This window comes from Ursus arctos, unplaced genomic scaffold (genome assembly GCF_023065955.2).
Source record: "Ursus arctos isolate Adak ecotype North America unplaced genomic scaffold, UrsArc2.0 scaffold_14, whole genome shotgun sequence".
NCBI classification, from domain to species: domain Eukaryota; kingdom Metazoa; phylum Chordata; class Mammalia; order Carnivora; family Ursidae; genus Ursus; species Ursus arctos.
The window spans coordinates 26,642,220-26,781,026 of NW_026622808.1; the positions used below are offsets into that span (position 1 = coordinate 26,642,220).

The following is a 138,807-nucleotide window of genomic DNA, read 5'->3' on the forward strand; positions in this document are numbered from 1 at the left end:
AGCTGGGTGACCCTGGGTGGGCGACCCTGGGCCTTAGCTTCCTCCTCTACGAATGGGAATAAATCCAGTCTTCTACCTGTTAGGATTCAGGGAGGCCGAAGCGAGGTGCTTTGAGTGGAGTGCTCAGCATGACACCAGGCACAGCACTTCACCATCTGTCCCCAGTCTTTCAATCACCACTGACGTTCTTCGAGATGCAATCATGATGGTCTGCTTGTATCCTAAGAGGAAACTGGGTCTTTGCAGCCAGGACGTGGAGAGGGGTGGGATAAGGGAGAGAGATGGAGACAGAGCTGGGGAGCGATCTGGGCTGAGTCCCTTCGATTCCTGAACATGGGGAGAAGCCAATGTCCTTGGAGCATGAGAAAGTTTCCAGAATGTTCTGTCTGCTACTGCTTGGGCTCCCATGCTGATGGGGGAGGGACAGGACTTCTCAACGTGACAAAGAAAAGGAAGCTGGCTTAAGGGGGTGTAGAGGGAAGCAGGGACTCTATATCTGGGCCTGACACCCGCGCTCCCCAGCAGTGCTGGTCACTGCCCAGTCCCTCTTTATCCCACTCCTTCTGTGGTCTTGGGCAGGAAACACGGAAGCCTCACTCCTTCTACTTCATCCCATATGAAGCTTTGATGCTGGGGCTGAGGGTCCAGGGCTCTGTCTAGGAGTCCAGGAGGGCTTTCTGGAGGAGGAGCCATCTGATCTGGACTTTAAAGGATGAAGAGAGTTTCCTAGTTGGAGAAGTCAGGGTGGGGGGCCATAGGAGCTGGTGTGTGAATGGGTGTGAGAGAGCGTGTGAATGTATAGGGGTAATTGTTCACTTTAATTAACAAGGATTCTCTGATCTTCCGGAGGCCAGGGGCTGCAGACAAGACTGAGACACAGGCCTGCCCCAAAGCAGCTCACAGTCCGAAACTGATGCCCGAATAACAGTAACAGTAGCAGGTGCCACGTTCTGAGCATGTGCTGCTGGGGCTCAGCACGAAAGGCTCTCTGTGTTCATCACGCAGAAGAATGAGTGATACACCTCCTGAAGGCTGATTGCTGGAGGACAAGGGGAAGCCTAATGGGGTGGCGGGGGTACCTGCCTGCAAAGGCCTGGAGGTGGGGAAACCACAGCCTCGCCTGGGAAACACTGTTGGGGAGAGTTGGGGAGGGAGCAGCGGGCAGGATCTGAGTGGAAGCTGAGTTAAGGCCACCTCCAGGTCCTGGGGTGCTAGGGAGCCACAGACAGATACTGAGCAGGGAAGGGAGGGTGTGCATCTCAGGGCCTGGTCTGGGCCTGCCTTGGGCCCCAAGAATTTCCAAGAGATGTTCCAGGTCAGTCTCGCCCTGGTGATGCTGGCCTGCAGGGGCAGGGGGGATGACAGAGAGACAGACATAGGAGGAGACAGACAGCAAGAAGGACAGGGCAGACCTGAAGGGATAAAGAGAGAGAGAGACAAAGAGATACAGGGAGAGTCCAAGAGAACAAGACCAAAAGAGACAGGGAGACAGGGAAATGAACACACCAACTTGGAGGTGGAAAGACAGAGACAGAGACAGAGAGATGGAGAGACCCAGAGACAGAGAGAGACCCAGAGACATTCATCAGAAAGGAGACAGAGGGAGAAGATGATGCATCTTTTGCCAGAAAGAGGGGGTAACCCAGGGAGCCCCTGGGGCAGTGAGGGTGATGGGATTGGGATCCCACCCAATACCTGGAGACAGGACCAGAGGGCAGGAGAAGGGAGGACGGATGCCTCCTCAGCCCACGTCACCCCTACTCTGCACCCACACCCAAGCCCTCCTCTGTGCTCCCCAGCACCGAGGGAAATTGAGGCCGGCCGATAGGCCACCAGGGTCCTCCTGAGCCAGTGCTGTGCTCGCACGCCCACAAGGGACCTGTGTCACCAGGTTAAAAATGGAAACGGGTCGGGCTTTTTCTTTTTTTTTTTTTTTTTCCTTTGAGAAAATCCTAGGCCCAAATAAGGCGAGGGCTGCGGGGCGGCTGGTGAGCTGGCCAAATCGTCCTGAGCAAGCGAGTGGCGGCTGGCCCGGCAGCCCGGGCTTGGGCCTCCTCCAGGTCTCGCCCGGCAGCGGGGCGGCGCGCCCGGGAGCCTATAAGGGCCTCGCCCCCGCCTGGCTGCTCACTCGGCCCGGCCCGCAGCGCAGCCCCCTCCGCAGAGTCCTCGGTGCCCGCACGCCCGCGCCCAGCATGGAGGCCATCAAGAAGAAGATGCAGATGCTGAAGCTGGACAAGGAGAACGCCATCGACCGGGCGGAGCAGGCCGAGTCAGACAAGAAAGCCGCGGAGGAGAAGTGCAAGCAGGTGAGGGGCCGGCCGCCCAGTGCCCTGTCTGGGCGGCTGCTCCTGGCGGTGAGGCCGGCCTCTGCGACCCGAGGTGGGGGTTTCAGGAAGCTCGGTACCCGAGGTCAGGGCAGGGGCAGGGCTGGTGCTGTCTGGCTGAGAGTGAGGGGACCATTGTCTTTCCAGGGTGCCTGAGCTGGGAGAGAGAGGCCACTGTACCCCAGCAGGGCTAGGGCGAGCAAAGCAAGAGAGAGAGAGAGAGAGAGGCAGGGCGCGCTCGGGCAAGGGAGGGGTGTTTGTGCGTGCGGGATAGGTGTGCAAGCTGGAGCGCGTGTAGGTGTGTGGGGATGAGAGGATGAGCGTGGGGGGTGTGTAAGAGATGGGGTGGTGGTTCGATGCCGTGTGTGAGAGTGTATTTGTGTGTCTGGGCATTTCTGTGTGTGCGCAGGTGGTGTGCGCACAGGTGGTATGTTGTGTGTGTTGTGTGTGTGTGTGTGTTGGCTGGAGAGAGCATGGGAGGGTAAAAGCGTCTGTGACAGTGAGTGTGTGCAGACCAAGGCACGAGTGTGTGGTTGTTGGAAAGTGGGGGTGAAAAGAGTCTGGCTGTGTTCGTGAGTCTGCAAGGGCGTGGGTGGTGGTATCGCTGTGGGCTTGTGCGTAGCGGGGAGAGGCTGGCTGTGTGTGCGTGTGCTCGTGCCAAAGCTGACATGACAATAATGGAATGTGTGTGTGTCAGGGTGAGCGTGTGTGTGTCAAGGTGACTGTACTTGTATTGGCGTGTGTGTGCTTGTTGGGCGATTGTTTCTGTCAGACTCTGTGTGTGTGTGTGTGTACATTAGCGTCCAGGTGAGGGTGGCAGCACCCAGCTACGTGTGTGTGCGTGTGTCTGTAGTAGTCAGGGTGGCCGTGCGGAGCTGTGTGTGAGTGTGGGCCACCCTGCCCCATGTCAGGACAGACCCAGGTGTGATTGTGCAGGAAGGGTGGCCGAGTGTGGGTGTGTGGTGGGGGCAACTGGGTGAGAGTCAGGACTGGGGTAGTTGGAGATCTGGGGGTAAACCTGAGGATCTCAGTGCATCTCTGCATATCTCAGGTGCCCCCGCCATCCCTGCGGGGAGCCCAGAGGGGAGAGGTGGTGGTGCCAGTGGCAGGCAGAGGCCTTGACCTAGAGCTCTAGAGACGAGTCTGGCAGAAGGCTCCGGAGGTAGGGCGCACCAGGGGGCTGAGCGGCTAGTGGACTGAGGCCTGGGCTGGGCAGTCCCAAGGCCATGGTCTGGAGCAGAGCAGAAGTCAGCTGTCCGGGCCTGGGCGGCTAGATCAGCCACTGGGAGGAGGGAAGGGGGTGCTGCTCTCTCCTTAGCACCCTGACCCCCACGAGGACTCATCCGCACCCTGGGGTTAACCACCCAGCCCTCAGGAGCATTGGGGTCTCAGATAAGCCCCCAGAGCCGCCCAGGACAGAGACACCACATGCCTAGCCCTGCCCAGCCCACATGCCAGGCCAGCGTGGAAGGTAAAAAGGACAGGCTCTGAGCTCAGACTGGCTCTGTTCACAGCTGGGTCACTGAGCGCCGTGGAGCAAAGGCCTTCACCGGTCTGTGCCTCAGTGGCCCCATGTTTGAGATAGGAAGGTGACAGCAGTGCTTCCCTCACGGCCGTGGAAGGATTAGAGGTGACTGCAGGTGGAGCCCTTGTCCTGGTGCCTGGCACAGAGTAAGCACTCAATAAATGCAGGATTATTTCCTGCCCCGCCTTACACCCTACTTCCCCTGTGGGCCTCCCCATCCCCCAGCATCCCGGGGCTTCCCTAAGAGCCTGTGACACATTCTTGGAGGCCAGCCCCACCCCAGCACTCCCTGCCACACTCCCTTCCTCCTTCCTCCCTGGCAAACACAGACACCCATCTTGTGCTGGCCCGGAGCTGCCCACTTCCACCCATTATTTAGCCCTTGCCACGAGAGGCTCAGCTAGGGATTCAGACAAAAGCAAGTGTATGGCTCTAATTTTCACTAAGGTGTGAGTGACTGATACAGCACATCTCCCAAGGTAGACACAAACTCAAAAGGGAAGGCTTCTCAAAGCCTTCACTTCTGCCAGCTATATAGCCAAAAAGGCAGGGAGAGGTTTTCTGGCCTCCAGCTGGATTTCCACTCTGTTCTTGTTTTTCCATGAAGCCACCCACTGAAGTGGCCTTGTGCTTGAACCAGGCTGGATCTTCTTCTAACTTTGACTCAGGACACATCGCTGCCCTTCTCTGAACCCTCAGTGTTCTTAACTGAGACATGGGGGCATGGGCTACCTTCCGATGGCCAGGCGCAGAACACAAGATTCCAGAGGCCCAAAGCAGAGGCCACACTCCCAAGGGGCCAATGGCCTGTCCCACCTGAGTATGGAGGCAGGAGGCAATGAGGGACTTGACTTAACTGGAGTGTCTTGCACTTCAGGAGGCCCAAGTGTGGGTCCTGGGGCCAGCCTGCCCCTTAGAGACCCTGCAGCAAAGTCTTGATTCTAGGCCCTGTTTGTCCAGTGTGGGAACAGGACCAGGAGGCCCAGCCCTCCCGCTTCCTGCCCGCTCCCCTCCCAGGGCAGTGACATCCGCCACAACTGGCCTTTGACCCCACATCCTGCCTCGGCCCTGTCCTAAGGCCCCATTTACAGGGACCAAGGTGTGCAGTCCATGACCTTCCCAGCCATTTTACAGGCAGGGAAGCTGAGGCCCAGAGGAGGGAGTGACTTGTCAGAGACCGTCCAGAGCCAGGGCAAGACTACCCTCCCTGGCAAGGTGCCATACACACCAGCACACACTTTGTGCTTAGAAATTGGGCAGAGGGAAGGGAACCCGCTTCATGTCAGTCTTACTGATTTTTCCTACCTGGCTCTAACCACTGAAGGGTTTGGGGTGTGTCATTGATTCATTCTGCAAACTTCCCCTGGACTTCCTTGGTGAGCACTGGGCCCAGCCCCACACTGAGTGATGCTGGGGCTCTGCTCAGAGTGACCTCAGCCCAGCCCAGCTCTGGAGGAGCCCAGGCTGGGAAAGACAGAGCTAGATGCAGAGAAAGGCTCCCTGCCTCAGCAGTCAGGGCTGGGCCAGGGGAGGGACAGGGACTGGGGGGGCCCAAGGGGGCAGTGAGGCTCTGCCCAGGACGGCAGGGCAGGCTTCCCAGGGGGAGGCGGCATTGGTGCTGGGTGTGGAAGGTCAGTGAGAAGCACAACCTAGAAGTCAAGAGAACCAGCTTTGGAATCAGTCCGATGAGGGTTCAAATCCCCTGTCTGTATGGCCTGGGGCAAGTCCCTTCCTCATGCTAGGACTCAGTTTACCCTTCTGTGACATGCAGCTTCAGTGAGACAGTACGTATCGTGTGCCTGGCACTTTCTAAATGCTTCAAAGCCCCCGACCCACATGATCCCAGTCCCCACCCCTTGTTGTGCAAACCTTGCTGGAAAATGTCATGAAAAACACAACCACCTTTACACCTGGATGAGCCCAAAGCTGCAGAACTTGCTCTCACTCTGTCATGTTAAGAGAGTGCTGTGCTGGGCACATAGTTGGCACCTAATAAATGCTGCACCCCACAGATCCTTCCAGAAGGAAGTCAGGTGAAAGCTGGGTCATACTGACTTGTCTTTAAGGAAATTGGCTCATTTTCTCCATCAAGGCAGAAGTTTCGCAGCAGCTGCTGGGGCACTCAGAGACCACAACGACAAGGCTTCCATTTTGCAGATGAGAAGACTGAGGCCAGAAAAGGGGACATACAGCTGGGATTTGGAGCCAGGCATCTAGGCTTATTGCCTGAAGGTCAAGATCAGGCCCTGTGGAGTCTGACATAGGCCTGAGCTCCTCACCCTTCTCCTCCTCTGAGCCCCTAATCCCCTCCCCATTCCCTAGCTCAGCAGTAGGACACTCAGTGGCCTTGAAGACAGGACAGGAGGCCTTTTAAGAATTTGCACAGGGGATACCTGGGTGGCACAGTCAGTTAAGCGTCAGACTCTTGGTTTTGTTCTCAGGTCTCAGACTCAGGTTGTTTTCTCAGGGTCCTGAGATCGGGCCCCACATCGGGCTCTGCGCTCAGCATGGAACCTATCTGGAATACTCTCTCTTTTTCCCCTGCCCTTGCCGCTTGTGCGTTCTCTCTTGCTGTCTCTCTCTCAAATAAATAAATAGATCTCAAAAAAGAAAAAAAAAGAATTTGCACAGGCACACAAACACACACACACACAAAGCATCTGGCACATTTTACACATCATCTCAGGGGTGAGTGTGCAACCCAGATCAGATTCAGAGCTTGACCTAGAAGCCGCATCAGCTTTTCTAACATACCTTCTTTGGGAAGTCCTAAAAAAGAGGGAAGTCAGAAAGGGACACAGGAAAGCAGGCCTGGCCTAAAGGGCCTGTTCAGAAGTGGGTTCAAATCCTGTGCTGGGTGACCTGGAGAAAGTCACTCCACCTCTCTGGGCTTCCTGCTGGGAAAAGGAAGCAGGAGGATGAAGCAGGGCCCAGGGAGGGCTGCTTGTCCACCCTGGGAGCATGGACTGGACCAGGGGGTCAAACTACCAGAGACAGAAGTCAGATCAAAGCATGAGCCGGACTGACCACCGCAGACCAGAATTCGGGGCAGGGGAGGGAGGTGCAGCCTGGAGGTGATAGAGAAGGCTTCCTGAACTGACTCTTGACTGGTGTGGTGGAGGTGATGGAGATGGAGAAGTGAAGGGGTCTGTGGTTTGTATCCCATAGATCTGAGCTTTTCAAGGTGGGAGGGCCAAGAGAGGGGCAAGCCTTCCAGGATAAACAAAGAGAACTGAAAACTTAGGGAACGTGGGGGACATTTTTATTAAAATGAACCTAAGCCAGATGTGCAGTAATTTTAAAGATTTAACCTTAGCCTTCAAAGGAAGTGGTCTTTGAGGGGGATCTCTCTTCTAGCCAAAACCCCCAAATACAGGAGTGGGGTGGGCCTGAGCCTTTCAACCTTTCCGAGTTTTTTGTTGTTTTTGAGAGCGAGAGAGAGCGCGCATGGGGCAGGGGTGGGGGCAAGGGGCAGAGGTACAGGGAGAGAGAGAATCATATTTTTTTTTATTTTTATAATGATTTTTTATTATATTATGTTAGTCACCATACAGTACATCCCCGGTTTTCGATGTAAGGCTCGATGATTCATTAGTTGTGTATAACACCCAGTGCACCATGCAATATGTGCCCTCCTTACTACCCATCACCGGTCTAGGGGAGAGAGAGAATCTTAAACAGGCTCCACACCCAGCGCCAGCCGGACTAGGGGTTCCATCTCACCATCCTGAGTTCATGACCCCGAGATCATGACCTGAGCCAAAATCAAGAATCTGAGGCTTAACCCACTGAGCCCCCCGCCAGGTGCCCCAACCTTTCAGAGTATTTTGTGGGAAAGTCGAAGAACCACTCTCTTGGTCAATGGGGAGCCATGGCAGTTCTAGGCAGAAGGAAGGCAAACATACATTTAGAAAGTTTCTCTGGGTGCCAGTGTAGGAGGCAGAACTAGAGAGGGACAGGCTGGGGCTTGGAGGATGACCTGGGCCCAGAGTATGAGACTCCTATTTCTGCTTAACTCGGGATCACCAGCAGTCCGCACCCCTGAAACTGGGATGCAAAACTGAACGAGTGTTTCTGGGAAGTGTGTCGGGAACTTGTTTCCGAAAAGCTGTAATCGATTCTGAAAGGGTATCCAGGACCCCCCAAAAGATAAGCACACACAGCTGTCCCAAGAGATGAGAAGAAGGTGAAAATCGTATTAACAGGTAGCATTTGGTGCACAGTATCGTTATCCCTGTTTTGCAGATGAGGCAACTGAGGCCCAGGGAGACAGAAGAGGGCTCTTGTGAATGTAGGAGACGCCCCTGCGCCACGGGTACGTGGCCCCCAGGCTTACACGTCCCCCCATCTGTCCCCAGGTGGAAGAGGAGCTGACGCACCTCCAGAAGAAACTGAAGGGGACGGAGGATGAGCTGGACAAATACTCCGAGAACCTGAAAGACGCCCAGGAGAAGCTGGAGCTGACAGAGAAGAAAGCCTCCGACGTACGTGCGCAGTAATGGGGGCGCCCGCGGCTGGGCCAGGCAGGAGCCCCGGGGCCGGGTGGGCGGGCAGCGCCGGAGGAAGAGGAGGAGGAGGAAGAGGAGAAGGCGGTGCCTCCCGGCGCTTTCTCCAAATAAGTCCCGAAAAGGGGCACTTTCCAGCAGCTGTGGCCAGCGGTGCCGACGTCAGGCCCTCCCCCAGCGGTGCTGACGTCGGCTGCCGGGCCTGGTGACCTCATCGCCCCGACGGCGGCCGGGCCGGGGGCGGGGAGAGGCGGGGGCGGCCCCGGCGCAGGCAAAGGCTCGGGGGCCGGGGCGCGGCTGGTGCAGCTTTCGCCAGAGCCGAGCCAAGCCTAGCCGAGCGCCCGCCGCTGCCCGCCGCCCGCTGCGTGCGCCTCCGCGCCTCCGCGCCATGGCCGGCCTCAACTCCCTGGAGGCGGTGAAACGCAAGATCCAGGCCCTGCAGCAGCAGGCGGACGAGGCGGAGGACCGCGCGCAGGGCCTGCAGCGGGAGCTGGACGGCGAGCGCGAGCGGCGCGAGAAAGTGAGAGCCCGCGCCCTGGCCCCGCGCCCCGGCATCCCCCTGCCCGGCGCGCGCTCCTTTCTCCCCTTCTCCCGGGGCCGCCCGCTTCCCGCGCTCCCCGCCCGCCCGCGGCGGCGGCTACCCGGTTCCCCCCCGCTCCCCATTAGCCCGCCTTCGCGCCCTCTGGCCTGGGGGCTCCCGGAACGCGGACCCGCACCCCCCTCCCCTGGGCGGGCTGCTGAGACCCCCTTTCTCCGCGGTCAGCCTGGGACGGGGGAGGGGGCGCCGCATCCGGATCGGGTGTGGCCGGCGGAGCGGGTAATGGGGGGAGGGACTCGAGGTGGATGCACGATCCTGGAGTGGGGAAGGGGTTGTGGGGGGGCGCCGCATTGCCATCTGACTCCGGGCTGGCGCCGGGGTCCTGGGCGGGGCTGGGGGGGGGGTTTACAGGCGACTGGACCCTGGAGCGGGAAGTGAGAGTGGAAACATTGAGCTTCCATTGTCTGGGGTTGGACTGGCCGACACGGACTCGGGGAGGGGGGGCGTCGCACTTTCTCCCCTCTTACGCGGCTTCCCGGCTCCTGCTGAACTTTCCCAGCTGTTCCCAGGGGCGCGGCGGCGACGTGTCTGCTCCTGGCGGGGGGCGGAAGTTCAGCCCGGAGCCGCCGGCCTTTCTCTCCCCAGCTGGTCCCTGCGGGAACGACCGCCGAGCGACGGCCGCGGGACCCTGCCTTTCTCCAAAAGAACTTAGGAATGTTAGCTCGGGGCCCTGGACCCAAGATGGTCTGGTGTGCCTCAGCTCCATGCTGCGGGGCCTGAGGACAGATAATGGGGCCGACGGAGGAGGGCCCTCTTAGCCTCCCTTCGTCCTCGGACTGCCCCTCGGGGCAGGACAGATGGTGGAAAACTCCTGGGGCAGCGGAGAGATCGGATTCCAATGCCATCTCATACCACTTGGTACTTAACCCCTAGGAGCGGTCTCCCCATCTGTAAAGCAGCCGCGACAATAATGCCGACCCCCTACGATAGCTGGGAGGGTCCGGGGAGTAGTGGCACATAGTAGGTGCTCAGTTCCTGGGCTGTTTTTCCTCCACTCCCTGTCACCTCAGAAGAGCTCAAAGTCTAATGGGTGTGAGGGGTACAAATAAGGGTGGATAGCATTGCAGAGGGGTTCAGTGTCCTTTCTGTTGGAGCAGGACAAGGGAGCAGCCCCCCCCCATGGGGTAGGCTTCAAAATGTGGAGCATTTATTATCATAGAATAAGAGTTTGCTGGCAGAAGAGCCCTAGGTGTGCAAGAAAGTTGGGGGAGAGGGTGGAAGTCCAGGGCCCGGGAAAGCTGGAGTGTTGAGGCTGAGGAGGGGGGACCCCAGAAGTGGAAAAGATGCCCTGGGTGTTGACAAGTCTGGAGAAGAGGCCCACACCGCCCCAGTGTTGGCCTGAGTGGAAGCATTGGGTCCTGTCAGGGTTGCTCTGGCGTGAAGAGGCCTCGGAAACCTGGTGCAAGCCTCAAACAGTAGCTGGTTTGGCCTCTTTCACACAAGGAACCGGCAGAACCCTCCCTCTGATCTCATCCCAAGTCATCTCGCTGGAGGACAATTACTTCGGCTTAAAAATGGCCCTCAGCCTCGAGCCAAGACTTAGGAATAGGACAGTCCAGTTGGGACAAAAGATGTTTTTGGAAAGTTTTGGACTTCTTCAAAAGTTTGCTTTTCAAAGCGTGCTCCTCTTGGTCAGGACGGGGAAGTCTGAAAAAAGTACTTGGGCAAAGGAACTGAGCCCAGAGGGGGCAAAAAAGCCTTTCTCAGTCTCTTGTGGAGAAAGCCAAGAGCCGGCGTGTGGCAGACTTCTGGGTCTGCCTCCCGACAGCTGGTTTCGTTTAGATTTTTGTGTGATTAACCGACATCTTCCTGTTCCTTTGCCACATGTATCTAGCAAGCCTCTTTTACCTTATAAGGGAAATCCTTTGTAGAGTGTAGAAGCTTTGATTGCAGGAAGGGGTGGAGCCCAAAAGGACTAGCAGTGACTAGCAGTTTTTCAAAAATACATATATATGTAAGCACATATATAGTCGTGTGTGTCAGCGTTCTTTCAATTCCAGGCAGTTGAAAATGTGCCAAAAGCGTGGTTATCAGGATTCCAAATTCCCCACAGAAGGAAAGGCTCACTTTCATTTTTTAAAGACAACTCATAAGAAAGCAAGCAGTTTTGTATGATCTTAAAAATCAGTACCTTGACTGCTAATGGGGATGGGGTTTCTTTGGCGGGGAGGGGGGGGTTGATGAAAATGTTCCAGAATTAGGTAGTGGTGTTGGTTATGCAGTTTTGCTAATGTACTAATAACTGTTGGGGGAAAAAAAATCAATTCTTGCCCCCGGTGCTGAAGGAGTTAAAATTCATGTTATTAAAAAGAATAAAAGGCACCCACTCGTTGGAAGGAGTGGGTGAATTTCTTAAAATAGTTCTTTGGTGGTTTTAATGTAGTCTCCAAATTGGTGTTTCAGAGGAAGTTGCGATGAAACACCTGTGGGAGTTTTCCTTCCGTCTGCTGCTAAGACCCTGGAGCTAAGCACAGTTTCCCGAGTCTCTGTGTTTTTCAGCATCTCTGGCCTCATTCTTTTATTCCTTTTTTTTTTTTTTTCCTGCTGTATAAATTCAGGGGGCAGGGGAGGGAGCAGTTTCCTACTAATTTTTATGGCCTTCCCCCCATTCAGAGATTGTCTTGATAGGAAGAAACCTGTGTAGCTTTACGCATCTTCCCTCCATTGAGTTAAATTTCACCAAGTCTTCAGTGTTTCTTGCTGAGGGCAGCCGGTCTCGAAGCCCCCACAGGACTCTCTGCGGGGTACAGATACAGCCAGAGAAAAGCCCTGGGCTGGGGTTCCTGAGGCCGTTTTCTCGCCAGTTCTGTGAGACTGAGCGGGACTAGTGCCCCGAGCTGGACCTCTCCGTTTCCCCGTTGTAAAAATACCGGAGAATTAAATGAGGTGAAATCATGGGACTTCCCACATGCCAGGTGCAGGGCCACACCCTCAGTTACAGTCTTCACGGGGCTGGGGCTGGCATGGGGAGGCTCAGAGCAGTGAAGCAGCCTGCCCAATGCCACACGGCTGCAAATTGGCAAAACAGGGATTCTGACCGAGCGCTTTTTGAGCCCGGAGTTCTGCTTTTACGTATGCCGCCGTAGGACCTTCCTTGTAGGTGCAAATACCTTGAAAGCCAGTATCACCGTTCTGACATCCCTTCCGTGCCCGTGACCAAGTTTTCTTTTCTTTTCTTACTTAGATCCTTTTGTCGCATCCTCTCTGGGCCAGACTTAGTTCAGGGTGGTGTTCTGATGGCGCTGCCCCCCTCCCCCACGTTGTGTGGCTGACATTTAACTGAGGCATCCATATTCTTGCGTTTCTTACCATTGAGGTGACTGGGAGCAGAGCTTTTTATATGCCCTGGTGAGCCAGGGCACGGGTGGCCTTACTCTCTAGCAATCCCAGAGAGGCCAGCACGGTCTTCTCCCAGCATGCGGTGCGCTTGGCACTCTTCCGTGTTGACTTGACTGCCTGTCCTCTTCTGGGATACACACCTTTGTCCTCCAGTGGTGGATGTTCCCGGGCGTTTTGGGGGGAAGATCATATGGAAAATTCATGTTCTCCAGATGAGAGCATGAATTCCTTACTGCCTGCATTCCCAGGTGGGCTTTGTCGGGTGGGGGTTGGGGGGAAGCGTGTTAACCCGGGGAAGAACGCCATGTGAGTTGGGGATGCTGGGCTGGCCTTTTACTTCTTAACCCGGCTGCACCTCTGACCTCCCCAGGCCGAGGGGGATGTGGCAGCTCTCAATCGACGCATCCAGCTTGTTGAGGAGGAGCTGGACAGGGCTCAGGAGCGACTGGCCACAGCCCTGCAGAAGCTGGAGGAGGCAGAAAAGGCGGCCGACGAGAGCGAGAGGTAAGGCTGCTTCTCAGAAGCGGGTTTGCACCAGTTTGCAGAGGGCTGCTTCGCAGATTCTCTGAGAGCCACTGTGTGTCTCACTGGTGTTCTCACAATACCAAGTTCCGGGGTGATGGGAGAGGGGACGGGAGATGAAAACTTGGAGTGGGCCATCTGCACAGACGATCGTTAAGCCTGCTGTCAGGCAGGAACCACTGTATGTCAGGGACACTCGCAGACGAGCGCCATCAGTATACTTGCGACTGCCTGCGCTCCTCACCTCGGTGGCACGCCCTCTGCATTTGGGCCTCCAGCGGGATGCGCCGTCCTCTGGAGCAGGATAATTCATGCCTTGGTGCGGGCTCTGGAGGACTGAGGGCAGATTGTGTCATTCCCAGAAGCAGCAGTCTCTGTGTGGTGGTAAATGGGCTCCTTGTGTGGTAACGGTGTGGGCCGGGCCAGTGGTCATTGTGTATCTTCCCCACGATCACACCAGGATTCTCATTTCACCCATCCACCATGGCTTCCTGGTATAAAGCCCTCCAAAGGATTAATTTCTGATTGTGCTGTTGTGACATCAAGAACCAGCCAGGGAATCTTGGAGATTGACTTTGTCGGTTGCCCATGCGGGAAATTTCTTCCCGTGCAGTGTAGGACAGCCTGTGCCAGGCGAGGGCACACAGCCCAGCAGAGGCTTCCCGGTCAGCCACCAGGGAGTGGGAAGGATCCAGTCACACGTTGCTCATGGCTGTGCCGGGGGCCTGGATTAGCTGCTGCCCATGTTCCCGGCCATATGTCTCACTTCCAGGACCTCACCAAACCCAGAGAGCCTGGGAAGGCCCCTCACTTCTCTGTGTCGTATCACCAGAGGCCTTTGGTGACGCCCTTGGTGAAAGACTGCTAGTTTTCGTAGAAAGGATTCTCTACTTGGGAACTGAAGGATCTAGATTGAAGTCTGTACACTTCACGTTGGGCAAGTCACTTGGATCTCTCCAGTGCTCAAAGGTTTCCTTGGCTTGCTCGTGGGCTGAGGTTAAGGCTTTGCACAGATGTGAAGGTGTCTTGACAGTGAGCTAGCAAAGCCAGTGACATATTTATTAAACAACAAGGCATGTATGGTCCTCCGCTCCGGGCAGGCATGACATGCATCAGTACGCCATCCTGGGTTGGCCTCTTTGGAGGTATCTGGGCTTACCTGGTGCATTCCGAGCAGTGCAGGCCAGAGGGAGCCAGCTGCGTTGTAGCTATCCAGCCGTCCCCCGGGCACTGTCCTTTCCAAACTGGACGTATCCACTTCGGTTCGGCTCCTCCTCACCCCTCACCTTGTGGGTACCTGCCTGTTTCCTGGTCTTCCCACGGCAGTCCCTTCACCTTTCTGGTTTCCAGTCCCTCCTCTTTCTGAAACCTTCCTGTGGTTCCTCTTCTGGAAAGCCTCCCGTGACACATGCACACGTCCTCCCCCAGTGCCCTAGAGTTCATCAATCCCACAGCCGGGCCGGCCCACACCTCCATCACACTGTGGTAACTGTTAGCGTATAAGTACTTCTTGTTACTGGTTAGCAAGAGGCCGTATAGGATGGGAGCCTGGACCCTGGAGCCCGATCGCCGGGGTTTGAATCCCGACTCTGCCACTTACGAGCTACGCAACCTTGAGCAAGTTACTTGGCCTCTCTGTGCTTCCGTTTCTTCCTCTGTAAGATGGGGATGGTGCAGCTCCTGGGATAGGAGGCAAAGGGGAAGTGAATGAGAACCACTCCACAGTTTCCTCTTTGGAGCACGGTTCTTGCAGAGGAGTTTGGCTGAGCAGACGTGTGGAGGTGTACGATGGGCCATAACCCGCGTGTGGAGATCATGACGACGTTGCTCCTTGCAGAGGAATGAAGGTGATAGAAAACCGGGCCATGAAGGATGAGGAGAAGATGGAGATTCAGGAGATGCAGCTCAAAGAGGCCAAGCACATCGCTGAGGAGGCCGACCGCAAATACGAGGAGGTGAGTGGAGCTGGCAGAGGGCAGCAGCAGGAAGTGGGGAGGAAATGGCTCTGTGATAGGGAGAGCCCTGGGGCCACCTAAAGGAAGCTCTTGGTTAGTTCAGCTGGCCTTCTGCATCCACATCTGTTCTTCCAGAGACAGCCGCTTGGCTAGGAATCCGTATCTTCCACAATGCCAGCAAGTCCTGGGGAATTCTGTGACACTTGTCTAACGTAGCAGGGAGACCAGTTGATCAGATCACTTTTTGTCCCGCAGCTGGGTGTTTTGGCTAAAATTGGGCATCATGGGTCTTCAGACCACGAAAGCTCAGTTGGTCTTCTGCCGGTCTCCGTGGTCGGCTTCCCGTCCCGTCTGCCTCATTCCTGGGGCCCACGTCCTCGCAGATGGTCTGGGCGACACCTTGCCATCCACAAAGGTGGTGGGGAGGCATCCTACTAGACGTGGTTGTTGGGGTCTTAATCGATCTTCTCCGTCTGCAGGTGGCTCGTAAATTGGTCATCCTGGAGGGCGAGCTGGAGAGGGCAGAGGAGCGCGCCGAGGTGTCTGAGCTGTGAGTGGCAGAGCGGGACTGAGAGGGGGGCCCAGCTCAGCCCCTGGGCAGAGCGGGGGGGGGGGGGCGTTGGTTGTGTGGACAATTGACCCTGACTCTCTGAGGCCTCTGCTCGAGTGGATGGGCATCTGGGACTCCTAGCTCAGCCCTCCCTCCTTGCCTCCGTGGCTGACAGAATGTCTTTTTGTTCTGACTGCCCTGGGAAGCACTGCCTGCGTGTTCCAAGGTATTGGAACAATACAGAGGTATTGGGAAATAGAAGTGAGACGGGCAATAGCAGAGAAGCCCGGAAGTCCCATTTTCCTGGAGAGGAAATCTCGGGAGGCTGAGCCTTCTCAAGAGAATGCTTACCTGGGGAAGGCAGGCTTCCCTGTCAGCGTTTCTGCTCTGTTCTTGATGGCATTGTCTGCCCGTGGCACATTCCTGGGTTTGGAGCGGGGGGAGGGGGAGGTGAGATGCTTGACCACAGCTCCGAGCTCTGAACAAACAAAAAGCCTCTCCCCTTGGCCTCGGGTGAGGAATCCAGCTCCAAGGAGCATCCGGTGGTGCTGAGAGAGAGGATTTAGTTTCGCAGATCCATTCAGAGCTTGCCTCCTGGAGTGTCCGGTGCACACTGATTGCCGTCTCCCAACCTCCCGCGCTCCATTTCATTCTTACACCTTCCGGAGGCAGCCTCATCCATCCTAGATTTCACAAGTCCCTGTTGCCTCACCCTTGGCGGGAGCTCAGGAGTGCTTTACAAACCTTCCAAATACTGCTCGGCCTGCGGCACCTTTGCCAGGCGCGATAGGGTTTGGATAAGTGCACAGCGCTGCAGCTCAGAGAGAAGCCATTAACATTTTTCCCCCGCATTCCTTCCAGGGGCCCTAGGCAGCGTGGATTCCTCTTTTTGAAAGCTTTCAGGGGAATTGCCTGCTCTAAGGGGGGATAGGACATAAAATTCCTTTGTCTTTGCACAGAAAATGTGGTGACCTAGAAGAAGAACTCAAGAATGTCACTAACAATCTGAAGTCACTCGAGGCTGCATCTGAAAAGGTTGGTGGTTGGCTTGCGCTGGTGGTTTGCTGGGCTTTCTTTTCTCCCTCCACGGTGCACGGGAATATATGCCAGGGTATTCGGGATCTGAGCTGTATTGGCTACCCGTGGGTTTGGTGCCCAGCAGCAAGGTTTTTCCGCCACAAAAAGAGATGTCTGGTGGCTAGATTTCCTTCTTGCGTGGGGTCTTTGCACCGTCTTTTATCTCCACCTTCGATGAGAGTGGAGAGGGAATAAGAGATTCGTACCTGGTCAGGCTCCTCTTAGGGAGATCTGAGCATAACTGTCTACAGAGCCTCACGCTCAGGAATCCCCTGGATCCTCCAGAAACACACTCTAGAAGGTCGAGCAGCAGATAGGAGAGGCGCAGTTGGGCTTTTTAGGTTGAGATAGCACCCGAAGCAGTCATTACCGGAGAGAACCACATAGGAACAACGTACACACTCTCCCGTGGCCTGCCCTGTGAATTCGCCATCCTGCTCGCTTCCTCACTCTCCCTGCCGCCTCCTGCCTTCCAGCTGCATTGAACATCTAGGTTAGGGGTTTCTCGGCTTTATAGCCCCATGTGCTGCTTTTCCTATCCTGATGGTGGATCACATTTGCCATAATTAATGACACGCCTTCCTTGCTAGATTGTAAGTTTTAAGGACAGGGTCTGCATCTGTCTTGTTTAGAGCTATGTCATTAGTATTAACAGGGATACAAGGATATTTTGAAGAGCAAACGTAGCTCCTGTGTGCACGCCAAGTTAGCTCCCGTGGGCCAGGCCAGATGCTGTCCTGGGCCTTGGGGGTACATGTTACAGTGATAATATGGCTTCTGCTCTGCAAGAGCTCAGGGTGTAGTTGAGTAGAAGAGACTGACCCGATAATAAAGTGCTTCGAGACTTTCAACAGAGGAACCTTGGAAAGTTGGGGAATGAGGAGGTTGTCATGAGGAGGTGATGTTGAAAAGGGCTGTAAGCGCAGGGAAGGCCAGGAGCTCGAATTCCAGAGTCAGGTTCCAGTCAGTCATGGTGTGGTCGCTTCATGGCCGTGTGACCCTAGACAAATTCCGTAACCTCTCTGTGACTCTTCTACTCACCTGTAAAATGGGACTGAGGCTATCTGGCAACCTAGCGGGCAGCTGTAGGGGTTAGCGGATACCAATCTGAGTTGAACCTTGCAAGACAAAAATCCTTTCTGACGGGTAGTCATGGGGAAAGGAACATCATCCCATGCTGGGGGGGGTGAGGTGGGGGGCTAAGGCTGGGAGACTGGAGCGTTCCCAGAACGTGTTTGGGAAAGTCGGTGGGAAGCGGGGTTGGAAACATCTGTCGGGCCAACTCTGGAGGGCTCCCCGTGCCATGTATCTCCATGCAGCCCTCTGCTCCGTCCTCTTCACAGTTCCATCTCTAGCTATCCCACCCAGGCCTTCAGCTCAGTCGCACCCCAGAGGGCCCTTCTACACATTCCCCTGAGTTGTGTGCACATTGCCTCTGCCTGGAAAGGTGCTGTCTCCACTTGGCGTCTTGGGCATGTTCGTGGTGCTTCAAGCACATGCTTTTCTCCAAGGAACGGAGAACCCACGTTCTTCTGTGCTTTTTTTTTTTTTTTTAAGTACTGTTTTGGTTTCTCCCACAGTATTCTGAAAAGGAGGATAAATATGAAGAAGAAATCAAACTTCTGTCCGACAAACTGAAAGAGGTGAGCGTGATCACAGCCAGCTCGTTCAGGTTTCTCTCGCGGCTGGTGTCGAAGCAATCATAGTGACTCCTTTCTTTTCTTCTAGGCTGAGACCCGTGCTGAATTTGCAGAGAGAACGGTTGCAAAACTGGAAAAGACAATTGATGACCTGGAAGGTACGAAACTACATCTGATTACGTTTGCTCTGCCTCCCCCTTGGTGACAATCTGCGGACAGGTGGGAGGAGTCTGTGGAAGGACTGAGTTGGGCTTTGTTCACCCTAGGAGAGTCAAGTGCAGAGTGAGGGCACATCTGGGGGGCTGGGGCCCTGAAACAGGACAGTGCAAGTCCCATGCAGACCTGGGTTGCCATTTTTCAAGAAGTAAAAGCTCTCTGCTTAATTGGCTGCACATGTGAATACAGAGACCCAAATATGGCTGATTTTGTTTTAAAAGTCTTTAGAATTTCCTTCAATTTGCTCATTCCTGAGAGACGCCTTGCGTTTTTAAAATGCCTTACATTTTTACAGAAGCTCTCTCCCAGAGAGCTCAGAGCTTATCACAATATGAGAAAATGGAAATACAGAGAATGCAGAGACTGAATAAAGACTCCAGTCTGCAAGTCTGGTGCCCACATATCCCAGAATCTCTTGAAGAGTTCCAACTTGGAAAGAAAAGAAAAAAAAAAAAGAATTCTGTCCCATGTTCTTCATAAAGTAACCGGGAAATTCTAGCATCTCGGGACTCAAACAAAATCTAAAACTATCTCACCCAGAAAGGGCGCCAAACTTGTTCCTCAGACCGTGTGTCCCAGTGTTTGGTTTGGGAGGTGAGGTTTCCATATAAGGGAAAATACCCCATTCCAGAGTATAACCTTTGGACTGGGTGACATCACTGAAAGTCAGAAATAGCTGGGGCGGGAGACTGAGGGTAGAAGCTGTGTTCCATTTCTGGTCCCCCTTCTTTTAAAGGTTCCTTATGGCTGACCCCCACAGAGTTTCGAGCCACTGGGAAACCATTCCATTGATCTTTTGCTTCCTCATTTATTTTACATAGGACTCAACTTTCTTCTAGTTCGTGCTTTGTTTTCTCACTTTTTTTTTTCTTCCTCTCATTGTTCATCTGTGGCACTCCATTCCGACCCTCACGTTCTGTTCCCTGTACCTCTTCTCCTGAACTCTCTCCCTGGGGACCTCCGCCCTCTAGACGAGCTCTACGCTCAGAAGCTCAAGTACAAAGCTATCAGCGAGGAATTGGACCATGCTCTCAACGACATGACCTCTCTCTAAGAGGGAGCTGGGGTGCCGCCCTCTGTCCTAGCAATACCGAAGTTGGCCTTCTCACTGTGGTGCCTACACTTCCCGTGGGCTTCTAGAAGCTCGTTTCCTGCCTCCTGGTTTGGTCTTTCAAGCCTTCCTCTGCTGTGTCTGTGGCTGTGTGACCGAAATAAAGACAGGCGCTCCTCGTGCCCAGGCCCTCATTTTCGTTTCCTTCACTTGCCGCTTTTGAGCCGTAGCTGTTGATGCCCTTGCCTGTGGCTACAACAGAAAGTGGGTGGTTCAGATGAAGAGCTCATTTCAAAAGGAAAATGATGCCCACATGATTCTTTCTGCCTATATGAAAACAAAAGCCAGTTTGGCATGAGCTCTCAAATATGTGCGAGCTAACTATATCTGCATGCCGATAGCAGTTTTTCCTTAAATAGAAATTGTTTTTGAATGGAGACTCATCCAGCCTCATAAGCAGCTTGTGAGAGTCAGCAGAACTTGCAAAAACTGGCAGGCTTGTGCCTAAAAAGAGGCTCTTCTTGAATGGGGTTTGACCTACGGATTCAAAAAGCGGCAGTGGCATTCTGGTCTCCTTATGCTTCCTTTTCGCGTTTGTTTTCTCTGTGTTACACTCTGAGAGTGGTGTCCGGGGTTCCCTGTGTCTTCACTGTTCACGGAACATCTGCCCAGCCCTCAGTCCCGGGAGGAAGCTTGCCAGTGAGCCTCACTCTATCCCCTGCCCTTAGAAAACAACTACACAAGGGATGAAAGCGTATCGCATCAGCACGGAAAGGGGGTGGGAGTTGCTGGAAAGCCAGACAGAGAGAGATGATTCATTCCCGAGTTCCAAAGTTGCCTGAGACACTAACCTCTATCTCCTCATACTTGATTTAACTCGAATCAGGAACCTTGCTTTGGTGAGAACTCTTAAAGTTAGCCTGTGGGCATTAAGAGGTCATATAGTGACCAAAACCTCATAGATTTTTCCACAAGAATCCAAATTTTAAATATTCTATCCACTTCTCCCCTGCACCCCACCACCACCACCATAAATTATCCCAGAACCACTGCCCTGTTGATGTCCGCGCGTGTCTTCTAGACTGCCCCTTGAACCTGGGAGTAGCAGGAAGATCTCCAGTTAGAGCCACCATTTTTCGTCACCATAGCTTATTATTCCTCATCCTATAATTTTATTCAGGTGGGAACCTCTGTCCCAGTTCTTTATATTCATTCCTCCAAAATCCACCTCCCTTAAACTATTCACACCGTTTCACCCTCTCCCTGGTTTTCTATCATCCACCCCGAACTTTTGCAGAAACCTCTCCCCTCACACACCTCTATACTGAATGACCGTGGAAAGGTTAGACTATGAAGGGGTGGGTGGTTTTTTTTGTTTGCTCACTCTATATATTTGTTCCTGGGATTTTTCCAGATGTAGGTGGCCTCCACCCTTTGAAATAACTGCAGCCCTGCTTATTCAGTCATTCTACTTAACTAAGCACCTAAGTGGAACTTCCTTTCCAGAGGTTTGGGCTATGGACATCTCCTACCACCTGTTGACGGTCTGTGGGCCTGTCACACTTCTCGAGGGCAATTGATACTTTAGGGAAAGGTATTTGATCTCAGATCTAATACAAAGTAGATGCCAGGGAATCCAAGTGGCAAGGTGAATGAGGTCAGGATTTATGGTGGGGAGACCTGGGTTTGAATCTCAGCCCTGCCATTTTTTTTTAGCTGTGGGCGCTTGAACAAGCTGCTTAGCTTTTCTGCAAAACAAAAGTGGTTGCTCCGTGAGTGAGGATTAGGTGAGACCACGGAGAAACTGGCTCACACGGAGTGGGCACTGTCCATCCACATTAGTCAGGCCCAGGTCACTCACTGTTCTTTTCTCTGACCGAATCCACCCCGCTCATAGCAACTTGATGTTTTTAAGTGCCTCATGAGATGAAAGGTTCAGCAGTTCTAGTTGAAAGACTGCCGTCTTTGCAGTCATTTTTTTTTTCTTTCTGAAAATTTCCAAGCTGATCCTATCACAGTTTATGAGGCATTTTGCTTTCCTCCAGTATTTTAATGATTCTTGGCCTAGTGTCTTATCAGCCATCACTCATTGCAAACCAGTTCTGTCTTGATCGCTGTTGTGCCGAGCTCTAAATGGCATCTTACTTTTTCAGTTTTTGAAAATTTATTTTATCAGCTTGGGCACTTAGTAACTCACCTGTAGTCTGACTTAGATTTTCAGTTATGCTGCATTTATCTGGAGTTTGACTACGTGGCTATGGACACACAGACACAGTAACACAATTATGCCTGAAATTTCAATGGCCGTTCCCAAAACCTCCAAAGGAAAAACGGGTTTCAGGATTATAATTTCCTACCAAAGGCTAATTAACTGGCACTAGGGGGGAAGTGTACTGTTTCCCATACCTTGGACTGAAGTCTTATGTTTGTGCAGCACTTCCTAAGTTCTGAAGCCCCTCTCGTTTCCCCATGCCCCATATTGCTAGTGTTATCCTTGACAGATGGGGAAACAGAATTTAGCAAGGTTAAATGGTGTATTTCAGTGGCACAACTGGGGCTTAAGTCCAGGTGTTCTAACTCTATAGATTGCCAGATTTAACAGATGAAAACATAGGACACTGAGTTAAATTTGAATTTCAGATAGGCAATGAAAAATTTTTTGGCAAAAGTACATCTCATGCAACATTTGGGAAATACCTGTCCTTAAAAAAGTATTTGTTGTTTACTTGGAATTCAAATTTAATTTAAGACTGTATTTTATCTTGCAACCCTGCCTCCCATATTTGATACTTGAGCTCTCTTATTCCATGGTATTCTGCTGTAATTAAAATGTAAAGTACTTTCTCTGCTATGACTTTCACTATGATAGTTTATGGAGTTGAAAACTTTTTTTCCTGAACAAAGATGCTTATTAATTTATTTTTCCCCCACTCTTAATCCTCACCAGAAAAACTTGCCCAGGCCAAAGAAGAGAATGTGGGCTTACATCAGACACTGGATCAGACGCTAAACGAACTTAACTGTATATAACCAAAACAGAAGAGTCTTGTTCCAACAGAAACTCCAGAGCTCCATGTCTTTCTCTTGTAAGAAGTTTCTTTTGCTATTGAATCTTCGCTTTGCTGGAAATGTCAAGCGAATTATGAATATATGACCAAATATTTTGTATCAGAGAAGCTTTGAGCACCAGTTAAATCTAATTCCTTCCTTTTTTCAAATGGCACCAGCTTTTTCAGCTCTATTTTTTATCCTTAAGTTGCATTTATTCATAAGGTAGGCAGGGTATTTCATATTGAGCATACTCTCTTAAGACTGAGGGCGTTTGGTTCCTGGGAGAATAGACAACCCTACATTTTTTTAAAACAACTCCAGTATCTAGTCATGGGTCAACTTAAAAGTCCAAAGAATATATAACCTTCTGGGCCACTGTTGGTCACATGACAGGTAACCAGGTTAAAATATGGGTAGGGATTTTCCATGTAGAGCAAAAAAATAAAAAATAAAGCCAGGGGGACGGGGCTGACTTTGTGGGAAGTCGTAAACCATAGACAGATTAACCTAATCATCTTGGCTGTTTCCCACACTCCGCCATGCAGAACAAACCATCCTCTGGGCAGTCAGCATGAGAATGCTTGGGAAATAATAATAATAATTACCCCAATATTTTCTGGGTAGATTCTTGATGTTAGGCTCTTCTACATGTTCCTTTCATTCTAAAGTTGTTCTCTGAGGAGCAGATAGCTTATTCCAATAATGACCCATGCTTGTCTGCTCTGATCTGAGACCATCTCCTCAGCAGGAATGAATGTGGTAGAATTCAGTCTTATTCAGAGAAGTCCTATCAAGAAGACCACTAGCCATCAATAACTGAGCAGTTGTTAGCAAATATTGAGCAGAAGGGGCCTTTGACAGCAAAATAGAGATAAAGTAATTGGCCTGTAGCTTCATCTCCTTTATACTTCAGGGAATGGCAGACTGAAGACTTACTTATGTAGGACTTTCATTCCTTCTTCAGGACCAAGTTAATAAAAGACCAAGAAACTCCTGATTAAACTGGATATGGAGTATTTTGTAGGCAGGGCTGCACATTTTGGCTTTGTTATATTTCTGCTTTCTTGGTTAACATCTCAGAGCTGAAACATTCCACATTCCCCAGCAATGTGGGGGCCAACTCAAGTTTACAATTCTGACAAAATCACCCTGCTTCTAGCTTATCCAAATCCTCTGCCCCTCACTCCTATTTATTAAGCATCACACTACCCGGAAAGTACACTAGCAAATTGTGCAATTGAATAAAACCCACACTTTTCATTTAGATTCTTGCAACTGTATCATATGTAATAGTATCACTTTTTCTACATTTTGGTCAAATAAATTTTTACATAAACTGTAATTTGTGTGAACCTCAGAATGTGTTTGGGGGGATACTGAAGGTACTCTGGTTCAATGAACGCTGATGGGATGGGAGGGAAAGATAACCGTGCCAAGATCATTAACAAATGTTACTTGCATTATACCATGACTTCATATAAGGATTATGATCTCTATTCAAGTGAGAGCACTTTGCCTCAGTAATTCAAAAGCTCCTGTCCTTTGTTAAACCCCGTCCTTCCTGAGCCAGGCTGTGAAGAATAACTAGAATTTTAATCAATGAGACAGGAGCAGGGAAAATGGTCTCTGTTGCTTGAGTCAGGAAAGCACAAGGCTTGCCTGCGTAAGGCTTCTGTGTGTTGCATATATAAAAGAAGGAAGTAGGAAAGCTGGACGGTAAGCTGGGTCCATACTGATGAGAGCCTGAACTTAATTTGGTCAGGAACGGAGAGTCGCTGAAGACTAATCAACAAAGAAACACATTAGGAAAATCCACTTATTTTCAGGAAGGGCCAGACTAGAGGCAGAAAGGCTAGTTACGAGGATGTTGCATTAATCCCAGGTAGTGCTTGCCATGGAATGAAAAGGAAGAAGTAATCTGGAGGAAGTAGTCTTAAGACAGCTGACCACCTGGCAGGTACTTAAAGAAGAAAGTCAAAGATGACTGCAGTTTCACTACCTGAATTGCTCTGTTATCTGCCTCAAGATCTGATCTTGGGGAAGTGGGGTAGGGAATCAAAAAGAGAAATGAAAGCCTTTAAAACATTAATGTGGTATGCAAACAATTTTTTGTCACCAAGTATAATTAAAAACATTTCCTTCATATGATTTCAACATTTAGCTGATGCTGTGAGCTTGTTTAGATGGTAGATGCAGGGAATATCAATGACTAAAGCATAATTGCTTTCTCTAAGGGCTCTACCATTACTAGACTGAAGTTCCTTCTCTCCCTCCTGCCTACCCCCTTGGGCTATAATCTAATCTCAGGATACTGTAACAGTCAATCTCATGCCTCAGCACTTAACAGAAGTGTTCAATGTTTGTTAAACTGATCTCCCATCTCCGGGAGTTCCCAATCCCATGACGTGTATGTGGAACACAGGGTGAGCTTAGGGCCAGATGGTGAAAGCCTGATCCTGACAGACCCTGGATGGGTACTGGATAAGTGTTTTAGAATGAACACACTGCAGAGTGCAATCAGAATTAAAGAACAGAATAATCAGGGAGACCACTGGAGAGAAGAGCAAGGGTCAACAACTATCTAGAGCTAAGATGTGCGGGGATGAAAGGGCGGTATCGAGGATGACTTCGGTTTCACTCAGGAGGGAATTCGGGCCAGGCTAGTTTGAGTAGAAGTTGCCACGTTCAGTTGCGGACATGTTGAAGTACCTCTGCCAGATCCAGAAAGTGGCTGGAGACAAGGATGGCCGGGCTGTGGATTTCCTGAAAGAATCACCCGTTCAGAGATACTAGCCGCAGGAGCGAACGAGCTCCCCCAGAGTGCGAGCAGACCTGGGACCACGGGGAACTCTTAAAGGACCCCAAGACTGCAACGCAATCTGAGAAGCAGCACCCAGAGAAGGGGAGGTGTGGGCGACGGAAGAAAAAAGCAAGTAGAATGGGGAGCGTCCCAGGAAGGTAGCCAGTGGCACGGACGACATCCGCGGCGGCTCCACTTGAAACCCTCTCCCCCCGGCGTCAGATTCGCGGTGGGCTGAGGAGGGGCGGCCACGGCCGCGAGTGTAGACGCCTCTCCGACGCCCAAGCGACTGCATGGCCCACTTCTGACCCGCAGGAAACCCTGGTGATCTCCGGCCTCCGAAGCCTGCGCGTCCGAGCTGGGACCCAACCTCCCATCCTGGAGCCTGGGGAAATCACTGAAGCTCTGGCCTCGGTTTTCCCACCATAAAAAGGCAGGAAACCCAATACAGACCCCAGTTTAGGGTGGGGATTAACTACTTTCTGTGTATTTTTTTAATAGCGGACAACACCTGCAGGCAAAGAACAACGCTCGAAACGATCACCTAGGATCCTCACAACCCTAGCTCCCTCGGCGGCTGACTGGGTTGGGGCGGCCAAGGCTCTGGGGGATAGCTGAAGGCAGACAGTGGTCTGGACAATCTCTAATCAGGTCCGAGGGCGCGTCGCGAGGAATCCCCGCGGGCCTCGGCGCAGCTGGTGGTGGTGAACCCGCTCAGGTGGCGGAGGACTGGGTAACACTAAGTAGTCCCCTGGCCAGCGCTGAGATTCCGGAGGACGTCTCGAGGGGTCCTCGCTTCGACTATGACGGGCGTCACCACTGTCCTTTCCTCCTCGGTTCCCTCTGGCCTGACGCAGTGGCCTCCAGACAACACAGCCACCACCGCTGTCCCTTCCCGCGTTCTTCCCGGCGCCTACGGAGGATGCGCAGGCCGTGAGGGCGGGAGCCGAAGACCCCGCCGCGCGTGCGCCCTCTGCTGGCGCCTAACGGTCTCCCTGGCCCGCGTACGCCCGCGCCCTGAGCTCCGCCCCCGAGCTGCGGGAGCGCGGAGCCGTTGGCGGCGCTCCCCGTCCTCTCCCCCTCCCACCGGGGGGCGGGGCCGCCTCAGAGTCGCTGGAAGAAGGCGGGGACCCGGGATACCACGCCCCCGCTGGTCTTCATTTGAAGCCCCTCGACTCTTCACTGTTGGCCAATTGGAGCCCTCTCTGTCCCCAGCGCCGACCAATTAGCGGCGCGCCCGGGCCGCTTCCGGCACCGCGCCTTGCTCGCCCCTTCCCCACGTCTCCCGGCGACGGGCGGGGCGCGGGAGCGGGCGACGGCCGCGGTGACGCGCGGCGGGCCGCGAGCCAATAGGGGGCGGGCTCGGCGCTGATGGACGGGACTAGCAGCCAGTGGCGAGGCGCTGGCCGCACTTCCCGTCGGGGAGAGAGTGTAATATGGCGAAGACCTACGATTACCTGTTCAAGCTGCTGCTGATCGGGGACTCGGGGGTGGGGAAGACCTGTGTCCTGTTCCGCTTCTCCGAGGACGCCTTCAACTCAACTTTCATCTCCACCATAGGTAGCGGGGCCGGGGAGCGGCCGGGGACGCCGGAGGCCCGGGCCGGGCGCGCCCCTGAAGGGCTGGGGCTGAGGGAGCGGCTGGGCCGGACGGATCCAGGGATCTGAGAGGGTCGAGGGGACCGGAGGGGAGAAGAGCAGCCGCCGTCGCCGCCTTTCGGAGGTTCCTGGGCTTTGGGGGGGGAGAGAACTAAGTGCCCATTTTGCAGATAGGGAGACTGAGGCTCCAACCCTTAGCCTGCTCGTCAGGAAGTGTGTGTCTTGGGCTGGGGTCCTGGCGCCGGTCATCTCGTTCTGTCCACACAGCAGCCCTCGGAGCTGTTCTTTTGGAGTCCCCGCCTTGCAGAAGTGAAACAGGCTTGGGGAGTGGGCCATAGGAAGAGGCCTATGACATCTGACCTTCTTAAGCATTTACTGTGTGCTAGGCGCTTTATGTGCATTATCACACTCTTCAGTTTGCAGTGTTAGGTGCCCTTATGAGCCCGTCTCACAAATGAGGAATTTGAGGCTTGGGGAGGGACAAGACTCACCCAAGGTCACAGTCTGCAGGTGGCAAAGATGGACTTTGAATCCATGTGGGTCTAACCCCAAAACTCAAGGCTCAACCATCCCAGAGAGGTGTGAGCACACCCCCAGCAAGCACAGCTGGTCCATCTGAGAGCCAGAATTCTAAATCAGCTCTCTCCTGCTCTTTTCCTCTGGAATGTTCAGGGGTTAAGCCCCTCTCCCTGACCTTGTTTCCCCCACGGGCGAGTTTCCTCTAGAAGGAATGGTGAGAAGGAGTCTGGAGGCTTTCTCTGCCCAACCTTCCATCACTTGAGGGTGACAGCAATGGCGAGTGACAGCTGCCTGTCCTAGGACTTGTCATCACCAAGGAGATGCCAGATAAAAACTTCAGTGAGAAACCAGAATCAGCCGCTGCCACAGACAGCCCTGACTTCCCTATCTTGAGGCCCAGGACACCGGTTGTCACTTTGCAGAACGGCCTTTCCCGCAGAGCCAGCCCACATTGTGGTTGAACAGAATTGGCTTGTTGCTTCTCAGTTCTGATAATCCACAAAAGTGGAGCTGACTTCTCCCCATGCCACAAAAACAGCCATTGCCCATGTGAAAACATTTGACCTGAAAGTAACACTCATCAAGTGGAGTGGCGTGTGAGCTATGCAGCCTTGCTCCAGACTGGTCACCATGCCCAGGAGTTAATTCTGAATGGGGAAAACCTGGGGACCAGGTTTTGCTTTACCACGGTGTGACTTGAACCCTGTCACCTATCTCCCTGAACCCCATGAGGAGCTGCTCTTTCCAGCTGTGCCCTCCTCCAGGAGCTGCACTTTTATGTGCCGGATGCAGAGTAGAGAGAATTGGACTGGAAATGGCCATGCCTGCTTTCCAGCTGCTGTTTGCCCTTGAACAAGCACTTAGTCTCTGTGAGCCCTGTTTCTTCAGTTTAGGAGTAATGCTTTCTGCCTTGACCAGTGCCCTAGATGATTGAGGATCAGAAAGGTACAGTGAGGAAGGGGTTGTCATCATGGCCAGAGGCGGCCTGGAGGAAGCATAATGGCTCCTATAGTGACAGCAGCCCATCCTTGGACACAGATGTTTCTTATTCCTCCCCCTCTACCACCCCAAGGTCAAACTTCGGGATAACCTTTGTGTCTCCACCAATCAGGAAGTGATGTTAACTCCTGGCAGACTGTGGCTGGCTGGCAACCCAGACCTCAGTTTCCCAGCATCAGAAGCTTCCTGTTCAGCACAAGCACTAGTGAGATCAATTCAGGGATTGGGCTTTTTTGTTTGGTTCCTAATTCTTGACCCAGGCTAGCACTTTAGGGCTCTGAGGAGACTGGCCTCCACTTCCAGACAAAGACATGACTTGGGCAAGGTCACCTGGGGAGGTAGAGGTGGCCCTTGAACCCAGAATCCCTCCCTCCCACCTTGGTATTCTCATTACATTTGTAGTTTTCCTGCAGGCCTCTGTCTTCTAAGAAAATTAAATTCATCCTGACCTTGAAGTAATGGCCTCATAATTCTTAGCCTTGTAAAATTTACACTTCTAATTAAATTTGGTATATTAATGAAACCCAAGAAGAGGAGAGGACAGAGTGATGCTGTGGGACTTTGCTGATGAAATGGTGCTTCTTGATTTTCTATATCCCTGTGCATCTGTGACAGGAGGTGGGTGGTATTTTAGGCAGGAACAGCACTGGGCCTCTTAGTCCTGAAATACAACTGAATGCATAAAGGTGATTCTCTGTTGGCACTAAGTGTACTTCTGGGTTTTCTTTATAGATCAGGGATTAAGTGGCTGTTTGTTTCCTACCAAAGCCTATTCTCATAAGCTCCATCGATCATTTGTGGTGTGAACTTGGCCCCGTGGCTCCTGGAATTGGTTCTTCGCAGCCTGGCTCTGCTTCCACCGTCTCCTCAGGGCCCCATTCACTCATTCCTTCAGGGAGACAGATGGCGTAGCATCAAAGTGCTTTGTAAACCACGCAGCACCACGTAGACCCCGTTGCTCTTAGTTCTGTTGTCCTGCCATCTTTCCTGGACACCTGCCGTGTGCCAGCAGGGCTGCAGGGGCTGCAGAGATGACTCGGATGAATCAGAAGGAAACAGAAATGTAGCAAGGACTGTGGTCAAGGTGTGTGTGCAGGACTGGGCGATCAGCTTCTAACAAATACGTAGTTGGCCTCTGCCATGCTGAGTTACTGGAAACAGCCATGAGTGAGAATCCGTGCCCTGTTGGAGTTTATGTTCTAGTGGGCAAATTTCAAGTGCAGGCTAATATTCCCTGTGGCCCCTGGACAGTTCCTGAGGTTGGCAGGGATGCAATTAGCATCCCTATCATCAGTTCTGAGGGGTCAAGGCTTTATGGGTGGAGATTTGGGCTGTTTGCCCTCCATGCAGGCCATTCAGGTGGGCAAGTTCTATCCCAAGGTCCATGGAGCATATAAACAAATAGACAATGTCAGGGATAAGCGCATGAAGAAGAAAAAGAAGTGGGAGGAGAGAGAGTGAAGATGGTCAGGAAGGCTCCCAGGTGGAGGGAGCCAGGTAGCTGTGGAAGGAAACAACATTGCAAGAACCGGGAAGAGCAGGCATGAGAGCCCTGAGACTGGATCGTACTTGGGATATTTAGGAAACAGTCACATGAGCCGCGGGTACGGAGAGGTGGCTAGGCTAGGCAGGACCTGGGAGCACACACGCAACTCTTCTCACTTTACTCTGGGGCCAACGGGGTGGTAGGAAGCCAGTGGAAAGTGGTTTTTTTGTTTGTTTGTTTTTTAACAGTTTTATTGAGGTATAATTCGTGAACCATAGCGTTTACCCATTTAAAGCATACAAGCCAGCGGCTTTTAGTATATTCACAGAGTTGTACAACCATCACCGCAGCCAATTCTAGAACATTTTTGTTATGAGAAAAAGAAACCCCATTCCCCTTAGTCAAGCCCCTGAATTTCCCTTTCCCCCTGTAACCCATGGCGACCACCGATCTCCTTTCTGTTCGTCTGGATTTGCCTCGTCCCAGAGAGTTCATAAGAATGGGGTCCTATGCTCTGTTACCTTTCATGCCCGGCGACTTTCACTCGGTGTGATGTTCTCAAGGTTCATCCATGTTGCAGCATGTGTCAGGGCTTTGTTCTTTTTCGTGGCTGAGTAGTAGTATGGATGGACCCCATGTTGTTCATCCATCCGTTGGTGGACACACTGGAAGGTCTGGAACAGAGGTTAGCTTTGTGACATGGTTGAATGTGGTTTGGAAAGCCTGGGAGGGGACTGAGGGGGGAGTAGGAACCTGGAGAACAGTTGAAGAGGCTGAGAGGTCACCCTGGTCTTGGGGAAAGGGGACAAGGGGGCAAGGCCAGGAAAGCTTCTTGGAAGGTAACCTTCCAGCATGTCCTAAAGGAGAAAGTTTGTTGGGCTGACAGGCGGCCGGGGTGGGGACCACCCACAGAGAAGGGACAGCAGGTGGGGGAGCTGGAGGCCTGGAGGCTGTGGGAGTGACATTGTGGGGTGTCATGGGGCTCCATGCCCTGTGTGCTGGGTGGCGAGAAGCATGGGGCTCTGGCCTGCAAAGTGTTCTATGGAGGCCCACTCCGAGAGGTGGCCCAGTGGGGAGAGGGGGTAGAACAGGGCTTTGGCACCTGAAGTACCTGGTTTGCCCTCCAGCTGTGCCACTTGCGGCTTCACTCTGGGCAGCTGTGTCTGCCCTCTGAACCTCAGCCTCCCCTTGCACGAGAAGAGAAAGCTCTCCAGGTGCCCCCAGATTTGTTGTGGGAGATTCCGAGATCCCCTGTGCCTGGTGCAGACAGGTGCTCTATAAGCCATGGATGCTGTTACCTGCACAGGTGGGCAGTGCTTGGGAAATGGGCTGACAGTGATGTGCCTTTTTTTTTTTCTTTTCTTTCAGGAATTGACTTTAAAATTCGGACCATAGAGCTCGATGGCAAGAGAATTAAGCTACAGATATGGTAAGAGTCGTTGCCACCATCAGCCGCTTCACCCTTGAGCTCTTAGAGCCAGAAGCCGTGGTGCCTCTTTCCCCTTCCCTGTGACCGTGGCCTCCATCTCTTTGTGCCTAGGTGTACACGTCAGGCTTTCTTCAGAAACCCCAGAGACTGTGCTCTGCTGGTTACTGGGGCCTGGAGTCTGTGTCAGCACCTTCTGGGGACATAGCTGCCAGTCCTGGTTAGCTCAGCATTCCGATGTGGGCACAGCTGGGTCTGGGCTTCCCGGTGGCCTACTTCCATTGAACTTGGAGAGCGCCCTCTGTGCCTGGGCAGTGGTGAAGGCTGCGGGGCAGCGAAATTCCCCAGCCCAGTATTTCCTCTTTGAGCCTATCAGCTCGCTGAAAGAGGCCAGACATCATTTCCTCTTTTCTGTCCTGGGGAAGCCCAGGCCTTACTTCTCTAACATGCAGACCCGAAACCCCAGAACCAAAAATAAACTGAAGCCTGGGCCCAATGGTGAGACCCATTTCTGTTCTACTTATCTGGGGCTGATTTCTTGTGATACATAAAATTAGAGATGTTGTGAGTCCCTGTCACTGACGCTGACTGTGGTCTGTAGCCCATGACACCGGGAAGGCTGAGCACAGATGGTCAGATGGAGGGGAGTCCCTCCTTATAGCCACGTCACTGAAAGGGAATATGCGTCCTGAGCAAAGTTCAAGAGAAGTCCTGTTTGAGAGGTTGGTACAGTGTCCTGGTCCCAGCAAGCACCTGTGATGAGATGGGGTGCTCTGAGATGGGCCACAGAGCCACCTTCCCTGCAGCCTGTCTCCCTCACCCCAGCGTCAGAGCGCAAGCATTGCCCTGCTTGCCGAGTGCATCCCCTCGGTTTCCGTGGCATTCACCTCTTGACTCGAACTCCGGAGTCCAAATCTGGATGAGGCCTAACACCTTGTCTGTTGGTAATCAGGCAGTTTCTGACTGCCTCTAGAAGTACCTGCACCTACCACACGTGGCTCCCAGCAGCCTCGGTGCCCGAAGTCCAAAGTGACACTGTGGTAGCAGGCAGAAGTTTTGCTTTCCTCTTCCCCTCTCTTCCTTCTTCTGCTCTTAGCAGTCTACACGGGGTTAGTGACTTTCATAACACTTTTCTAGACAAGGGCCATGGTTGGGAATAAAATGTTCATAACCACTAACGTCACCTGCTGTTGGCGTCAGAAAGTCAGCAGAGCCCCAAGTGAGGCGCTTCTGTGGGGTCCAGACAGGCAGAGCCCTCGGCTGGGGAGGAAGGGGGTACAGGGTTGTGAAAGGAACCCTGGGTCCAGAGACAAAAGACTTGGGTCTTGCCTTGGCCCTGCCACCAATCAGTGAAGTCCCCTTTATCCCAAACACTGAATGCTCTCCATGCCAGGAGCTAGGCTGGGCACGGCGTGTCTCACCCTGGTGTCACCCCTGCAGCAATGAGAAAGGGCTTTCTCCCTGGCCTCCACCAAAGCAGCAAGTCCAGAAGTGCTTCCGGGGCCCCACCGAGATTGCCCAGCTCGGCCCACTCGCCATGTAACCAGCTCTTTCCAGCCCTATGTGGCCCTGGACTTTCACAGATAGTATCTGACCTTGGCTCTTTGGTGACCCAGAAGCTCTGGGCAGAATCCCCAGGAAACAGAGGAATCACGGGGGGAGATGGGACATGACTTTATTCCCAGTGGGTTGGGTCCTTAACACCTCTGGAGTCACCATTGCCTTCTCAGTAAGAATGGGGAGGATGGGGGTGGTGCCGCACGGCAGGACGATGAATCAGGAAATAACCTGTGAGAAAGTGGGTGTCCATCCTGGGTAAATGTCCACTGTTCCCACTGTAATGATTATTCATGGTTGCTGTCACTAGTATCCCTTCTTCTGCTTTAGGGACACAGCTGGTCAGGAACGGTTTCGGACGATCACAACAGCCTACTACAGGGGTGCAATGGTATGGATTGGTTTTTGTTTCTTTTTTTGTTTGTTTTTTTTAAAGTCAAAATGAACATCGCCATCTTGAATACCAAAGCCTGGGTGTTTCTGGGGAGTCCATGCTTGGGCTTCTCAGGGGTCCTCAGTCCCAGGTTAGTTTCAGAAGACTGTGTACCCTGCCCCTGCCCCCACATACATCCCCTTCTGCTTTAGAGACAATGCAGGATTTAAGGAAACCTAATTCTTTGGGAATGAGGGAAGACCCAGGAAGCCGGTTCTTCCAGGTGAGGTCAGTGAAATTGGAGATGGCATGCCCCAACACTTAGGAGTATTCACGTGGCCCACGTAGTCTCTATGGAATCTGCTACTGAAAACTTGAAGATCATCCAGGAGCTGACTTGCTCTGGGCTGTTGGCCGTTATATTTTTCACCTGGGCCAGAGGCAGGGTGATGTGATAGGAAGACTCGTTCCTCATCGCTCGAGTACTTTTACCGAGCCCTTCTGTAGGCCAGGCCTGAGCTCGATGTAGAGGAGGACCTGGAATGGGCTGAGTTCCTGCCCTCGAGGGCTTTGAGCAGGTCGTCTACCTGTGAGGTGGGTACAGAGCCAAGCGCTTGGGCCAGAGGGAGAGGGAGGCAGACACCTGCAATCTGGCTCAGCGCCTTGGGTCACCCTCTGAGCTCCGTCTCCTGACTTGGAAAGTGGAACAGAGAACAGACTGTGTTCCAGGATAGATGGCCAGCTCCCCCTTTCCAGCTCCCACTGTACCCTGCCCTTCCCAGCGTACACCCCATCCTATAACTGTATAGATGCCTGTTGCCTCCATTAGACCGTAAGCTCTGTGAGGGCAGGGCCACGTCTTGGTCACTGCTTCATTTTCTGTGCCCAGGACCATGCTGGGTATGTGGTGGGTGTTCAGGAAATACTGGCAGACAGCAGAAATGAATGGAGCCATTAAGTATTTAGAGTATCCCACACAGCTTCTGAAACATAATAGAAATTCAGTCATGTGGGTTGCAACCTTAGTGCTCCTCATTAAAATTTATTTACTCATTTTCCTCTCACCTTGCTGTGCTGTAGTGGGGCAGGGGCCTTGGGGATCTGGGGTCCTGGGGGAGCTTCTACTGTGTGGCCTTAGGTGGGCCCCGTCCCTGTCTGGTTTGAAAGAGCCCCAACTTGGGATGTACTGTATGGTGACTAACATAACAATAAAAAAATTTTACAATTAAAAAAAAAAAAGAAAGAGCCCCCCACTGCCCCATTCACTGAGCCCCTTCCTGGGCCAGCTACAGGGCCCAGGTCTTGGCCATTAACCCCTGAGCATGGGTGCCATGGTTATCCCCATTTTACAGATGGGGGACCTGAGGCTCAGCACAGTTTTGTGCCCTGCTTAAGTTCAGGCAGAGGGTGGATGGCTGGGCCAGTACTGATTGGCTGTCTCCAGTGCCCACATCCTCAGTCAGCCCCTGGTGACACTAGGCTGAGCCATTTGTGTGGCCTTGTCCAGCCCCAAGGTGTTTGTGGTTTCCAGTCCTAGATCTGTGCTAACCTATATAGAAGCCAGCAACCACAGGTGGCTCTTTGAGTTTAAATTGATTAAGAAATCCAGCCCCTCGGTAATACCAGCTGCATTTTAGCTACCCCCAGAGCCATGTGTGGCCAGTGGTAACCTCATGGGACAGCTCAGAGAACATTGCCACCATGTAAGCCATCATCCTCTCCCTGCATAGTACTAGACTCTTGGGTTCCAAATTTGGGCAACACTTGATGTCTGTTGTCCCATCATGAGCTTACAACCCGATACGGGGAGCTGTGCACAACGGGGGCTGGGAATTTGCAGCTCCAAGGAGAGTTTCTGGGAAAACCTGGAATAGGGTGATCCCGTGTTTTCTAGGGACTTCTCTTTCCTGATAGAGATCTACCCACTGCTTGTACCTCTTGGTACATATCTGGGACCTTGGAATCTTGAGCCTGTAGTATCAGCTTGGTGGTGGCCAGAGTTTTGGGCCACCAGAGGGGCCAGTCCCTGGATAAACAAGTGGAAAGGCCTCAGGACCCTGTGGCATTTCTTGCCCCTGATGGCCAGAGGGCAGCTGCTTCTGCTCAGGCTGGCCTTGGCTGGGGTGTGGTAGACAGCGTGGCTGCTAAAATCTCCCTCAAGTTATCCCTCAAGTGGCCTCTGTTCAGTCTCCCCAAGAGAGCCCTGAGAAAGGGCCCCCACATGGCATTTTTGAGGGGTCCTGGCCATGGCCGTAGCTGTGGAAGGCTACGAGGCCGCTGTGCATCCCCTCAGGTTCATGGCCAGGATTCGGGATTGTGGTGGCTGTCTCACCCCGTCTTTGAGGTTTTGTCACACATCCTCCCCATGATCCCCCCACCCCCCACAGCCCATGTTCTCACTCTGCAGACTCAGGCAGCCTCAGAGATTTCTTAGCCAGCGCCAGAGGTCATGGGTGCAGGGCTGGGCCCTTGGAGGGTAGGCTGAGGGACTAGAGTAAGCCAGGCCAGGGCAGGACAGCAGGGGCCATTGGCCTCAAAGGTGGCCCTCAGCATTGCTGATGAGGGCCCAGGGACGTTCCTAATGGGAGCTGGTGTGATCAGCTTCTTCAGAGTTAGCCTTACCTGGGCTTCCATCTTAAAGGTCACTTCTGTGTGCCTCAGTTTCCCTTGTATCAAACAAGGATATTTGCCCTGCTCAGTGACAGCAAGATCATGAGCCCAGGTGGAGGTGGGTTCACTCTGCAGGTCTTTCAGGACCCCTGGGTGCTCATGCATTGGTTATGGAACCTTAGGGGCCTCAGTGCTGCCCAGCCCCATGCTCCAAGCTGGCCCCCACTTAGGTGGAGTCACTGGAATGCACAAGGGTGTCAGGATCAGGCCATCCAGGGTTTAGGCCCCAGTTGTGCCCTTTACTCTCTCATGGGATGGGAGACGGGCCTGGGCATACCCCCACCTCAAGGTCCTCATCTGCAGAGTGGCACCCATCTGATCAGGACCTGTGTGGGTTCAGGGAGACCCTACTGCAGTACCTGGCACATAGTAGGTGCCAGAGGAGAGGTCATGCTGGAGCACCCAGAGGAGACTCGGGCAGAGTGGGGTGAGGGAGGGTGTGGAGGAGGCTGAGCATGCAGAGGGTGGACGTGAGGGGGAGCCTAGTGGTCACTGGGGCCGTGAAACACAGCATGCAGGGCAGGGAGCTGTGGGACATGAGGCTGGGAGGTCGGCAGGACCTTGAGGGCTGCCAGGGTGTGGGCCATACTTACCCTGCTGGCACTGGGGAGCCTGCAGAGCTCGTTTGTAAGCATGGGTGTGATGGGATCTGGTCTGCAGGGTGAAGGGTCACCTTGGTGGCCGGGTAGAAAGGACTAGAGCCTGGGAGACCAGAGAGGAGCTGGTGCTGCAGTCCAGCAGAAGGAAGAGCCCCAGGGGTGGAGTGGAGGGAGTTAGTGGGAAGGGTGTCCTGTTCGGGTTGGTCCTGGCCACCCCACCTTGCTGGGGGCCACCCCTTCAGCTCACGGCTTGTCCAGCGTGCATGTCTTGTCTCCCTCCACTCAGGGCATCATGCTGGTCTATGACATCACCAACGAGAAATCCTTTGACAACATCCGGAACTGGATTCGGAACATTGAGGAGGTAAGGCTTGCAACTGCTTACATGCACAGGAACTGCATACATGTCCTCTCCTCAGTCCCCACCCCAGAGCTGCCTGGTTCACAGATGAGATCACTGAGGCGCAGAGACCCCTGGAAGTCACTTGCCAAGAGCCCTGTAGCTAAGGACATACCAGGAATGGGGACTGGAAGCCAGGCGGCTGACCCTGGAGACCACACATGGGCCTGGCCTCTTCATAGGGTGGCCCTGAGAGCCCATTCCTCAGAGGGACTGTTGGGTTTGGGCAGTGTTCTCAGTCACAAGAGAAGAGGTATCCAAGCTCTCGATTACCATGAGCATTGGGTGCTTTCCAGAAAAGGAAGGTTCTAGAATAGACATGACCCTTGTGTTTGGTGGACATGGTGGTAAGGCATTTCAGATTGTACTGAGTTTCAGCGGAGCAGGGTGGGAGCTGGCTTAAGCTACCCGTGTTCAGGCCAGTGGCTCTTCAACTGCAGCTGGCTGAGAAGGAAAGCTCAGAACCAAGGAGCGAAAAGAAGGCAGCTAGCCCCACCTCCCTGTCCCAAAGCTGGTGTCCTCACCTTCTGGCTCCCCATAGAGCTTGCTGTCACCCACAAAGCCTTGGATGATGGCACTTGAGGCTCCTGATGACTCATCAGGTGGGTCTTCGGGTCTGAGGTGCAGCCAGAGGACTTTAGCCATCCATAAAGCCACGGCCGAAGGTCATGCTGCCGCTGGCGTCTATGAGCAGGGGCACCAGGCCGCCTTCCTGACAGCCCCATGTTGGCTGGCGGGGGGCTGGGCCCTGGCTGAGGACAAGGAACTGCTCATGTTGGTCTTTGTGGAAACTCACTGTTTCTGGCCAGTGGGCCATAGGGGGTCTTGCAGTTAGCAGGACGTTAGGCAGGGAGCAGTGCAGCGTGTCTCACCAAGACCAGATCTGAGCTACACAAAAAAGGTCCTTTTCCATACCCTGGTCCTTCAGGAAGCACAGACCCCTCCACTGGGGCCTGGGAAAAGGTTGGAGAAGGAACCCTGTTCAGGCATGGGGGGGCATTCATGGGAGTGCCAGGGGATGGGGAAGTACCCAGGGCTGGCCCCGGTTGGGGGGGGCACCCCAAACAGGCATCACCCACTTCCAGAGCCCAAACAGAGTGAGCTAGAGTGGGGCAGAAGGTCCCAGGACAGCAACTGGGACCTCCGGCAGAGGAGCCAGAAAAGGAGGGAGGCGAGCAGGGGGTAAATAGCCCAGCCTTGCTTGCCTCCTATAGACCAGACCCTGCCAGGAGCCCAAGGATGGCCTCGGAGCTTGGGTGACACAGCCCAAGGAGGAGCTGTCCCCAGGAGCCAGAATGTGTGTGCTTGGTCAGAGTGTTAGAACCTGGACTCTGCTCTTGTATTGGCTGTGTGACATGGGACAGGCCACTCAGCCTCCGAGCTTCAGCTTGTCACCTGTACAAGGGTGTGCTAGCAGTCTTGGCCCACCACACTGATTTTGGGACACACCATGTATTGGCCTGTAGTCCCATCTGACCTCTCACCTCCCCTGTCTACCTCTCCCCCCAGCATGCTTCTGCAGATGTCGAAAAGATGATACTTGGGAACAAGTGTGATGTGAACGACAAGAGACAAGTTTCCAAGGAACGGGGAAAAAAGGTGGGCGCGGCAACCGGCGTGGGCCTGGCGCCTTGTGGCAGAGGGACCTCGGGGTTTTAGGGTTCTCTGCATGGAGGCCTGTTCTGCCCCAAGGGGTCCCCGATTGCTCGCTGATGGAGTGAGCTTTGGGGGAGATTCCTTCACAGTCTTTGTGAGCATACAGTGACCTGCCATCCTGGCTTGTACAAAACTGAGGGGGTCTGAGACTCAGGACTTTGCCAGGCAAACCGGGACATGTTGGTTGTCCCGGTATGGTGCTTAGTTTGGGAAGAGAGAATGGAAAGCACTCACCCAGTTGGGCTTCAGTCTAAAGGCTGCAAGCGCAAGGGCTTCTGGGGTGTGCTCTGCGTGCTCCCATACAGCGTCAGATGGGAGCCTGTGGAGACCGCAGGGAGCAGAGGGCAGAGCCGTGGTTTGAGCCAGGCCCCCTCCATCTTCCTACCAGAGACATTCACCCTTTTACCACCTGCTCTCCATGGGGTCTTGAGGGAGCAGCCCAGGAGGTCACATCCACGCGCTGAGAGCCCCCCACCCCAACTTCCTTGCTCCCCACTCAGGGTGGTTTGTGGGGTTCAGGGGCACCTGGTGGCTGAGGTGCACGTGTGTGTCTGCCTTCCTCACAGCTGGCCCTGGACTACGGAATCAAGTTCATGGAGACCAGTGCAAAGGCCAACATCAATGTGGAGAACGTGAGTCCTGGGCCCACAGCACAGACCCCTCTGGGCTGAGAGACAGGCTGCACCCTCTGGGGAGGCTCTACCAGAGGGACTGACCTCAGGCTCTGGGCTACGTTATCAGCCAGCTGGGCGGGAGGCACTTTCTGGGCAGTGCCATGTGCCAGGTCCTTTGGGGGAACCGCTGCCATGTTGTGACATCAGCAGGTGCAGGCCCCGGCTGGCCCCCTAGGGTATTACCTCAGTGGCTCTTGGGCAGCCCTGGGGAGCAGGCACAGTTTTGCAGACAGAGAAACTGAGCCTCGGACCGACCCAGCTGCCTGGTGCCCAGGCCTGGCTCCAAGATTATGCTCTTGGCCGTGCCACCCTCACAGATAGTCCCCAGTCACAGCCCAGATGGAGTAGGGGGCCCTGGCTGAGCCTTGGCCCAGGCTACCCTGTCTTCTCCACGGGGATGCCAGCCTCACAGCTAACCTGCCGACGTCCATGCCACCGCCCCAGTGATCTTTCTAAAGTGGATCTTCCCTGTCACTCCTGAGCTCAACCCAATACACCTGGCGCAGAGGCACTCCCATACCAGCCCCCGCCCGTGTGCACCACCCACAGCTTGGGCCTCGCTCACCACTCTCCATCCCAGGCCTGTGCAGCACCCTCCTCATATCCCCTTTTCCCTCAGGGCCCTGCCCAAGTGAGCCTTCCCTAGGGAAGCCTCTTGTCTCCCAGACCCATAGGCCCCCTGCTTTGGACTTCCCTAGCACCCCAAGTCACCTTCCACAACAGAACTTTACACATCGTGTGGCCCCCAAGAGAGGCCAGGTCGAGTCTTCATCAAGCATGGGGAGACAAACCTTTCACCTGGTACTGGCCCTTCCAGGCCTCCCTGCTGGCAGGGACCCCAGATGAAGCTTGTTTGACTAAGAACAGCTTGTCTTTCTTTCTGCCCTGCCCCTGACCATCAGAAGCAGGGACAAAAGTGGACAGGACACAGGAGTTGGGGATGGAAAGCTAGGTCCTCCTCCTGGATTCTTCCAGCTCTTGTCAGTTAGGTACTGGGTGCCTTCAGACAACTCACTGACCCCTTTGAACCTGAGTTTCCTCTCTACGCAGTCAAGGGTGTGACCACATCCCAGGGGCTCAGGGAAGGTGGCGGTCCAGGTTGGCAGGAGTAGCCCAGCAGTGGCAGGAGATGGGGCTGGACAGGGGACACCCACACCCAGCGAGCTGACCTAACACTGCCCCCCCTGCCCACCCCACGGTCCCACCACATCTAAACAGCGGTGGCCCGGAACCAACAAGCCCCTGTCTGCTCCCTGCTCCAGGGCACTAACGACATGCTTATTCCACAGGCATTTTTCACTCTCGCCAGAGACATCAAAGCAAAAATGGACAAAAAATTGGTGAGTGTATGTCCTCTTTGAATCCTTGCACGGGTCCCTGTTGGAGCCAGCCATCCTCGGTGCTGTGATGCAGCCCAGGGCAGATCCTGCTCGTCGGGGCGCAGCCAGCCCCAGTAGGGCATCTCCGGGAGAGTGGCGAGCATCAGCAGGAGAGGTTTGGGCGTCCGCACCCGAATGCACTGCTCTGCTCCATCCTTCCTCCGCGGCTCGGAGCTGCTCCGTGCCAGGTTCTGCCTGCTGTGCACATGGGCTAGCAGGGGACACAGGGCCCTTTCCATCTGCCTGGGAGACCGCATGCGTGAGGACAGAGCGCCTCTAGCAAAAGAGCCCCAGGCAGGCCCAGAGCCACAGCGCACCCCATATGAGGCCACCTGCAGGGCTGTGTCTGACAGTCATTGGCTCCCGTCTTGATGAGTCCATCCCTAATTCTGTAGGTCGGAACAGCTCTGTGACCTTCAGTGGGTCCCAGGGCCCTGGGCCCTGCTTGGATCCCTCCCCCCCAATCCACCTTTTTGTTTGTTTTCTGGCTTTTTTGTTATATAGTCCGAGGCACTCAGCATTTCTAGTGCTGCCTTTGGTCTTATCTACGCACTCGACTATACTTTGGGCGTGTTTAGCACCTAAATGCTGCTGGGAGTCTTGCCCCAGAGCCTCCAGCCCAGCGGCCCCTCTCTCCCAGCCCTTTCCCACCGCTCGCTGTCTGATACAAGAGCATAAAGCCATCCATGTGTCGCTTGGGTTCCATCTGGTCACGCAAGAGGGCACGTGTGACGAAAAACACCACTCAGGTAGTTCACATCTGATTTAAAACGTGCCTCCGTAATTCTGAGGTGCTGTGAACGGAATCATAAGGGATATGATCGATTTAGTAGCAGCCTTTTAGCCATAACAGAAAGCAGTCCACATACACAAACACACTGACCAACAACAGCGTGTCATTTTCCTATCCTTTCTTTCCTCTTCAATATGACAGTAAAATCGTGATTCTTGGTGATCCTCTGACACTTGACCCCTGGCAGGTACGCTAAGCGTCCTGGCGACACTCTGCTTTCCTCAGCCTGTGGATCACCTCCGTCCACGACATAGAGCATGAGGCCCTGATTGAGCCGTAGTCCTTGCATTTCCTCTTTTTCTGAACTGAATTGCAAATCACAGACAGTTAAATTCCTACTCATTTCCTGACACCTTTGTTTATATTCAGAGTTGCAGCCCGGGACCACTTCCTCTCTGCCTTTTCTTTTTAATTGAAATGTAATTGACACGTAACATCGAGCAAGTTTGAGGTGTACGATACGTTGGTTTTCGTACGTTGATATTTTGAAATATCATTGCAGTAGCGTGAGCTAACACCTTTATTACCTCCCATAATTATCATTCCTTCTTTGTGTTGAGAACAATTAAGATCGAGTCTCTTAGCAACTCTGAAGTTTATAACACGGTGTAAGAGAGTCAACACAGTGCTGTTGGCTATAATCTCTATGCTGCGCATTAGCTCTCCAGAAGTACGTATCTCCTAGTTGCAAGTTCGTATCTGTCTTGCAGCACTGATGGGGCCAGCTCTGCTCACCCGTCTTCTCTCTCGGGAGCGTCATAGAAAGCCAGGCTCCACCAGTGCCCACCCTACTCCCAGACCTCTGGCGCTCTCCCGCTCTGCTCAGCCCAGCGCTCCTCGCTGCGCCAAGAGCACACTCCATGCTGCCCCGGCAGCTGCCGCCCTCTCCACCTTGTCACCCTGTCGCTTCCCTGTCGTCCGCTGCAGCCACACTGGCCCTTTCCTTTTCCTTGGACCCCCAAGTTCCTTCGGACTGTCCCCTCCACCTGCAGTGCTCCCCTCTTGCATCAGCGTCCTGGGGCTACCGCAACAAATTCCCGTAACAATCTTAGCAGCTTCCGCAACACACGCATGTCAAAGTTCTGCAGGTCGCAAATCGGAAACGGGTCTCACCAGGCTAAGACCGAGGTGTCAGCAGGGGCGCCCTCGTCCCCAGAGGCCCCAGGGGAGAACCTGTTTCCTTGCCTTGTCCACCTTCTGGAGGCCATTCCTTGCCTTGTGAGCCCTCCCTCCATCTTCTGAGCCAGCCACTCAGCATCTCTATGACCCTGCTTCTTCGTCCCTACTCTCCACCACAGTTGGGAAGTTGCTCTGCTTTTGAGGCGTCACAGGGTTCGATGGGGCCCACCTGGATGATCCAGGCCACCCCCCCCCAATCTCAGCTCAATCACATGTGCTAAGTCCCTCCTGCAGGTCAGGTTGCCTTCTGCACAGGTTCCAGGGATGAGGGCGTGGACATCTGGGGGTGCACTTTTTCCACTGACCACAACCCCTGGCCTGTCCCAGGCCTCACTTCACGACACCTCTGTTCACACATCACCATCAAAACTCTTCTCCACCCTCTGTTCTGTCTCTCATTACTTGCCGCTACAGGAAATCACTGCTTATTTGTTGACCCACGTGGTTTGTCTGCCCTGTACGGTGTGAGCTCCCCAAGGCAGGACCACTTGCCCACCACCACATGCCCAGTGCCCACACAAGAGCCTAGCACAGCATAGGCATTCAATGGTTACTTGAATAAATTCAGGTGTGACTTAAGAGCAGAAAGAGGAGATGGAATTAGTCAAAGATAAGGGGACCAAACCATGCAAAGAGGGTGGAATGGGAGAAAATAGGATCTGAGTTCCCAGGGTAGGCAGGGGCCAGATCACAGGCAAAGGCTTCAAATGCTGGGTGATCGATTTAGGGCATTCCCCCTGAAAATGGGGGAGTATGGGTGGGTTTCAGTATGGATTGAGTGGACCAGATTAGAGTTTAGGGCCTACAATACCAGCTGTGGGGCAGAAGGTAGACAAGGGGAGAGGTGGTGAGTCAGAGCCTTGGCACAGGGACATGGAGACCAGCCAGGTGTGAGTGGCATTGTGACCTTGAAACCCAACCCCCCTCTCCGGCCCCCCAATCCCAGAGGACAGTCTTTCTGCTGCCCCTAGGCTGCCTCACTTTAAGGGACTCAGCACAGTTGGGTAGATGGATGGAGAGAAGGAAATAGGAGAAGGAGGTTGAGATGGATGAAGTGAGTGAAGATGTTGAAGGGGTGAATGGAAGAGGAGGGGTGGGCAGGCGAGTACGAGATTGAAGGAATGGATGGTTGGAAAGAGGAGCTAGGTAGCAGTTGTGTGGGTCTGAGAAAAGTCAGTTGGAAAGGACAGCTGGATGGTTGGCTGGTTGGAAGGTGACAGAGGTTTGACAAATGGGAGGGGACAGAGGGGTGGATGGACTGGCGGACAGGTGGTTGGTTGGTTCATTGGTTGGTTGGCTGATTGGTTAAGAGACATAGAGCTGATGCTCAGCCATGACCCCAGAAAACCTTTTGCCATTTCAGGAAGGCAACAGTCCCCAAGGGAGCAACCAGGGAGTCAAAATCACACCAGACCAGCAGAAGAGGAGCAGCTTTTTCCGATGTGTTCTTCTGTGAGGAACACTGCCTTACTCTGAGCCTCGCTCAGCTGAGCTGACTGTGCCTGTCCTGAGTGAGCCCCTCACTCAGCCGGGGCCCTCCCCCTCCAACACTCCCTGCCGTGCCGCGGCCACTGAGCCCATGGCCACCAGACACAATTGAGAAATTGTTTATTTTAGTAACTGTCTGATCTTTTTCAACTTTGGAGATGGAATAAGTTAAGAATTTGCTATTTTTCCCTCAATGTCTGCTGAACGGGCCCTCTCGTCGTGTAACCAGAGAGAAAGATGGAGTTGAGGTGTGGCCGTCGACATCAGCCAGTGTGGTGGGCCTCCGTCTCCAGGCCTTTAATCCTCATCTTACTGCAACACAACTAAAGCCCCACCGGAAAGCCCGTTCACATCCCCATCACAGAAGCCAGGCCCCCAGAGGCCAGTGAGGGTTCCAGGAGTTCCGGGCTCCTCACCCTGAGCGGGGCGACGCATGCCGGGCCCACGAAGCATCCACCCAGCACATCTGACGCCTACTTTCTCCTCTTCTGTCAGTTTTGGACAAGTGACAAAAACCATTCTTTTTCTTCCCTCTCTCTTCTTCTCAACTGTCAAACCAAACCAAAGGGAAGCACAAATTACGGAAATCCTGAGGAAAGAAGCATGGGGCGGCCCTTCCTGTTCACAGCCAGGTGCTGGTCTGCAGTCCAGCGAGGCCTCGGGCATGGTCAGCGGGCCTCTTGGTAGCACCGAGGGGACGCCACGTGGGCCAGAGGTGACCCTGAACACACAACCACACATGGTCCACCTGCGCTTGGGGCATCTGCCTCTTGGCCCCCCAAACAGCCCCCCCACGCCTCTTCCCTCCCGCTGTCTCCAAATCGGACGTCCTTTCTAGCTGAGATTTTTATTTTTCCAGATCTGTAGTGTCCATGAAGTGATTTCGTCTTTGATTTCCAGTGGCAGACCCAGGCGACTGGGAGTTCGTGCACACCTCTGGCTGGACGGGCCGGAAGCGTGAGGCAGTGCTTGGCGCGGGCCAAGGCCCAGGCGACGGACTGACCGCAGAGCAGTCTGAGTTGGTTTTTAACTGCTGTCACCTGGTTCTGTTGGGACAGCTCTGCCCTCCTGTAGAGACTGTGCAACTGGGGCTAGGTGACCTGGTCGGAGGGGCGTCACCCGGGAGCCTTTCTTTCTCTTTTTCTCCCCCCTCTTCGCCCCCCCCCCCAAGCTGCTGTCAGTCCAAGCCATTGGCGTTGTAGTTTTTTCTTTTGTGAATTAAAACCAACATACCAGCAATAGTCTGCTCTCCCCTGAAATCTCTTAACATGCTCTGTTTACATCGATAAATGCACTTAAGGAAAACAAATTAAAGCTCATTTTAAAGTTAACGGATTTTTTTTTTACAGCTTACCTTATTTCTTGGTTTTAATTTCATCTGTAAAATTAGAGATTGGACTAGATTAAAGTTCATGGATTTTTATGTCCCCATGTTCCCTGTAGGTACACGGGTATGGCCAAGTGTTGGGTCGAGGGTCCTCAGGAGGCCTGTTACTTAATAGCACAGGCCCGGCCAGTGGGGCCTCTGGACCCGTTCCACTTTGGCGTGCCTTGGCTCTCATCTACTCCTCAAGTGTGCCAGGTTTGTCCCTACCCTAGTTGTAGACAGGAGCAAAGCAGAGGAGGTCAGTTACCCCAAGCTCTTGAGGAGATGAGACTGTGACCAAGACCGGCTTGGAAGAAGCTTCCCAACCCCCAGCTCTGCCCTCCCCCCTCCCCAGGAGAGCAGAGGTGTATGCACCCACAGCACCACTGTGGGACACCACGTTCGCTGCTGAACCTGCCCGGTCAACATTAGACCCCATCGTAACCCCTCCGTTCTCTCGTCTGTCGAGTGCTGGGTTCCAAGCCCCTGTCCTCACCCCAGCGTAGCCGTGGGCTGAGCCTCACTCCCCTGGTCTGTAAACTAGGCACAAGCCAGCAAGACGGCGCATCTCGGACTGGGAGAGCTGCCTAGGAAGCCCTAAGAGGTGAGCTGCCATCGACATCATGGTCCTCATCCTCACTATTAGCATCACTATTTGTCTTGTGCCCCAAGAGGAAAACTCACTCCTCTCTTCACATCTTGTCTCTTTACAGGGCACAAGTCATAGAACTATCTCTCAGCTCTGAGCTGGAAGTAGTTGCCCCATGATGCCCCAATTTTGCCCCCATTGTTCCCGACCAGGTCGGGCTGGGGTCTTTGAACTCCACACTCCCCGCCTTAGACCCAGCCTTTTCCTCAGAGAGTCACTAGGACTTCGATGCCGTGGCACGCAGGGGAGTGGCTCCTTAGCTCTTGTCCCCTTGTACTGGGAGAGATGACACCTCGACTTTTTTTTTATAACGTCTTTATTGAGATGTAATTCACACACGGAACAATCCCCCCACCAAAGTGCAATTAAGCGGTCTTCAGTGTATTCGTAGAGTTGTGCGACTGTCACCACAGTCTGTTCTAGAGTGTTTTCATCACCCCGTCCCCACGAGCGGTCACTCCTCATGCCCCCCACCCAGCCCCCTGCAACCATTAGTCTTTTGTCTCTGCATTCTCCTGTTCTGGACATTTCATGTAAAAGAGAGACACTCTGGCCTTTTGCAGTGGGACTCTTCCACTCCGCATGGTTCTCTAGGTCCATTATGTAGCGTGTGTCAGGGCTGCCTTCCTTTTTATGGCTGAGTAACATTCTATTGTGTGCACGGACCATGTTTTCTCAATCTGTTCATCCACTGGGTCGTTCAGTTATTTCCACCTTCTGGACGCCTGAGCCGTCTGTTCCTCAAGCTTGCCAGGTGTATTCCTACACCAAGTCTTTGCCTTGCCGTTCCCTCTTACACAAGCCTTTCCCGTGTGGGGACTTGGGCGGTAACCAAGTCCCCGGGGACTGCAGGCTCCAGTCGGGCAGGGACAGTGCTCGTCTTGTCTGCTCCATCCCCAGCACCTAGCACGGTGCCCACAGGTGGGGCTCAGCCAATGTTTGTGGAGTGAATGAATTCATAAGTAGAACGAAAGCCTTGTAGGACGACAGGATGGTTGAAAACACGTAAAGCTCAGCATTGGCAGAGCCTGACTGCCCCACCCCTGCATGTCTGCAGGGCTGAGATGGCACTGTGGTCCCTACCCCGAGAGCCACCCCACGTGGGGCCTTGAAAGTTCTACTCGCCAGCTGAGGCCTCCCGTGAAAAGTCCAGAGCTGACACTGGAGCGGGAGGGGCCTTGGAGTCCCAGCCCCATATCCCCCTGCTGGTCCTTTTCCAAAAGTTCCTCTGGCGGCCATCTGTCTGCTCACAGTTTTGAGGACTCTGGTCACCGAGGGGTGGGGGATGATTCTGTTGTGACATTCTCAGGGGAGGACTTCAGTTCGTGTAAGACCACATCCCCCAAGTGGGTCAGGCTTAACAGGGTGGAGCCCTCCGTGGTAGGGGCTAAGGGGGCGGGGCCAGAAGTGGCCTGAGACACCCCATGTTTCTGGAGACTGCACTGCATGCAAATGAGACCAGGTTTTCTAAGGGAGGAGGGTCTCTTGGGCAGGTGCGAGCCCCTCCCCAACTGCCTTGCTCCTTATCATTCGTGCTGGTAGCTGACTCACTGGGCTGTGGAGGGCACGGAGGTCACGCAAGTGGCCCAAGGCGGCCCAGCCTGTGCAGTCTGCAGCCCGAGCTTGCGTCTCCCCAGCCAGGCACAAGAGCAGCAGATTAAGTCACGGTGAAGAGTCCTGATTTTAGTCTTAGCTGAGCCCCACGTGCCGCATGCTTGATGGTGGTCACACCTGCCATCATCACATGATTAAGGAGGGCTGTTATCACGCCCACTTCACAGTTAAGGAAACCGAGGCCCAGAGAGGTTGAGCAAGTCACCCCAGGCTACCCAGTGGGGTGACTACGTAGCAGGTTCCACGTGTCTCCTGCTTGGGCCTCGTGGACCCTCAGACTCCAGACAAGGCCACCCCCCTCCACCCCCCGGAGCAGGGGGCGGTGAGGTCGCCGACCTTGAGCCTGCAATGGGGGCTATCTAGACTGACTGGCCCAGGGTGATAGGCCCCGGCGGGAGGCCCCCAGCTCAGCCACGAGGATCTGGGCTATTTCTGCCTGAAAGGGGAGAAGGAAGTGGTTTTGCCCCTGTGCTAGGGAAGGCGGTGCAGCCTGCACACATCCGGGGCTGCCTGGTCCGTTAGACACAAGTTCCTACACTCACAGCCTACAGTGTGTGTTGGGCTCCCCTAGAGTGTTGGAGTTTTTTTTAAATCAGAAGAAAAAAATGAATACAATAATAATGAATATATAATAATCCAGCCCAGACTATATCGGTCTAGATGCCAACGAAATCATAAAATATCATCTTAAATGTGGTTTTTTTGGTGTGTTTTGTTTTGTTACAGGGGAAGTCATGATGTGGCCTGTGTACATAATGAGACCCCAGCTTGTCCAGGCTTGACCCTGCCTTAGGGCCTTTGCCTGTGCTCTTCCCTCCACCGATAGCCCTCTCTTTTTGCACCCCACGATCAAGTTCACTCCTACCTGCCCCCACGTGCCTCTTCCTCCAGTGGTTTAGCCCCCTCTAGGGGTTCTTGCAACTCCAGACCCTCCTTCCTGACAGGCTGTCTGCTTTGAAGCATTAATCATTTTCTGACTCTTCTTCATTACTTGCTAGGTTATAGATGCCAGGAGGGTGGGGCTTGCACCTCTTGGGGTCCCCTCTCTGTCCCCTGAGGATCTGGCACACAGTAGGTGCTCAATAAAGGCTTGTCGTGGGTGAAGCAAGGGTGTCCCTCCACCTGCTGCTCAGCAGCGTTGTTGGACCACAGACAGAGGGCAACCAGGGTTGTCCCGGTCCCGCCCCTGGGGCTCACCTGCTTAAGGAAACAGGAACAGCCTGGGGGCAGCAGCCCCACCCCGCTGACGTGCAGACCCTGAATCGAAACCAAGGCTCCTGCAGGCTCTGAGAACAGCAGTGAGAGAGCCTCGGCAGCGCAAGGGTCTCCCAGGTACGTGCCCGGGTGGCAGTCCCTCAGCCAGCCACACACCCACTTCTGTGCCTGCCCCATGCTGGGTGAAGCCGGGGCTCCAAGAGCCTCGGCTCCATCCCAGATTTCTAGAAGACAGAGCCTGGGAGCCAGGCTGGGCCAGAAGGAGGGACAGGGCGGTAGAGACCAGAAAAGCAGGAGGAATTTTCAGTGGGAGCTGACCATTGAAAACTGGAGCTGGGACTGAGGGAAGGGCGTGCCTGGCAGGGAAACAGCATGGGCAAAGGTGTGGAGGGAAAGAGAGCTTGGTCAGTTTGGAGTGGAGCAAGGATGTCCTGAGGGCTAGAGTGCGGGGGGCAAGGAGATGGGGGAGGCCCCAATGTCAGGGTCAGGAGGCTGAAACCTAGTACGGATTCATTTATCCCTGGATAGTTATTCATCAGCAGACAGCCCTGCACCCTCGTCTGTGCCTGCCCAGCATCAGGTAGTGCTGGGGACCCAGAAAAATCCAAAAGGACCTTGCCCTGGGCCCGGTCTCTAGGAGCCCTTTGCATGGGGGAGACAGGGCCAGACACAGTGCTTTCTGATAGTAAATGCCTGGGGGCACTCACCCAGGCCTGTGAGCTTCCCACAGCCATCTCCCCTTGCCAAACCAATGTGACAACAGGACTGACCCCTGTGGTTCTTATGATTGCAAGCTGCCCATCAGCCATAACCATCTGGAAACTTTGAAGAACAATCTCTTACTTACCAGCCCTCGTGTGCACGCCAGGGGCACACAACCAGGTTGCCGAGAGAGAAAAAGCCAGCGCACATGGCCCCGGGGTTCTGCTTTTATTAGCGTTGAGGATGGGGGGCTAGGGTTTTGGGGCTTACTCCTTATTGGTGAATATAAAACATAAGAGCAGGAATTTAAAGCGTGGGAAGAGAGAAAAAGAAAGGAAAGAAAAGAAAAGAAAAAAGAAAGAAGGGGGAAAAGTGATCCAGATGGCCAGTTATCTAAATCAACCAGGATGTCTAAAACACAGGAGTCTCATGGTGGGGGAGTGGGGGCGGGGAGGGGGGACGTGCATGGAGAGCATCCTGGCTCTTTATCTAGTGGCGTGGCTGGCAATGTGTTTATTCACGATAGACTTCATTGAGTTAAAGCAGATGACTTGGCAGTCAAAGCTTAATTCAGGCACTTGCATTAGGGAAAGAAAAAGCCAGCTGTCAGGGCTCGCACTACACACAGACACTTGAGCTCCACGAGGCAAAGCTAGGCAAAACTTAGTCAAGAATAGAGGGGAAAATGGGAGATAGAGAAGGGGGCCAAGGCTTTGTCTACGGGAAGAAACAGGAAAGCTGCCTGGAGGAGAGGATGTTTTTGCTGGGTTTTGAAGGATAAATAGGAGTTCTCCCAGGTAGAAAAAAGAACAACCCTGTATACATTACCCCAGGCTAGGACATTACTGGACTCATGAATATTTATTATCTACACAGAGTGTGTAGTTCTGAACCAACTGTACCTTCCCAGGTAAATATCATCATATCCCCAAACTACAGATGAAACCAAAGGCACAGAGATATTAAGTGACTTACCCAAGGTCACACAGCAGCTACGTGGGGGAGCTGGGGCTGGAACCCAGGCTATCTGGCTCTGATTCCAGGTTCTTGATTGTTTTGTCACCCTGCTTTATTATATATTTCTTAAGCGATCTCTTTAATTTTACTCGTCCCAGAATGCCTTTGGGCCTCTCCCCAGGGGGCGTGCTCAGCATCTGCCTTCTGGCAGAAGAAAGTCAATATTGACCAGGTTAGTCAATATGTCCCCACCCTCTGGAAACAGCACAGTAACAGTGACCTTCTGCAATATCGAAACATCAGATAGGGCCAGTGTAGGGGGTGGGCCAGGTTAGGGACAGAATTAAGAGTGACCGTGAAGGGTCATGAGCCGACCACCCAGCAGGGCATGAGCCTTTTGCTGGTTTTGCATTGATTTGAGACTCTTATAAATCAGTACTATTATTTTTCTTCAGCTCCTTGTCATTGGCTCACAAAATCCAGTGTTACCTTGAGCTTAAAAGTATCAAAACTCATATGAATTAATGATGATGCACCTGGCAGGTTACAGGTGCCCCTTCAGTGGCCACCAGACATGACCATGTTGGGAGCAAAGGGTGTTACTTGGAGCCACATCTCTCTAGTGTTTCTTCACTTACCATTTTGCCATGTCCACATCCCTCCTGGGACATTGATATTTATTTAAATAAAGTCAGTTCTTAAAAATATATATATTTATTTGAGAGAGAGAGCATGTCCACGAGCAGGAAGGGCAGAGGGACAGGGAGAGAGACTCTCAAGCCGACTCCATGCTGAGCTCGGACCCCAGGGCAGAGCTTGATCTCAGGACCCTGAAATCGCAACCTGAGCCAAAACCAAGAGTCGGACGCTTGACCGACTGTGCCACCCAGGCACCCCTCAGTAAAGTCAGTTTTTAAGCTTAAATGCACATACTTATAGAAGGGAGCTTTCTAACACTTGCAGTGATGGTATAACAAGAATAAAAGGACAGGGAGAAATTCCTGGGGGATTTTTAGAAGGAGCCAATGAATGAATGCATAGTAGGTGCTCAAGAAACACAAGCCAGATTCAAGCCCTTCGCTCTGGCCAGCCTGGAGGACTTATCCAAGGAGGAGGCACCATGAGCTGTAAGAACAGAGCAAAGTATAGGAGATGGACCAGGCTTGACTCTCTCTCCTCCCTCCATCTGCCAGGTAACCGGTCCCCAGGAAGCCATGACAGAAGTGGGAAGGCTGCCCCCTCCATTGCCCCCACGACTGGACTGGTTCGTGCAGACACAGGTGGCTCAGCTCGCCCAAGAAGGGGTCCCTGCATGGTTCCACGGTGCCATCTCGAGAGAGTAAGGACACACACACAAACACACACCTTCCACCCTGACCTCCACCCTCTTTCCTTGTCTGCCCCCACCCTGGGCAGATTTTCTGTAGAATTCTGGGCTCAGCTTGGCTTGGTGAAAAGAGCTCTGAAGTCCCAGACAGAAGAGGACTCATTGCGCGCCCAGGGCCAGTTACTTCCCATCCCTGGACCTCAGCTTTCTCTATACAAATAGCCACCAGACCAGCACTGCCAGGGACCCGTCTCCCAAGGCCAGGCATCCGCAATCAATGATGACAGGATGCAGCCTCTGAATCCTTAACACAGTGTCCCCAACGGCTGCTCTCAGTCCTTCAGGGGCATGACCTACATGCACGTTCTACCCCGGACTGAGTTCAGAGCACATGAACAAACTCGCCTCCTTAGTCACTCTCTTGGTTCTCAATGAATGAAGAGAAGACTGTCTATGGCCACGGTTAGCATGTAGGGACATTGAGAGAACGTTGTAAAACCCACAGAGACGGTGAATCGGCCGCTGTCTCTGAGTTCTGGGAGGCGCCCCTAAGAACAGAGTGTGAGTCACACGTTGCAATTTTAAAGTTTTTAGTAGCTGTGTTAAAAGAAGTAAAAAGAAACAGGCGGAATTAATTTTAATCCTCTTTTCTTCAACCCAGTGTATCCAGGATATTATCACTTCAACATGAGTACTAAAATCTCATTCATGGGACAGTGTACGTTCATTTATTTTGTAGTAAGTCTTCAAAATCTGGCATCGTACACCAAAAGCACATCTTGATTCTGACCAGCCACATGTTAAGTGCTCAGTAGCCACACGTGGTCAGTGGTTCTGGAGTAGACAACTCGGGTCCAAAGTCTCCCCATCTTGTCCCATGGAAGGCCACCTTCCTCTCTGTGATCCCATGATAATAGCAGTAATGATGATAGTGAATACTGGTAATAATTTGGTGAGCAGTACGAGGGTATTTCAGGCATGAGGAAGGCAGGAAGGGGCTGAGGGGGAGAGGAGAAGGTTTGTCCTGGGGTCAAGGTCATCAGAGGCCTTTTGCCACTGACGGGAACACCCCTGTATCTGAACATCCCAAGGTCTGAAACAGCAGCAACAACGAAGGGTTTTAGGTTTGTTCAGTCCTGGGATGACGGGGGCACCAGGAGTCCGGCCAGTATGCCGGGCCACTGGACCGCAGCCATCTCCCTCCTGTGTGTGTCCTTCCAGGGATGCTGAGAATTTGCTGCAGTTACGGCCACCGGGATCCTTTCTCATTAGAGTGAGTCACAGCCACGTGGGCTACACACTGTCCTACAAGTAAGGCCCGGGCTAGGGGCCAGGGAAGGGGCAGGAGGGCTCCAGGGCTTCCTGGGAAGGGGCAAGGAGTGCTTCATACCACAACTGCTCAGAGAGCAACTGGTGTACAATTCTGGCCAGATCTGGCTGCAGTGAGCCGCTGCAGGTCCAGCTGTAACCAGCAGATGGGGGCTTGGTGGTAACAGCCTGTGTGTCTGAGAACAGGGGCTACTGGGAGCCCAAGAGTGGCTGCTGCCCTCCCCTAACCACCCCTCCCCTTTCAACCATCTCCTTGGCAACTCTCTGACTCCACCTGGAGGGACAGAGGGACGTGTTAGGGAAACTCAGGGCAGTCCAGCTCCTTAAGGCCTCAAAACCTGGTCGGGCATCTCACAGCATTCAGCAACACAAACTAATTTTCAAAAGCATTCCAGGCCAAAGGAATAAAAAAAAAAAAATCCGATGGCTCCACTGCAGTTATCCACCGTGAGAAAAGCTTAGGCCCTGAGTCACACAGGCAAAGGCTTGGCTCTGCCACTTACATGGTGTGTGACCGTGCACAAGTTACTCAACCTATCTGTGCCTCCCCCAAAATCCTCATCTCTAATAGAAAAATGCTAAAATTAATTCAGACTCTTGTTGTGAAAATTAAATAAGATATCCTAAGCACATACTGGGCCATTAATAAATGCATCCATTCATGCACAGAGCGTTTATTGAGGACCTGCTGTGTGCTAGGTGCACAGACTTAGCCTGGGGCCTGACTCAAGTTTTACACTCTCATCACTTCTATTGATCATTTGACCCTAGCTAGGCACGAGCTAAGCTTTGATCTGCACTAGCTTATTTCATTTTCATGAGAATCCCGAGGTCAGCCTTAGTAGCCCCACGTTATTGATGGGGAAACTGAGGCACAGCGTCGTTAGTCGCCCACCAAGTGTCACATGGCTAAAAAGCGCAGAAGGCTATTGGGATCTGAACAGTGGGGCTGCAGCCTTGATGCCGCCAGCTCGAGGGCAGGGGGATGGGGCCAGACTGAGGAGGAATAGGATTTCCTAGCCCCGCAGTGTCGCCACAGAGCCCAAAGCTGCTGCCGCCACTTCATGGTGAAGCTTTTGGATGACGGGAGCTTCGTGATCCCAGGGGAGGAGAAGGCCCATGCCTCGCTGGACGCCCTGGTCACCTTCCACCAGCAGCAGCCTGTGCGGCCACACGGGGACCTGCTGACTCAGCCCTGCGGGCAGGTGAGCGTGGGGACCCCGGTGGGCCGTAGCCGTCCTCGCGGGGGCCAAGCCCCCAGACTCATTTTGTTCCCACGCTCCCCATTCAGCCTCTTGGGATTCTGTCACTGTTGTGGTCCCTGCCCTCCCCCGGCCCCACCCCTCCTGGTCTTCCTTCCCTGCCTTACCCCAGCCCCCCAGGCTAATTTTTTACAAGGGTTCATTTGTGGGGGTATAACCTTGGCTGATCTATAGGAATAGAGTATTTCCTTATAAGGCTCGTGGCAGCTGGGGGGGCAGGGAGGAGGGGAGAGACACCCCCCCCCGGGGAAGGAGGGAGGGGGGTCCTAGCCCTCAGAAGCTACTATGGGAGGGGCATGTTTCCATACAAGGTGTGTGGGCCAGGCAGCTCCTGAACCCCACCTTTTAGGGCTTGTCTGGGACCTTGGGGTCCTCCTCCTCCTCCTCCTCCTCGGGGCTGAGATATAGGTTCCCTCTGCCCCACAGAAGGATCCAGCGAACTCAGATTATGAGGATCTCTTCCTTTACTCCAGTGCATTGACTGAGGAAGTCGCCAGCCCCGCCTACATCCCCAAGGGACATCAGAATCCTTCCTACTATCCCAGGGCGGCCCCCGAGGAGGTACGTGATGGAAAGCTGGCACCTCCAATACAGGGGGGAGGAGCAGAGGTGGCCAACAGCTGCCAGAGGAGACTCTCTAGAGTGAAAATCAGATCCTATAGCTCCAGGTATAAAACCTTCCCGTGATTTTTGAAGATACTGCTATTAAAATCCCAACCGTGACCTCAGCTACTCCTTGTGCTCAGCACCGGTCCAGCTCCAGCCCCTCTGCTATCCTTGTCCTTGTTCAGATATATCAAGCTAACTTCAGGACCTTTGCATGTGCTGGTCCCACCTCAAGAACTTTGCACGTGTTGGTGCCACCCACCTCAGGGCCTTTGCACATGCTGTGTGTGCTGTGTCCCCAGATTTCCTATGCCTGGCTTCTTTCTTTAATTCTTCAAGTGTCTCCCTCCCCAGACTCCAGACTGAAAGTAGTCCCCTCTGCATTCTCCATCACCTCATCCTGTTTATTCACTGCAGAGCACTCCTCACAATTTAAAGAGTCTTTTTGTGGGTTAAAAGTTTATTTGTGGGTTTTCATGTTTCCTGTCTGCCTCCCCTATCAGACTGTGAGCTCCGAGAGACCTGGGAATCTGTCTGGCTTGTTCACCCTATCTTGTTCTTCTGTCTTCCTCTCCTCCCCTCAGAGAAGGCCTGGCACAGAGCAAGTACTCAACTAATGAATCTGTGAAGTAGATGAATGAATAAATTAACGAATCCCACCTTCTCAGGGCTGATTAGACCCTCAGGAATCTCTAGGCTAAGTGTCCTTCATGCCCCCCACATGGCAGGGACGTTCTGACAATAGTGGCAATGAAACAGGCTGGTAGGATGAACATCAGTGGGTGTGGGGCTAAGGGGTGAAGGGAACAGTCGGGGAAGACCTCCGGAGGAGGTGGCAAAGACCTAGGACATGTAGGATAAGGAGGGGTCAGCCACATACAGAGATGCAGGGAGGGTGTTTCAGGCAGAGAAAAGAGCACATGCAAAGGCCCTGAGGCTCAGTGTATTTCGAAAACAAAAGAACAACAAAGCCAATGTGTGGATGGAGTGGGGTGAGTGAAAGGGAGGACACCGGGAGGTAAGGGGCCAGAATCAGCAGGAGCCAATCATGCGGGGCCTTGGGCCTGGGTGTGATCTGGCATTCTATTCCAGGTGTGCAGGGGGAGTCACCGTGAGAGAGCCTGTGGCTGCCAGCGCAGAAGGGGCTGCCTGGCAGCAGTGGTGGAGGTGGCAGGACTGTCCCAGTGGGAGGGACCAGAAAAGGATCTCTGGGTGTGGAGCAAGAAGCTATTTGGGACATTTTAGAAGGGAGCCTGCTGATGGGTTGGAGGGGGAGGGGGAGGGGAAGTGAGATGTTGTTATGGTTTGAGTCCCTGGGCCCTCCATTATTTGGGAGGTGATCCCAGGATGTGCCCCTGGGGGAGCAGGGAAGTGGGATGGGAGAGGGCAGCCCATGGAGGGTGTGTTAGGGAGCAAGCTCCCCTATGGGCAGCCAGGGCTTGGTCTCCCTCAGGGAGGCCGGGACTCTACATGGGACATGCGCTTCAGTTATCCCACCTTAGGGGTGAGGAGTTGGGCTATCGATCCTCCATCTTCCATTAGCCCTTGGTCAAGTGCCATTCCTGGGAGATTTTAATTCTCTGGCGCTTCTGGCCTGCCATGGGGCCAAAGAAGGACCCCAAGCAGAGTCCCCACTGCTGGCATGTGGAAGTGGAGCTGGGGGCACTGAGTGCTCAGGGCAAAGGGATATGGATGGGGCATTGTCAGCATCCGCCACAATTGTCACCTGAACAACCAAGTAGATTGGGGCCCGAGGGGCATCTGGCCTGCTTCCGTATGGCCCATGAGCTAAGCATGGCTTTTACGTTTTTGAGCGGTTGAAAAAAATAAAAGTAGTATTTCACGACAAATTTCCACGTCCATAAAGTTTTATTGGAATGCAGGCACACCTACTCGCTGATGTACGATCTCTGTTGCCCTTTATGAAAAGAGTTTGCCAATCCCTGGGGGAGATAGTGAAGCTGTTTATGGGGATGGGAATGACGGGGCATGGGATTGAGTTTGGGGGCTCACCTGGGGTCCTTCTCACCCCCCAGATGTCTGAGTGGGACCCATGTCCCAACATCCAGGGCATTCAGAGTTTTGGTGGGCAGGATGGCCCCAGGTCTCACCTGCTCTTGGTTTCAGACCTCAGCGAGCCTGAAGGGAAGGAAGCCAAAAGGAGAGATGGACAGAGCTTCCACGGAGGAAGCCACTTCCTCCTGGCCCCCAAAAACTCCTCTTGAGAAGGCCTGCCGGAAACTCTGGAGGAACCTCAAGGCATTCCCTCAGACGGGCAAGAGGGTCCAGCAGCAGCTGACATCCCACCTGACATCTACGAACTTGTCATCACTCTGGAATGCTGGGCCACCAGTAGTGACACACAGCCCGGGAGCCAGGCCAGGTGACACACACCGGGAAGATAATGTTGACACAGACAGCTCTGTGGCCACGTCCCTTGCAAGCCCCTCGCAGCCCCAGGATCTGAGAGACAGAGCTGACCCCTCCATGAAGGTCTCAAGATTGGCCAGCTGGAGCGAGGCGACCCCGAGGGTCAAGGATTGGCCCCAGGTGGTAGTGAGGGCCCTGTCCTCAAAAGTGTCCAAACCAGAGACAAAGGATTTGGCAGAACCCCAGAAGGACTGGCTCCCCGAGGAGTACCGCCCACCGCCACCCTTTGCCCCTGGGTACTGCTAGAGAAGAGCTTTGCCCTGGCTCTGGGGCTCTCACACTGGACTCCTCGTTGTCTACCCACTGGCCCTCAAGAACCTGAGAAACGTAATAAAAGACATTGCTTGGGTCTGGTCCTGCAGTTGCCAATGGTGTGACTTGGTTGTTTGAATAATAATAATTATCAGTGACAGCAAGGGTCTAGGGCACCTACTGTGTGCCAGGCCCCATGCCAAAGCCTCCAAGTTCATTATTTCTGTTACACCTCTGAGCAGGCCCAGCAGGTAGGCTCATGCTGCATATTTTAAAGAAGAGACTAAGGGTCAGAGAGGAGGAGAGGCATGGCCAAGGTCACCCAGCTACAGGGGGTCAGTGCGAGAATTTGAAACCTGGTCAGTTGGAGCCCTTTCCCCACATCCTCTGCACCTGGCTCAATGCCAAGTACATCCTCGCCTATAAACAGCTGTTCACACCTTCCTCCTGGGGTTCTCGTGCAGATGAAGGAGGTCAGAGTTGGAGAGGGTTTGGCACACAGTACACACTCCCACCACCAACGTCAGCTTTAGAAGAAGCACATGAGCCCCTTTCCTTTAAAGAAGGAGACAGACAGCCCAGGATCATGGTTAGCAGTGGGCTCTGGAGGAAATCCCAGGTCACAGGGCTGTGTGACCTCAGGCGAGTCACTAGACGTCTCTGGGCTTGTTTCCTCACCTGGAAAATGGGGAGAAGTGCAGTCCCTCTTTCTCAGGATGAACCAACAGGATGCACATAAAACCTAAGGCTTTGGCTCACAGTAGGCGCTTAATAAGTGGAGGTTAGGGTGGGAGTGGCGCCCTAGAAGTGACACACAGTGGAGGTGTCTGGGAAGGTGCCGGGGGGCTAGTCGCAATTACAGGAATGACCACACCCTGGACTGACTGGGGCTATAGATGTGCCCCAGGACGACCGCAGATGGAGTGGGTGTGGGGCTTCTCAAATCCAAAGGTGTCAATGTCTGGGATCTGGAGAGAGGTAGGCCTGGGTTCAGGGCAGCCTTTGCAGATGACTTGAGGTGTGGCCTTGGGCAAAGCACTCTGTTCCCTCTGAACGAAATGTGATTGCTTCTCAGTCGACCCTGCTGGGATGCCATAGGCAGCTAATGCAATGGCTGAGAGACAGGTGCTTTGTAAACTGTAAAGTACAGTGCCAGCCTCAGCAAATGATAGTGCTGCCACCTCCGTCAGAGGCCTCCTGTGGCTGTTCTAATGAGTGAGCAAGGAGCTAAAGCTTTGGTCTCCTTGAGGAGCTCCAGGATTGGGGGGAAAGAGGGGACTTGAGAGGTTGGGGGTAGGGTTCAGCCTTGGGAGGCCCGGGGGTGAGATCACAGGGGCCTGATCTCAGCATCTGGTCTCTGCCCACCAAAACTCACAGCCACAAGGCACTTCCAGCCCTCATGGTGGACAGAGATCTCGAAGTCAGCGACTTCCTTGTACAAATGGGGAGATCACGGCTCACAGAGGGCGCAGCCACACCCAGGGTCACACAGTGAGGGCAGAGGTGAGATCCCAGGCTTCCTCTCTCCCATCCGGCAGGTTTAAGGTGAAACACGTGTCCTCCAAGCAGATGTGACTCAGTGACGTGTGTTTATTCCCAGAACCCAGGGAGACCGGATTCCACAGTGGAGTGAGGGGTCACCCTGTCTTCCTCTGACCCGGCTTCTCCTCCGTGGGGCACTCAGATGCGAATGTGGAAGGTGCTGTGCAGAGAGAAATGGAGTCAGTCATCAGGCAGAGAGGGTGGCCCTCCTTCGTTCCCCGCCCCCCGAACTCTCCCCCAAGGAGTCCCTGAGACAGGCAAGGAACCATAGGGGGAGATGGATCCCCTCGAGAACCCCAGACCATGGCCCCCCCTGACTCCCACAGGGGTGGAAAGCACACCTCTCTGGATTGGAGTTGACATTCCAGCTCTGCCCCAGACTTGCCGTGGGACTCTGAGTGGCTACCCCTTCCTGGGCTTCAGTTTACTCTTCCGTAAAATGGGGATAATAGCCATCCCTCCTGCATGGGGCTGATATGAGGGCTAAGGGGGCAAATGCGCAGAGGGCTGTCACACAGAGGTGCTGTCCTCAGTAGGGTTCATTCAGTTGTCATTGTTTGTGTCTCTGTCTGCTAGGAGACCAGCTGTGCTTCTCCAGGTAGAGGAGGGGGGCCCTCTGTGCATATCAGGACGCCACCCAAAATAATAGCCACGACAGAAACGCCGGCACACACATACTGAGCACCTACTTTGTGCCAGGCACTGCTCTAAAGCTTTTCCGTGTGCTGACTCAGGGGTCAGCCCACTTCTCCGTGAAGAGCCAACCAAATGGTTGATATTTCCAACCTTGGGCAAGGACTCAGCAGTCGTGGCCAATACATACACAAGCAGGCCTGGCTGTGTGCCAATAAAACCATTGATGGACACGGAAATTTGAATTTCATAACCATTTCATGTGTCATGGAGTATTATTAGTCTTTAATCTTTCCCCACCATTTAAGAAATGTAAATACCATTCTTAGCTCGCAGGAGGTACAAAAACAGGTGGCTGGTCACCCCGTGTATTAATTTGCTATCAGCCCTACTGTGGGGGCTCTGCTTCTCCCCAGGACTGCCAAGTACAGTTGTACACTCTGTTCACTGCAAAATGTTTGGACAAGAGAGGGCTGAAGACCAGCCATGTTCCATTCACCCAAAGAGCTGCATTCACCCACAGGGGATCCCCAATTATCCCCATTTTAAAGATGCAGGGACTGAAGCCAGGGAGGCTGGGAAAATTCTCTAAGGTCACGAATGAATGGAGGAACTTCCACAAATGGAGTCTGCGAACTAGTTCCGTAGCAGCCCCTCTCGGACGAGGACATGGATTGTGCAAAGTGGCGAGGAGTGGCACACCTGAGGAAGTCGGGTGCCCGCAGGATCATGTTCTGGAAGTCTTCCAGGGAGAGCCGCCCATCATGGTCGCCATCGGCCTCATCTAGCACCTTCTCGCACACCAGGCTCACCTCCTCAGCGCTCAGCTCCCCCCGTGTCAGCTTGGTCACTGTCTGCTCCAGGTCCCACGCACAGATGTAGCCGTCATTGTTAAAGTCTGTGCGGCGGCATGGAGGGGATGTGGGGTAGGGGCACAGCTGGGGGCAGGTGGGCTGGGCCTCTTGCCCCCATGTTACAGAGGAGGAAACTGAGGCACTGGAGAGAACCCAAGACCCTGGGGTAAGAGCTGGGTCCTGCTTCGGAATTGGGCAGAGTCCCACTGGGAGCTCATTCATTCACTTGACAAGTATTTATTGAGCACCTACTATGTGCCAGGCACATGTGACTCTTTTTCATCTACTCAACAAGGATTTAGGGAGTGTCTACTATGTTCTAGGTACTGTGATAAGGTTTCATTCATTTGACAAGTTTTTAGTGAGCACCTACTGTGTGCTAGGCACTGTGATATACTTTCATTCATTCATTCATTCATTCAATCAACAAGTATTTATTGAGCACCTCCTTTTTGCCAAGCATGGGAGACAGATGGGGAAGAAAACAGATACTGTTGCTGCCCTTGGGTCTCATCAGAAATAAATCAGTAAGAAATGAGCAAGTTCTGAACAGAAATTAAGCAGCACTGCTCCAAGCTGGGAGAGAACTAGGATGTGGGGTGGAGAGTGATTGAGGGTGGAAGATGCTTTCGACCTAGACTTCAAGGTGAGCAGGAGTCACGGGAACAGTATTCCAGGCGGAGGAACAGCAGACACAAAGGCCTGGAGGAGGAAGAGTTTGGCGTGCTGGAGGAAGAGGGAGGCCAGTGTGGCTGGAAAGGAGTAAGTACTGGGATGAGGTCAGCAAGTACCAAGGTGGGGTGCAGGACAGGGTCAAGCAGGGCCTCGAAGCCCCCAGGGAGACATCTGTGACGGCAGGGCAGCCCCTGGCCCCAGGCCTGGTCTCGTTCCCTCTCCCCATCCCACCCCCGAGCCCTGCACGCACCATAAATTTTAAAAGCATAGTAGGCTTTGAGATCGCGGGGAGCCATTTCGCTCATCACGGAAAACATGTCCAGAAAGTTGTCCAAGGTCATGTGCCCATCCCCGTCCTCAGAGAACACCTGGGCAATCCTCTGGCGGAACGGGTTGTCCTGGGGACAGGAAGCAGGGAGGCCACCCCTGACCCGGAACTCAGGGCTCCATATGGAATCGCTCTCAGCACCCACCTTCCTGAAACCTCCAAGTACTCCCCACCTTAAAATTTCCTCCCACCCACGATCGCCGGGACAGGACTTCAGGCAACTCCTCTCTCTGCCCCTGTGGTCTGGGCAGCCTTGACCCCACTTCGGGCTCCAGATGCACCCACGTGACCTGGTTGAGACCAATCAGAGATCCTATGCTCGGCAACCATGATTGGCTCTGGGGTAGGCAGGGTGACTCACACTGGCCAATCAGGGGCTGCACTGAAAGATGTCGCTGGAGGGACCTGCTTTCTGCTAGTTGCAGAGCTGGCAGGAGGAATTTGGGACCGCTGGGGCTTCTCTTCACTAACTCAAGCGGACAGGCTGCCTGAGACTGAAGCCCCTTTCCTGGAGGAGCTGAGAGATGGAGGGTGACTCCGAATACATCCACAGAAACCCTGGTTCCAGCTGTACCTGGCGCTAGCTCCGCCCCTGGAGTTTTTCCTCCTGTGTTCCAATACATTTTGTCCCTCTCCAATGAGGTTTCTGTCCCTTGTGATAAAATGATCTTTTCTCAGTCACTCACCTCACAAGTCCCCTTAGGCAACACAAACTATGTGACAAACATCCAGACGAGAAGAACTTGCTTTTTTAGTGGCTCCCGCTATGAAAAGCAGAACTCGCATTCCCTGAGTACTTGCCATGCAGTAGGCCCCGCGCCAAGCCCTTTACCTCCATTACCCCCATCCCGTCATTCCAACAACCCCGAGTTTGAATCCTGTCTCTGTCACATCCTAGCTGTGTGACCATGACCAAGTGTCTTAACCTCTCTGAACCTGACTTCTTTCATCTGTAAAATGCATCCACTTCATAGGAATGCAGCTGGGGACCTCCCTACTATTTTTTCCCTGCTGCCCCTGCCCCATGCCCCATGTATACCTTCAGCTCAGGCATGCTGCCGATGAGCTCGTAGGGCACCTTCACATCAGGACAGCTGGTATAGTCGAGGGGGACAAGCTGGGGAGCCAAGTCCTGGTAGCGATAGAAGAGCCTGGTGTGGGGAGGGAAATACCGGGAAGGGCTGGGAGATGGGATGGGGAGGACTTGTCCCCTTTCTCTCATTCTTGCAGCTGCTCCTACACACAGAAGGATCGTGGGTCCCCAAGAGTCATCAGCTCTGGGCTCAGTCCTCAAGCATATAGAGCCAAACACAGGCACGTCTACCCCCTGGGGACTGGGCCAAAGTGGTGAGAGGGCCCCAGAGCTAGGGGAGACTCAAGTAGGAACACTGGTACTGGGCTTTGAAGAATGAGTAGGAGCTGACCAGGCAGGTGGGGACGGCGAAAGGGAGCGTGCTTAAGGTGAGATCATGTCACGTCAAACATTCAGAGAATCTGAGTGAATCTATGAATCTCTGGATATCATCCCATTGTTGACCTCTGACTCTAAAGACCCCCCATTCTCACATTTTCCTTCTCTTGCCCCATAATAAAAGCATTCCCTAAATTGGGCGGGGCAGAGACAAAAGGCCAATATTCAGGGTTTTTTAAATGCATGCAAGGTATTTTGCAAAACACCAAATTCCACCGACACTACCTAAATGGTGAGGCCACCTCTCCACTCCCATGTCCTCACCCGCTGACGCCCTATCTTCACTGGGGGCATGAGAAGCAGCAGCCTTGTAAAGAGCATCCTTGGTGAGTCAGAGGTCCCCAAGCAGCTAGGGGCTGTTTCTGAAGGAGACGGGAGCCCCTGGGTCATATGATGGCTAGGAACTCAAGGAGGGGGTATCTGGAATTTCAGTCCTGACCTCACAGGTCCCTGATCAGGCCTCCTCGGGGAACAGCTTGGGTTTGAGCTTCTGTGTGGACTTGAGCATATCCCTCTTCCCCTCTGAGCTTCTGTTATTCTGCTAACAAACAAGAGGCTCAGGGTGAACGAAATGTCAGCCCTCAAACTCCTTGGAGCTCTGCCCATCTGCAGAGCCCGGGTCAGCCTCCCCTATCCAAGCCTCAGTTTCCCCATCAGTAATCTGATCGTGATGGCCAGGGTGACCCTACGAGCTGTCCTCACCCAGACAATGGGGCTCACTGGTGAAAGGTGTGCCCATCAATAATGGATATCCCGTGCCCACACAATTGGGGCCTTGGCCCCTATCACTCTGTATCTGAACCCCTGCCAGCTTGGGTTTCACAGCTCCAAGTTCATGGGTCGGGGCCTCTGGACAATGGCTCCACGGGCTGAGGAGCAACGTGGGATACCCATCTATGCCTCTCTCAATCATGCCAGCGACCTGCAGCGGCCTCAGCCTGCCTTCCCGCACCCTTACCTTGATGCTACCCCCGCAACCCAGGGCTGACTCTAGCCTCTGCCCCCAGGTGCCCAGCCTCCAGTCCCAGCCTCTTCACACTGGCTTCAGGGGGATCTTTCTAACATGCTGATCTGTCCCTCCCCCTACCCCTGCTCACATCCTCTCCATGGCTCCGCACAACCTTTGGGAGAAAGCCCAAGTTAATCAACCTAGAGACTGTGACAATATGACAAGATGTGTCTTCTCAGCGTCCCCGTCTCTGCCTCCATCCACTGACCATGCCCGTAATCCTTCCCTTTGTGTTTTAACCACCGTGAGGCACTTAGACCTGTCCCATTACAAATACCCTCCAGCAACGGATAGAAGGTTGTTCCCAGGTCTCCCTCCCTTTCTCCCCAGACTGACCTCATGATTTCCTTTCTTGTGAAGAAGGTGCAGTCCTGCGGAGAGAGAGGTTGGCTTGGCCCAGAGCCTGCCTCAGGGGCCCCCTTCCTCTCCCTCCCACTGCACACCCATCCCTGCCTGATGCTGCACACAGAGCTGCACCAGGAACCCTTGCTGACTGCACTCCCGAGACAAATGATGCTGCCCCCACTTCCCAGGCCAGGAAACCAAGGCTGCCGAACCTCCTGTGGGCCCAGCCCATCACCCCTACCTGATATGCTTCCAGCTGCTCATGAGTGAAGACTGTCTGCTTGTTGCCCATGGTGAAGACCACTGCCAGGACTCTGGAACTAGCTCCCAAAGCCCCAAGTCTCTTCCGGACCACACAGGTTGCCAGGCTGCTGCACACCAGCGTCTGGGCAAATCTCCCTGCCCTGGCTGTCACCTGCCCACCCGCCCTATCACCCCCAGCCTGGTGAGATCAAGTTACAGCCAAGCTCTCTGGGCAACAGCCTGAGTATGTCCATGGCCACCAGGACAAGAAGGACTGCCGGAAGTCATGTAACAGCAGACCACATCTGCCACAACTGGGTGAGGCTGGGGGTATGGGGCCCCTTCCAGAGACAGGCAGGGTGATGGAGAGACTGCAAGCATATCCCAGCTCAAATACTAGCTCTCCACCTACTAGCTATGTGCCTTAGACAAGTCACCTGACCTCTCTAAGCCTCATTTGTAGGATGGAAGTTATATTAGTACCTAACTCTTTGAGTCATCCTGAAGATCTAATGAGATCATTAATGCAACCAAAAAAATTTTTTGACAATTGGGCATAAATTTTAGACGCTGGGAATATAATAACTGGGTGAACAAACTAAATGAGGTTCCCCAGATATCCACTCCCCAGAGATGATGATGATGATGGTGATGGTGATGTTATGGCTTAAGAAAAGTGATCCAAGGTGTAAGTTAGAGAAACAGTTGGTTAAATAATACCAAACAGAATTCTTTATTGCAAGACTTGTCAGAGCCTTTAGCATGCTAATGTTCACCTTGCAGCCTCAATGGGTAGATACAACGTAGCAGCTGCCAACCTTATTAAGACCTAGAATCCTTTTGCGCAGAACAACTGGGAGTCAAAAGTCCTTAACCTGGTGCTCCATGCTTTTCTTGCTCTGTGTCTTTCCTGTCTCTCCCTTTCTTCTCCTGCTCAGCCTTTTCCACTGTCACACCCCAGCCCCCCTGAACTGCTCTTGGATCATCCCCTTCCCTCTTCCCCACTCTCTGGACTATTACAGTTCCTCCAAGTCTCATCAACTCTCCTCTGGCCCAGGGTGTGAAACCATCTTATAGCATATGACTGTGATCAGGCTTTAAAGACCCCCGTAGGATGATTAAACAGACAAACAAACAAACAAACAAACAAACCCCAAAACCTGACAATATTGAGTGTTGGAGAGGATGTGGGGCAACGAACTCTTATTAATTGCTGGTGGTGATGCAAGATAGATCGGCCACTCTGGAAAACGGATCAGAACTTCCCTGTAGTTAAAGATGCACTTAACCTGTGACTCAGCCATCCTGAGTAGTTACCCAAGGGAGATGAAACGATCTATGGGCACACGAAAACCTGTACATGCCCACAGCATGGAGAATATACTTGCAAATCATATATCTGATAAGGTACTAATCTCCAGAATATATTCAAGAACTCTAATGAGACTACAATAAAAAGATAAATTACCCAAATTTTTAAAAATGGGCAAAGATTTGGGGGAGGGGATGAATAGATGGAACACAGAATTTTTATGGCAGCATTTTTCTTTTTAAGTTGGCTCCACACCCAGCATGGAGCCCAATGCAAGTCTTGAACTCATGACCCTGAGATCAAGGCCTGAGATGAGATCAAGAGTTAGATGCTTAGCCAACAGAGCCACCCAGGAGCCCCTATGGCAGTGAATCTATTCTGTATGATACTGTAATGTGGTTACATGTCATTATACGTTTGTCCAAAACCATAGAAAGCACAACACCAAGAGTGAACCCTACTGTAAACTTTGGATAATATGATGTGTCAATGTAAGGTCGTCACTCATAACAAATGCACCAATCTGGTGGGGGATGTTGGTAGTAGGGGAGGCTGTGGGTGTGTGGGGGCAGGGAGCACGTGGGAAATCTCTGTATCTCCTGCTCCATTTTGTTGTGAACCTAAAACTGATCTAAAAACAAAGTCTATTAAAACAAAACAGAACAGGTAAAGGAATTGAGTAGACATATCTCCAAAGAAGGTATACAAATGGCAAATACGCATATGAAAAGATGTTTAACCTCATTAGTCATTAGGGAAATGCAAATTAAAACCATAATGAGATACCACTGCATACCCATCAGGATGCCTATAACAAAAAAGACAGATAATAGCAAGTGTTGGCCAGGATGTGAAGATACCGGAACCCTCATACACTGCTGGTGGGAATGTAAAATGGTGCAGCTGCTTTGGAAAATGGTTTGGCAGTTCTTTAAAAAGTTAAACATAGAGTTACCATATGACATAGCAATTGTCACTCTGAGGGGGAGAGAATTGATGTCCACATAAACACTTGTATGTGAATGCTCATAGCAGCATTATTCACGATAGCCCCCAAGTAGAAACAACCCGAATGTTCATCAATGGGTGAATGGATAAAGACATTGTGGTCCATTCGTACAACGGAATATTCTTCAGTCATAAAAAAGGAATGAAGCACAGATAAATGCCACAATGTGGATGAGCCTTGAAAACACCATGCTGAGTGAAAGAAGACACAAAGGCCACATAGCGTGTGATTCCATGTATATGAAACATCTAGAAGACGCAAATCCATAGAGACAGAAAGTGGTGGTTGCCGAGGGTTTGGGGGAGGGGGATGGGAATTGACTGCTCAAGGGGGTGGGGTTTCCTTCTGGAGTGATAAAAATGTTCTGGAACTAGATAGTGGTGATGGTTGCACAACTCTGTGAAGGTGATAAATCGCACCGAACTGTGCACTCTAAAAGGTGACTCTTATGGTATGGGAATTATATCTCCGTTTTAAAAAATATTTGTACATGAACAGTGATAGCGATTTTGTGCATAAAATCTAAAACCTGTAAATAACATAAATGTTCTTCACCTGGAAAATGGTTAAACAATCTGGGGTCCGTCCATACAATAGACTACTACTCAGCCATAAAACGAAATGAACTATTGATAGACACAAAATGAATGAACCTCAAATGCGTTATGCTAACTAAAAGAAGCCAGACTTAAGAGGCTACCTACTGGATGATTCCATTTATATGACGTACTCAAAAGGACAAAACTATAGGGACAGAAAACAGATCAATGGTTTCCAGGGGCTGCAGATGGGGGAACAGGGGAATCTTAGGGGTGATGAAAACTGTTCTATATTTCTATTGTAGTGTTGGTTATATGACTGTATTCATTTATCAAAACTCATAGAACTATACACCAAAAAGAGTGAGCTTCTTGCATGTAAATACATTAAAAAAAATGAAGACAATAAGAAAACTAATTAGCAAAGATCTCCTTACTCCCCAGTGCCTCATGGTTGAAATCCAGATTCCTACGCCTGACCCCATCAGGCGCTCTGTGATTTGGTTGTGCCCCCACTACCCATCGACAATTAGTTATTGGGCACCTACTGTGTGCCAGGCACTATCCTAGGTCCTGATAATACAAAAGCAGTGCTCTCATGGAGCTCACATTCCAGTGGGCAAGCAATCAATAAACACATAATTAGGAGTGCTTCCAGGAGGAAAAATAAAACAGGGCAGGGATAGAGGGAGAAGAGGTTGAGCTAAATAGATTGGGAAGGGAAAGCCCCCTGATGAAGTGATATTTGAGTAGTGACAGGAGGGAAGTGAAGGAATAGCGAATGGAAGAGAGTCCTTGCCAGTGAGAAGAGCAAGTGCAAAGGCCCTGAGGCTGGAGTAAGGTTGACACAGTTGGAGGAGGGCAAGCTGGCGGTGCTGTGTTGGAGCTCAGCAAGCACTAATTACAATTAGTAAGCTGCTGCTCATGTCAGTCAGCCACCAGAGGCTGCCTCGCTGACACTCAACTCCAATAATGGGATTTTTTTCTTTTTTGCATTTCCAAGAAATGATTTTTCATGGTATAAATAAATTAATTTTATCTCTCTATGGATAAATTCCAGCTTTATTATGATAAATAATATGCAACTATATCCTCTTATAATATAGGATAGAGAACATAGAATCATAATGACAATACAGTGTTTCAATAATCATCAGGGGAAAACAAATCAAAACAACAGTGAGATATCACTGTCAGGATGGCTATTATCAAAAAAACCCCGAAAGGCAACAAGTGTTGGTGAGGATGTAGAGGAATGGCAGCCCTGTACACTGTGGGTGGGAATGCAAAATGGTGCATCCACTATGGAAACCAGTATGGAGGTGCCTCGAAAAATTAAAAACAGATCTCCCATAGGATCCAGTATACATCCAAAAGAATTGAAATCAAGGTCTCAAGAGAGATATTAATACCCCTGTGTTCATTGCAGCATTATTCACAATAACCATGATATGGAAACAACCTAAATGTCCATGGATGGATGAAAGGATAAAGAAAATAGGGCATATACACGTGATGGAAAAAAGAAGGAAGTTGTGCAATGTGTAACAACATGGATGACCTTTGAGTGCATTTGCTCAGTGAAATAAGCCAGTCGCAGAAAGACAAACACTGTAGGATTCCACTTAGATGAGCAGAAAGTAGAATGGTGGTTCACAGGGGCTGGGTGGGGGCGGGGGGGGGAGGGAGAATGGGGCTTACTAGCCAACAGGTGCAGAGCAAGATTCATCAAGCAAGCTGAGTGAGCTCTAGAGGTCTACTGGACATTGTATCTATAGCCAACGATAATGCACTATACACTTAAAAATTTGTGAAGAGGTTAGATCTCATGTTGAGTGCTCTTACTACAATAAAATACAATAAAAACCAAAAACGTAACCACCAAATGACCCAGCACTTGCCCTCTCGGGCAATCCCAGAGAAATGAAAACTTACGTTCACATAAAAACCTGTAACGGATGTTTTATTCATAAGATCCGCAAACAGGAAACAACTCTTGTATCTTTCAACAGATGAATGGTGAAATGAACTGGTCCAACCATATCGTGGAACGCTACTCAGCAGTAAAAGGGATACACCTGACAACTTGGATAAATCTCTGGGGAATTATGCTGAGTGTGTGTGTGTTGGGGGGTTGGGGAAGCCAATCTTAAAATGTTACATACCGTGTGATTCCACTTACATAGTGTTCTTAAAATGACAAAATTATAGGAGTGAGAACAGGTTGCTGGCTGCCAGTGTGCAGGGATGGGGTGGGGGGAGGTGGGTGTGAATCAAATGCATCAAGAGGGATCTTGGTGATAATGGACAGCTCTGCATCTTTCCTGCAGCAATGCCAATACCCTGGTTGTGATAGCGCACTAGAGTTTGATAAGATGTTACCATTGAGGGAAACTGGAAAAAGGGTACAAGGGATCTCTCCGTGTCATTTCCCTGTTGTTTTAAAATGTTTTATTGTGGTAAAAATAACACGTAAGGTTTGCCATTTTGACCATTTTTAAGTGCACAGCCCAGTGGAATGAAATACATTTCACACTGTTGTGCAGCCATCACCATCTGTCCCCAGACCTCTTTTCATCGTGTAGAACTGAAACTGTCCCCGTGAAACAGCTCCCCATTCTCTCCTCCCCCAGTTCCTGGAACTCACCATCCCACTTTCTGTTTCTGTGAATTTGCCTATTCTGGAAACCTCATGTAAATGGACTCATATGGTCTTTGTCCTTTTCTGTCTGGCTTCTTGCACTCAGCGTGTCTTCCGGGTTCGTCCACATTGTAGCGGGTCTCAGAATTTCTTTCCTTTTGAAGACTAATATTCCTTTCTATGGCTAGATCCCATTTTGCTTATCCATTCATCCATCAATGAACATTTGGTGTCTTTCCACCTTTTGGTTATTGTGAACAACTCTGCTGTGAACATGGGTATATACTATCATGTCCTTTTTTTCTGTGTCAGGATCCCACATTGCACTTAGTATCTTAGGCTCCTAATCTTCAGTCTGTTTTGTTTTATTTGTTTTTGATTTTTCAGTCTTTTTTTCTCATGACCTTGATAGTCCTGAAGAGTACCAGTCAGGTACTTTATAGAATGTCCCTCGTTTTTATTTGTCTGGTATTTTCTCATGATTGGAGTAGATTTATGGGTTTTGAGGGGGAAGACCTCAGAAGTGAGGTGTCCTCCTCATCACATCATACCTGGGGTTACTTGATAACTACATGACATCACCGACAATGTTGACCTTGAGCTCTTGGGTAAGGCGACGTTTGCCATTATTTTCCACCCTCGGATAACTGCTTTCCCTTTCAATATTCTATTCTTTGGGAACAATGCAGACTGTCTTAAAGAACTGTGCCTTATCAGGGTCCTTGATGGCACAGAGGGCAACGCTGTGTGATAAAACACCAGTTTGGACACTTACAGCTGGACAGTGATTTCGGTGAGTTGTAACTCTGTGTATGAAGACATTTAGAAAACCTTAGCTGATTTATTGTATTTTCTTTGTATGTATATGCAAGAATAGCATATAATAAAAATCTCTGTGTATTTAAATCTTATGACTCTTTAAGTGGATATAAAATTAAAAAATTTAAGTGAGCAAAAACACAGGAATTTGGCACAAATCCTCTCTTAGAACATAAATTATCAGTGGGGGCAATATTGCTCCTAAAGTGGTGAAAATTGGTTCCAGGAGGAGGGGATGAAAAAACCCTAGATATTTCAATGGTTTGTTGCCCTCCAAAGCTCAATCCGTGACAAAAACTGAATCATTGGAATTTAACTTCTCTCATTAAATTAAATTGAATTAAATTCTCTTTAGGGGCTATTCTCTTTAGGGGATGATAATGGAAAAAAAAGGTTGAGAAATGCTTGTCATAGAGGTTTATAAAATAGTGACACATCTTACAATGGATGGCCTCATGCTATGGTGACAAAAGCAAAAATGGAAAGACTGGAACACACAGCATAGATTGGATTACAGTTTGTGCCTCAGTTTCCCTACCTGTAAAATCAGGATGGTTTGTGTGACAGGGTGGCTGTGGGAGTAAATGAGTTGATCCATGTAAATCCATAAAAAGTATTAGCTATTATTATCAGCAGCAGCAGCCCCATTTTATAAAAGAAGAAAGAGAAGGTCAGAGAGATCAAGCCACTTCAGGCAGGGCACACAGCCTTGGAGGTGCCAGAGAGGAGCTTCAAACCTACCAGGTTGGCTGGGGGAAAACAGATTTCCCCAGCTGAGTCTGTCCTATTCCCCCCTGAGGAGGTGATTCTGTCAAGAATCGCCCCACCAGCAAGCCTGGACCGGCTGGCAGCACCAGGAAGCCCATTCTCTCTGGACGCTGCTCTCTTCCAATTCCTGAGCACTAAAGGGCGAGCTTACAGCTGGAGAATTGGGCAGTCGCTTGCTGCCCCCTGCAGGTAGAAGTGGAAATATCAGGCCCGAGCCCTCCTTTGGCCTGATTCTGGGATGCTTGCTTCTCCCTCCTCCGCACTGCCTCAAAAGTCTTTGGCACAGTTCGAGCAATAGCAGTTTAAATTAAAATGCACAAATGTACATAATCTTGGATTATGTCTATGTAATATACATAATACTATAGTAGTATATAATACTACGGATTCGGGCCATTGCAAAAGTGAGCTGAGATTAGTGGGCATGTAGATGGGCGTTGGTTAGGGTGGGCCTCACTAAACTTTGAGGAAGGTGAGGGGAAGTAACTGGGTCCTTGGAAAGAGCTTCAAGACATTTTGATAATGTCAGAGCCTACACTGGGTTCTGGGCTTGGCGTGGAGTCTGCTTGAGCAGGCTCCCTTTGCCCCTCCCCCCACTCACACGTGAGCTCTCTCTAAAATAAATTTTAAAAATCTTTAAAGAAAAAGACATTTTGCTAAATGAAAAGCTGAGGACAGAAACAGAAGAACATTGCACAGATATACAGATGTTGGCATACGCACATTTGTGCTGAAAAGTATAAAAATGAAATTGCTAATCATTTTGGAAAGAGGTGGGAAGAGAAGTTTTTATTTTTTTGTTTTCCTTTTTCTTTTAATCTTTTTCATACTGTGTGGTTTTCTCACACAGGGCATATGCCTCTCTCTATATTTTTAATCCTCAGCAGAGGATTATGGGAGATCTGTTGGTGTCTCTTCTCTGCTTTCCTCAGTATTAACATACAAAAGCAGTCACAACATTCTGTTGGGGAGAAGGTCAAAAATAAAGCAAAGATAGAATAAAATCCCATTTTATTTATTTATTTATTTATTTATTTATTTATTTATTTTGAGAGAGAGAGAGGAGGGGCAGAGGGAGAGGGAGAGAGAGAATCCCAAGCAGACTCCATGGTCAGTGCAGAGCCGGCTCCATCCCACCACCCTGTCAGGCAGATTACCTACCTAGTGCTGATCAGAGAATTCCTGATTGACTGGTTTAACATTTCATTTCCTTTTTTTTTAAGGTTCTTTTTAAAAAGATTTTATTTATTTGACAGAGAAAGAGAGAGCACAAGCTGGGGGAGTGGCAGGGAGAGGGAGAAGCAGGTTCCCGCTGAGCAGAGATCCCAACATGGGGCTCAGTCCCAGGACCCCTGGATCATGACCCCAGCTGAAGGCAGACACTTAACTGACTGAGCCATCGAAGTGCCCCAAGATTTCATTTCTGAATAAAAACTGTAATGAAGTTAAGTCTCTGTTTGGTGATGTGGAGATTAGCATAAGGCATTTTGGTCCTGTTGCCTTATTTTTTATTAAGTGTGTATGTCCCAGCCAAGGAAAAGGGAGACTATTCTTTCCAAATCAAGACATTCTACATATTGAATTGAGAACTACGTGCTACTTAAAATGGCAATAGTACTGTAGATCCCATAAAAAGTGAGAGAAAAGCTATAAGTCCTGACAGCATTTTCATCCAGGGCCAGAGGAAGATGACCCACACTAAGAAATATGCTTAAAAGGATGGAAGGAAAGAAAAATAGGAATGTTTCGGTTATGACAATAGTTCTGCTTGTTTAATAAGCAAATTACTTGTGATATCAGGGAATTAAAAAACCCCACTCATTGGCACCCCAGGTGTTACCGCATAAGTAGGTCAGGGCTTTCGGTACATCCTATGCAACTCTTTCTCTTATCAAACTCTCAAAACAGAGTGGCTGAGACTCAATATTTTATAATGAGAAAAACCAAACCGTGCTACTATTCTGCTTCAAGTAATGAAAGCATCAGGAGCGAGCCCAAGAGAGATGAAACTTACATCCATACAAAGACTTATATACTGATGTTCACAGCAGCTCCATTCATTAGGGCTCCAAACTGGAAACAACCCAGGTGTCCGTCTATAGGTGGGTGAGTGGATTAAAAAAAAAATCAAATATATGTATACAATGGAATAACACTCAGCAATACAAATGGAGTACTTTTGTAACTAACAAGAGGGGAGCGCCTAGGTGGCTCAGTCAGCTAAGTGTCTGCCTTTGGCTCAGGTCATGATCCCAGAGTCCTGGGATCAGGCCCTGTATCTCTTTCTCTCTCTCTCTCTAGTGTGCTCTCTCTCAAATACATAAAATCTTAAAAAAACAACAACAAGAGGAAGAATTTCAAACACTTTATGCACATTGAAAGAACTCTAGCTCAAAACAATGTGTATAGTATAATTCCATGTATATGAAACTTTTACAAAAGACAAATCTAATCTACAGTGAGAGAAAACAGGTTTGGAGTTGCCTGGGGAGAACAGTGAGGAGGGTTAATTGGGAAGGGGAATGAGGGAGTTTGTGACACGGAATGTTCTAGATCTTGTGGCGGTGATTGCACAGGTGTGTAAACATGACAATACTCATCAAAATGTACAATTAAAATGAGTGCATTTTACTGTTTATAAATTATACCTCAATAGAATATATTAAAAAAAAATTTTTCAAATGCAATTGACACGTATTTCACGTAATACCATTAGTCACCAAAACCTGGAAAAAGTACTGATTAGGTTTACAAATTTAGGTTATCTGTTCAACTCTCAGGGGTGCCTGGCTGCCTCAGTCAGTGGAACATATGACTCCTATCTTGGGGTTGGGAGTGCAAGCCCTAAGGTGGGTGTAGAGATTACTTAAAAATAAAACCTTAAAAACAAAACAATTCTCAAAATACAGCAATAAAAGACAACAGAACATTCAAGTGCACACAAACACTCAAGAGAACACTGCGTTTTAGGAAATGGGGATTTTGGGGCACCTGGGTGGCTCAGTCGGTTGCACATCCGACTCTCAATTCCAACTCAGGTCACGATCTTGGGGTCTTCATGGAGCCCCACCTTGGGCTCCCCGCTAAGTGTGAAGTCAGCTTGAGACTCTCTCTCCCTCTGCCCCTTCCTCCACTAGCCATTAGCATGTGCTATCGCTCTCTCAAATAAATAAATCGAAAGAAGAAAAGAAAAAAGAGAGAGAAAAGAGAGAAGAGGAAGGGAGGGAGGGAAGATATGGTGGAATCTCTCAAAGGAGCTTCGCTGATCCATGGAGCCCAAGCCTGGAGAAACCCAAAGTGGGCGTCAAGCCGGAAGTGCGGCAGGAGACTGGATGCAAAAGAGGAGTTCCAGTCCGACGCTCCAGGCACCACCTATAACCGGAAAGGGTGGTCCAGAGCCAGATGCCGAGAGCGCAGGCGCAGCTCCTAGCTCAACCAATCAAGACGAAGTGAGGCGGGCATTCCGACGTAACTGATGTACTCAAACAGGAAGTGTGGCAGTTTACCTACCGAACTGCAAGGGGCATCATGGCTGCCTACGAGCAGGTTCAAAAGGGGCCCCTGAAATTAAAAGGCGTTGCAGAGCTCGGCGTCACCAAGCGGTGAGTCCCCGAAAGCACCGCAAAGGCTTGTCTTCTGCCCCCTTAAGCCTCTTCTAGAGTCCCCGAACTCTTGCTCCCTGATGCTCCCTCACCTTCTCTCCCCGCTTCTCCCCTCCCAGGAAGAAGAAAAAGAAGGACAAAGACAAGGCGAAACTCCTGGAAGCGATGGGAACGAGCAAAAAGAACGAGGAGGAGAAGCGGCGCGGCCTGGACAAGCGAACCCCGGCCCAGGCGGCCTTCGAAAAGATGCAGGAGAAGCGGGTAAGGCAGATGGGGAAGCTGGGGATACCCCGCGCAGCAGGTCTGGGTCTCCGGAAGTGGATGGAGAGGCAGGGCCGGGCGACTTGAAATTGGGGTCAGCCCCGGGTCTCTCGGAGGGATGGTGAGCGGTCAGAGAGATCTCGATTCCGGGATGATGCTACGTGGGTGAGGAAGAGTCCACGGTTGGGGGAGATCCGAGGACAGGAAGCTCCTCTGGCCAGAGTGGATGGCAGAGGAGAAAGCCTGGGCTGGCGTTGAAAGGCCAGAGCTGGGGACCGGATTTGGATTCCAGCGCAGTTTCTCGGTTGCCCAGTGACAACGGGGCTAATGACTTATCTTCTTTCTGCCTCAGTTTACTTATCTCTAGGGATCAGGATAGTGCTTTCTTCTAAAAGGGATGGGAACTTTAGATAAAGTCATGCAGATAAAGCATTTGGCACTCGGTCTGGCATAAAGTCAGTGCTCAATTGATGTTAGTTCTTGATATTAAATGGTCATGCACCCGGCTATAAGTTTCCATAGTCTGTTTCCATGATGACTTTGTTTAGCAGATTCAAATAAGTTGTATCTGTATCCTACATCCATTCCCAAGAAGACATTTGGCAGTGGTTAAGGACATTTCTGTTAGTTAAAACTTCAGGGTGTGCTGGTGGGGGTGGGGAGTAGTGCTACTGACATCTAATGGGATCAGGCCAGGGATGTTGCTCAACATTCTACAGTAATCAAGACAGCACCCCCCCCCCCCCCCGGCAAATGATCTGGCCCAAAATGTCAAGTGTCTAGGCTGAGAAACTCTAACCCTGATCTGGGTGATTTGTCCAGTAACATCAGGAAGAGTTAACTCATCACTCTCAAGCTTAATTGAGTCATTAAAAAAAAAAAAAAAAAAAAAAAGGTGAGACTTACTGGCTTCAACAAGACCATCCAGGGTTCCATTCTGTCTCTACCGCATCTTGGTGGTGGTGTAACTCTGGGCAGGTTGGTTAACCTCCCTTGCCTCTTTCTTCGCCTGTAGAGTGGGGCTGAAGTCCCTACCTAACAGATTTGTGGTGAGAATTTAACAAGTGAATGCACGTAAGTTCCTTCTCTGAGGTTATAGTCCCAGGCTGCGCTGGGATGTTACTCCTGGAGTGGAAGTGGGATAGGGGAGAGTACCCATCAGGCGACTAATAACAGTGGCTCAGAATAGGACAGTGATAGTGGAAGCAATGGAAGGTATCAGGGTTGGGATTGATTTTGGAGCAAGAACAGCAGGATTAGTTGATGAATTGGGTGTGGACTGGGAAATGAGGAATGACCAAGATTTTTGGTGGGAGATGCTGGGTAAATGAAGATGCTATTTACTGCAGTAGGAAGGACAGCAGATAGAGCAGACTTCTAAAGCGGGGCGTCAAGACCTTGGCTTTAGAGAACGCTTGAATGTTTGAATGGCTATTAGAAGTTCAAATGGAGAATTTTTGTGAATAGTTTGGTATCTGAATCCACAGTTTGGAGGAGAGGTCTGGGCCTCTCCTGCAAACGTTCTGGGATTGCTGTGGGACTGGATGAGAGCCTCTGATGAGGCACAGTGATAGAGATGAGGTCTAGGATCTGAAATTGCAAAGGGAAGGATCACAGGAAGGAGGACAACCAGGAAAGTGTGCCCTTAGGAGCTGAGTGGAGAAAGCGTTTTAAGAAGGAAGAAGTGATCGACAGTGTCATGCTGCCAAGGGGTCTTGTGGGGTGAGTACCAAGAGCCCTTAATTGGCTTTTGGAATGAGGGGGAAGAGAGGCTGATTAGAGGGGATCCAAGGGAGGACAAGGAAAAGCAGAGGTGGAGACAAGATGCAGAAATCACTTTTGGGAGATCTATCGAGAGGAACAGAAATGAACCTGTAGCTGGAGGGTGGTGGAAGGTCAAGGGGGTTTTTTTTGTTGTTGCTATTGAAAACTGGAAGTACTGCTGTGGGTTTTGTTTTGAACCAGGAGAGACACGGGGGAAAGTGTGGGCAAAGGTAGGCGGAATTGGGAAATATGGATTCCCTTGTGGAAGGGTGTTTGATTGAGCACAGAGAGCACGAAGGCTGGACAGTTCTTAGAAGAAGGGCCCATGGAGCAGGGACCCAGCCTGAAGGGTTAGGGCTTGGCATCTCCAGCCCCATCACCCACTCTGCAGGCTGGTCCTCATTTTTGTTTGTGAAGTGGGGGTGGTGACAGCACCCAAGACACCCTGTGAACTTGATACATGGAGGGGGGAGAGGGGAGGCAGAGCCCTACCAAGTGCTTGGCATTGGTGGCAGCTGGTCAAGTCAGTGTGGCCTCTTGTGAGGAGGCACAGGCCTCCCAGGGGCTCACAGCAGCAGGAAGAGAGGCAGGGATGGGAAGGCAGGGTCAGCCGGGTGGGAGCCAGCTGGAGGCAGAGGAAGATAGAGCAGCAAATGAGATGAGGGACAGCGAGGAGCAGCCAGGTGGTGGCTGACAGATGGGCTAACCCACCTGTGGGTTGACTTGGCTTACCTGGATAGTTCTCCTGTTTGCCTCACTTGGAGTCTGTGCAGTCAGATGGCAGCTGGGGTTGGAGGCCCAACTGAGCTAGGACGTCCAAGACAGCTTCACCATCACATGTCTGATGCCTTCTTGCTCCTCCCCGTGGCCTCTCTCCCCAAGTGTCATCTCATTCTCCAGGTCCTTTCTTTCCAGTAAGGTCATCAGACTTCCTGCATAGTTCTAGCTTCCAAGAACACAAAGCCAAAGGCTGCCGGGTCTTATGGCTTCAGCCCAACACTGGCACTGCATTCTGTTAAGTAAACTGAGTCACAGGGCTAGCCCAGAGTCATTGTGGCAGAGAACTGCACTAGGGCACCAATACCAGGCAGCATGGGTCATGGCGGGGAGGGGGCGTCAAGGTCTGCCATAGTCACCCAGTCAGTAAACGTAGAGCCGAGTGCAGCCCCAGGTTCGTCTGGCTCTGCGTCCTGTGCTCTTAGCTTACTAGGTCCCGTCCGGTGTTGGGAATGAAGAGTGGGGCACGTCATGGTGGGGCAGGATACACATGCCACAGTCGCACTCATCAGGGTGATGTGGATCTCGGAGCCCTCGTGGCACTGGGTCACCAGCACCTACTCCCTTGAGCTCCTACGATGTGTTGGGCCCTTTGCCTTCTTCATTTTTCATCCTTCTTCAAACCCCATCTGAAATTTCTTCTGCAAAATGGGGATGCAGTCTGTTGCCCAGGGATGCAGGAAGCACACATACAGCTCCCAGCAGTCTACTCACGTCAGGCCTAGTACATTCCTTGCCACTCTGACCGAAGGGCAGCTGGCCTGCGGTCCTGGTGGGACATGTTGTGGCCAGGCGTCCCTGTCGGACCAGCCTGAGTAGAGTTAAGGGGGGACAAGATATATACCCTGAGACCTCCAGCCGTGCTGGGTGTAAGAGCAAGCTGGTGGGGGCTTCTGTCTTCCACCCCATGCTGGCCTGGGCTGTGTCAAGTGTGTGAACTCACCTCCATTTCTCTCCTCTCTTCAGCAAATGGAAAGGATCCTGAAGAAAGCATCCAAAACCCACAAGCAGAGAGTGGAGGTAACTTACATGCCCAGTGGGGAAGACCAGGCTATGTCGGGCCCCAGCTGGGCCCAGAGGCTAGGAGCCTGGCAGAGGGAGCCCCTGGAGTGTTGGGGTGGGGAGTGGGGTACCCAACAGAAGTGATACCTCCCCAGGGTCATTTAAAGATAAGCCCAGGGTTCAGGGCCGGGTGGCTTTGAGAGGAGGGGGCCCATGGAGGAGAGGCAAGATGTGGAGAAGTGGGAGTGGGCAGTGCCACACAATCCTGGTGCCCTGTCTGAGACTGTGCTGATGTGGGTTTTCTTCTCGGCTTTCCCAGGACTTCAACAGACACCTGGACACCCTCACGGAGCACTACGACATTCCCAAAGTCAGCTGGACGAAGTAGCCTCCCCATCCAGGGTACGGAGTGGCATCAAGAAGTGGAAGGCAAAGTTGGGGCTCTGTTTGGTGCCTTTGGTATTTTCTAGAAACATTCTTTTACACATACTTTTGCATCTTCTGCTGAGACAAGTGCTTTCCAAAGCAGTGTGCCCTCTTTCTGGAACTGGATTAAAGTAAGACTGTCCTTTTACTCTATTTTGGTTGGTCAGTAGCGTAGAAGATAAACCTTTTAAGTCTGGGCTGGACATTTTTGCAAGTTTATCCAGAGATTAAGGATCTCTGTGTGTCACAGAAAAGTGTCTTTACCCCCAAGTTGCATCTAACTCTGATAGTCCACCAGCTCTCTTGCCCTGGATAAAACAAGATAAGGAGCTAATGCCGGCACGGCCTGCAACTTGCAGACCCCACAGGGCCCTGCGTGAGCTGTCCTCCCAGGTTCCCTCTAGCTTGGGGCGTAGGCTGTTCCTTCCAGAGCCTAGGGAAGCCACTTTACCTTCATGGACTTCAGAAGGCCTCCCTAGCCACCTGGTGTGAGACAATGCAGCCTGGAAAGCGGATGGAATGCCCTCCTGGTCCCTGTCTGAGCCTGTGGCCAGCATGCAGCCTCTTCCTCTAGTGTCTCCATTCCAGACATGTCAAGAGGGTGTTGCCGTGGCAGACGTCGCTAATCAAGCACGGCATCCCTTTCTAATGGAACCCCAACACAGCTGGCCTCACTACCCTCAACCTTAGGCTCTAAGCATCCCCTGGGTTTATTCAGAGTTGGCACATACCATGTAGCCCACTTGGTCTTTCTGGCCTAAGGACACGTCAGGGGTGACGGGACCTGGGCAGAGCCCAGCACAGACAGTGCAGTCAAAGGGGAGGACCCAGGTCTTGGTGCTGGAGAGCCGTGATCTCTGAGGACCTACGTGTACCTACCTGCTGCGGCTCAAGCTGCATGTACTACTGGGAGGAAGACTCTGTGGACCTAGGTAGGGACAGAATAGCAAAGTCAAAAGAGAAAAAGCAAGTATTGGGTTTGGGGCTGTCACCTGTGCACAAAATAAAGGAAAAAATAGTTATTAAACAGAAGTCTGAGTGTCTTCATCCGTTATAAGCGGTTTGATTATCACTAGAAACGCTGCTTTTGGATTTATTGCACATGTGGAATGTGCATACTGCAAAGTGACCATTCACCCTCAACTTGGAAGAAATTAGGTGACGTGTTTTTCCACCTGTGGCTTGCAGCCCCCCTGAGAGCCCACTCATTCATTAGTAGTGGCTCTTTGGGGCAGGTTCCCCCACTGCCTAGCGAAAAGGCCCTTGGAGGTCTTTTCCATCCATGAGCCAGCAGCTGGGGTTTGTGAGCCTGATGGGAGCTGTGAAAAGCCATCGTCGGTATGCTGGAAGTTACATACTCCATCTCTCTGCCTACCCAGTCTAAAGCCAAATGACTTAAAACAGCAGGGTTTCTCTTCTGTGGGTCGACTGCTGGGCTGGATGGTTCTATGCCATGTGGTGCAGTTCACTTGTGTAGCTGTGTTGGCTTGCCTGTGGCCAGAAAGTCTAAGGTGGCAGCTACTCCTTCAGAATCTCTGTGTGGTCTATTCCATTGGCCAACACAAGCCACGTTGCCAAACCCAGTCAGGGAGAGAACTCCACGGGCACAGACACCGGGAGATGTGGTTGATTCAGGCCATCACTGTTAAGTCTACCACAACATTTCTTGAACCCTTGTGGATGTTAGACTCTTCTGGGAGCATTAAGAACCACTGATGCTGCCTAGGGTGGGGTTCAGTCACTGAGATGTTTCAGGGCTTCTCAGGTAACCCTAATAGGCAGCAAAGTTTGAGAAACCCTGGTCTACCACAATGGGTCTGGTCTTTTCTGAGATGGTGCAGAGGTCAAATCTGGCTTGTACATTAAGTGTTAATGCCGGGGGTAGGGGGCGTCTGGGTGGCTCAGCCATTAAGCGTCTGCCTTCGGCTCAGCTCATGATCCCGGGGTCCTGGATCAAGCCCCGCATCAGGCTCCCTGCTCGGCAGGAAGCCTGCTTCTCCCTCTCACACTCCCCTTGCTTGTGTTCCCTCTCTTGCTGTCTCTGTCAAATAAATAAATAAAAATCTTAAAAAAAAAAAAAAGCCAAGTATGGTGACTTGAATCCCCCCACACACATGGAGAAAGGAGGGTACGAGTAATTTATGTAAACAGTGTTTACTGTGATGTTGCTCTTGGCACTTGGGAGTCTTGTTTCTTCAGAAGACTTTTGTCCAATCTGTTCCTCCCAGCTCTGCCCCCCATGCTGATTTTAAACATCTAAATATTGCCTAGAGCAAGCCTGAAAGGAAATGCTCCGTAATGAGAGGGGTCACTTCTTCTGGGTCGTTATTTATTTTTTTGGTCTTACACTTTTTGGCATTTCTGTAGGGTTTTTTTTTTTTAGTGAAGTGTATAATTTTGTAATTTTCAAAAGACATGTCTTCCTAAAACGTTGAAATGTTTTTGGCAAACTATGAGGCTACGTATAATAGCATACTGTACAAGACAATTGTCAAAAACTGTCTCCCAGATGTTTGTTGCTGTGTTTTTTTTTTTTTTTAAGATTTATTTATTTAACAGCACAAGCAGGGGGAGCAGTAGGCAGAAGCAGAGGCAGAGGGAGAAGCAGGCACCCCGCCAAGCAAGGAGCCCTACATGGAGCTCAATTCCAGGATCCGAGGATCATGACCTGAGCTGAAGGCAGACGCCCAACCGACTGAGCCACTTAAGTACCTCTCCAGATGTTTTGTGAAAGAATGCTTCCAGCCCAGGAGTTACTTAGTAGTCTTTAAATATTCCAGTTTTCTCCTCTGGAATTTCTTGGAATTCATCTCTATCCTAAGCAGAGGATATATTGCAAAATCCATCTTTCAAAACCCCAAAGGAAAAAGGAGGGAAGATCAAAAGTCAGAGGCAGGCAGCCTGAGTGAATGGTCCTGATGCTGCAGGGTTGGGGTCCCCAGAGCACTGTGATGGTTCACTAGGACAAAATGCAGGCATTTCTCCACAGCCTGAGTGTTCATAAAAGCAATGAGATACTCGATTGATCAGGGGTCACAATTTGCATCACCCACTGCGGTCATTAACTACAGAAATGAGAGAAGTGCTTTTCACCAAGGTTTGGTAGGGCGTGGTTTTCAGATCATTCCAGGCAATAAACAGGCACTGACGAATGTTGACACTGACAGGTGACAAGTAGTGACTTGTTGGTAAGACTTGATTGCCGTTCAGAGAGTTTGGCCTCTTTCCAAGTAACCACCACCTTCCCCTTCCCCTGCAAAGCGTATCACAATTGGTAACTATATTTGTTCTAAGGCCTCCCCACCAGACTGTGAGTTTCATGGGACTGGGCCCAAGGTGGGTTCCACCACCGGTCTATCAATCTCACTTGGCCCACGGAGGCGGGGCGGGGTTTCCAGCTGCCCTGGCCTCCTGGCCCCGCCTGGCAGCTGGAAAGTGCCCAGCTTCAGTTGGCCCCGCCCGGCCCCGCTCGGCCCCGCCCCTGCGGGCCTTACTTCCGGGATGCTTGAGGCAGGAGCGGGGAAATAAGGTCACATCGGGCGTACTGAGCCTGCGCGCACTCTGCCTCGCGCCTGCGCCTTTCTGGCAGCCCCTCCCCGACCGGACATAACGGTCCGCGCGCGGCTCCCCGGACCGGAAGTGGAGGCGAACTGTCGCGGGGCGCGCCCGGCCTTGCTCAACGCCCGGCAGTCCCTGCCGCCGCCGCCGCCCTCGGCAGCTGCCGAGGCTTCCCGCAGCCGTCATGTCAGCCAGCGCCGTCTACGTGCTGGACCTAAAGGGCAAGGTACATGTGGCTCTCCACCCTCCCAGTTGCCAGGCAACCGGTGGGGCCTCGCCCCCCTGGGGGGACCCACCTTGTTGCTAGGTAACCCGCCAATGGGACCCACCCTAGTCTTAGGCAAGGAGGCTGGTGGACCTCACCTGAGGGCCGCACCCTGTTGCTAGGTAACTGGGCGGGGGCTTCGATTCGGGAGCCCCGCCCTGTTACTAGGTAACACAGCTGCACGGCCCTCTCCCACTGTGGGTCGGGTGCTCAAGCCTCTGTGGGGACATCGGGGAACCCGAGGCAGCGGGGAGGGCGGGCCGCAGCCGGCTTCGAAGCCAGGACTGGCGCTCAGGGGCTGTGCGACCCTTGGTCAGAGGTGGTGAGGCGTGTCGGGGACAGTGTGCCCTCGGTCCAGTCCCGCCCTCTTTATCCGACGATTTCTCTTTGCAAGTCCCTGCATGAATTTCTCAACGTTCGGCGTGACACCGAGTTACAGGATTAAGTCAAATGGGTGGTGGGAGGGCCATTTTACAGAGGGAGAAACTGAGGCACAGAGAGGCGCACAACCTGCCCAAGGTCACACCAGCCACAGAACGTTATGTCTAGGAGTTAGCTAATATTTGGGGAGCACCTACTGAGTGCCCTGCGTGGTGCTTAGTCTTGGGCTGCCTTTGGTAAGCAAAATCAGAGTCCTTCTGGAGCTCAGTGTGGTGGGAGAAAGGGACACTGATCTCAGAAAGCACAAATCAATGTCAGTTGCCATGATGAAGCAGTGAGGATGTAATAGGAGACTATGCCTGGGCTGGGGGTCAGGGAGGGCTTCCGGGAGGGAGTGACAAATCTGGCTGAGACCTGAAGGGAAGATATGCATATGACTAGGACCCAGGTGCCTTTCCCAGGGGGTGCTGGGAAAACTTAAAGGAGGGATCTCAAAGCCTTTCCAGGTGGGCTGCTGCCTTCCCCCAAGTCTGTCCTGGCTAGAAGGCAAGTGAGTATTGGCCTCTAGCATGTGGAAGTAACAGGGACAGTACCAGCAATGCTAAACAGGATCACTGGAAGATAGGTGGGCCTTGGGCCAAGGGGGGCAGGCAGGAGTTAGCTCAGAAGCAGTGTTATATGCAAATAATGAATCATGGAACATTACATCAAAACTAAGGATATACTGTATGGCAACTAACATAACATAATAAAAATTATTATAATAAAAAAAGAAATGAAAGAAATGGAAACTACAAAAAAAGAAGCAGTGGGGAGTGAAGAGGTGAAGTGGCTATCCCTTCCTGCCCTCCTCCCAGAGTACCCCGCTGTAGCACTTTCCGAGAGTCCCTTGAGTGGGTCGCCTGCCCTGGGTGCCACCCAAAGTCAACAGCTAGTGAGGCCCAGTTCTGGACTCCCTTCCCCAGCCCTCAGGCAAGGGAAAACACAGGGCACACCAGGGGCTGGATGGGTGCAGTGTTCCTAGAGTCTTTGTAGCACGTATCTTTCTTCCACACTGTCCCCTGTGTCCCCAGGGTTCCCAAAGGCTGCTTTATCTCAGATCTCTCATTCCTTCAGCAGACATTTAATGAGCACCTACATGCACCAAGCCTGGTGCTGACTATCTCATCATGACTGCATTTAGGGCTAAGTTCAAAACCCATCTCTGCTGCTCAGCTGTGTGACCGCAGGCGAGTACCTTCTCCTCTCTGAGCCTTGTTTTCCTCACTGCTCACGCAGGCTCGTTATGGTGTTACTGTGCAAACTTTCTGAGCGGACGTTTGAGACAGGCTAGCACCACCCATGGCCTCGAGGTCTAGCAGGGGAAGCACAGGGAAGCTGATGGAGCCCATCTAGGTAGCTTGCAAGGGCATGGACACAGCCCCAGGTAATATAGATGCTAACCTCAGCTTTGGCTGCAGAAGGAGAAGTAGTTACAGAAGGCTTCCTGGAGGAGGGAGGTGCCAGAGCTGGAACCAAGTGACCGTCAGGTGGACAAGGAGGCATCGCAGTTGGCCTGAGGGGTCCGGGGCAGCCGGCTGGGGCTGGTGAGCTAGAAGCCCTGGGTAATGCTGGAGCCTGGAGGATGGCACCAGCACAGCCATGGGTGGTTGAGGACGTCCAGATGGGAATGAGGAACAGAGGGGACCATTGTGATCCCAAGAAGGAGAAGCCACCAGAGGCAATTGTAGCCTGGAAGGAGCATGACCAGACCTGCCCTTCAGGAAGCTCTCAGGACAGTCATGGTCTGGCCTCCTGTCCTCAGCAACCATCGTTCTGTTTATTACTCCATTCCCCATAGACCTCAGGTTTTAAAAGGACCTTTTGTGCACACTGTATTTAATAAAAAGTAAGGTAATGGCACGTTAAGAAATTCATGACCACACGTCTGTCTGCCAGCCAGAACCTCTGATCACCAAGGAAACCAGCATGGCCACATTTAGCTGCTAGAAAGCCCTCCATGGATACTTCTTTGCCCTCCATGGATACTTCTTTGCCTTTATCTATCTTTCTCTACAGCTTCTGACACCAATACCACCGTCCTCAGTGGGCTCCCATTGGCCTCTGTATTGCTGCTTCCTCTTGTTTTGCCCATTTCTGTCATCATCTTTTGGCCCCTCCCCTTGGATGTTGACTCCTCCTGCTCAGGCCTAGGCATCCCACCTGCGCTGTCCCTCTCCTTGGACAGGCTTTGATTCATGTCCTTGTGCCAGGGACTCAAGTTTGTACCACAGTGCAGAGTACTTATCTGGAGATCCATTGTTCTCTGGGACACCTCGGAGGTCCCACAGCCACCACAAACCTGGCATTTCCCAAAATGAATTTGCTGCCACCCCAGACCTGCTCTCTCTCCCCATCTCAATGAGTGACACCATCATCCATGGGACTGCCCTTATTGGAGACCTGGGCATTATCCTGGCCTCCTATCTCCTCACCCCCATGTTCACTCCACAGACATTCACTGAGCACCCACTGGGGTCAGGTTCTATTGTGGGTGCTGGGACATAGTCGTGAACAAGATGGCAGTGATCACTGTTCTCAGGGACTGTTAGACTCTGGAAGAAGGGACAGACCATAAAAAAGGATAGAAATTATAGTGCAGCAGTGTTGGGGGCAGTGAAGGAAAAGTGGAGTTAGGGTAGGGAGGGGCAGAATATGATCTCTCTGGTAGGGCAAGCAAGGAAGACTTCTTGGAGGAGGTGCCATCTGAAGTGAGGCTTGAGAAATTAGAAGAGGCCAGGGCATTCTGGGCAGAGGGAACTGCAAGTATGAAGGCCTTGAGACAGGAATAGATGTGGATGGCTCAGAGAGGGGTTAGGGGACCAGGATGGCTGGAATGGAGGGACCTAGGGGTGGGGAAGTGGGGGTGGGGACAAGATGGACAGAGAGATATTGGTGGGGCCATGAAGAGTCAGTTTGCCATGGGGTTCAACTTGCAGTTTGTTTTCAGCATGAGGGGAGACTGGGGTAGACAGCAATTTCAGCAGGGAGAATCCCAGTTTGAGCTCTGCTTAAGAAGACCCCTCTTGCTTTTTTGTGGGGAAGGACTTGTGGGGGTCAAGAACAACCTTAGGGGTAGAGGTTTTAACCTCCCTTCGATCTGTCCTGTCTCCTGCCTTTGTCCTCTCATCTGGGACCTGCAGCCCAAGCTCTGAGGCTGTCCTCACTCCACCTAACCAGTGTATCTAGGTCCCACCATGGGCTGCACCCCTGACTCTACCCCGTGGCTTCAGCCACCCTGGTCCCTTTGCGTCTATCCCCCCGTCCCCTCAGACCTCAGTTTGAAGGTCACACCGTTGGGAGGCTCTCAGTTCCTCCTAAGCAGGTGTCCTAGTGCAGGACTCTGTTTTGTCACCTCTGTGTCCCCAGGCCCAGCATGGCATATGGTAGAGGGCCACACAGCGCCTGCTTGTTGGATGAGCGGGCCTCTTTGCAGCCCTGGTGATGAAGGTGAGCAAGATAAGTTGCTCCCTGCTCTTTCCTTTGAGCATTCTGGGGGCTTTGGGACTCCCTGCCAGCAGCAGCCCCCAAAATTGTATACTAGGGGAAGAAGATGGGCCTTGGGAAGCCCAGGAAAGCAATGTTTAGGGAGTGGAAGGGGCTGTGCAGGGGGTGAGAACTGGTTAGAATCCGGACTCCCCTTTGCTGGCTGTGTGACTGCGGGCCGGTGGCGCCAGCTTTCTGGACATCACGGTGCGTCTCGGTAACAGTAACAGTCCCGCCTCGTGGTAGGGCCGGTGTATATTCCCAGCGAGGCGGGTCTGAGGGGGCGCACAGGAGTCCCTTAGCCCGGGTCTGGCCCACGTGCCCATGAGCTCACCTGCTGAGTGCTGCGTCCCTAAGGCCTTCTGGACCTCAGAACGAAGAGGGCACAGACCAGGAAAGGGACACTAGGAAAGGGGTTCTCGTCTTGACTCTCTCTTTCTCTGCTGCTCTCTCTGTCCTGGCTTGAAACAACAAAGAGAGTGAATGGTGTGGAACTAGGGGCTCTGAGGCCGGCGCCCTGCGGGGCCCGTCTCAGCGCGGCCTTGAGGCCTGCAGCTGCCATCCTCCTGGGCTTGTGGGAGCGGCCGCAGCACACGGCAAGCGATTGCTGCCCGTACGTGGCCTGGCCTGGCCTGGGGCTGCCTCTTGCACACGCTCCCAGAGCGCCCGTCTCAGCTAGAGCCTCACGCGGCCTGGCAGAACCACGGACTCCTCCTCGTCCCTTCAGCGAGGGGTAACGTACGCAGACCAGACTGCATTTGTTTGATGAGTTCCATCATTGTGTGAACCCAGGAAGCCGGATGCACACACTCCATCACCCCCATCCCCGAGGCTTCCACCCCTTGGGTCCAGCCCGTCCCCGGGCCGCCCCTGGCAAAACCACTCCTGAGGGCTCTGTGCACGTGGAATCCCATGGGACGGGCTATGCTATCCGTTGTCTGGCTGCTCACCTGGCCCGGGGGTCCTGAGAGTCCCTCGTGCGGCCGCCCGTGTCGGTGGTCATTCCTGCTCGTGGTTGAGGAGCCTTCTGGGCTGCGGGTGGGCACAGTTCTTATTTCCGCTCACCTGTTGGAGGACATTGGCACTCCCTCCAGCCGGACCTGTTGACAATAGTGCTGCAGTGAATATGGGTCTTTGTGTGGATGTACAGTTTGGTTTCTCTTGGGTAAATATCTAAAAGAGGAATGGCTGGGTCCGAAGCTAGGTTTACCTGTGTGAGAGCCTGCCAGACTTTGTGCTTGTCCCATGGTAAGTCCCGGGGAGCAGCGGACAGGGGTTCCAGATGCTGCATGTCCTAACCCACGGACTATGAAAGGGCAAGAAAGAAGAAGCCGCCCTAGGAGGGGCTCCTCCTTAGGCCCCAGGGGTGTTCTAGTGGACGTGAACTCTCAGCAGTGTCCCCTGAATGGGCACCCTGACACAGGCAGAAGAGCGGGGTGCGTTAGCATGGGAAAAGCTCTGGAAAGGTCTGCAGCAAGAGCCTACAGGGTGTTGTTTTAACCTGGCATCTCCCGGTTGACTCAGTCCTAGACCGTTGCCCCATATTCCCCTCTCCTGCAAAGCAGCCGGTTGGCCCCTGCGGAGTTCCCTTTGGGGGAATGCTCTCCTTGAGGAGTGCCCTAGGCCACAGAGATCGGCCTGGCATGGCGTCTCTGATGGACAGGGGTGTGACTAGGGCCCCTGCAGCGAGGGCGCTTGGCGTTCTCCCCTCCCCACCCCAGGCCCCTGGTCTGTGGGGCTCACAATGAAAGCGGCGCTCCTCCCCCACCCCTGCCCAGGTGCTCATCTGCCGGAATTACCGCGGTGACGTGGACATGTCGGAGGTGGAGCACTTCATGCCCATCCTGATGGAGAAGGAGGAGGAAGGGATGCTGTCGCCCATCCTGGCCCACGGGGGAGTCCGCTTCATGTGGATCAAGCACAACAATCTGTATCGTATCCCTTTGCGGGGGAGCCCCAGGGGCCTCCCGCGTGCGCGCACACACAGGCACACGCGGGCAACCTGGAGCTGCCAGTACCCAGCCTCGCCTGGCCGGGGGCTGCCTCACGCACACGCTCCCGGACCGCCCGCGGCCTGAGGAGAGGAGCAGGGAGCACACAGGAGCAAGTGCGATCGTTGCTAGGAGAGGAGAGGGTATGGCAGGGGACCTCATCTAGTCTGGGGATCCAGGAAGGCTTCCCTGAGGAGGTAACATCCAGAGACCTCAGGAAGACCAAGTGTCCACTCTCCAGAGCAGTCGTAGGCAGACACCAGAAGCGATAGGGCCCGGCAAAGGCTCTGCAGAGGGAAAGAGGCTCATTCTGGAAGCTGCAGTAGGGGTGGCTAGAGCACTGGAGAGGGGGCGTGTGGTGGGAGTGAGGTCCAGGTGGTCAGCAACACTGAGCGGTCTCCTAGGATGTCACCTGTCATGGGAAGGCCTTGGAGGATTTTAGGCAGAGGGGTGACAAAAAGTCAGATTTGCATTTTCTGAATGTTTCTGGCTGCTGAGCAGAGGCCAGACTGCGGGGAACAGGAGCGGATGTGGGGAGGGGGCGAGGAGGCTGGGGTCAGAGTCTGCATGTTAATGCGCCCATCCCTTATGCCTTGTGTGCACATTACAGCATGGGTGCTGGCCTGTGACTCTCGTCTGGCTCCCTGAGGTCCAGCTCCTGCAGCCTGTTTCTCCTTCCCCCTCTCTCTGGAGGGCCTGGGGGGCAGCTCTGCGGAGTACCACGGGTGGCCTGTAACCCAGGAGTTAGCCGTCTGTGAAGCCACCCTGGGTCTGGGCGGTGGCTGCCCAGGTGTGGAGGTGGCGGTGGTGTGAGCTCAGCAGGAGCTGTCTGACCAGTTTCCAGTTGGGCCCCGGTTTCACGTGTGGGCAGCCAGGGAGGAGACAGCAATGTCTGGGTGCTGCTGCCCAACACCCACTTCCTGCTCCCTAGTTCCAGTGTTGGGTGACAGTTCCAGCAGGGCCCAGGCTTGAGGGCCTATGGTCCCTCCTTAGAAAGCTCCTGAAGGGCATGTGGTCCCAGGCTGGAGGACAGAGGCCAGCACTCCTTTGACCGGCCCAGCATCCATTTCCTGGGCCCCCGCTCTAGGCAGGAAGTGAGATGAACAGGGGCCCTGCCATCCCTTTTGGCTGGAGCTCCCGGCTCAGCCCCAGGGGCCAGGTGGCACCGGCGTGTCATGAATGGACACGTCCAGGGCACAGCACGTGGGCCTGCAGTGGGGAACCAGCCTCCCTGAGTGGGTCGAGGCTCGTTAGGGACAGGAACAGAAAGTGTCCAGCACACGCTGGCCCCGTGAGGCAGGGACCCTCCCCTACTGGGAGGGAGAGTCTGTGCCACACACCTCACACGCATCACCTCAGTGAATCCGCTGTCAGGTCCCCATCAAATGAGTAAGAAAATGGGGATTCTATTAAAAAGATTTGCTTTAGGAGCCAAAGCTTGCAGGAAGGGCTCGAGGCAGCGTTTGCCCTGGCTGCTTCCACTGGAGCCTGGCTGGGGAGCCCTGGGCCTCAGGGGGATCACATAAGCCATTGGCTTTGGGGAAGGACCAACTGTGGTTCTACTTTCTGCTCCCAGAATGAGCCATGCTGCCTCCCTCCCCTGACCTGTTCACCCCACCCAGGTGCACCCCCACCACCACCCTGGGCTTTGGCTCTCAGCTCAGTTAATCACCTCCTCAGGGCTTCCTCTCACCCCCAACCCGGCAGCTGGGGTGGGTTCTCTGTGCCCCCTGCTGCCTCTCTGTCATGGAGGACTCCTTCGGGGCTGGGACCATGTCTGGTGACTATGTCTCAGGCCTGGCTCAGACCATAAGCTCAGTGACCCACTGAAGGCCAAGTGAAGGCTCAGGGTTGGGTTGAGGGAGGTTCTGAGCCCAGAGTGGCCTTGGGGGACCTCCCAAGACATGCAGTGAATCGGGGTCTGCAAGGCAGCAGCCCAGGCCTCTGAACACTCCTTAACTGGGGCCGCCATGCAGTGGTTGCCACGTCCAAGAAGAATGCATGTGTGTCGCTGGTGTTCTCCTTCCTTTATAAGGTGGTACAGGTGAGTTGAGCCCGTCGCCCTGGCTCTGCTGTGTGCCTCCGCCCCCACCAGCCACCCGAGGGCTGTAGCATCCCTAGGGAGTTCTGGGGCTAGCACCCCAGGAAATGGGAAGGGGGAACCCCCGTGTGTGGGATTTTATGGCCTTCGTTGACGTGGTGAGGAGGGGAAAGTGAACAAGAGGTGGAGCTCAGGATAGGTCAGTGCGCCCTGACTCCAAGAGGGACAGCCGTGCCCCACAACTGGCTGTGGAAGGGTGGCGGGTGACCAGCTGAGAGTCAGAGCTTAGGGAGGTAGGCTAGCCAGGAGGAGGGCAGAACCAAATTCTGCTCCGAGATGGGGAAGCAGTGAGAACAACACACGCAAAGGCCCTGGGGCAGGAGTGCATGTGGTGTGGTACGGTTAGGGAGCGTCAGGCTGGCCGGTGTGCTCAGGACAGTGTGGGGCTGAGGTCAGCAAGTGGGCGGGGCTGGACTGTGGGGTGGGGGGCACACAGGGTCTAGTGAGGAATTCAGATTCTGTTCCAAGCCTGATGAGAGATGGTGGGGAGCTTTAAGCGGGATACTGACGAGACCTGATGGAGTTGAGATCGGCTGGCTGGCTGCTGAGTGGAGGAAGAGCTTGAAGGCAGTGGGGAGGCCAGTCTTCCAGAGGAGACATGGAGGGGCCGGACTGGGGCCGCGGGGTTGAAGAAAGGGGGGAATCAGCTCCGGGCGGCCTGAGGTGGGCCCAGGAGAGCCGTCGTCCTGCAGGCGGTGCCACGTGCCCCTAGCTCAGGAGCCGCTTGTGCTGCACACTGGGAACGGGGCTGGTCTGGGCGGTGAGGGCATACGGGCAGGAGAGCATGTGCCCCCTGGGGAGCCTGCGTACAGGCTGAGGACTAGGCCTTCGTACGGGAGCAGTGGCACCGTCGCAGGAATGACTTCTGAGTCAAGGCCCAGTGGCTGGTCCTGGAGTGCAGAGGGGCATCAGCAGACCAGAAAGAGGGGAAGGGAGAGGGAGGAAGGCAGGTTCTCCTCCCTGCAGCGTTTGGCATTTCCTTTTTGCCTCAGTGACTTTCCTTCAGGGTTAGTGCTAATGAAACTTTTCTCCCTTCCCTTCTTTGATCCTCTTAATTTTCTGTTGAACTGGGGGAGATGTGTCCATAGCTCAGGGGAATTGGAAAAGTCTGGAAGAACCGCTTGTTCTGTCTCTGGTGGCTCTTGGCCCTCACCTGAGTCACTTGTGACTCAGAGGCAAAGGGTGACAGTTAACAGTGGGGATTAAAGAGAAGCTCAGATGGAGCCCTAAACCTGGGGGGGACTGTCGGGGAGGAGAGGAGAGGGAACCCACGGGGGTGGAGATGTAGGGCTTCTGCCCAGGCCCCCGAGGACGTCTGCACCACCCACAGCCTGCTTCCTGCCTCTCAGGCAGCCAGTGCTGTCTTCCTGCCCACGGTCTCTGCGCCTGAGGCCTTGTCTGTGGCATGTCGCCAAGCCTCGCACAGGGGCAGTTGCAGCTTGTGGGCAAGAGGGTTGTGGGCTCCGGGCTCTGGGGCATAAAGGGCGAGTGGCTTCGTGCAGGTGCTCCCCCTTCCTTGGCCCCGTCTCACCCACCTGCCGCCCCCACGGCCCCCACCACAGGTGTTTTCAGAGTACTTCAAGGAGCTGGAGGAGGAGAGCATCCGTGACAACTTTGTCATCATCTACGAGCTGCTGGACGAGCTCATGGACTTCGGCTACCCTCAGACCACCGACAGCAAGATCCTACAGGAGTGAGTGGGCAGGGCGGGGACCCAGGGCTGGCAACATCACGGCGTTATGTCAGGTGTGGAGTCAGGAGCAAGCGAATGAGCCTTCGCGTTGTGGGCCACCACCCTGTCCCTGGTGTTTGTGGGGTCTTGGGCGGTTGTAGATTCTTGGCCGCTCAGCCTTCCGGCATAGCACGGGCATGTCCCTGGCGCTAGGTGGTGCTCTAAGTGCCTTGTCGTTAGGGAGTCACCTACCTTTTTTTCACTGTCATATATGAGGCTGAAGGAAAAACACATTCTCTGCAGCCCTGCCCTTCGCACGGGGGGCAGGTGGCTCAAGTACCTCTTGTGCACAGGCCCCGTTGCCAGCTCTCGGAGTGAGGGGCGCGGCTCCCCATTTTACATGGCGCAGAGGGACCCTCGGAGAAGCCACGTAACTGGCCTGCATCTCACACCTGTTGTTCCCCAGGTGGTGTCGGGGTCACCAGCTTGCCCCCCATGGGTCAGTACCCTCTGCCCGCCCAGCAGCACAGCAGTTCGCACCCACTCCTTGTTTTCCTCACCAGTGCTGTCTCCTTGCTGCCCCCCAACCCCAAAATGAACGCTCTGCGCTCATTGTAACTTGAGTTTGTTGGGGCTTTTGGGATCTTGTAAGATATTCTTCTATTAAACAGCCCAGGTGAAACCAGAGCCTGCCTTTTCTAGAACCTGCTACAGGGAGGGGCTGTTTGCAAACTGTTGGTGCCCCAGCTCCTTAACTCTGGGTGTGGTCCCACAGGTATATCACTCAGGAAGGCCACAAGCTGGAAACGGGGGCCCCGAGGCCCCCAGCCACCGTCACCAATGCAGTGTCCTGGCGGTCCGAGGGCATCAAGTACCGGAAGAACGAGGTGTTCTTGGACGTCATCGAGTCCGTCAACCTCTTGGTAAGGCTTCCTTTCCTTTCTTTTCTTTTTTTTAGAGAAATTTTGTCTTTTCCGTGATTGAAAGAAAAGCAGCTAGACGGGTAAAGCTAGCAAGGCCCTGAGAGAGGTTTACGTTCTGTGGGATACTGACCGGCAGGATTCAGCTTGGGCGCTCACGCAGCTGCGGAGCCCGTTCTCTCCTCACTGGCTTTGGTTCCCATTGAGAATCAAGGCGGGCTCGTGGCGGTTGTTGCTGTTTAAGGCAGGGTGGAAAGTTAGGGAGCAGAGGCCTCCATACTCAGCAAGACCATCTCACTCAAGATTCATTATTATCCTAACGAGCCCCATTCTATACATGTACAAACACGTGCTGTCTTTCTGTAAAGCCGAGAGCATGAGATGTGTTCTCCTGCAACTTCTTTCATTCCTGTTGTTTGACTGTTTTGTGCACATTTGCTTTTTCCTTTGATTTTATTTTTTAAATTATCACTATATTAAACTGACCTTCTTTTCTGTTAATTTTAGCACATGTACAGATTTTTTGCCCACAGCCATGATCAGGATATGCGTGCCCTCTAAAGCCTCCCTCCTGCTGCCCGTTGCTCGTCCCGTCCATCCGCCTCTCCCCTGGCCAGCGGCCGCTCAGGTCCCCATCACTATCCAGTAGCCCCCCCGCCCCCCCACTCCATGGTTTCTCTTCCCTAGTCAGCCGTGGTCCGGAATCAGATGGTCCTCCTCCTGACTGTTGTCAGGTCAGCAGCAGCCTCGCACTGCAGCACAAGGCCCGTGTCGCTCACCTCACTTCGTGTGATCACATGGGCATTTTGTCCTCCCATCATCACAAGAAGGGTGGGTCCAGTACAGTCCGATGTGTTGAGAGAGAGAGAAACCACATTCACGTACCTTTTCTTACAGTATATTGTTCTAATTGTCCATTTTATTATTAGTTTATTGTTATCTCTCTCTATGCCTCATTTATAAATTAAACTTTATCAGAGATATATATGTATAGGAAGAAACATAGTATTTGGAGGGTTTGGCACTGTCTGTGGCTTCGGGCATCCACTGGGGGTCTTGGAACGTATCTCCTGCAGATAAGGGGGGCTACTCTAGTGTTGTCTTCTTGAGATTGTCCTATGAATGGAATCATACAGTATGTGACCTTCTGAGTCTGGCTTCTTCCACTTAGCATAATGCCTTTGGGATTCACCCAAGTTACTGTGTTTATCAAAAGTTTGTTTCTTCTTATATTTACTTCTATTTATTTTATATCCTGAACCACACCTTGCTTATCCATTCACCGATTGAAGGACTGTTGGGTTGTTTCCAGTGTTGGGCAGTTGTGAACAGCGTTGCTATAAACGTTTCACATACAAGTTTGTGTGTAGACAGAAGTTTTCATTTCTCCAGGGCAAATACCCAGGAGTGGGATTGCTGGGTCACGTGGTAAGTGTATGTTTGACTTTATAAGAAACTGCCGAAGTGGCTGCACCGTCTTTGCCTTTCCACCAGCAGTGGATGAGAGTTCTGGTTGCTCCACGTCCTTGATTGGTGTTTTGATTTTCGCCGTCCTAATTGGTGTGTCATGTTAGCTCATCATGGCTTCAGTTTGTAATTTCCCCAACGGCTAATGATAACCACCTCTTTATGTGCTGCTTTGTCATCCCTATATCGTCGTTGAAGAAGTGCCTTTTCATGTCTTTTGAGTATTTTTAAACTGGGTTGTTTGTTTTCTGATTGTTGGATTTTGGAAGTTCTTTATGTATTCTGGATACAAGTCTCTCATCAGATATGTGATTGGCAGATGTTTTTTTCCCAGTCTGCCCCTTGTCTTTTCATTCTTTCGGTGCCGTGTCTTTCACAGGACAAAAGTTTTTAATTTTGAGAAAGTCCCAATTAGCGATTTTTTGGTCTTTGTGCTTTTGGTGCCGTGTCTGAGAACTCATTGCCAAACCCAAGGTCATATAGGTTTCCTCCCAAATTTCTTCAAAAGGTTTTATAGTTTTATATTTAGATCCGTGATCAATTTTGAGTGAAGTTTTACATAAGGTGTGAGGTTTATATGCAATTTTTTTGCATCTAGAACAGTGTTTTGCAGTTGTTCCAATGTCATTTTTTGAAAAAACTGTCCCTTTTTCCATTGAATTGCTTTTGTATTTTTGTCAAAAAGCAATTGGCCATATTCATGTGAGTCTATTTTGCACCCTCTTCTGTTCCATTGATCTGTCTGTTCATTCGCCCATACCTCACTGTCTTGATAACTGTAACTTTATTAAGTCTGAAAATCAGATTATGTGATCCTGCCAACATTATTCTTTTTCAGAATTGTTTTAGCTATTTAGTTCCTTTGCATAAAATTTTAGAATCGGCTTGTCTATAGCTACAAAAAGATACTCCTGGGATTTTGATTGGTATTTTATTAAATAACTCTATTAATCAGTGTGGGAGAAAATTGATATCTTTAGTACATTAAGTCTCACGGTCCACAAATGCTGTATGTCTCTTTCCATCGTTAGGTCATCTTTGATTTCTTTCATCAACATTTGGTATTTTTTTACCACGTATATGTTTTGTTAGAGTTATACCTAAGTATTTCATATTTTTGAAGGTATTGTAAATTGTATATTTTTATTCTGTTTGCTACAATTCACCTGTGGAACTATCTGAGCTTGGAGATTTCTTTTTCAGAATTTTTTTTTTAAGAGAGAGAGAGGAGGGCCACAGGGAGAGAGAATCTTAAGCAGGCTCCACGCCCAGTGTGGAGCCTGACGCAGGGCTCGATCTCACTACCCTGAGATCATGACTTGGGCCAAAATCAAGAATCGGACCCCTAACCAACCGAGCCACCCAGGCAGCCCTTTTTCAGAATATTTTTAACTACAAATTTCAATCCTGTGATGGTTATAGGATTATTCAGATTTTCTCTTTCATCTTGGGTGAGTTTTGGTCATGTGTTGTGTTTAAGAAACTGGTCCATTTCATCGGAGTCATTGAGTTCACGTGCATAGCGTTGTTTATAGTATTCCCTTATTGTCTCTCTAATGTCTGCAGGGTCTATGCTGATGTCCCCTCTTGCATTCCAGATATTGGCCATTTATGTCATATTTCTTTTTTCTTTGTCTCTTTTGTGAGAGTTTCATCTATTTTATTGATCTTCACCAAGAATTGACTTTTGCTTTCATTGATTTTCTCTGTTGTTTTTCTGTTTTCAATTTCATTGGTTTCTGCTATTAGCACTAGTATTTTCTTCTCTGTGATTTGGGTTTATCTTGCTCTTCTTTTTCTAATTTCTTCAGTTGGACACTGAAGGTGCTGATTTGAAACCTTTCTTCTTTTCTAATATAAATATTTAATACTATTAATGTCTAAGTAATGCTTTAGCTACATCCCATAATTGGTATATTGGATTTTCATTTTTGTTCAGAATATGTTCAAATTTCCCTCGAAACTTCCTTTTTGACCCATGGATTACTTAACAAAAGTGTGTTGTTTAATTTTTAAATGTTTACAGATTTTTCTGTTATCTTATTGTCACTGATTTTTAATTTAATTGCATGATTATCTAAGAATTTTATAATGTCAATTCTTTAAGTTTGTTAAAGTTTATTTTAATGACCCAGAATATGATCTATCTTGGTGAATGTTCCATATGCATTTGAAAAAAATGTATATTTTGCTGTTGTTGGTTGGAGTGTTCTATAAATGCCAATTAAACCCTCTTGGTTGGTGATGTTCAATTCTTCTAGCTTTTTTTGTTAATTTTCTGTCTACTAGTTCTACCTATTATTGACAGAGTGTTAAAAGCTCCAGCTGTTAATTGTAAATTAATGTCTTTGCCTAGCAAATGTTGACACTGTGGTGATAGGTGCAAGCACATTCAGGATTCTTATGTTTCCTTGGTGAACTGACCCTTTCTGTTATCATTATATTATATCCCTCTTTATCCCTGGTAATTTTTTTGCTCTGAAATCTATTTTGCTATAAATATTGTCATTTTAGAGTTCTTTCGATCAGTGTTTACACATTATGTGTCTTTCTATCCTTTTACTTCTTTTCCTAATCTTTTTATTTTATATTTAAAGATTTTATTTTTTAGTAATCTCTATCCCCAATGTGGGACTCAAACTCACAACCCTGAGATCAAGAGTCCCACACTACTGACTGAGCCAGCCAGACACCCTGTCCTTTTATTTTTAACGTACCCATATCATCTATCTTGTAGACAGCATAAACTGGGTCACTTTTAAAAGGTTTTTATTTAAATTCCAGTAAGGTAACATACAGTTTAATATTAGTTTCAGGTGTACAATATAATTCAACACTTCCATACATTACCCGGTGCTCAAACTGGGTCATTTTTTAAAAAATCTATTCTGGGAGTCTCTGTCTTTTAATTGATATGTTTAGAGCATTTATATTTACAGGAACTATTACTTTGTTAGATTAAAGTCTGCCATTATATTATTTGTTTCTTTTTGTTCCTTCTATTTTTCATTCCTTTGTATTTTCCCCCCTATCCTTCTATGGTCTGTTTGAATATTTTCAGCATTCCATTTCATTTCTTCATTGTGGTCATTACTATATCTCTTTGTATAGTTTTTCTAGTTGTAGCCGTAAAATGCATACTTACCTTTTCATCATCTACTTAGAATCGATTATTTTATCACTCCAGTTGGAATCCAGAAACTTACCTACCCCTTGATGCTGGAGTTGTTCCATATATTCATCTAGATACATTGGAAACCACATCAGACAATGTTAAGATTTTTTTTTAAGATTTATTTATTTATTTATGAGAGAGAGAGAATGTGAGTGAGAGAGTGAGGGAGAGCATGAGCAGGGGGAGGGACAGAGGGAGAGGGACAAGCAGACTCCCCACTAAGCAGGGAGCCTGGGATCATGACGTGAGCCAAAGGCAGACACTTAACTGACTGAGCCACCCAGATGTCCGAGAGTTTGTTAAAATTTTTGCTTTCGATTTTCAAATATACTTGAAAGCAATCAAGAGGAGAAGAACAACAGTCTTCCACGTAACCCTGACATTTGCCACTTCTGTTGCTTTCCCTTGATTTCCTGACTTTCCAGGTTTTCTTCTGGGATCATGTCCCTCCCACCTAAAAGCTGCTTTTGGCAATTCTTTCAGAACAGGCCCACTTGGTTTTCCCTCATCTGAGAATATCTTCATTTCATCTTCATTCTGAAGGATATTTTGACTGGATATCAAATTCTGGGTTAGCAGTTTTCCTTTGGCACCTTGAAAATGTCCTGCCATCTCTCGGGGCTCCATGCTTCCTGGTGAGAAATCCAGTTACTCAAATCCGTATCCCCTGTAGGTAATGCATTGCGTTTCTCAGGATGCCTTCCAGATTTTGTCTTTGTCTTTCATTTTTAGCAGATTATATTGTGTTTGGGTATAGGTATCTTTGGGTTTCTCCTGTTTGGGATTTGTTCAGCTTCTCAAATCTGTAGGCTTATATCTTCTACCGAAATTGGGACGTTTTCAGCCAGTGTTTCCTCAAATAGGTTTGTACCATTTCACTCTTTCTCCTTTCTTTTTGGGCTCCAGGGACATGAATGTTAGACCTTTTGTCAGCGTCCCAAGGGTTTCTGAGGCTCTATTCATTTTACCCCATCTTTTTTTTTTTTCTTTTTGTTGTTTAGATTGGATGATTCCTTTTGATCTGTCTTCAAGTTCACTGAGCCTTTCCTGTTTTGTCCCCATTCTGCCATTGAGCCCATCCAGCAAATTTTATATTTCAGTCATTGTATCTATTAGCTCTAAAATTTCCATCTGATCCTTCTTCCGTCTATTTCTCTGCTAAGACTTTCTATTTTAACATTTGTTGCCAGGCTGTTTGTGATTTTTACCTAGCTGTTTAAAGTCTTTGTCAGATAATCCCAGCATCTGCGTCAGCGTTGGCACCTGTTGACTGTATTTTCCATGTGAGCTAAAGTTTTCATGGATTTTTGTACGCCGAGTATTTTTAGATTCGATCCTGGACTTTTGGTATATTATAAGATTCTAGGTACTATTTAGATTATACCAGAACTGTCAGTATTTGTGTTTCAGCTGACAGTGGCCTGGTTAGGTTCAAGCCACAAGTTGCAACCCTCAATCTGTGGGCCGTGAGTATCAGTTCAGTTTTCAAAACCTTCATGCCATTTGCTATTTGAGCTTATCAGGGGTATGCACCACCCCGTGGTCAGTCTGGGACTGTGCAGTTTGTCTCTCAAAGTCTTCGGCATACTAATTAGGATCATAGCCACTCATGCCCAGTTCTAGAGAGCTCCAGAGACATAAACAACTGCATGGGTTTGTTTTCCTGGACTTCTCATTCTTGGCTATCTTTCTGGTACTTTCCAGCTGCCTGGGGCATCCCTTTTTGCTTCTGTGACCAACTGGGGGCTCCTGATCCCCATTCTGTCATGCTTATCTGCAATGGGCCCCCATCCTGGGTTTGTTCCACCCTCTGGGAACAGCAACTAAGTTGCCTGGGGCCTGCGTGTGAGAGAACAGACAAAAGGGGGAATTAGGGGGTTTCTGTACTCACCCTAAGAGACAGGAGTTCCCCTTCTGGCCTTGAAGCCAGAGCTAGAGGCTTCCGCGAGCTCAGTCTGCACCCCAGTGCTCACTTCCACTTCCAGGTTTCCTCTGCACTTTCCCACATAAGGGAGGCGGGGAGGGCACCGCTCCTACAGCGGTTCTTCCGGGATCCACCTACTGAGCCTTTCAGCCTTCCGCGGTCGCCCGTGCACCCTCCCTGGGTTTGTTGTTGTGGTCAGTGGCAGGCAAACGGGATGCAAACTGACCCCATATCACCTGCAGCCTGCTTCGTCTTCACTTCGGAGGTTACCATGACGGAGCCAGTCCCGTCGTGCGGCTCACTGTGTGCCCATTTCCAGCTGCTGCAGACAGTGCAGAAATGAGCGAGCTTGTTCATCCTCAGACATGTGTTTGGGGCATCTCCCGTGCCTGGGTGGGATTCCTGGAAGGGTGAGTTCCTGGTCGTGGAATTGTCGAGGGTGCTTCCCCAGCAGGTTCTCCCAGTGGACTTAATGTAAGCCTATTAGCCTTTTTACTGTTTAAGTCATGGAGCAAGACAGCGGCCTCAGTAACCACATGCCCCTCCTGTCTCAGGACCTTTGAATTGTTTATTGAGCCTCAAACATGGTCGCTCTGGCTCTAGAGTGTCCTGGGGGTAGAAAAGCAAATCCCAAGGAGCAGCTTCTATATGTGAAAGCAGTAGTTCAAGGGGTGTCCAGCCACAGTGCACCCCAGCACATGTCTATGCCTGAAGGACCTCTGTTCTTCCATACATGGGGCAGCACGAGGCAGGTGTGGATATCTCAGACGTGTTGGAACACATCTTCCTAAGTCTGAGTGCAGAGCTGGCAGCTGAGTCAACAGGGGCCTCCAGATTCTGGAGATCTGGCCATAGTGGTTTACTTAAGCAGCTCAGCAAACATCTCTTCTGCGCCCACCCATCCTGGTTGCTGCCTGCAAGGGCTGCACAGCTTTTCTGCTCCCCTTCCTGAGCCTGCCTTCCCAGCGTTCATGACTTCACATGTTCAGGGACAGAGGGCTGTGCGGTCCCTGCTCCCCAAGGGGAAGCCAGCTCTCCCAATCTAGGGGCAGTCACGGTTGGGAGCATGGAGGGCCCCCTGAGTAAGGCCAGTCAGAGTGCTGGAGCCTGGCCAGCCAGCGAGGGCCCACATGGGCACGTGCTCTCCGAGGACCTTTTGCCTCCAGGCGCTGTCCTCATGCTGGTGCAGCAGTGAGCAGCCCGACACAGCCCCTCACCAGAGGGGGGACAGAGATGGGCCGGCAGACAGAGCTGGCAAGAGGCAGAGGAGGAAGAGGATTGCTGCTGTGTGCTGCGGGGTCAGGGAGCTGCCTGCCAGGTGGGGACAATGAGAGGCCACTGTGGCCGGAGTATGGTGAGCAAGGGGGGGTGTGATGGACCATGCAGAGCCTCCTGTCCTGCTGTGTGCCTTTCCTGGGGCTGACATCTACTTGGTGCCTCTGTTCTCTGCCTCCACCAGAGGCGGAGGGCTCGCATGTGTGCATGTGGTGCTTTCCAGACGCTCGAGTTAAAAGCTAGACATTCTCCTCCTCTGCAGAGAGAGGCAGCTCGGGCCCTGCACCATGTGAGTGTGGCAGTTCCCTCTGAGTGGTGGCCTGTGTGGCCCCGAGGCCCCTGCGTTTGCAGCCCTTGCTCTCACCTGTGGGTGTGGACGTGCTGATACAGGGTGGTGGCCACAGGTGTGGCCCCGGCACCTCTGCCAGCCACCGTGCGGCCTCTGCTCTGTGCCTCAGTGTCCTTGTATCTAAGATGGGAGTGTGAAGAGGTGTGGCAGCAGCCTGGCTCCCTCCGGACAGTCTCGGGGCTTGCCTGTTGGCCTGCTGTGACTTTCTCATCGCACTCGGATGCTTCCTGGTCTGCACGTGGGGCATGGGGTCGCCCGGGTTGAGGCACGCAGAGCCCCACCTGGCGCAGAAGATGGGCTCAGTCTCTTATGTCGTGACTATATTTTTAAATGTACTATCACTTTGGATCAGTGATATCAGGGCACCCCCGGGGAGCAGGGCGGGTTCAGGGCCCTGGAAGCTCTATCTTTAGGAAGTGGGGGATACAGGCTGGGTGGCCTCAGGCCCCACATGGAGAAACAGATTTCAAGAAAAGCAAGTGTGGCCTGAGGCCCTCAGGGCAAGGCCCACGTGTTGGCCTCCGTGGCCCTGGCACAAAGGCAGGTGAGGCTCACCCAGCCCAGGGGATGGTGAGAAGGGCACCGAGAATGGGGTGGCTGGTGAGCGGGGACCTCCCCTCACGCCTGCCTCGCCACCCCCCAGGTCAGTGCCAACGGCAACGTGCTGCGCAGCGAGATTGTGGGCTCCATCAAGATGCGTGTCTTCCTGTCGGGCATGCCTGAGCTGCGCCTGGGCCTCAATGACAAGGTCCTCTTCGACAACACGGGCCGTGAGTACCCTGCCAACCCCACTGCGTCCCTGTGGCCAGAGTGGGCCTTGAGCTGAGCTCAGAACAGAGCTGAGGGGATATTCAGTTGCATGAGGGAACACACGGATCTCAAGCACTTGATTCAGACACATTTTCACGTTGTGTACAAGACAACTGTGAAAACTAATAAATTGATACCTGGGCATAGAAAATACAAAAGAGTGAAGATCCCAAAGTCAGGGCCCCTCACCGCCCCACGGGCCAGAGGACACCGGCCAGTGCCTTAGATGTTAAGTTCAGGGTGGGTCACACAGCGGGTCTGTGACCCCGCCCTACACCATCTTGGAGGAAGCTGCGGGCTCAAGGTTAGGCCTTGTTCTCCCCTCCCTGCAGAGCTCCTGCCCCACGTGGGGCGCTGGGTCTGGGCTGTTGGAAGGCTGCACACAGTGCTCCCAGCTCTCCCACCTGGCCTGGATGTGGCACCACTGTGCTGGGGCAGGGGCCACAGTGACCCTGGGGGCCCAGCTTACTGAGGCTCTGGATTGACAAACTGGACCGCCCCCCGCGGGAGCAGTGGCCACGCCGTCGGACTTACCTCCACAGCAGCAGGACTGAGGGCCTATCTGGTGTTGGCCCCTCCGGGTGACTCCTCTCCTTGGCTGGGCCCGGACTGCACAGCTCCTCTGTGGGGTGCAAAACCAAGACAGGAATCCAGATCCCAAGGGATGATGATGGGGCCAGAGCACACTGGGAGCCCTGAGCCCTTGCCAGGCATCCCCCAGCCCGATCTATTAGTCATTCAGCAAACATGTCCCAAGCGGCCACCCTGGCTAGACCCGGGGCTAGCGGCTGCGGACTCAGAGTAAACCAGGCCACCCAGCCCTGCCCTCAGCATGTGCCCAATGTCAGAATGCAACAAGGCTTCCAAGGGGCTGAGGAGGGAGTGGGGAGGTTGTCTGGGAACCTGGGCCTCTTGGCCTTCATAACCCAGATGTGAAGGGCAGCCGTGCTCTGCCAGGGGTGAGCCCCAGACAATGGGAGTCTTGCTGACAGAGTGACCCAGAGGGCCTAGGGTCTGTCCTGCCCTTACCCCTGCCTCCCCTCAGGTGGCAAAAGCAAGTCCGTGGAGCTGGAGGACGTGAAGTTCCACCAGTGTGTGCGACTCTCACGCTTTGAGAATGACCGCACCATCTCCTTCATCCCTCCAGATGGCGAGTTTGAGCTCATGTCCTACCGTCTTAACACCCACGTGAGTGCGCCCACAGGCACCCGCTCCCCGGGGCGGGCTTTCACCCAGCCCGCAGTGCGCAGTGCATGGAGGCCCCAGAGAGGCTCCCCCCTCCTCCCCGGTGGGTGGGAATAGTCCCCGTCCAGGATGAGTCTCACATCCGCAAGGTGATACCCGGGGCAGGCAACAGCCCCCACCTCCTCCCCGGGCTACCCAGACTCCACAGAGCCCGTGTTCAACAGCGTGTGCCTTTGAACATTCTGAGGGGCCAGACCCCATTCTAGGCAGCTCCAGTGATGTTTTCTGCATTTTCACAGAGGCTCTTCAGTCTCTATGTCCATCCCGGTCTGGCTGTGGACTCCTTCGATAGCCCTGGGCAGTGGTGTGCTGGGCTCACGCCTGGGCAAATGGTCCCTTGCCCCGGGCCTCAGTTTCCCTTCTGTGAGATGGGCCTCTGGAAGATGACCATGTGTGAGTGCCACCTTCTCTCTCCCCAACAGGTCAAGCCCTTGATCTGGATCGAGTCCGTGATCGAGAAGCATTCTCACAGCCGCATTGAGTACATGATCAAGGTGCCAGCGCATCGCACACGTAGCGTCAGCCTGGGGACGCGGGCAGTGAGGGGGCTGGCGGCCCCGCCTGTTCAGGGCCTTTGGCACAGGGTCCTCACCAGGACGGGAGCCCCGTGGGGGACTGGGCTCCCTATCCTGGGAGATCAGTCCTGTGGCTGATGCTTGTGCTGCCTCACTGTGAGCCAGCGGGAAGGATGGGGAGCCCTGAAGGCCAAGGGGACTGGAGGGCGTAGAGGGAACCTCAGGAGGTGAGAGGGTGTGAGCTGTGCCTGGAGGACTCGGGGTCGGCTTCGTGGAGCCCCCAGGGCAGGCCAAGGGGTGTAGGGCACTGGTGGGAGCAGTCTGGGTGGGGGCTGGGCTGTCTTGCCTCTGCCTTCCACAACCTTGGCGTCACCGGCCTCATCTCCAGGCCAAGAGCCAGTTCAAGCGGCGGTCGACGGCCAACAACGTGGAGATCCACATCCCTGTGCCCAATGATGCCGACTCCCCCAAGTTCAAGACGACGGTGGGGAGTGTCAAGTGGGTCCCCGAGAACAGCGAGATCGTGTGGTCCATCAAGTCCTTCCCGGTGAGCGCCCTTCTCAATGGGATGCCCCCCTCGACTTCCACCCACACCCCATCTGCTCCCTGTGCCCATCACAGTGCAGCAGCCTCGAACAAGACACAGGCCAGGATCCCCACCGGGGGGTTCTGGGAGGCCAGTGGAGAAGAGCTGAGGGGCTGACTGAGCAAGGAGGGGAAACTGGAGCTGGCAGAGGCAGCCTGCGTGTGAACGGCCTGTCTCCAGCATCAGGGCAGCACCCCCCTTTGCCCCCTCTCTGACACTGGTTCGGAACTCAACTTCCCTCGAGGGGACAACACTGCCTTGAGGCCCAAGCAGCGTGGGTTTCGGGAATCCAGCACCAGCTCCAGGAATGTAGAGCACTTCATGCTGGCCTAGCGGCCTGGCTTGTGTTCAGGATTTTCAGTGCTGGAGTCTGGGTTTGCAGCCAGTAGTGCCCAGAGAGCCTGGAAGGTGGATGTGTGCTCCCCTCCGATTATGGCCCGTTGCTATTTTCTCATTATAAGCAAGGTGGAGCTCCTTTTCTTACGTCTGAGGGCCGTTTGCATCTCTTTCTCTGGAAACTGTAGCAGCCATCTCTTGCTCATTTTTCTGTCAGGTTTGGTCATTTTCTTCATTTCCGAGAGCTCTTTATATATGGGCAAGATGAGCGCTGTTTCTTTGATATAAGTTGCAAATGGTTTTCCCCAGTTTGATGTTTATCTTTTGGCTTGTTTTTGGTAGTTTTTGCTGTGTGACCTTTTTTGATTGCTTCTTTGTTTCATTATTATTTAATGTAGTCAGATTTCTTGGTCTTTTCCTTTTATATCATCTGAATTGTAAGTCATGCTTTGAAAGACTTCACCGTTCCCGGATGTAAAGGAATTAACCCATATTTGCTTCTAGAACCTATACAGTGGCATTTTTCACCTTAGACTTTAAGTGCTTTCAGAGCACTCTGGTAAACGGGCAGGTGTGGGTCCAGTTTCATCTTTCTCCCATGGCTCTCTGATTTTTGAACATCATTTATTAAAAGGCCCATCTTCTCCCCAGTGGTTTGAAATGCCATGTTTAATTAAATATCAGATTTTCACATGGCATTAGATCTCTTTCTGGACGTCCTGTTGTCTCTCCATCCGTCTCTCCATGCAGCAAGGCTATATTTTAATTCAGGGCTTTATTCTCTGTTTTTTTTTTTTTTAAAGATTTTTTATTTATTTATTCGACAGAGATAGAGACAGCCAGAGAGAGAGGGAACACAAGCAGGGGGAGTGGGAGAGGAAGAAGCAGGCTCATAGTGGAAGAGCCTGATGTGGGGCTCGATCCCACAACGCCAGGATCACGCCCTGAGCTGAAGGCAGACGTTTAACCGCTGTGCCACCCAGGCGCCCCTATTCTCTGTTTTAATATCTGATAAGGGCAGGCCCACCCCACCCTAACTAGCCCCCGCCCCCCATGCACATTGCGTGTTTGTTTCCTGGTGATTCTTGCTTGCTTACTTGTTTGGTGTTCCTTAGGAATTTGAGAATCCGTTTGTTTGCACTAAATTTATAAGTCGAGTAGGAAGAGCTAACACCTTTATGAGGCTTTGTGCCATTGTCACCTCCGTGCTTTGGGAGCTGTCTTCACATTGACCTTATATCCCTCATATAGCCTCTCCCTTGGTTTAAAAAGTATTTTCATTGAAGTACAACACGCAGAAAAGTAGACAGATGAAATGTGGACAGTTCGATGAATTTCTTCAGGGGGGACACATCCATGTGTCTGGAACCAGATGAAAGCTGCAGAACGCCTCCTGCCCTCAGGAGCCCCCAAGGCTCCCGCCCATGTGCACGTTTCTCGTTACGATAAACTTTAAGTCAGTGTTCTGCTGAGTGGGGTCTTGTCTTCCGCTGCATCTTCCAGCAGGTAGCTGGTGTTCGCATGGTAATTTCATGCCTGGTTCCTTACTGTGTGTCTGCTTTAGGGTAGTTTTTCTTTCAATTCCCGTGGGTCTTCAGGTACTCTTTCCAATCATTTACAGCCAGATACAGTTTTCCCTTCCCCTCTACTCCTCTTGGGCATTTAATGGCTCTGGCGCCTCCTTGCTCTGGCTGCTGTCTCCAGGGCCTGTAAATGACGGTGGACAGTGGCCTCCTGGTCCTGCCGCCACCCAGTGATGCCAGCCAGGTGTCCCCTCCAAGTGCAACGCCATGTTGGGCCATGGACTTGGTCCAGCCCTACTTGACTGTGGTTTTGGCACAAACGGGTAACACTTATCCAAGTGCCCCTTCAGAGTCTGTCAGTTCAGGTCTGTCAACGGGTGGAGCTGGACCCTCCCTGCATTCTGGTAAGCTCCACTGGTCGAGGTAGCTTTCCTTTTCAGTGCACCATTGGATTCTGTTGATAACATTGTACGTCACATTTTCACTTTGATAATCATAACTGAGGTTGATTTTTTTTGGTGCCCTCTCTGTCAGGTATTAGTGTCATACCTGCTTCGTAATGACTCTGTGTCCCATTTCCGTGCTGCAGAACAGTTTAAGTGGCCGGGACATTGTCTGGTCTTGAGAAGGTTGATAGAATTTGGCTGTGTGACCTTCTGGATCTCAACTACCTTCTCCATCTCTTCTGTGGAAATCGGGTCATTCGGAGTTTCCATTTCTTTTTTTTTTTTTTTTTTTTTTAAAGATTTTATTTATTTATTTAACAGAGATAGAGACAGCCAGTGAGAGAGGGAACACAAGCAGGGGGAGTGGGAGAGGAAGAAGCAGGCTCATAGCAGAGGAGCCTGATGTGGGGCTCGAACCCAGAACGCTGGGATCACGCCCTGAGCCGAAGGCAGACGCCCAACCGCTGTGCCACCCAGGCGCCCCTGGAGTTTCCATTTCTATTGGAGACTCTTTGGGTAAATTATATCTCCCTTCAACATTATCCATCCTAACCAGGTTTTCACGGTTGTCTGAAAAGTTGGAGAAAGTGGTCTTTTTCTTTTCTTTTTTTTTCCACTTATGACAGTTGCTTCTCCCTTATTCTTTCTTCTTGTGTGTATTTGGGCCTCTGTTTCCCTGGATAAGGCTGCATAGTGGCTTGTCTTTTTGGTTTTGTTTTTTTTTTCCACGTTTGCTTTTTAATTTTGTTGTCATATTTTTGTCTTTTATAAGTCTTTAATTTGAATTTCTTCATTCTTTCTTTGTTCTAATTTTTCACGTAGATATTTTCATTTGATGATTTATATTAATACAAGTATTTAAGCCATAGATGTTCCTCTGAGCCCTGCTTTACCTGGGTAACCCATAGATTCTGACATGTAATATTTGACTTGCTCATCCAGAAATTCTGTAACCGGATAGAGAGTTGGTTGTTGTTGTTGTTGTTTTAAGATTTATTTATTTGTTTTAGCACAAGCATGAACATGGGGGGTGGGGCAGAGGGAGAGACACTCTCAAGCAGACTCCCTGCTGAGTATGGAGCCCAGTGTGGGGCTTGATCCCAGGACCCCGAGATCATGACCTGAGCTGAAATCACGAGTCAGATGCTCAACGAACCGAGCCACCCAAGCGCCCCGGTGGTTCTTTTTACATTTCCTAGGGGACGGGCCTTCTGATTTTCATTTCTCCTCACTACCGATTTGGAGCACTGGAGCCAGAGGGCGGTATTCTTACTGTTCCTACTTCTGGGATTTCTCGAAGTGTTCTGTTTGTGCTACCAGAAGGTCAGAGTTTGTACCTACCGCAGGTGCCCTTGAGAGGCGACAAGGCTTCTGTTGTCGGGGTAGCGAGCCCACGGTCTGCTGTGACGCCGTGGCGGCCTCCGCGCGGTCAGCGCTGCCTTCCTCTGGTTCCCTGCACGTTGTGCAGCATCTGCTTAACAGAAGTTGCCGCTGTGTGAGTTGCAGCGCGTCGATGCTCGTGACTGTGATACCCTCCGTGTGGATCATGGGACTGCAGCCTCCAGGACCGTGGCCTGTCCTCCCTCCTTGCCCTGAATTCTCCCCTGTGACAGCAGCCCTGGCTCTGTTTCGTTGCCCTTTGGCTGGCGCACCCTCACCCGGTCTTCCGACAGGTGTCGCTTTTCTCCGCTTTCGCAGCACAGAGCTGGGTTTCAGTCTGTGAGCCAGCCTGTAGGTCTTTCTCATTCGTGGGAGAATGAAACCCATTGACATCAACGTGACCGACCCAGGGTAGGGGAGCAGACTTCCACCGCTCCACTGGGAGGGCCTGCCCCTCTGCCTGTGCTTGTGCTTTCAGTTTCCCTTTTGTCTTCGTAAGGCTCAGATTTGGGGTCTGGTTATTCTCTCATACACAGGCTGGTGGAGCTGATTTTATTCCTTTGCCGCCTGCTTTGTCTGCTGCTGGCGTCACATTATTCTCCCGTCATTGTCCCAGAGTCTTTACTCAGCACATGTCCCTGACTCAGGCAGAGTCCCCACTCTCGCACTGGCCCCGGTGGTGGTGAACTGAGACTGGCACCATCCCAGAGTGGGGAGCCGGGGCTCAGCGCTGCTCCACCCGAGAAGCATGAGGACAGCCCCCGGCTCAGGGTGGAGGCGGCCCTGGTCGGCAGCCACTCCTGCCAGAGGCTCGAGGGTCAAGACTACAGGGTCCTGGGTGGGGCCAGAGCCGTGCTGTCTTTGCTCCTCACTGCGGTAGGCGAGACACACCAGGCCCTTGGACAGCCAGACCGATTTGCCTTCCTCCTGTGCAGGACTGGGCTTCCAGTCCTTCCTGGCTCTGCTTCAGGTGCCATCTCTAGAGTCACTGCTCAGCCTCCCGGGCCAGAGCTGCACCCTTACTTACCCTCTGAGAGCAGGACTCCAGTCCAGCTCATCAGTCAGCCCCCGCCCTGGTCTCTTACTTTTGTTACCTCCCTCTGTTCACCATCCCTCACTTTGACCTTCCCCCCCTTGCTTGCACATGCCGCCTGGATGTTGGGCACGTGGGGGTGTTCCCTCGGACTCTGGCCTGGGCAGGGGGGCACATGTCCCACGGCAGCACCTGCACTGTCTGTGTGTCTGTATGCTCCATGCCCTCCCTTCCTGAGGCCTATCAGGCTAGGATTCCTTGAAGCAACTAGTCTTCCCTCCCTGAGAGTTTGTGAAACTCGCTTGATCCTTAGAACTCACCGATTTTCCCCAGCATGCCTCTGATCTGCCCAGCACGGCTGGCAGGGCAGTCCATGAGGCCTGGGGTAAGCGTAAGTGAGCTGAGACTCTGGGTGACCACAGCCACGCAGGAAGGGGCTCGGTGGCCAGGTCAGCAACTTGCAACTCTCTGGGGGCAGCTTTTGGCCTGACCGTCTCTACCTCGTCTGCTCCCCCAGGGGGGCAAGGAGTACCTGATGCGGGCCCACTTCGGCCTGCCCAGCGTGGAGGCAGAGGACAAGGAGGGCAAGCCCCCGATCAGCGTCAAGTTCGAGATCCCCTACTTCACTACCTCTGGCATCCAGGTACGTGCGGCCAGGGTCACCAGGGCCCCGGAGCAGACGTGGGCAGGCCCAGGTGTCCGTCCCGGCTCAGAGAGCTGCAGATGACGGCTTAGGCAAGGGTGCCGGTCCAGTCAACCTGTCCCGGGGCTACTGCGGCGCTGCCCTGCTTCTGCCTCTCTCCACACCTGTCTACTCAGACCCGACCCTGTGCTTCAGCTCCAAACTGAGATCCGTTTGACCCCCCGAACTAGAGTCCAAGCCTCTAGTGTCCACGCATTTCCCACCATGGGGCCTGTTTTCCTAGGCACCTCCATGGCGAGGGGAAGTGAACTCTGGGCCCCCTCCCCAGGAATGTGCTGGAGGGCTGTGCCTGAGACTACTGCATCCTGGCTCCCTTCCACCCCTCCCAGCAGTGACTCCCTCCTCCCACAGCATCCCACACTGCAGACAGGCACTCGCCCCTCCCCGCTCCCACCGCCCTGCCAGCCCACTCCTCATCCCAGCCTCCCCTCCGGGCCTCAGGGGGAGTGGAGGGGACCAGGAGGGACAGCGCTCAGGGCCCTGCTGCCTGTGCCCTAGGTGCGCTACCTGAAGATCATCGAGAAGAGCGGCTACCAGGCTCTGCCGTGGGTCCGCTACATCACTCAGAACGGAGGTGCGTGCGGCCCACCCGGGGGTGGGGGCGGCCCCTCTCCCATCACGTACAGAGCACGAAACCAACGCCTGCCTCCCTGATTCTAGATTACCAGCTCCGGACCCAGTGAGGGGCCGTGTGGCCAGCACCCCTGGCCCCGACGCTGGGGCTCCTGGTAGAAGCACCAGGAGGAAGCACCTGCCAAGCCCTCTGGATGGAGGAGGGCACCCCTGGCCACCACCAGCCTCCCGGCTCCTCCCGGGACCCCTCCTTTTCCAGGCACACCTGCCCTGCCGCTGCCACTCTCGTCTCTGGGTCCCTTCTCCCGGAAGAGGCTCATCTTCGAGAAGTCTTGTCTCTCTGCCCCTGAGTCAGTTTGAGGGGAAGGAAACGAAGTCTTTCCCTCTAGAGATCAAATACAGCCTTCTGCGCTGTTTAGCTCCCAGGCACCAAAAAGCTGGGGAGATGCTCACCCGGCCGCGGGCTATGCACGGCCTCTGGCCAGGCTGGCTGGCCGCTGTTCGGTTGCCGTTCTGTTCACGAGTGTTCCTAGTTCCTGTCTCGTCCGTTCATTGTTGTTTACGTGAACCTCACTGTCCGCGCCTCCCGCCCCTTGTCCTGAAGCTCTCGGGCAGCACTTAGTGAGGGCCCAGCGCCCTCCTCCTCAGCCAGGCCCACGCGATGCTGGGTTCCCTTCCGCGTCTGGCCTGACCCCGGCACGCGCCTCTGTGGCGAAGGCTCTGGCCTCACCCCGAGGCTTCAGCGGAGGTGCCTTCCCAGGGTCAGCTGTGCGTGTGATGCTGTCACGCAGCCACATCAGTGTTTGTCCCACCAGGGAAGTGGTGTCCAACGAGGACCGCTGGCCTCGGAGGGTTGGGGGCACAGGTCACCATGTCTGTGCTTGGTCACCCCACCACCACCCTGTCTGTGTTCGTGTCATGATTACATTAAATTCCATTACTTACACCCGCCGCCTGCTTTCCCTCTGATGCGGCACGTGGCAGACTCCTGGGTGAGCAGGGGCAGGTGCGGGGCTCACATCAACCCCCGCCCTGACCCGATGGCCTTCCTCAGAGTGTGGTCGTCAGAGCAGCAGTGTCAGTGTCCCCTTTGAGCTCACTCAAAACGCACATTCACAGATCTGCCCTGACCTGCCAAGGCAGAGGTAATGGGTTCCATGTGATTCGCATGTGCACTGGAGCTTGAGAACTGCTGCCTGGGCCTCAGAGGGGATCATCAGGGAGCACCTGGGCAGGAAGCACCCTGTCTTCCCACCGTGGGCACCTGCCTCACACACCCCCTCCCCTGTCTGTCACTGGCCCTGCCTGGATCACCCCCTCTTGCCTTCAAGGGCTCTGTGCTCCCCCATCCCTCTCCTGTATCATCTAGCTCCCCCTTGGAGGGCTGGTGGGCATCAGGCTGTGATGAGGAACTTGCCCTTCCACCTGCATTAAGGGACACTGCCCTGGTCCAGGGCTCGGGTCAGAGCCCTTGGAGGCACCCTTGATGCCCCATCCCTCACTACCCACACCCACATCCACAGCATGGCCTCCCTCCAGAAGACCCTGGGTCCAGCAGCATTTCCCATCCTCACTGCCATCACTGGAGGCCAAGCTGCAGCCTCCAGAGCCCTTGTGGGACAGAGAGAGAGGTCATCCGCAGTATAGAGGGGGGCCTCCGTTCCCAGCAATGCCTGGGACCAGGTTGTCTGCAAGCTCTCCTGCTATTAGTGCATAAGTATATGATATTAAATATATATAAAAGGAAGACTGAGAAAGGTGGGCTAAGCGTCCATCTCAAGAAGTCAGAAAAAAACAAAAAAAGCCTAAGAACATAGAAAGAAGGAAATAATAGACATGAAGGAAATAGAAAAACATTCAATAAAAAGGAGAACCACAAGTTGGTTCTTTTAAAAGATGAATGGAATTCAAAAGCTGCTAGGAAGTTGGATCAAGATGAAAAGGAGGCACAAGTCACTCTCACTGGGAATGAAAGACATTGCTACAGCTTTTCAGACATGAAAGAGGTTAGAGCAGGGCAGCTGCCACCTCACAGGGCATTCAGGCTGCCTTGTGCCCCCGGAGCTCCAGCCACCTGGGGGAGGGGCTGTCCTTGTCCAAGCCACCCGAAAACCCCAAAGGGGGCGAGGGATGCTGGGAGTGACTTTGAGCCAGCACACTTGAAAGTGTTAACTAACGTGGGTAAGTTCCTAGAGGACAAAAACTGACTCAAAAAGAAAGAAAAAAATCTGAGCAGTCCTATGGCTGCTAAACCAGAGCCGGAGCTCTGGGCCCAGATGGCGTTATTAGGAGAGCTCTACTCAACACTCAAGGGGAAAAAGGAGAATTGAACAAACTCCCGGGGAGTAGAAAAATAGGAAACATTTCCCGACTCATTTTGAGACCAGCATTTCCTTGACACAAAAGGAAACAATTCTAGACTAATCTCACTGATGACCATAGATGAGAAGATCCTGAATAAAATCACAGGGGAAGTGGCGATGTGTACAAAGGACATAACCTTGTGTCTAAGGTTAAATCTTAGGCAAAATTGCTTTAATGCTGGAAAATGCGTTAATTTAATCCACTGCCTTTGAAACAGTAAGGGAGGAAAACTTTTATGATCCGTCCAATAGGTGCAGGTAAAGGGTTCGATAAAATGAAACATTCATTCGTGATCAAAAAGAATGAACAACCCTTAAGCCAACCACAAACAATTGACAATAGTACCCCCCAAAAATGAAGTAGCTGGGGTTAAATTAAAAAAATACACAAGGCCTCTCGGGGAACCTTATGAAGGGTGTTCAGGGAAGACCTAAAGGAGAGGGGGATATGTCCTGATCATAGAATGGACGTCTGTATCAAAGATGCCACCATTCCCTGTGGTCAGTAAAGTAACGGCTCCCCCCCCCAGAGCTGTCTGGGTTCCCAGAACCTGTGAATATGGTAAAGTGCATGGCAAAGGGGATTAAGTTTGCAGATGGATTTAGGGTTCCACTGACCCTAATCCACTGACCATAACGGGGAGGTTACCCTGAACCATCTGGTGGGTCCAATGTAATCACAACGGTCCTTAACAGCAGAAGGGGACAGAGGAGGGAGAAGCAGAAGGCGGCAGTGTGGGAGGGACCTGGTCTGCGGTTGCTGGCTGTGAAGGTGGAGGAAGGGGCCGTGGGCCAAGGATGCAGGCTGCCTCTAGAAGCTGGAAAAGGATGAGACAAATTCTCACCAGAGTCCCCAGCAGGAACACCGCCCCGCGGACACCTTGGCTTCAGCCCCATGAGACCCTTTCAGACCTCTGACCTCCAGGATTTAAGTTAAGTGTTGTTTTACGTTTGTGGTGATTTGTGACAGCAGCAATAGGGAATGAATAGACTTCAAAACTATTTATAGGTTGAAGGCATTCCCATTCAAAATCCCAGTCGGGTTTTTGTGGAAGTTGACAAGCAAATTCTAAAATTTACATGGAAGATCAGAGCCAAGAATAATGAAGAATCTTGAAGAATGAAATGGGGCACCTGGGTGGCTGTCGGTTAAGCATCGGACTCTTGATTTCGGCTCAGGTCATGATCTCCGTGTCGTGAAATCAAGCCCTGCGTCGGGCTCTGCTCTCATTGGGGAATCCGCTCGAGATTCTCTCTCTCTCCCTCTCCCCCTACCCCTCACCCAGCTTGCACTCTTTCTCTCTCTTTCTCTCTCTCTCTCAAAAAAAAGGGATGACCTATTTGGGCATCAAGGCCTACTTCATCGATACTAATTACACAAAATCACACATACCATGTGGTCACTTCAGAAGGAAGTTCAAACCAGGCTTCAGTGAGACTGTTCTGTAAAGATGCTTCCACCGTAAGGCGCAAATCTAAAGAAGAGGAAGTCGGAATGGGTCTACCTGGGGGGGATGAGGGGAAAGCACAGGGGGCTCTGGGGTGCTGGCCGCTCGCTCTTTATTGAGCAGGCGGTGGTGACGGGGTCTGCCTCACGATTTTGTTGGCCTGTATGCTTATGTTTTATGTGTTTTACGGTATGATGTTCTTTTTTTTTTTTTTTTAAAGATTTTATTTATTTATTTGACAGAGAGAGAGACAGCCAGCAAGAGAGGGAACACAAGCAGGGGGAGTGGGAGAGGAAGAAGCAGGCTCAAAGCAGAGGAGCCTGACGTGGGGCTCGATCCCATAATGCCGGGATCACGCCCTGAGCCGAAGGCAGACGCTTAACGACTACACCACCCAGGCGCCCCTACGGTATGATGTTCTAATGATGTTTAATACATCAAAAATCAGACGAATTTCATGTCATTTAACAGTGCCTGTTATTGTTACGTAAATCAAAAAGATGGAGAGCCCCCCAATTCATTCTTTTAAGCAGCCAGCACTTGAATCCCAAAACCAGTTAAGGATGGTAGAAAAGAAACCATGGGCGAAACTTACGAATAACAAAGCAAAACTCCTTGACAAAATATTAGCAACCAGATGGAGCAGCGGGTGAATAGTATCATATGCTGTGACTAAGCGGGTTGATTCCAGGAACATGAATGGGTTCCTCAGAGGCCACTCAATCCATGTAACTCATCCCACCACCAAACCAAACCATATCCGTAAGTTTTGAGAAAGAAATGTTGCCACAACAGATGTCTCTAACAGAAACAGGCCCAGCAATAGGAGGGAGCAGCTTCCCTACTACACACGATCCCATTTCCCACCAAGCATCAGAAAGTGCCCCTCTTGGAGGCTGTGGCAGACAAGCAGGGAAGGAGGGTTTGGTTGGTGGCTTTCTCTAGCAACTCGCACAGCAGGCAGGAAGGGCCAGGACCCGGGTTCCCGAAGCCCCGGTGATGTGACAGGTGCAGCTGGGAGATGCTGAATCTCACTTAGGGGCTAGTGAAAGTGATGCTGTCATTGCCGTCCTGCCGCCCTGGCCCGAGTTCCATCACGCCCCTGCACCCCGCCTCGTACAGGCACAAATGTTCAAGAAGGCTCCCCACAGCCCTGTAAGAATGTGCAGCGGGACGTGGCCCAAACACAGCCAGGGGAAGGAGGGCGGAGCAGCTGTGTGTCCATCCAGGGGAATATTCTGCTCACTCAGTGACCAGCCAGGGCTGGGTGTGCTGACACGGCCACACCCCATAGCTATGCTCACTGGTTCCCCCCAAAGCTGAACAGTCGCCCAGCCTGAGACCCCGCAATTCCACCCCAGGGCATCTACCCAAGAGAAATGAGCATGTGAGTCTCTGAAAAGACACGGACGCAAATGCTCATGGCAGCCTGACTCACGGTAGCCCTAAACTGGAAACACAAATGGCAGGGGCCCCGCTCAACCCCATAAGACACAGCGATGAAAAGGCACAGAGGCTGCTCCCCGATACCACAGAACAGAGCCAGGGCAAGCGCAGAAGCGTCTACGCCTGAGGCAGGAGGCTGTGGACTGGAGGGAACCTTCTGGAATGGAATGATGCAAAGGTCCTACATTCTGATCCGGGTGCTGTTCCTGCTCGTGGGCATGTAGTAACACACACCGAGATGGACATCTAACACTCATGCACTTTACACATTTCGTGTGTGTGTGTGTGTGTGTGTGTGCGTGTTTGTGTGTGTTTGTGTCAGTCACACCGCAGTTCTTCAAAGCTTAAAAAATAAAAATACTAATAGTTAAAAATATAAACGATATTAATGAATCGCTGGAGGATGTTGTCCTGTTACTAATATAAAATTTAGAATCACATAAATCATGTTATGTTGCCCAACAAAGTACTAATGAAGTATAAAGCACGTGAAGGAAGGACTGACTCCGGATTCCAGACAGCGGTCAGCTCCGGGGCAGGAGAGGGGCAGTCAGAGCCACCTGCCTCCATTGCACCTGCAAGTTCATTTCTGCGGGTCAGGGGTGCATAAACAGCTATTTGTTAAATTATCTCCAGTGTTTTCCCGATGGCCCGAGATGTCTCTTAATAAAGGTCGCAATTCAGATCATGCTTCTCCTCTGCTCAAAATCCTGCCGTGGCTCCCCAGTGCCCTCAAGAATAGAACCCCTCATCCCGCAGGTTGGCCCAGCCCCTGCTCTGGCTTCCACTCACACCCCCCTTCCCTCTGCTCCTGCCGCCCCTACCTCTTTGGCCCAAGCTTGTCTCCCCCCGGAGCCCTTGTTCACGCAGTCCCCTCTCCTGGTACAGCCTTCTCTTGGCTGCCTTCTCTTGGCTACCTTCTCGACACCGGCAGTTCGACTCAAATGTCACCTTCCCCCTGCGACTCCAGCTTGTCGCTACAGCCAATTGTCCTTTGTCCCACATTTTCCTGTGTTCCCCATCTGCCTTAGAAGGTCCCCAAGCTCCGGGTCCCCTGTCTGGTTTGTTACTGCTGTGTGCCCAGGCTCCAGGGCCATCCTGGGCTGGGACAGGGCTCTGTGGACACGCCCACAGGTTCTGCCAGTCATCGCCACAAGGGGGCGCCTACAGGTCAGAAATCAAACCTAGGACTAGGTCACTGGGAGAGGGGGGCGGGACAGGCCCTCTCTGAACACAGGGGCACCCCAGAGCCCTGCTAGCCCTCCTGGGGGGCTCTCACTGCAGCCTGACTGTGACAGATGTGCCAACGGAGGCTTGGGAAGGTCACAGAAAGCTTTCAGGTTCTGAATGCTCCTTGATAGCCCAGGGGTGCCTTCTCAGACCCTCTGGAAGAAGCTAGGGAAGCTGCAGATGGCGGTCAGGGGGACTGAGAGCCCTGATCTCGGGGTGGGGCCTGTGAGCCCCTCTGGCCACTCTGTCCTGGCTAGAAGGACCAAGTCAGGGCTAGCTTGGAGTCAGGCTGACCCTCCTAAACTCAGGGAACCTCCGCTCAGGGCAGGTTGCCCAATCCCTGCTTGAGCCCTGCAGCCCCCACAATACACAGGGGAAACTGAGGCCCAAAGACAGGCCAGAGCAGTCCTCTGTGCTCAGTGCTGCCCACCCACCTGCTCCAGCTGCCCCCTGGGGTGAGAAAGGGAGCCTAGGGGGAGAGCAGGCAGGGTGACCCTCACCCGCTTCCTTCCAGCTCCTTATTCAACGAATGGAACCAGGTCTGTCCCTCGCCCAGGCTTTCCCGGGGTCCCCAGTCCAAAACTGAGCCCCGCAGACCAGCTTCCCTTGCTGTGTGACCTTGAGCAGGCTCCTTGCCCTCTCTGGGGCTGTTTCCATGTCCATGTTGGGGCTTCTGCAGGCCACTTGGTTAGAAGAGTCTCTTGAAGGAAGTTCCAGGTTGTTGTCAACCAGGTGGGAGCTCTTGGGTCGCCCTCTCTAGGGCCCACGATCCTTTCAGAAAGACCACAGCATGCCGAATTGTCGTTTTTCAATTGAGGCAAAGTTCACATGACATAGAGTTCACCATTTTAAAGTGAGCAATTCTGTGGCATTTAGGGCATTCACAATATTATGCAACCACCACCTCTACCTCATTCCAGAACATTCTATCACCCCAAGAGGAAACCTGGTCCCACAGGCAGTCGATCCCCGCCCCCTCCCCCAGCACCCTGGCAACTGTTAATCTGCTTTCCACCTCTTCACCTTTGCCTTTTCTGGACACTTCATGTAAATGGAATCATACGGTATTTGTCCTTTTGTGACTCACTTTGTCACTCAGCGTGATGTCCTTGAGGTTCATCCACGTTGTAGCGCGTGTCAGGGCTTCACTCGTTTTTGTGGCTGAGTGATATGCCGCTGTGTGGACCTGCCACGTTTGTTCATCCGCTCGCCCCCTGAGGGACACGCACGCTGTTTCTGGCCACTGTGACTAGCGCGGCCGTGAACGTGGTGTAAAAACTCTGTTTAGGTCCCCTCCTTTGGCTCTTTGGGGTATATACTTGGGAGCAGAATTGCTGATCATATGGTAATTCGGGCTTAGTTTTTGAGGGATTTCACTGATTTTTATAAGGTTGAAAGGTCATGGCACCTGGGAATACTGTGGCTGGAAATTTCTGGCAAGTTCTTTTGGATGAGCACTTTCCTCTGCGTCCACCTGCCTCTCCGCTCAGCCCCTGCTCCGCCTGACTGACCACGGCCCCTCCTCCAGTGACCCCAGCCCACCAGCCCCCGCCCGCCAAACCTCAGAGCAGCAACGACACATTGCTTCACATCCACACACCTACACACTTTCGTTTTAAGATTTTATTTATTTGAGGGGGAGAAAGAGAGAGAGAAGGCAGGGGGAGGAGCAGAGGGAGAGGGACAAGCAGACTCTGCACTGAGCACGGAGCCTGAAGTGGGGCTTGGTCCCAGGACCCTGAGATCATGACCTGAGCTGAAATCAAGAGTCTGACGCCCAGGGGCGCCTGGGTGGCACAGCGGTTAAGCGTCTGCCTTCGGCTCAGGGCGTGATCCTGGCGTTGTGGGATCGAGCCCCACATCAGGCTCTTCTGCTATGAGCCTGTTTCTTCCTCTCCCACTCCCCCTGCTTGTGTTCCCTCTCTCACTGGCTGTCTCTATCTCTGTCGAATGAATAAATAAAATCTTTAAAAAAAAAAAAAAAAGAGTCTGACGCCCAACTGACTGAGCCACCCAGGCGCCCTAACTCACACACTTTTAATGCTACTGATAGTTCACGTATTTAAAGTCTACCCAATTTTTTGTTCATTTCGTGACTATGGATATGCACTTTTGGACTGGGATGTAACAGGCAGAAAACGTGCCCAATACTCAGATCTTGTATGAAGCCTGGTGCATGTTTACCTCTGTGTGTTGAGATCAACACAGAACACCCCTCCATCCACCCCTCCCCACCCTCCCCCGCCCCATGGGCTCCCTCCCGGGGCTTCCCAGAGGGATCCACGGTGCTGGTGCGTAAGTGATCACCATTGCTTCGTCTCCCCTGTTCTTGAATTCAGACAAACACAGTCCACAGTGTGTCCAGTTTCGGATCCGGCTGCCCTTGCCCGGCTCTGTGCCTTTAAGATTTATCCACGGCCTGGGGCACCTGGGACTCACTTTGCCCCATCTCCTCACCAGCACTGAGTGTTACCAGCCTTTTTCACCGCAGCCCTGCTGGGGGTGCTGGGATTCAAGCACGTTCCAACCACACACGGTAATCCGGACCGCTGGCCCTCAGGCTCCAGTGGGGTGAATCCAGTGGGGTGCTGACCACACCCCCCTGTGGAGCCGCCCCCTCAGCCCTTGGCTTCTGAGCCACCCCCTCCTCCTACGTTTTTCTCCCACCGCTCGGGCTCCACCCCTCAGATGGATCCTTTCTCCACTTGCCCTTGAAACGAGGATGTCTTCCGGTCCTCCAGCCTCCCAGGAAAGACCACAGGGTAGACGGGTCCCCGGAAGAACTCGGTGTCTTTCCCGACACCCCACTCCTCCTCCTTACTCTGAGGGCCTCTCCTGCTTCCGTGAGCACAGGCCGGGCTATTCCATGGCACAAACAGGAAGTTGAGGCTCGCCTTCCCCCATAGCATCAGCGACGTTCCCACTCTTTCACCTCCCGAGTTGCACCTGCCCACCCATTGCCCTGCTTCTCGCCTCCCCTCCCACCTCTCCTAGCCTGAGCCCCTGCACCGGCTGAGCCCAGCTCCAACAGCTTCCCTCACCCCCCGGTTGGCACTTACCCCTTCGTCCAGCCCACCAAAGGGACGTTCCTTAGACCATGAGGGGCCCGGCTCATGGTGTTTCACCACCTCCCCAGCGTTTGTCCCCTGACCAGGCCCCGACCCACAGGCCAGTCCTCATCCCATCTAGCTCCTCTTTCGTCTCCAGCCCCTCCCTCACCCTCACTCATTCAGGGATTTAGTGAGAGCCTGCTGTGTACTGGGTCTTGTTCTCAATGCAGGGAGGCAACCAGATTGGACCAAACCCCTCCGTGGGGGGCAGTGGGGTGGGGGTGACAGCCCTCTCCATACTCGTGGCATGTGCGGGCTGATGGGGGCACAGCAGGCCCGGCCCTGGCATGAACTCCATGTGGAGCGTGAGGCTGGGAGCCCGGGGCTGGAGCCATAGAGGGTGTTAGGTTTTCACACTTCCGCTGACAGCAGATGGGAGAGAAGAGAGCTCAGGCAGGAGGGAAGTCGGGGACCAGGGGCCAAGGCCGATGGAGAGGAGAGGTCAGATTTGGGGTGTGGCCAGAGAGCCGAGAAGGCTTGCAGACCGTGGGGCTACAGGGCAGTGTGGGGGGCCCTCCCACACCCTTGGGGCAGCAAACACATCCGACCAGGGGATTCGGTTCCTCAAAATTGCCACATAGGCACGTGGGCACACATGGGAGCCCTGCACACTCCGAGATGCACACACGACAGGCAGACACACGCACGGCACTCAGCACACACACCAACACAGCTACACGGCAACACACGCAGCACGCCTGCGCACGAGCCCACAGAATGTGCACGCACACAACACACAAACACACAAAGAAACACGTAACAGAGACACGGATACAATGCGCAGACACACGCGCTCGCTTTCGAAGCTGTGAAAGGACAGTCCTTTCTGCCCGTCCTGCTTCTCCCCGCAGGGCCCCTAGCTCCCCACTGAGGGCCAGGCCAGGTTCAAGTGTCGCTGAGTTAGTCGAATGTCCCCCTCTGCCCCTCGGGCCCTGCCCAGTCCTGGCCACACGATGCACATCCTGTTCCATCCGGCGCGCCGGGGTCTCCTTGGGCCACACAGCAGGGGTGGGCAGGGGAGTCAACAATGCCTATTGAGTGAAGGGGTCTTGGTCCCCTAAGCGTCCCTTCCCTTGCTGCTGCCCTATTGTCCTACCTTCAAAGCAGGGCTCCCCACTCCCCAACCCCTCACCCCAGCCTAGCCTCACTCCTTGACAGAGATGGACAGACACGCCAGGTCCAAGGGGTCAGGGATGAGCCAGAGGAAGGGCCGGGGGGCCCAGGGGCCGAGCTAGACTTGACCCAGGAGATCAGGGAGGGCTGCCTGGAGGGGGAGGCATGAGTACCAGGTTTTTGCAGGTTGAGCTAGAGCATGCCAGGGGTCTGGGGAATCCTCTAGTCAGAGGGACACCCCAGCAACTTCCTCTAGTGCAGTCCGAGCCCACAGCAGCTCCAGCGGGAAGGATCATCAGTCTGGTTCCTCTTTTTTTCAATTGTGGTAAAATACACAACCTACGATTCACCATCTTTAAGCGCAGACTCCAGGGCGTGAAGTACCATGCCCGTCGCTGTGGGTCCATCACCACCACCCAGCTCTAGGACTTGTTTATCGTCCCAAACTGAAACGTGTGCCCATGAAACACTAAGTCCCCACCCCCTCCCCCAGCCCCTGGTGCCCACCGTCAACTGTCTCTGAATCTGACGACTCCAGGGACCTCCAGGAAGTGGGGTCACACAGTATTTGTCCTTTCGTGACATGATTTCATGCAGCACAAGTCCTCCAGGTTCATCCACATTGCAGCCTGTGTCAGAACGTCCATCCTTTTTAAGGCTGCATAGTATCCCATTGCGTGCACGCACCACGTCTTGTTCACCCATTCATCTGCTACAATTCTATTTTTAATTTTTGAGGAACTGCCGTAGGATCGGCTGTTTGCTTTAAAACCAGTGTTTCTCAGTCTTCTCATCCAAGACCCACACGGCCCCCTCTGTCCCTGCCTCTGGCAGAAAAGTGGGGGTTCCCCTCTGCTGAGCCCCTCACTTGTTTCATTCATCCCTCAGATCTACTCTGAGAGGCAGTGACTGCTAGATGGCCCATTTCACAGAAGAGATCTGAGGTCAGAGAGCAGAAGGGACATGCCCAGCGTCACTCAGCAGGGACTGGCATGTCCCAGCTCCTGAGACCCAGAACCTGGGAGCTCCCTCTCCCCACCAAAGCCCAGAATACTCCCAGCCTCTTAGCCGTTCCTGCACAGCCTGGCCCCCTGCTCTGCCTGCGCTCGGACGCTGACAGCATTTCCCATCCCACTCCTGGCTCTGTTCCCTTCCAAGAGAAACAGGTTGCAGCTGGCACTGCGTCCCAGAAGGCCCCGGGCGGCAGGAGCCTGGCCACGTGAGTGGGTGTGTGTGGAGGCATGTGATCACGTTGCAGCCCCCACCACACCACCGCTCGGGAAGGGAGGGTCTGTGGGCTCCAGACGCAACAGAGGGGGCCCCGGGACGCATGGAGCCCACCGGACCTGAGTGCGACCTGGGCTTTCGGGCCTCAGTCCATCATGTGGGAAATGGGCTCACAGTGGCCCATGCTTCTGCGAGGGGATTTGGGGGACATTGCAGGAAGGGCCCCAGCGGGCTGTGAGAGCTGAAGTACTCCGAGGCACTAGTGTTGACATGGCCATTATTACAGCAGGGCTGGGACCCCACCCAGCTCCGCAACTGGTCTTCCTATCAAGCGCTGATTGAGTATAAAGGGGGAGCCCACCCTACCCGCAGCCAAAAAAATCAGAAAACAGAACGTGCAAAGGTTCACCATGTAAAATTTCTAAAAACACCCAGAAACTACCCCTGAGAAATGGCCACACGTTTTTTTTCAATCTTTTTGTTTTTTTTTAATTCAGGTGAAATTCACATAATATGAAATGAACCATTTTAAAGTGGACAATTCAGTGGCATTTTGTGCTTTCACAAGGCTGGGCAGCTACCACCGAGATCTGATTCTAGAACGCTTCCATTGTCCTGAAAGGAGACCCCGCCCCCGCCAGCAGTCGCTCCCCACCCCGCGCCGCCAGCCCCTGCCAAACCCCCGTCTGCTTTCTCCATGGATTTGTTTCCCACACGTGGGATCATGCCCCACGTGGCCTTCTGCGTCTGGCTTCTCTCAGCACGATGTTTTTGGGGTTCAACCACGTTGTAGCCTGCGTCCGGGCTTCCTCCCTTTCTATGGCTGAGTACCATTCCACTGTCCGGCCGGGCTGCCCTTCTGTCATCCATCCCCCCGACGACGGACACTTGGGCGATTTCCGCTTTTTGACGGCTGTGAATCGTGCTGCTGTGAATATTCACGTACACGTGTACTCGTACGCGTCCCTCTGACACACGGTTTTGTGTCCCCGCACCAGGAGGGAGCTCGGGCCCCACGGAGGCAGTGCTGACTTACTGAACAAAGTTGCACTGGTTGCTTACGTCTCTTGAAAAACATTAAAGAGACCCAGACCGAAGGAGCCCTCACCTCCTTCCCCACAGACCCTTCCTGTGCTGTGCACAAAAGCCCCAGACCTGAGCCAGCGAGGGAAGGACGGGGTGAGCGCGTGGGGGCTGGGGCCTCTGGGGTGAACGGTCCTGGGCGCCTTGGCCTCTCCGAAGGCCGCGAGGGTGTGGACGGCCTCCCTGAAGCCACAGGGCAAGACAGATGCAGGGCCAGAGACCCTTTCTCCGACCCCGGCCGGTACCTGGGGACTCACCTTTGACGCCAGCCCCTTCCTTCTGGGTGGCTCCGGTCAGAGCCCCAGCCCCAGCCACCAGGACCTTGAGGCCCTCTCCGGCCACCGCAGCGAAGCTGATGTCACAGAGGTGAATCAGAGGGTGCATGAAAAGAGTAACATTTAATTTTGGCAAATCGGTTCATAAAGCAGGGCAGGTGTGGCGAATTAGGACACAGAAGGGTGGGAAAGTGTGCCACGCTTACACCGAATTAAGCATGTGGGGTTATTACTGTAGGACACTGTAAGCTACAATAAAATCGATTTCAAAATCTAAAAAATCCCTGAGGTCCCAGGATCCCATCTGAGAGGGGACATGTCTCCCCCCAGGAGCTCAGGTCTTGGGCAGCGGGTGTGAGAGGAAGAGTCGGGTTTCAGAAACACAGCATCGTTTCCTCTGGGAATCTCGGTTTCCTCCTCTGTGAACTGGGGAGCGTGGCACTCTGACTTCAAGCATTCGCTCACACTGTTCCCTCAGCCTGGTTGTCCCTTCCACGAGTTCTGCCTGGGGAGCTCCTACATATCCGTTAAAGCCCGGCTGTGACTCCCCTCCTCCAGGCAGTCATCCCAGATGGACACCCGGATCCCTCCAGCCAAGCCTGGATGCTGCAAGGCTGGGGGTGTCTGTGTCGAGCTCTGTCTTCCCCAGACACGGGGGTCCTTGAGGGGCCAGGCTGGGGGGTTGGGAGTGGGGTGGGGAGTGTTGCAAGAAACTGGAGACACCACCATCCCCACTTAATGGATGAGAGTAATTTTGAGAGGGGCCCAACTGCCCAGGGTCACACAGCCATTTAACCCCAGATTCACGACTCAACTCTGGAGCAGTTGGGCTCCAAGTACAGTGCTCCTTCCCAAAACTTGTGTGTTGGCCAAACAACCTGCCACCTGCCAGGGGCTGCTCGCCCTGACCTCCTCCTGGGTCCCTGCAGCTCCTGTTTGGGCCAGAACAGCCTGTCCTCTGTGTGTGTGGGGGGGGCTGTCCTTCCAGTGGCCCCGGGGTCAGAGATAAGGCCACTGGGCTCCGCTATCGGCAGGAAACATCTTGGCAGGACAGGAAGCCACGGCATTGGCCAGCCGCGCCCTCGCCTGCCTCGGCCTATCCGCGGCCAGATATTTTGGGAGCCACTATATAAACCCCGACTCAGCTCCGAGCTGTTCCCGGGGGAAGCCCGAGCCTTCACGTTCTTCGGCAGCCCCTGCCACCGGCGAGGCTGCAGGGACACGGGCACGCGGGGGCCCAGAGCGGCGGGGGCAAGTGCCAGCCGAGTGCCACTGCCCGCTGGAGGCCCCCCGCTCTGGAGCCAGAAGACCCCTATTCGGTCCTGGGGCAGCCGCTTGCTTGCTGAGTGACCCTGGGCAAGTGTTTTCACCTCTCTGAACCTCAGGTGCCCCTCTTCACAGCCTTCCCTTGGTCCTGTCCCAGGAAACACGGACGAGGGTCCTGAAGCTTCTGGGCCCAACGTGGCACCGGCTCACAGCTACCTGGCAGGGCCCAAGAATCTGCATTTTAAACTGGCCTCAGACGGAGATCCTCATGCAAGCTCAAGTTGCCCAAACTCAAGGACAGAGGACTGGTCCAGCCCCTCCACTCCCCCAGGCTTCTCCTCACCTTCCCCGGCCCAGTACCCAGCTAGACCCTGCACAAGTGGGGGATCAGAGAGACCACATTATGAGGATGTGGCTGTAGACATCCTCCTTTTACGGAGGAGAGAATTGAGGCCCAGAGAGGGGAAGGGATTTGCCTGAGGCCACACAGCCGAGCGGAAGCAGGGCTGCATCAGAACCCAGGCCCAGGGTCCCCTCCTGCAGCCCATTCCCCTCACAGGAGGCTCAAGGGGGGCCGAGGGCAGCTCCGGGGGTCACAGGCCAGCCAGGGGCAGGCTTGGGATTCCAGCCCGGGCCCACCTGCTGCCCACCCCCAGCCCCGGTAGGCCCAGGACAGAGCCATCCCAGGCCCAGTTGCTACTGCTCGGGGGGCTGACAAACATGCACACTTCACCTGGGACAGTAAAAGTGAAACGCAGAAGTGAAATAAAATACTCAAAGAGCTCAGTGGGGCTCGGAGCCGGCTCCTGCTCTCAGACCCTCAGCCTTTTCCTGGTGAGAGCTGAGGGGGTGGGACAGCAAGCCAGGCGGGGGAGACCAAGCGTGGTTATGTAAATGGCCAGCCCAGCACCTGCGGGCCACCAGCCAGTGCGAGTGGCGGAGCATGCCCAGCCGTCCCCACCCGGGGCAGCTGCAGCCGGCGAGAGGGAACGGCCGTGCCAGATATAACCCGACCTGAACTCCACCCAAAGCCAGAGCTCCAAGCCAGGCCTGTGCTTGGACAGCTGGTTTTGGCTAGATGACCCGGGCAGGTCGTCCCAGTTCGGGGCTTCATCTGCCCCCAAGAAAGGTCTCCGTGTGGCTGCATGTCCCCTGCCTACCTCTCTGCAAGGCCTGGTGGGGGGCAAAGGGCAACGCCCCCGTCTTGGTCAGCCTGGGTTCTGAGCTCCTGCTCAGTTTGCAGCCCAGGGGGCGCTGGGCTGGCATCTCTCTGCTGACAGGGTGCTCACTACCACTCGAAGCAGCCTGCTTTATAGCCCAGAAACTGGCTGATGAGAGTTGGCGGCTCCCTCGAGTGGACCCCCACCTCACCCTGCTCTGTCATTGAGCCACCTGGAGAAGGTGACAGGGACCTCATCTGTCCTTGTCTAGTTAAACACCTTGAACCTCTAGTGCCCTCCCCCAGGGCACCACTCAGAGGCCTACACGCGCACACACCCCGTGGTGGTTGGTGGTCTTCCCTGAACCCTCTGCTGTATGTCTACCCCCTTCCGAAGTGGCAGGGCCAGCTGCCTGCCTGCTCTGTCCAGCCCGGCATGAGGAAGAAAATCACCTCCCTCCTTCTGGAGTCTATACTCTATTAATGCAACCCATGAACACAGCAGCTTAATGAGCAGCTATGTCACAGACAGAGGGCCCCTCATGTAATCATTAATCATCAATTCAAGAGGGAGCTTTATCTGAAGAGGGCGAGGCTGGGAGTGTTCTGTTTCTGATCTAGGTGCTAGTTACACGGGTGTGTTCACTTTGTGAAAATTTATTAAGCTGTGTATGTAGGATCAGGCTTTTTTTTTTTTTTTTTTTTGGTCTCTATGTCATTCTTGGATAAAATGCTTAAAAAGAAGGGAAGGAAAGAAGGCAATCTGACATCAGGCCGAAACTGGCGGGCAAGCAGGCCATAAGTAGATCATTTGGGGGCATAGGTGGACGCAGGAAGAGCATCCCAGGCGACAGGCACAGCAGGTGCGAAGGCCTGGGGTCCTGAGGGAGCCAGATGTGTTTGGGGATCTGGCGGGGGCCCGTGTGGCCCAGGTGGAGGGCAGAGACTGGCCAGCATGGGACGCTACTCCAAGATCAATTCGATGCCACTAAGACGTTGCAGTGGAGGCTGACAATGTGGGGTGGACACATGTAAAGGCCACCAAAATCACAAAAAGGAGCAAATGAGGGGTGCTCAGCCCATTGGCCATAGGGGGAAACTGAGGCCCAGTGAAGCCAGGCCGCTCAGCTCCATGTCAAGTGGATCCTGGCCTGGCTCTCCCACGGCCTCTTTCTTTCCAGTCCAACACCCCCATGCGACTGAACCCCCCTGGATTTGAGTCCCCATCTGAGCCCCCTGGCCCTGGTGTCCTCCTCTGGGAAATGGGGGTCTGGGAGGGCGAAGGGAGGTCATCTCCAGCCCCTCTGCAGGGGGCACGTGGTAGGCAGTGTGTCCAGGGGGCCCGAGGGCGCCCGGCCAGCCCAGGGAGCAGCTCAGAGCAGTGGTGGCGATGGTAGTGGCACCCTTCAACCTGGCCCGAGCGCGATTCTGCACAGCGGGGAGAAGATAGGAGTTTTAAAAAGAAGACATGTCCCAGTGATGCAAATTCGGGCCTATGGGAGTAAAATCGAAGTGGAGAAGAGAGACTGACGGAAGAGACTCGAGTCAGGGACGCCCACCCAGCACCATGCTGCCACGACCCTGCCTCCCTCGCCGGGCCCCTCGCTGGGACTCCGTGACCCCGCCGCCACCCCGTCACCCTCCCTGTGCTCTCTGCAGTCACCTTGTTGATTTGGCTTCGTCTGTCCCCCGGCCATCGGCCCTTGGTTATCGGGAGGATAAGACCCCCTTGGCAGGCTCCCCATCCAACTTCCGGCTCCCAGCCTGGACCCTGGCACCAGGAGGTGCTCAGTAAATATTTGTTGGCTGAATAAATGGTGGCAGGTCAGCGCCCCATCTTATCTCAAGGTGGGGGCTTTATCAGCCCGGGCTCAGCACGGCAGCAGCAGCCCAGAGCCCAGCCTGGCCTCAAAAGTCTGGCCATCGGATTTCTGAGTCCCAGTGCTCTCAGCTAAACTCCAGGTCTGGGGTGACATGTCTTATGGGGGTTCCAGGAGATCACACAGCAAGCTAGGGATACAGGAAGTGCTCCATAAACGGTCACTGTCATCCCCCCTCGAGGCCCACCTCGCATCCCTGCTGACCCCAGGATAGAGCTGCTGTCCATCCCCTTCCCGCCGCCCCCCCCCCCCCCGCCCCGAGAGAGAAAGAAGGCAGAGGCAGCTCCCAGGACTTGCTGGGGGCTGGCAGGTTCCCCCACCTCAGGCTCTTTCTAAGAAGCCAGTGGTGATAACATTCCCCCCAAACAGGAACCGATGTGTTGGGCCCGGTGTGGCAGAAGCTCCAGCAAGGCTGACCCCACAAGCCGGCTTCAGGGCCCACTGGGCACAGCTTGGAAAGAGTTTTATGTAAAAGTGGCCAATGCAAATCCAGGGGCCCAGCGACCTCGAAAGGCCCCACTTCCCCCTTTACCACCTTAGCCCGGCGGCAGCCACCTGGGTGTGGTGGGCGGGGGGCTGATGGACAGCAGGCTGCCCCCACCAGTCGGCTGCCAGCGCCCACCCGGCTCCGAACTGCTCTGAGGGTCGGGGACCCCAAATCTGCCCTGGGGGCCGGGCCAGAGGGAGGGGGAGGGGACAGAAGTGTGGGCCCCCCAGGCTCCCTGTTGAGGGGTGATCACAGAGGCTAGCTCTGATTTTTATTTTATGTTTATTTAAGTTCTTGTTTTAATTTGATTTTTTTAATTGAGATAAAATTCGTATAACATAAAATTAATCATTTCAACGATTTCAAAGTGCACAATTCAGTGGCTTTCAGCACATTCACTATGTTGTGCAACCATCACATCTATCAAATTCCAGAGCATTTCTATCACTCCGAAAGGAGACCCCGTCCCCAAGAACAGTCTCCTTCCTCCGCCTCCCCCAGCCCCCGGCAGCCACCTCTGTCTCCATGGTTTGGCCTGTTCCGCACATGTCGCAGAAACGGGACCCTACAACAGGTGGCCTCTTGTGTCTGTCTTCTTTCACTTGGCACGACGTTCGCAAGGTTCATCCACGTTGCAGCGTGTGTCCGGGCTTCGTTCTTTGCGCGGCCGAGCACCGGTCTGCTGTGTAGATGGACCACACTGCTTCTACTCTCAACCTTTGATGGACATTCGGTTGTTTCCACTTTCTGGCGATTGTCAGTAGCGCTGCTAGGACATGTGGATGCCTCTTTTCACCTCTTGGGTCTACGCCGAGGCGTGAAGTTCTGGGTCAACTTCTGAGGGACCGGGAAATTCTTTTGCGCAGGATAGAATCATTCTACCTGCCATGTGGGCGGCTTCCGGCTTCTCCACGTCCTCACCAACATCTGCTCACATCTGTCTTTTTGATAATAGCATTTTAGTGAGTGTGGGGTGGAATCCCCTGTCTTTCAGCAGGGACACTGAGGCTCAGAGAGGCAACCCACTTGCCTGGCATGAAAACTCAGCTCCCCAGACTTGAAGACCGAGAGGGAGGCGGGCGGATCCCCGGGAGAATGGGTAGATGGGCTCCGGACAACTCTCCAGAGAAATGAATGGGCTGGAGGCTGTCCCATCCAACAGACCGGAGGCCCAGTGGAGCCTCCTCCAGGAACCCAGACAGAGCCTCCATACATGCTCCCATGATGGGGTACTCACTATCTACAAGGCGGCATCCTGGGACCCTCGCCCCACAGAGCTCCCAGGAACAGGAGAGTCTTTCTCAGGTGGAGCCTTAATTCTTTCCTGGCCCCCACCTGCCTGCCCCCGACCTTGGGGACCTCCTGCTCAGGGGTAGCCTCACTGAGGTCCACGACACCACCCAGCCCCCACTCAAGCACCCTCCAGCTATCACCGCTGGGTCTCCAATACGTAAAACCCTTTATTTTAAAAACAGCTGAGCAACGAAATGCAATGTGGGATCCTGGAACAGAAAAAGACCACCAGCAGAAAAGCTGGTGACGTTCAAATAAAATCCTGCATTTCATTAATAGTAACATGAATGCCGCCACATTGATTCCTTCTATTTGACCAAGGTACCATGATGATGTCGAACGTTGATGGAGAAAGTTGAAAGGAGCGCACATAGGCCTCCCTAGACTGCCTGCGTGACCGGTCTGGAAGCCTAAAATGATTCCAAGATAAAAAGTTTGAGGAGTTAGCTGGACATGAACACACAGTAATACCCAGAATCCCGTAGCAGGGAGCAGAAAACCAGAATCTCGGAATACGCAATCCTGGCGACCCCCTCACCTTGCAGTTCCCAACGGCCCTGCCCCGGCCTGGACCACACCTGCCCTGACTTCCCCTCAAGTGAACTCTTCAAGCCCCCCACTGAGCTCTCCCAGCCCCAATCAGCCCCCTCTGCTCCCCACACCTCCGCTGGACTTTATACATCAATTCACAACTATTTACTATGCAGCTGTGGGGGTGGGAGGTGTAGAGCAGTGAGCAAGACAGACAGGATTCCTGCCAATGGGGAGAGAGACAATAGACGTACAAACACGCCAATCACATCAGATAAAGCCCTCGTGATTCAGAAAAATGAATCAGAAGAAAGGAGATAGGTGGGACTAGGAGGGTTATTTTAGCCAGGAAAGTCAAGAAGGCCTCCTTGTCTGAGCTCAGACCTGCAGGAGGTGAGGGAATGAGCCCATGGAATCGCATTCGCAGCAGAAGGAACAGCAAGTGCAAAGGCCCTGAGGCCTGAGGCAGGACTGTTGCCTGCTGTGATCATGGAAAAAGAGGGGAGCTGTTGTGTTGGGAATGGAAGAAGATGGAGTCAGAGGGTGGCCAGGCCCAGACCACAGTACCTTGTGGGCCTCAGCAAGGGGTTTGGATCTTATTCCGAGCATGCCTGTGGACATACCCAGGATGGGGCCCAGCACACTACAGTTGCTCTGCTGACCCAGCCCTCCCTTTGGAGCTTCAGACCCTTCCTACCAGCTCTAGGAAGCCCCTGGGCACAGAGAATTCAGCCTTCCTGAGGAAGCTGGAACAGTGTGAAACTGTGTGGAACAGCATGGATGATTTCTGGAAACAAGGGTGTCTCCGGCCGGGCAGAGCTGAGACGGCCTCTCCAGGACCTGAGTCCTGAGCCAAGAACTGACAGCCTCAAGTCTGAACCCAGGAAGACTTCACTGCCTCCTTCACAGACACTTGGCTTTGTCTTTGACTGGCACCATGCAGGACAGAGGGAACTGGCACTTCCTGCCAGCCTCACACATCTCCCCTGGACAGTCTCAGGCCTGATGGGGGCTCATTCAAACCACTCCTGAACCCCATCTATGAAGCAATGGGCATTAGAGACCCAATTGGCCAAGCCAGCCCCAGGAAAGGGGCATGAGGACCGACAGGACGCCAGTTTCCCCCATCTGCGAAATGGACGGAAAAAGCCCCAGTGTGCATGATACCGACCCAACGCTACTGTCGAGCCCTGGGGGCCCCTGCCTCACCCTGGCGTCCCCGAGCACCCCACGCGCTCCCCTCCACTCCTGACCATGGCCGGGCCCAGATACTGTTTTGATCTCACTCTGTTCGGTCGACCTGGCACCACAAGTTTGATCTCTGTGAAAACCACAGTTCAGGGGCTGTTATCTGCTATCGGTGGCGGGGTGAGGGTGGTTTTGGGGCCTCGCAGTATGTGTGCTTCTCAGAAGAGCCGGCCCGTGTCATCATAGAGTAGCTGGCACAAAACAGCCGGGTTATCAGCCCTCCTCATCGCGATGCTGGCCGATTAGAGCGTTTAACGCACCCAGTGACTTGTTTACAGGACTTATTTTTAAGATTTTCGGCCGGATGCCTCCTGGTCTCAGAGCCAAGGGGTCAGAGCCGAGGAGAGGGGAAGCAGGCTTGTGCCGGGGGGCTTCCGGAAGGCTTCCTGGAGGAAGGGACACTGGAAGGGGTCTCGGGGGGGAGTGAGTGAGGGTTCGTTACAGAAAGTGGGGTGGAGGGACCCACACGGTCAAAGGCTTGGAGGGGAGGACCGTCTGTCAAGTTCAAGTTCAACAGCTGGAGCTCATCTCAGGGGCAGTGGGGATTTTGCAGTTTAAGCCGGGGAGGGGGAGGCTGAGAGCGAGATCCCGGTCCTGCCCCCGGCCCTGTGAAGGGACATCAGCTTGCATCCTGAGCCTTGGGTTTCCCATCTGTGAAATGGGGATGGTGGGAGCACTGATCCCACAGGGGTGCTACAGGGTAAAGTGGGACCTCTTGGGATGGGCGGGAGGGAGAAGCCCCCAGCAGGGGGCCGGAATGGCAAGAGTATCGAGAAACGGGAACTCCATGGGGTTAGAAGGTAGATTAGTGGGTGGTTTGGGCTGGGGGCGGGGGGACTAGGGAGGTCATAGCTAAAGGTTTGCTTGCTTCCTGAGGTGATAGAGATGTTCTAAAGTGGACTGTGGAAATGCTCGCACAGCCCCGTGCATATGCTAAAAACCGTTGAACTGACACTTGAAATGGGTGAATTATATGGTATGTGCATTTATATGTCAGTAAAACTTAAAACAAAGGAGGCCCTTCCTCTTCAGAGCCAGAAAGTGCAGGAGGCCTCTCTCACCTCCGGGCAGAGCTCTGAACCTCCCCCCCCAAAGGGGTGCTTTGTGGGGAGGTGCTGAAGGAGGGAGGTAGTGAGCTCTCTGTCACCCAAGTCAGAACCAGGTGAGCCTCCACAAGGGACTCCAACCAACCCAGCTGTTCCTCCCCCTCCTCTGGCGGGACAGGTGCCAGGAGCCACCCCTCAGATGTGGCGTCAGGCACCGGGCCCCCCGCCCACCCACGAGACCGGGCCAGCCTGGGGTTTCCGTGCACATTCACTACCTGTCTACCTACTAAGCCACTTCCTCCCCAGCCTGCCGCCTGCCTGCCTGTCTGTCTGCTCCCAGGGCACCTGGCTTCCCCCGGCTCCCGGCAAGGCCTGGCGCTCCCTTACCCAGCCCCCTCCCGGCCGGCCGCACTCCCTCGTCCTGCTTCCTAGTGAGCGTCTATGGAGGCAGGACCTCACAGGTCGGGTGGGAGGCCCAGTTCAGACCCTCCTCCTAGAAGAGGAGTCCGGAGTCAGAGCCAGCCTTGCCACTGACCCCTGGGGAGTCCTCCAGGGTAGCCGAGTCGCTCAGTTGCTACATCTAAGCAGCAGAGCTAGCATTGCCAACCATACAGAATGGCTGTGATGCACAGGGCCTTTGCACTGGCTGCTTCCTCTGCTGGGCGCACAGTGCTCCCTGACCTTTCTCACCTCCTGGGAGAAGTCCTCCCTCATTCCCCCCACCCACATGCACAGATGCACCTTCTCCCTCCCCTCTCACCTTCCTTCATTCTCATCCTGGGCACCTCAGTACCTGAAATTCTAGTCTGTGTCTCTCTACTGAGATATCTCTTATCTCCTGATGGCCTGAGAACCCCATGAAGCAAGGGACTTCCACAGTCCCCAGCACCCAGCACGGGCTCCGTGACTACGCTCTAAGTGATTAAGGAAGCCAGTCGGCTGAAACTGTGTGCACAAATTCAAGGGGGAAAATTGCATGTGATTTCACAGCAAAGTGAGCAAGAAAATGTCAAAGAGTTGAGTGCAAAATTCAGGTGAGTTTTCAGAATGAACTCCGAAATCTCAAAGAAATTCTCTGCTTGGGGAAGGGTCAGGCTGGACCCAGCCCCACCTCCCATCTCCCACCTCCAAGAGGCAAAGGTTGAGCAGCGGGACCCTGGGGACCACCTCCCCGCCAAGGCCTGCCTCGGCCCCTCGCTGCTTTGCCCACCCCTGTGGATGGTCCCAAAACCAGAAGGAAAAAAAAGGGGGGAAGGACCCTTCCCTCCAGGCCTCTGTGCGTCATAGGAAGAAACTCCATTCCTGGACGTCCAGGGACTGTTCGCCTGAGCCTGGGTCTGCTCAGAGAAATCACCTGCAAGGAGAAGGAGAAGAGGATCTGAGAACACTGGGTGTCTCAGGGCAACTACAGCCCCAGGCAGGAGCGTTTAGCAAGTCCCTGCCCCGTAGGGCTACTAGAAAACAGGCCTCTGTTTGGCTGCTGTCTCTGAGAAGGCCTCCAGGATATCCACACCTAGCCTGAGCCCGGCTGGGGGTTCCTGGGGCTCTCCCATGGTTTCTACATCTCTCCACCTGAAACCTGGGGGGGGGGGGGGCTCTTTTGCCCCAGCCCCAAGCATTTATAATTGGTTCCAAGGCCAGTGGACACAAATTTGCTTCCCAACGCACAGCTCCGAGACGGGGATGTGCAGGTATTTCCCCCTGTCTAGGCTGAGAGAACGAGGGAGCCTGGGCTGGAGGATAGTCAAGAGTGAGGGCTGAGCTGACAAACCAAACCTGGGTTCGAATCCTGCCTCTGCTCCCAGCTTGTGCATTCGTGATATCATGACTGCTATTATTATCTGTTAGATGCTCTCTCTTCATAGGGAGGCTGGCCCCTTTTTTCAGGGGAGGTGTTTCAGAGGCACAATATGGCCACCGGGCCTCAGAAAGGCAGACACTGAGAAATTACATCTGGAAGCTAGTTTAGCATGTTTTCCTCCAAACTTATCTCCTGGTTCCCTGAAGTTTCTGGCAAACATCCACCCACCTCCCCACCCTACCTCCTCCCACCATCTGCCTCTCCCTCTCTGCCTCACACGATCTGCAGCCTCGTGGCTTCTTGGAAGCCCAGCTGTCTCCCACCTCAGGGCCTTTGCAAGTACTATTCCTTCTGCCCAGAGGGCCAATCTCCCAAATTCTCACATAGTACATTCCTTGCCTTCTTCAAGTCTCAGCTCAAATGCTACCTTCTCAGAGAGGGCCCCTGGGAAGTCCCCCCCCAGTGACTAAAGTGGCCACCTCATCCCCTCTCTCTCACTGCCCTGTTTACCCAATTCCCCATCTGTATCGGGACTTGTAATCAGATCATTGGACTCCCTCCCGCTGGAATGTCAGCTCCATGAGGCAGGACTCGGTCTATCTATGTCCCCGGGGCGGTGGTGGGGTGGGAGTGGGGAGCCTGACACATCGTAGGTGCTCAGTAAACTCAGAGAACCAGGGATGTCCGTTTTGGGAACCTGAGGTCTGTAGGCAGAGAGGGAGGCAGAAGAGTGGGGCTACCACTTCATGCTACGGACCCAGCAATGGAGCTGGGGATGTGCCCAGGTCCTCTGTCCCTACCCCCCAACCAATGCCCCAGTGACCCCAGTGACCATCTTCTTTCTCAATATCCTCTCTTGAACCACTTCCCTTCCAGGGCCACCTCATCCTGGGGGGAGGGGGTATAAAACACCCCTGCCTGTGGGTTCCTCTCAGCCTCCCCTAGCCCTGCAGGCAGAGGACATGCCATCACTCTTCTCCTGTGCAGAGGAGGAACAAAGTCAGGGGCCCAGAGAGGGGAAGTGGGGGTTCAGCATGCTCCAAAACACCCCATCTTCGAGATAAAAAATATGTGATGCAATATTTTTGAAAATCAAAATGAATGCAGAGACACCCGCCGAGAACAAAGTACAGCCGTTCTAAGTACAGACAGGTCTGACCCGGCGCGGGTGGGTCCACCGAGAACAAAGTACAGCCGTTCTAAGTAAAGGCAGGTCTGACCCGGCACGGGTGGATCCACTGAGAACAAAGTACAGCCGTTCTAAGTAAAGGCAGGTCTGACCCAGCACGGGTGGATCCACTGAGAACAAAGTACAGCCGTTCTAAGTACAGACAGGTCTGACCCGGCACGGGTGGATCCACCGAGAACAAAGTACAGCCGTTCTAAGTAAAGGCAGGTCTGACCCAGCACGGGTGGATCCTCCAAGAACAAAGTACAGCCGTTCTAACTACAGACAGGTCTGACCCAGCACGGGTGGATCCACCGAGAACAAAGTACAGCCGTTCTAAGTAAAGACAGGTCTGACCCGGCACGGGTGGATCCACCAAGAACAAAGTACAGCCATTCTAAGTACAGACAGGTCTGACCCAGCACGGGTGGGTCCACCGAGAACAAAGTACAGCCGTTCTAAGTACAGACAGGTCTGACCCGGCACGGGTGGATCCACCAAGAACAAAGTACAGCCGTTCTAACTACAGACAGGTCTGACCCGGCACGGGTGGATCCACCAAGAACAAAGTACAGCCATTCTAAGTACAGACAGGTCTGACCCAGCACGGGTGGATCCACCGAGAACAAAGTACAGCCGTACTAAGTACAGACAGTCTGACCCGGCACGGGTGGATCCACCGACAACAAAGTACAGCCGTTCTAAGTACAGACAGTCTGACCCGGCACGGGTGGATCCACCGAGAACAAAGTACAGCCGTTCTAAGTAAAGACAGGTCTGACCCGGCATGGGTGGATCCACCGGAACAAAGTACAGCCGTTCTAAGTACAGACAGTCTGACCCGGCACGGGTGGATCCACCGACAACAAAGTACAGCCGTTCTAAGTACAGACAGTCTGACCCGGCACGGGTGGGTCCACCGAGAACAAAGTACAGCCATTTTAAGTACAGACAGGTCTGATCCAGCACGGGTGGATCCACTGAGAACAAAGTACAGCCGTTCTAAGTAAAGGCAGGTCTGATCCAGCACGGGTGGATCCACCGAGAACAAAGTACAGCCGTTCTAAGTAAAGACAGGTCTGACCCAGCACGGGTGGGTTCTGCCTCACTATCCGCACCCCAATCCCAGAGGGAACCCTGGCTTTAGAGGGACGGCTGTCCAGCACCAAACATGGTCCCCGGTGACGTTCTGGTTGCAGGCGGAGATCGTCAGAGGCTGTGTCCACGGGAGCCATGATGGGCGGTCTGCCGCACAGCTCAGAGCCCGGGGACCCACTGAGCGTCGCAGGGAGGTGGCCAACACAGCAGCAGGCTGAAAATCAACCCTGAGTCGGAGTGTAGCAGGCAACACGGGGTGGGGGATGCCAGTGGCAGGATCCAGACTGCAGGAAGCTGCAGGACTAGGGACCCCAGCTCCTTATAATAAATAAAGAGCAAGGAGAAATAAAGAAGGAGAGAGGAGAAGCTAAGAAGTTAGAGAGACATAAGAGATATTTCAACCCCATGCCACGCTGGCTTGGAGAAGGATTCAAACAAACCGCCTGCGAGAGCAAATACATATATTATACATACGTATTTTTAAATTATATAAATGTAAATATAAACTGTCGGTATACATTTGTATCTAATACATTCACATCTGTAGTCACATTTATTTGCATATGGTAGATTCACGTGCCTTTACAGGCTAGCATTTCTATTTGTGTATAATATATGCACACACAGACACGCAGTTCTCTCTATTCAGCGAAAACACAGAATTTGTGAATGCTGGACCATTGACCCTAGAAGGAATTCAGGGTTCGGTGTCTGCGAGCCTCCGTCACAACTTTTTCATCAACTGGTCCATCCATAACCTTGTTTTATGTGTGTTTCTGTTTATAGACACCTTGTTTAATACATTCTGTTGATTTGCTAACACGGAGCTCGCGGCCAGCAGTGCGATGACTCATGCCTGCTCCAAGAGCTAGAGAGCAAGAGAGCAAAGCCTTGCCTCGGGCCACCTCGGCTGGGAACGCGAACGTCAGCAACTCAGATTTCTGTGTGTGTCCGTGAATTGATTTGGGAGTTACAAGTAAGTTTTAGTGAGCGGGAGAATTCGCAAACACAGAACCTCCGGAGGATGAGGATTGACAGCATATATTTGTATATAATATCTGCAACTATGTAAAAAAATATATAAGCATATAATATATTGATGCA

General features: G+C 52.8%; 6 protein-coding genes across 10 annotated transcripts; 5 read left to right on the plus strand and 1 right to left on the minus strand.

The window, feature by feature from the left end:
- The first annotated feature begins 2,004 nt into the window (after positions 1–2,004).
- On the plus strand, positions 2,005–23,695 carry TPM4 (tropomyosin 4). Of its 4 annotated transcripts, none has more exons than XM_026500411.4 (9): positions 2,005–2,306; positions 8,208–8,333; positions 12,662–12,795; positions 14,651–14,768; positions 15,248–15,318; positions 16,278–16,353; positions 17,976–18,038; positions 18,124–18,193; positions 22,250–23,695. In XM_026500411.4, exons 1-9 carry the CDS (start codon positions 2,193–2,195, stop codon positions 22,330–22,332), a joined length of 855 nt encoding a protein of 284 aa, XP_026356196.1. In that variant the 5' UTR covers positions 2,005–2,192; the 3' UTR covers positions 22,333–23,695. The 4 variants fall into 4 exon arrangements, with proteins under 4 accessions (XP_026356196.1, XP_026356198.1, XP_026356197.1 ...); XM_026500413.4 differs by lacking the exon at positions 22,250–23,695 and adding an exon at positions 19,223–19,521 and having other exon boundaries at positions 2,123–2,306; XM_026500412.4 differs by lacking the exons at positions 2,005–2,306; positions 8,208–8,333 and adding an exon at positions 8,602–8,874.
- Positions 23,696–26,548: 2,853 nt separating this feature from the next.
- RAB8A (RAB8A, member RAS oncogene family) lies at positions 26,549–45,280 on the plus strand. Its single transcript, XM_026500415.4, has 8 exons — positions 26,549–26,713; positions 31,124–31,184; positions 33,069–33,129; positions 36,667–36,744; positions 38,290–38,379; positions 39,003–39,068; positions 40,400–40,450; positions 43,825–45,280. Exons 1-8 carry the CDS (start codon positions 26,590–26,592, stop codon positions 43,915–43,917), a joined length of 624 nt encoding a protein of 207 aa, XP_026356200.1. The 5' UTR covers positions 26,549–26,589; the 3' UTR covers positions 43,918–45,280.
- A 6,381-nt stretch (positions 45,281–51,661) lies between these two features.
- Positions 51,662–57,749, plus strand: HSH2D (hematopoietic SH2 domain containing). The gene is made up of 5 exons (XM_026500416.4): positions 51,662–51,791; positions 53,001–53,090; positions 54,148–54,313; positions 54,797–54,931; positions 57,104–57,749. Exons 1-5 carry the CDS (start codon positions 51,667–51,669, stop codon positions 57,650–57,652), a joined length of 1,065 nt encoding a protein of 354 aa, XP_026356201.1. The 5' UTR covers positions 51,662–51,666; the 3' UTR covers positions 57,653–57,749.
- Positions 56,827–64,807, minus strand: CIB3 (calcium and integrin binding family member 3). The gene is made up of 6 exons (XM_026500352.4): positions 64,757–64,807; positions 64,507–64,541; positions 62,730–62,841; positions 61,613–61,760; positions 60,536–60,731; positions 56,827–59,360 (listed from the first exon to the last, which is right to left on the minus strand). The coding sequence occupies exons 1-6, from the start codon at positions 64,805–64,807 to the stop codon at positions 59,339–59,341; spliced, it is 564 nt and encodes a 187-aa protein (XP_026356137.1). The 3' UTR covers positions 56,827–59,338.
- Positions 64,808–75,326: 10,519 nt separating this feature from the next.
- On the plus strand, positions 75,327–80,705 carry FAM32A (family with sequence similarity 32 member A). Its single transcript, XM_026500419.4, has 4 exons — positions 75,327–75,448; positions 75,568–75,709; positions 79,217–79,270; positions 79,572–80,705. The coding sequence occupies exons 1-4, from the start codon at positions 75,375–75,377 to the stop codon at positions 79,638–79,640; spliced, it is 339 nt and encodes a 112-aa protein (XP_026356204.1). The 5' UTR covers positions 75,327–75,374; the 3' UTR covers positions 79,641–80,705.
- Positions 80,706–83,254: 2,549 nt separating this feature from the next.
- On the plus strand, positions 83,255–112,377 carry AP1M1 (adaptor related protein complex 1 subunit mu 1). Of its 2 annotated transcripts, none has more exons than XM_026500420.4 (12): positions 83,255–83,462; positions 89,186–89,342; positions 91,375–91,442; positions 93,062–93,192; positions 93,947–94,094; positions 102,925–103,051; positions 104,137–104,279; positions 104,759–104,830; positions 105,240–105,398; positions 110,673–110,798; positions 111,357–111,432; positions 111,519–112,377. In XM_026500420.4, the coding sequence occupies exons 1-12, from the start codon at positions 83,421–83,423 to the stop codon at positions 111,539–111,541; spliced, it is 1,272 nt and encodes a 423-aa protein (XP_026356205.1). In that variant the 5' UTR covers positions 83,255–83,420; the 3' UTR covers positions 111,542–112,377. The 2 variants fall into 2 exon arrangements, with proteins under 2 accessions (XP_026356205.1, XP_026356206.1); XM_026500421.4 differs by having other exon boundaries at positions 83,292–83,462; positions 104,239–104,279.
- Positions 112,378–138,807: the final 26,430 nt, after the last annotated feature.

Coding starts and splice junctions, on each gene's coding strand:
- FAM32A (XM_026500419.4), top strand. CDS start 75,375: ATGGCTGCCTACGAGCAGGTTCAAAAGGGGCCCCTGAAATTAAAAGGC. Junction 75,449..75,567: donor GAGCTCGGCGTCACCAAGCG/GTGAGTCCCCGA, acceptor CTCCCCTCCCAG/GAAGAAGAAAAAGAAGGACA. Junction 79,271..79,571: donor CCCACAAGCAGAGAGTGGAG/GTAACTTACATG, acceptor CGGCTTTCCCAG/GACTTCAACAGACACCTGGA.
- AP1M1 (XM_026500420.4), top strand. CDS start 83,421: ATGTCAGCCAGCGCCGTCTACGTGCTGGACCTAAAGGGCAAG. Junction 89,343..91,374: donor CAAGCACAACAATCTGTATC/GTATCCCTTTGC, acceptor GCCGCCATGCAG/TGGTTGCCACGTCCAAGAAG. Junction 105,399..110,672: donor GGTCCATCAAGTCCTTCCCG/GTGAGCGCCCTT, acceptor CTGCTCCCCCAG/GGGGGCAAGGAGTACCTGAT.
- CIB3 (XM_026500352.4), bottom strand. CDS start 64,807: ATGGGCAACAAGCAGACAGTCTTCACTCATGAGCAGCTGGAAGCATAT. Junction 61,761..62,729: donor GCAGCATGCCTGAGCTGAAG/GTATACATGGGG, acceptor TCCTGTCCCCAG/GACAACCCGTTCCGCCAGAG. Junction 60,732..61,612: donor CTATGCTTTTAAAATTTATG/GTGCGTGCAGGG, acceptor GCCGCCGCACAG/ACTTTAACAATGACGGCTAC.
- RAB8A (XM_026500415.4), top strand. CDS start 26,590: ATGGCGAAGACCTACGATTACCTGTTCAAGCTGCTGCTGATCGGGGAC. Junction 26,714..31,123: donor AACTTTCATCTCCACCATAG/GTAGCGGGGCCG, acceptor CTTTTCTTTCAG/GAATTGACTTTAAAATTCGG. Junction 39,069..40,399: donor CCAACATCAATGTGGAGAAC/GTGAGTCCTGGG, acceptor CTTATTCCACAG/GCATTTTTCACTCTCGCCAG.
- HSH2D (XM_026500416.4), top strand. CDS start 51,667: ATGACAGAAGTGGGAAGGCTGCCCCCTCCATTGCCCCCACGACTGGAC. Junction 51,792..53,000: donor CACGGTGCCATCTCGAGAGA/GTAAGGACACAC, acceptor GTGTCCTTCCAG/GGATGCTGAGAATTTGCTGC. Junction 53,091..54,147: donor GGCTACACACTGTCCTACAA/GTAAGGCCCGGG, acceptor GTGTCGCCACAG/AGCCCAAAGCTGCTGCCGCC.
- TPM4 (XM_026500411.4), top strand. CDS start 2,193: ATGGAGGCCATCAAGAAGAAGATGCAGATGCTGAAGCTGGACAAGGAG. Junction 8,334..12,661: donor CAGAGAAGAAAGCCTCCGAC/GTACGTGCGCAG, acceptor TGACCTCCCCAG/GCCGAGGGGGATGTGGCAGC. Junction 15,319..16,277: donor CGCGCCGAGGTGTCTGAGCT/GTGAGTGGCAGA, acceptor GTCTTTGCACAG/AAAATGTGGTGACCTAGAAG.